Source organism: Capricornis sumatraensis, chromosome 4 (assembly GCF_032405125.1).
Source record: "Capricornis sumatraensis isolate serow.1 chromosome 4, serow.2, whole genome shotgun sequence".
Classification (NCBI taxonomy): domain Eukaryota; kingdom Metazoa; phylum Chordata; class Mammalia; order Artiodactyla; family Bovidae; genus Capricornis; species Capricornis sumatraensis.
The window spans coordinates 12,315,338-12,454,795 of NC_091072.1; the positions used below are offsets into that span (position 1 = coordinate 12,315,338).

The 139,458-nt window shown below is 52.2% G+C and overlaps 5 protein-coding genes across 9 annotated transcripts in view; 2 read left to right on the plus strand and 3 right to left on the minus strand.

Moving 5' to 3' along the window:
* Window positions 1-213: 213 nt before the first annotated feature.
* Window positions 214-32,120, plus strand: RAB11FIP1 (RAB11 family interacting protein 1). Its single transcript, XM_068971915.1, has 5 exons — window positions 214-593; window positions 17,932-18,371; window positions 19,471-20,260; window positions 23,842-23,950; window positions 31,902-32,120. The coding sequence occupies exons 1-5, from the start codon at window positions 214-216 to the stop codon at window positions 32,118-32,120; spliced, it is 1,938 nt and encodes a 645-aa protein (XP_068828016.1).
* Window positions 32,121-40,929: 8,809 nt separating this feature from the next.
* On the plus strand, window positions 40,930-45,045 carry BRF2 (BRF2 general transcription factor IIIB subunit). Its single transcript, XM_068971659.1, has 4 exons — window positions 40,930-41,083; window positions 41,774-41,833; window positions 42,723-43,044; window positions 43,852-45,045. The coding sequence occupies exons 1-4, from the start codon at window positions 40,930-40,932 to the stop codon at window positions 44,579-44,581; spliced, it is 1,266 nt and encodes a 421-aa protein (XP_068827760.1). The 3' UTR covers window positions 44,582-45,045.
* A 157-nt stretch (window positions 45,046-45,202) lies between these two features.
* Window positions 45,203-81,312, minus strand: ADGRA2 (adhesion G protein-coupled receptor A2). The gene is made up of 19 exons (XM_068970604.1): window positions 81,047-81,312; window positions 69,067-69,138; window positions 57,502-57,573; window positions 57,182-57,253; window positions 56,972-57,043; window positions 56,532-56,695; window positions 55,976-56,189; window positions 55,010-55,174; window positions 54,216-54,414; window positions 53,592-53,741; window positions 53,310-53,471; window positions 52,123-52,347; window positions 51,725-51,941; window positions 50,893-51,101; window positions 49,788-49,915; window positions 49,399-49,522; window positions 48,837-48,982; window positions 48,106-48,195; window positions 45,203-47,921 (listed from the first exon to the last, which is right to left on the minus strand). Exons 1-19 carry the CDS (start codon window positions 81,310-81,312, stop codon window positions 46,661-46,663), a joined length of 4,008 nt encoding a protein of 1,335 aa, XP_068826705.1. The 3' UTR covers window positions 45,203-46,660.
* An 18,529-nt stretch (window positions 81,313-99,841) lies between these two features.
* On the minus strand, window positions 99,842-107,907 carry PLPBP (pyridoxal phosphate binding protein). Of its 4 annotated transcripts, none has more exons than XM_068971120.1 (8): window positions 107,792-107,907; window positions 105,445-105,552; window positions 105,319-105,348; window positions 104,761-104,836; window positions 104,100-104,234; window positions 102,156-102,298; window positions 101,629-101,727; window positions 99,842-100,766 (listed from the first exon to the last, which is right to left on the minus strand). In XM_068971120.1, exons 1-8 carry the CDS (start codon window positions 107,888-107,890, stop codon window positions 100,635-100,637), a joined length of 822 nt encoding a protein of 273 aa, XP_068827221.1. In that variant the 5' UTR covers window positions 107,891-107,907; the 3' UTR covers window positions 99,842-100,634. The 4 variants fall into 4 exon arrangements, with proteins under 4 accessions (XP_068827221.1, XP_068827220.1, XP_068827218.1 ...); XM_068971119.1 differs by having other exon boundaries at window positions 105,319-105,354; XM_068971117.1 differs by having other exon boundaries at window positions 102,156-102,325; window positions 105,319-105,354.
* Window positions 107,908-127,401: 19,494 nt separating this feature from the next.
* Window positions 127,402-139,458, minus strand: part of ERLIN2 (ER lipid raft associated 2) — an 18,536-nt gene continuing 6,479 nt past the window's right edge. For both annotated transcript variants that reach the window (XM_068972114.1, XM_068972113.1), the window contains exons 6-12: window positions 139,195-139,320; window positions 135,574-135,647; window positions 135,355-135,413; window positions 134,622-134,713; window positions 133,687-133,776; window positions 131,540-131,619; window positions 127,402-130,738 (exon numbers count right to left, since the gene is read on the minus strand). In XM_068972114.1, the coding sequence (XP_068828215.1) occupies window positions 130,541-130,738; window positions 131,540-131,619; window positions 133,687-133,776; window positions 134,622-134,713; window positions 135,355-135,413; window positions 135,574-135,647; window positions 139,195-139,320 (719 nt within the window). In that variant the 3' untranslated portion in view covers window positions 127,402-130,540. The remainder of the gene's footprint in view (window positions 130,739-131,539; window positions 131,620-133,686; window positions 133,777-134,621; window positions 134,714-135,354; window positions 135,414-135,573; window positions 135,648-139,194; window positions 139,321-139,458) is intronic.

Sequence of the window (139,458 nt, forward strand, 5' to 3'; positions counted from 1 at the left end):
CCGCCCCCGCCCGCGCGGCCCAACCCGGGCCCTAAGGGGCGGAGTCCGCCAGGTCCTGCAGGTGGGGCGGTGGGCGGGGCCTGGCTGAGGCGGGGCACCGAGGGGGCGTGACCGGAAGCCTTAAAGAGGCCGCGGCGACTGGGGCGGGCGGTAGAGGCCGCCAGTCGCGGCGATCACCTCCTTACTTTTCGGTTGGGTCGCAGAACCGTCACCATGTCCCTGGCAGCCTCGGCGGGCCGGGGCCCCGGGGCCGTGTGGTCCCCGACGCACGTGCAGGTGACGGTACTGCAGGCGCGGGGGTTGAGGGCCAAGGGTGCCGGGGGCACGAGCGACGCGTACGCGGTGATCCAGGTGGGCAAGGAGAAGTACGCCACCTCGGTGTCGGAGCGCAGCCTGGGCGCGCCCGTGTGGCGCGAAGAGGCCACCTTCGAGCTGCCGCCGCTGCTGTCGGCTGAGGCCGCGCCCGCCGCCGCCGCCGCCACCCTGCAGCTCACCGTGCTGCACCGCGCGCTGCTCGGCCTCGACAAGTTCCTGGGCCGCGCCGAGGTGGACCTGCGGGGGCTGCACCAGGACCAGGGCCGCCGGAGGACCCAGTGAGTGTGCGGGCGGGTGGCGAGCGCGGGGAGACGGGCGGAGCGAGCACGAAGCCTGGCCGGAGCGCCGAGACCCTTGCAGAATGTGTCTCCCCAAGGGGACAGCCGGGGCCACGCCTTTGCAGAGGGGGACCCCCCAGCCGCCCCCCACCCCGAATCCCTCCCCCGAATCCTCCCACCCGCTCGGCCGGTTCTAGGTTTCTCGCCTAGCTTCTCCTTCTTGGGCTGTCCTGCCCCGGCTCTCCCAGTAGGTGGGTTCCGGTACTTGGGGATTTTTTTTTTTTTTTTTTTTTGAATCTGCTGGACGGAGCTCAGCGTCTGGCATTTAGTAATCACTTCATGAATTTTTGATGAATTGAAACTATGTGTGGGCTGACGAATTCCTCTTATTAGCTGAGTAGCTGTGTATATTTGATGTAGGCATCAGCTTACGTGTAAAGCCTCCTGGGTATTTCATTGTACTGGACATCGAGCTGTGAATGGCTGGGCCGGGGCGCTGGGAAAACCAACTGGAGCAGTTAGATCCACTGACACCGAAGCCCTAGAGCCTCGCTCAGGGGCCGAGCTGGGGGCGTTACTGTGCTGGGTGGGTGTGGGTGAGGGGTGGGGAAAGGGGAACCGGGGGCTGCCCAGCGAGGGCTATCCCCTACCCCCATCTCACCAACGCCTTAAGGGTCGATCCGGGAGAATTTGCCCCTCCCTCCTTCCTCTCCTCCTCTAGGAATGCTAGAACAGTTTGGTCTTAACTTCCAGACTGAAATACACTAACCATGTTTGCCTTCGGCCCCAAATTAGTAAGGATTTCCCAGTGATGGCTGGAACCAGGGCCTGCGGTTGGCCAGGTTGAACTGAAAAGTAGGCCTTATTTCGCTCTGGAGTTTGCAAAGTTCTCTCTGGTCCTACTGAGTGGGGGGGGAGGGAGTTAGGGGGGCAGGATGGCTGCCCACCTGTAGCTCCCCTCCCTCCTTACGATGTTTGTGTTAGGGTATCACACTCCTTCAGGGAAAGCAAAGCAAACCCCTGTGCATTCTGAACTGTTACCGGTTTGTGTTCTCTCAGTGTTTGGAATGGAACATTTGATTTTGCTCATCTGGTATACCCAGAGCTAGCCTCCCTTAGAGCTTCCTCTCTGGTTCAGCAGTAAAGAATTCACCTGCCAAGGCAGGAGATGCAGGTTCTATCCCTGGGTGGGGAAGATCCCCTAGAGAAGGAAATGGTAACCCACTCCAGTATTTTTGCCCAGAAATCCCATGGACAAAGGAGCCTGGTGGACTACAGTCTGTGGGGTCCCACAAAAGTTGGACATGACTGAGCACACACACACACACAGCCTCGCTTAGCTTAATTGGTTGCTTTGCTGGACCTTAAATATGCTAGTCATGTTATCACCTAACTTCTGTGGTTTATGAAGCACTCTGATTCACCCTGTATGTTTTAGATATACATGGTATTTTAACTTTCCCTTGAGGAGGAAGCAGGAAGAGCCAGAAGATTTGATGTTACCAGACTCTCTTTTCTGCAGGTTCTTGCAAATGTTATCACTGCTTCCTTTATCCAGCCAAAGATCAATAGGCATTTCTGAGCTCGAATCAGATAAAAAGGGAGAGCCTAGAGGTGAGGATGGATGGGGTATCTTTGTGGCATCAGCTTACAAGCTGTAAGGTGAGCAGCAGCATCTTTGCTGACCAGGGGCCGAAGCAGTCCTAACTTTCTGCTTGATTAAATGACATTTGGGGCCTTGGATTTACTGTCCTTTGCCTTGTCCCATCCCAAATGTGTAGATATCATGTCTGTCTCTACCATCTGTTTCTTCTTATTCCCTTGAAAAGTAGATTGGATCTCCCTGCTAGAGATAGGGATTCCAGATCTCTGGGTCTGGTGCCCACTCTGGCCCTGACTCATTGTTGAGCTTCAGGATGCTCCGTCTCTAAATACCCAAGTTTCCCCATGTACAGATGGAGCTTGTGGCCAGACTTAGCTGATATTTATAAGATGTTTCTGGATTCCTGGATTAATGGAACCCCATGTGTAGATTCAAAAGGTCCTGTTACTGCTTTGGGAGGAACGAAAACCTCCTCAAGTTCCCTATTTCAGGAAAGGTTCAGTCTCTGCGCCTTCATTTTTCTCATCCTCTCTGATGTAATTCTAAACCTTGGTGATTACTCCTGTCCCTATTATATGAGCTTGTGACCACTTAGTCACAATATCAGCTTGTAGGAAAACCGTGCTTAGCTGATTTTTTAATAACTACAAAGGAAGCCTTCTTCTCTCCTCCAGCAGTAGGCAAAATCGCAAGCTTTCCATCTGTCACTTCCTGGGACTTTCCAAAATGCTGGGGGAACTCAGTTGAACCAGGCCTGTCTGATATCCTGCTACGTCACTCGGGTGCTCAAGATAGCTGCGATTTGCAGCATGAGATATACACTGTTAGGTGGAAGTTTAACAGAAAGAAACTGGTTGGGCTAGGAGGATCATTTGAATGGTTATTAATGGCTTGACTTTACCTTAGAGATTAAAATCAAAATCAAAAGAAAAGCTCACATCTTGGCCTGTAGTTTTATGTGTGTGTGTGTGCGCGTGTCTGCATGTATGTTAATCTTTACAGAAAACAGTTGCCATTCAGAAGTTAAAACTCAAGGTGTTAAGAGCTAACTGTGCTGATATTTTCATTTGTTCTCTTATTAAGACCCCACATATCACATATTTGGAATCAAGAGAATATGCTTTTGTAATGACTCAGGTTTTGCCAACCTCAGATTAAGGTGATGATCAGTTCAGTTCAGTTCAGTCACTCAGCTTTGTCTGACTCTTTGCGACCCCATGGACTGCAGCACATCAGGCTTCCCTGACTGTCACCAACTCCCAGAGCTTACTCAAACTCTTGTCCACAGAGTTGGTGATGCCATCCAACCATCTCATCCTCTGTCATCCCCTTCTCCTACCGCCTTCAATCTTTCCCAGCCTCGGGGTCTTTTCCACTGAGTCATTTTTTTGCATCAGATGGCCAAAGTATTGGAGTTTCAGCTTCAGCATCAGTCCTTCCAATGTATATTCAGGACTGATTTCCTTTAGGATGGACTGGTTGGATCTCCTTGCCTTCCAAGAGACTCTCAAGAGTCTTCTCCAACACCAAAGTTTAAAAACATCAATTCTTTGGCGCTCAGCTTTCTTTATGGTCCAACTTTCACATCCATACATGACTACTGGAAAAACCATAGTTTTGACTAGATGGATCCTTGTTGGCAAAGTAATGTCTCTGCTTTTTAATATGCTGTCTAGGTTGGTTATAGCTTTTCTTCCAAGGAGTAAGTGTTTTTTAATTTCATGGCTGCAGTGTGATAATACATATCTTTAAAACACTAGACAGAGATGGACATATAGATACGATCCACTTAATAGGGAAGAGTGCATGGCCCCTTTAGGTAAGAAGAAATCAAAATAAACTGATTTTGCACTGCTATTAATGCATTGTCCCTCATATCCAAGGGTGATTGGTTCCAGCTCCCCCACCAATGCCACAATCTGTGGATGCTGAAGCCCCTTATATAAAATGGCTTCATATTTGTGTATAACCTTCATACATCCTCCTGTATACTTTAAATCATCTCTAGATTACTTATAATACCTAGTATGATATATATGCCATGTTGTTCAGTGGCTCAGTTGTGTCTAACTCTTTACAAACCCATGGACTGCAGCATGCCAGGCTTCTTGTAAGTAGTTGTAAATACCATGGAAATGCTATATAAATAGTTGCCAGTGCATGAATCCAAGTTTTGCTTTTTAGAGTTTTCTGGAGTTTTTTTTTTTTCTTGAATATTTTTGAGATATTTATATTTTGGTTGAATCTGAGGACCTGTGGATACAGAGGGCAGACTCATCGATACTTCTGTGTGGTCTCAGCTGAGCTTTGGTTAAATGGAAGTCAGTTAAGTCCTGTGATCATGAAACAGACATGACTCTGAGAGGCAGAGTAAGGGGATCAACATGTGGTCTCCTCTGCTGTCTGGTCTTGAGTAGCTAAGGGTCCTAGATTGGACCAAAAACACCAAACTCAAAACCAAGCATCTTTTAAGAATACCAACAGCAATAAAAATGGGGGCAGTAATCGCTTAAAGACAGATTAAAATAAATATTGAGGCTGATGACTGGAAGGCCATTGTGTAACCAGATAGGATGAAATTTGATACCACAATAGCCTTTCAGATATGGAGAGAGAGTGAAAGATGGAGGGTCATTTTCTCATCTTTCTCAAAGATTCAAAAGAGAATTTGGTTGCATATGAACAGATTTGGATACTGTAAAGATTAGACATTTTGAAGAACTGTAAGTGTAGTAAGATGGTGTAATATGTTTCCAAAGGAAATTCAGGTGATTAAGAAGAAGGGTGAGACCATTGTTTTTCTGGGAGAGTGGGAGGCAGAGAAGTCGCAGATGAGCACAGAGATCTCAGCTTCACAACTCTGAGCCGTCAGTGTTTGCACTTATAGAATACCTCTGGGTTTCCTAAGCACTTTTCGGCTTTTTGTAACGGACTGGAAAATTTGAGCAATGCTGTTACTGGTTAAGTATTTCTGTTTTTTTGAGATTCGTCTTAAAGATGACATTGGGTCTTTACTGGAAACCCTCCCACCTCCAAACTGGCAGAGGCCCCTCCCACCCAGTATAGGAAACTGATAGCTCAGTGTCCAGGACAGGTGATCTATGGGCTCTGGAAGAAGTAACTCCAGCCTGTTCACAGCGGGGGAATGGAGTGACTCAAAAGGGGAGGGTGCATCAAAGTCACGGTTCCTGTGATGTGAAAGGTGTGCTTTTTGTGATATGATTTGATGGTGATTTCATTTACAAGGCATTCAGTTAGCAATGCGGAAAGTTCTCACTGCCTTTCTCCCCCTTGTTTTTAAAGTTCATCCATACTTTTAGTAATTATTTTTTAATACCTACTATTTTTGAGGCACTGGGTAGATAGCATAAACAGCGATCCCTGCTTTCAGGAAGCCCAGAGCCTTCTGGGGAGATAGACAGTAAACACACCATGAATATTCATTGGAAGGACTGATGCTGAAGCTGAAGCTTTAATACTTTGGCCACCTGATGCGACAAGCTGACTCAGTGGAAAAGACCCTGATGCTGGGAAAGATTGAGGGCAAGAATATAAGGGAGTGACAGAGGATGAGATAGTTGGATGGCATCACCGACTCAATGGACATGAATTGGAGCAAACTCTGGGAGATAGTGAACGACAGAGAAGTCCAGTGTGCTGCAGTCCACAGGGTCTCAAAGAGTCAGACACAACTTAGCGACTGAACACAGATGAACACAAAGATGAGTAATCTTGTGCTGCGATGGGTGTGGTAGAGGAAGAGAACAGGGTATCGTAAGAGAAAAGAGCAAAGATTGCAGGTGGCCTCTCTGAGGCAGAGACCTGGAGGAATTTTTCCAGTGAAAAGTAGAGGAAGGGGAGCAGCCTGTGCAAGGCCCTGAGGCAGGAGGACCTGGGAAGCTGGAGAGGTTGCCTAGGTTGAGGCTGAAGAGGAAGGCCGGGCCTCCTTTAAGAGCAATGGAAACCGTTGAGCGTTGAAAGCGGAGGGGTGACGTGATCCAGTTTATGAAAGTCTGGCTGTCTGATGTAGAGCAGATTTGGAGCAGGTTTAGCCTGGAACCTGACAGGCGTGGGCATGGACAGAGGTGGGTGGCTTTCAGAAATATTTCTGAGGTTCAGTTGGCCTTACTGGTGGTGGATTGGATGTGGGTGGGGGAGAGTGAGAGGAAGTGATAAGAACGAACAAATAAAATAAGGAGAACTTGCTGTTGAACGTGAACCAGGAAACGGTGACGGCTTGCTTTCCCCAGCAGTCACTGTGATACAAGAGTGAGGTCAACATGTCTTGGCAAAGACAACATAGGCCATGATGCCTGTGTGTCGAGTCTTCCGTTGGAGCAAATGAGTAGGAAACCCCATCGAAACCAGGGCGTGTACACGTGTGTCCTGAAGTGTTTGCAGTTTTAGCACAGGCCAAGTCTTTGTTCTGTAATAGCGTAACTGATGTGACCTCACCGGCTGCGCCAACATGGCCGGTGGAGTCACTGCCACAAGGAACAGAGGACCAGGAAAAGAAAAAATAAATGATACACAACACGAGGGGAAGTAAACCCGTCAATGAAAAACACAGCTTTGGAGGCATCAGGGGAAGGTGAATGTACAAAAGAGCCTTGTTTGGCTTAACTTCCCTTTGGTTACAAAGACCTCTGTTGTATATCTACAACCACCATCAGAGGAAGGTTTTTTGTAAATAGTATCTCTGTCATTTTAATTGTAGTTATTAACTTAAAAATGTTATGATGACATTAAAAACAATACACATGCTTATTAAACTGTCATCAGCTCCAACCTGTATTTGCTGACATCATCCTTCCGTCCCTCTGGACAATAATCTTTGGTCTCCATTTCGCTGCTCTGGTTTTTAATTGCTCTATGTCTGAGAAAGCTGCTTCTCACCCTGTACATTGGGAAGGATGCTGGCCGTGGTTTAGCTCTAGAGGGTTCAGATGAGGCATTTAAGGCCTTATTTCATCTCACAACCAGGCCCTGGGTGGCCTTTGGTTCAGAGCCTACTTGGATCTCTAAGCCTCAGGGCCTTTGAATTCCAACAGGGTTAACAACCAGAACCTTGATCAGCCTTTGAAGAAAACCAGCATCTGTGTGGAAAGACTTGGTGAGTGGGTTGTGCTTCCCTGAAGGTGTCCTAGGTCGGACCTCGTGCCGCCGCTGGCCCAGCAGGAGACCAGGCCAGCTGGCCCTCTTTCCCCTTGTCCAGGGCCCACTTCCATCTCTTCATTTGCTGTGTGACTCAGCCCAGGTGTTCTGACATCTCTGAATGGGCAAGTAAGTGGTTACAGTCCTTGGAGACATAGGGCAGTGGGATGTGGAGATTCTACCCCACAGACTGGGGCCCCACCGGGCTCCTCTGTCCATGGGATTCTCCAGGCGAGAATACTGGAGTAGGTTGCCATTCCCTTCTCCAAGGGATCTTCCCGACCCAGGGGTCGAACCTGGGTCTCCTGCATTGCAGGCAGAATCTTTACCGTCTGAGCCACCAGGGAAGACTCTGCTTCTTGGTGGGGAAGCAGAGCATCTGACTCTTCTGGTTAAGGTGAGTCCCAAGGAGGAAAAAAGAAAACGCATATACCGAGAGCATTTCAAAATGCTATTCTAACAACAAACTTCAGTAAGAATGAAGAGTTCCTTTCATGTAAGAGGAAACCCCACAGCCTGGTGCTGTGGGAGGCGGCACCCTTGAAGAAACGGCCTGTCCCTCACACAGGACACGGTACTCACAAGAGGATCACAAGAGGATCACAAGAGGCCTTTTCAGACCAGGCCTTCTGTTGGCCGTGGTGGTTCTCCCCAGGGTAGCCACGTCTCTTGTAAAAAACAAGAAGTTTAATATTAGTGTTCTAATTTCAAAAATTTGTTGTTGTCGTTCAGTTGCTCAGTCGTGCCCAACTCTTTGCAACCCCATGGACTGCAGCACCCCAGGCCTCCCCGTCCACCATCAACTCTTGGAGTTTGCTCAGTTGCATGTCCATTGAGTCGGTGATGCCATCCAACCATCTCATCCTGTCTCCCCCTTCTCCTCCCACCTTCAATCTTTCCCAGCATCAGGGTCTTTTCCAGTGAGTCAGCTCTTTACATCATGTGGCCAAACTATTGGAGCTTCACCTTCAGCATCAATCCTTTCAATGAATATTCAGGGTAGATTTCCTTTAGGATTGACAGGTTTGATCTCCTTGCAGTCCAAAGGGACTCTCAAGAGGCTTCTCCAACACCACAGTTTGAAAGCATCAATTCTTCGGCCCTTGTCCTTCTTTATGGTCCAACTCTCACATCCATCCATGCATAACTACTGGAAAATCCATAGCTTTAGCTATTTGGACCTTTGTCAGCAAAGTGATATCTATGCTTTGTAATATGCTGTCTGGGTTTTTCATAACTTTTCTTCCAAGGAGCAAGCGTCTTTTAATTTCATGGCTGCAGTCACCATCTGCAGTGATTCTGGAGCCCAAGAAAATAAAATCTGTCACTGTTTCCACTTTTTCCCCTTCTGTTTGCCATGAAGTGATGGAACCAGATGCCATGATCTTAGGTTTTCGAAAGTTGAGTTTTAAGCCATCTTACATTTAGCCAAGTGGATTAGAGATGAAGGGTGGCCTCGATGTGAACTTGGGGTCTGGCTTGCTCAGCACTAGAGAAGCAGGTCACCTGGGAGAAGCAGGTCACCTGCAGCTCGGGGGCTTGCTGGTGCCTTTGGCAAAGGAGCCGCTTTTAGGCACTAATGAGATGAGAAATTCCTTTCCTGCAGAGAGAGGCGTGTAGATAATCTGTTAGAGAGAAATCAAGGGCTTTCTCCAGGGTGTCCCTGAGGGACACATTTAGGAATGTGCCCATGGGGAGAAAAAAGGCAGCTGGAATTAAGTGTCTTTTCCTGAACGCTGCCCTCCCTATTGGAGCTGAGGGAACAGGTTTTATAAGAAATGCCAGAAAAACTTTCTAGAGGTGTGACGGCTGCACGCTTCATTTTTAAACTTCTTGTTTATTAAAAGAGATGTGGCTAGCCCAGGAAGAGCCACCACGGCCTCCAGAAGGCCTGGTCTGAAAAGGCCTCTTGTAATCTGGAGTACCGTGTCCTGTGTGAGGGACAGGTGGGCCCCAGGGCTGTTTCTTCAAGGGTGCCGCCTCCCACAGCACTGGGCATTCTTACTGAAGTTTGTTGTTAGAACTGGATTTTGAAATGCTCTCCGTATGTGTTTTCTTTTCCCCTCTTCCTTGGGACTCACCTTGATAACCAGATGAGTCAGATGCTCTGCTTCCCCACCAGGAAGCAGCGTCTCCCCTGGTGGCTCAGATGGTAAAGATTCTGCCTGCAATGAGGGAGACCCAGGTTCCATCCCTGGGTCGGGAAGATCCCCTGGGGAAGGGGATGGCAACCCATTCCGGTATTCTTGCCTGGAGAATCCCATGGATGGAGGAGCCTGGCGGGGCCCCAGTCCGTGGGGTCACAAAGAGTCGCTGGACACAACTGAGTGACTAACACACACCCTCCCCACCAGGGGTTCCCAAGGAAAGGGTGAGTCTGTCTGGGGGGCTGAGAGAGGACCGAAAGCTCTTTGATGTCTACTGTGCTGAAGTTTGTTTCTTTTGTCCTGGCCAGGGGGTGGTGAACCAGACCATCTCATTTCCTTTTTCCATCCTTAAGGGTCTCTGTGCCTGAGTGACAAAGGACCCCACGGAGACCCTTCTTTGGCAGATCACATAAAATACATTCAGTTCAGTTCAGTTCAGTCGCTCAGTTGTGCCCGACTCTTTGCGACCCCATGAATCATAGCACACCAGGCCTCCCTGTCCATCATCAACTCCCGGAGTTCACTCAGACTCACGTCCATCGAGTCAGTGATGCCATCCAGCCATCTCATCCTCTGTCGTCCCCTTCTCCTCCTGCCCCTAATCCCTCCCAGCATCAGAGTCTTTTCCAATGAGTCAGCTCTTCGCACGAGGTGGCCAAAGTACTGGAGTTTCAGCTTTAGCATCATTCCTTCCAAAGAAATCCTTGAGGCAAAAGGCGAGATACCCGGATCTGGTGTTAGAATATTAACATTTGTGGCTTTTTACGATATGGTCAAGTAGAACATTGGTAACTAGATGATAGGAGGAGTGGCAGACTGCCCTGTTTATAAATGTGTCAATTTTTCTAATTCTTAGCGAATCTTAAAATACTGACGTTTGGTTATTTCCTGTAGTCTTTACTTACAAGGAGTGGAGTATTGCTTTCAACTTAGAAAATATGCCTTGATCCTTACACTTCAGCCAGTTAGGTCATCTTGGCATGTGCCTGAAATCATTTGGGGACCCTCTGTTTCTTCTCTCTCTCACCTCCGTAGAAGTTCTGAAGAGTTCTGAGGGTCATTAAATCTCATGATAAATTACAGGATTACATACTGATCACTTCACTTCACTTCACTTCATGAAGGACAGGGAAGCCTGGCATGCTGCAGTCCATGGGGTTGCAAAGAGTCGGACCCGACTGATCGACTGAACAACAACATGATATTTTGAAATATCATATCTGCTTTTTAATTTTGGAAATTGTATCGTACAAACTAATTTTATAATTGAGTTTTTTCTCCACTCCCTTCAAATGCAAATCATTGCTATTTGTGTTTGATGGTGTCAGTTTGGATCCCTAGGACTACCGTCAGTCTGAACTGTTGGTATCTTAAATTCCCTTCTGAGAACCACGTGCATGGCTGAACAATGGTATACATGCACTCCCCCGAATATCATGCAGCCATTAAAAATGGTGGATGTGGGGACTGTATGAGAGCTATATTTAACACACTACAAATAGAATTGCATGTGTTCTCTGGTTATTACCAAGTCATGATCATAGCTAACACCACGTGTTTATTAAGTGCCAGGCACTGTGCTAAGCTCTTTACATATATTAAGCCATTTAAACTCAGGTGGTAAAGAATCCCCTTGCAATGTGGGAGACCTGAGTTCGATCCCGAGGTTGGGAAGATCCCCTGGAGGAGGGCATGGCAACCCACTCCAGTATTATTCCCTGGAGAATCCCCATGGCCAGAGGAGCCTGGTGGGCTACACTCCATGGGGTTGCAAAGAGTCGGGCAGGACTGAGGGACTAAGCACACACGATCTTTGTAACATCCTTTGTAAGCACCTTATCGTAGGTGCTTTTAACTTTGTTTCAGAGGAGCCAGAGAAGTCAAGCAACTTGTCTGACGTCTCTCAGTTAAAACATGCAGGAAAAAGACTTCAAGAAAATACATCAAAAGGGAATGGTTGAATTAGCATTAGAGAGAGTCAGTTAAATTTTTTTCCCTATAACCTGCTTTAATTACTTTCTAAGGGACTTTCTGTAGAGCAAATAGTATGGGAAGATCAAAAGCATTTTCAACCTGCTTTTTATATGATCTCTCCTTTCCCGTATCATTTTCTAACTTTTTAGGATTGAATTTGGTGGCTACAGATAGCCTTTCAGTGCTGCAGAATGGCTGTTTCAGGGATTAGGGTCAAAAACGAACCATTTGCAATCTTCATAATTTACCACGAAGTAGCTGGTGATGGGCAGATGGGAAAATCCACCTGAGGAGGGGAGTGGGGTGGCAAGAATGGCTGATCAGTGATTCTGTATTCAGAGTTAGGTAATGAGGACCAGCTATCTTGGTTAGTAACAAAACCTGTTAAACTGCTTAGCTTCTGCCGGGTACAGCCCACAAGCGTTCTATAGGTCTTAAACGTCTTTGTCCCTGTTTGCTATGCATTGCTTCTGTACTACCAAGAGAAGAGTCTGGACACTTCACCCACGTGGAGTCACTCCTTCTTACAACCCCTTGTAGATATCCTCCTCTGCTGACCCTGCGAGATTCTCAGCCTTATTTTTCTTCCTCAGGGAAGACAGTGAAGGAACTGATTTTTAAAATTTTTCCATCAAGTGCATCCTCCATCTCAAACACATGAAACTCAGGTGCTGTTCTGTTCTTCCTGCTTCTCCCCTCACCCGAGGCCGTAATCCCCTGTGTCTTGAAGTTCAGTTACCATGGGGATGACTCATGCTACAAGTCAGGGTGGAGATATTGCACCGGAAGGGAACTAGGCGGTCCACCCTTGACCCTGGAGCCCATATAGACAGGATCCCTTGAAACGAACACTAACACATTAAAACAAGGAGCTGGTGGTCGTCTTTGCCTTTGTATTTCCTGGAGCTTCCTATGTCTGATGGCAGGGTAGAGCCTTAATTCATTTTGCCGGGTCCCCAAGTAGGTGGTTCTTATAGCCCCTTGGGATTTCACTTAGCTGCGAAACTTCTTTGTGTATAAGTGTAAGTTTTAGTCGCCCAGTCATGCCCAACTCTTTGCGACCCCATGGACTGCAGCCCACCAGGCTCTTCTGTCCATGAGATTTTCCAGGCAAGGATACTGGAGTGGGTTGCCATTTCCTTCTCTTTGTGTATGACAGTCCTTATTTGTGGGATTCCCTGGTAGTTCAAAGGGTCAAGAGTCTGCCGGCGATGCGGGAGACCCGGGTTCGAACCCTGGGTCGGGAAGATTCCCTGGAGAAGGAAATGGCAACCCACTCCAGTATTCTTGCCTGGAAAATCCCATGGATGGAGAAGTCTGGCAGGCTACATACAATCCATGGGGTCACAAAGAGTCGGACACAACTGAGTGACTTCACACATGTCCCTATCTGTGATGAAATTGTATACGCTCGCAGGAATTTCTTTTCATGTTAAATTATTTTCTCACGCTTCATAATCAGAAAGAAAAAACAGCCTTTGATTCAGTGTAACAGACACTTCGTGACCGTCAGGTGAGCCGGTCCCCTCTCCCACTGTCTGGCCTCTTGGCTCTGTGTTTCCAGTGGCCGATGTGCCAGAGCACATGGACCATGTCTTTGTAGCCATTATTTCCCTGTCTCCGCCTTGGATCTCTGAAGCTGTCATTTTTTTTTTTCTTTGTCTACCCTGTGGAATGTTTTAAAGGAAAAAACACGTCTGCTTCAGCTGCAGACAGATTATTTTGGAGGCGTACCGGCCCGTCCTTTACACAACCGTAAGCCCGCACGTCTGCTGGGATGCACTGCGAGACCTTTCATTTCCCCAGAGCAGAAACCACACTGCCCACATTCCGATGGAGGGCCCCTGGGATCAGCTTTCCTTGTCCTGAGAAACCTACATGCTGAGGCAAACCAGCCCTGAGAATTGCTTATGGTTGGGTTGTTTTAGCCGTTTCAAAACTTGAGTGTTTAAAAACCCAGCAGATTTGACAATGCGTATCTGGACTCCAGTCCCCCAGCCAGGCCCCTTGGGAGGCAGGCCCTGTGTCCTGCATTCTGTATGCTTTCCTTCCTGTACCCTGTTCATTTTCTTTTTTTACATTACCTTGCTGCTTTCTTCATAAGACATCTTTTTGAAAGGGTAAAAGCCTGAAATGAACTTTTCTGTATTTTTAGCTGTTTAGCCTTGTCTTATGTTTGGCCAAGAAGACCCCAAACCAAAAAACCCCCAAACAGTTGGGCAGCCTGTTTGGATAACAGGCATTTTTTGCTTGAATGTTTATTCCCAAGACCTCGCTGTCAGTAATGCCTAACGCGGCTCCTGCGTTAGGCATTACTGACACCTCGCCTGACTGAGGGACATGGAGATTAAAGTTTCATTTTGGACCATTTTGTATGATTGGATTTTTACCCTATGCCTGTTATTACTTTTTCATGTGTTTGTTTACAGAGGTATACTTTATCAATTTGTTGTAGGTCATAGCATAGGAGAAAAGGTTTTTCTGTGAAACAAAGATTAAAGTTATAGTTTCCACAAAGTCATAAAGTTGTAAACCATACTCGTCAGTTCATTCAGTTCCATGTAATTGATTCCTGTTGATCTGGATGAAGTAAACAGGTTTTTTAGTCGAGTTTTGTCATTTATTGGGCTTTCTAGGTGGTGCAGTGATAAAGAATCAGCCTGCCAATGCAGGAGACGAGAGTTTGATCCCTGGGTCAGGAAGATCCCCTGGAGTAGGAAATGGCAACCCATTCCAGTATTCTTGCCTGGAAAATTCCAGGACAGAGGAGCCTGGAGGGCTACAGTCCATGGTGTCGCAAAAAGTCAGACATGATTGAGCACAGCACAGCAAAATTTTTGTCATTTGTTACTTGGTGTAGTGGTCTTATCTAAAGGCTATCAGAAACTTACATTTGTTAAGAAAAGTTCTTTTTACGAGTCTTCTTGAAAATCTTCATTCTGTAAAAGCATCATTGTAAAATCACAGTTGCTGTTATTACTTTAAAATATAGTTTATATGTGTGTCCTATCACTTGCTGTATATTCAAAGATCCTCTTAACTTTGGAAGAACTAAATTTTAATTATAAGTAAAGATGACTGCTTATAGGGGGGATCCTTTTACTTTTCACTTTTTTGCAGGATTTTTTTAAGAATAGAGGCTTAAAAATAAACCTTCTGCATTAGAATTATGGCTTTCTGTCTGTACTCTGCCCTTTGTACTGGGAAAACCCAGCCCTAATTTCTGAGATAACTCAAACTTTCTGGGCTGACGTGAAGGGTGGTGCTGGGTCCTACCCAGGCTGACATCACATGCTATGTGGCCACGCTGGGACCTGATTATTTATGAATTACTTCCCTGACATGCTGGAATTAAGTGCACTGAAAATCAAACTCACAGAAACACTGAAAAACTGAACCGATGCTTCAGTGTTGAAACCCACAAATATGTCCTGGTTTGAAATTTTTTAGGGTGAGACATTTCTGGATCATGGTTTTCATGAACTATCAAGTTATGCTTGTTTCAAAACTCCCTTGCTTCAGCTGTGTGGATTTAATGGTCAGGATAATGTTGCTGAAACGGTTCCTGTCTTCCTTTCTAGCTTTGATAAATCCAGCACAGATTGAGAGGGGGCTGCCTCCTTGCCTGTGATTCAGCCTGCCTTTCACATCCTTAAATAGCCCAGTGGTTGTTCTTAGCTATCTGGCTTTTGGTTTGGGGTTTGCTGGTGAAAATAAGCGACAGAAACAGTCAAAAGTGCATGTTCACACCTCCTGGTGGTGTTGGAAATTTCCAAAACAAATCCCATTCTTGTGCCCAGGGACTGAACCCATGGATCAGGTGGTAATAGGCCCTCGGGGAGGATCCTGGGGTTGGCTGCAGTTTCACTCAGAATAAATAGGCTTTGGTGTTGATACTTTGGGGAAGGCAGCCCCATCCAGGGGAATGGGCAAGTGGTATTCTTTGAAGGTCGGGAGTCTCTGCATCCCCTGGGAGGGTGAGCAGAGAGACTGTGTGAAAGAGCTGGGAGGAGGCCCTGGTGGAGAAGTGAGGTCTTCCCTTGTAGCCTGTGTAGTCATTTGAGCCTCCGAGTTCAGCTCTCAGCAACTTCCCCTTTTCAGGTGCCTACCCTTGGTATTTACTAACGCTAGCCACTCCTCATCACCAAGGCTACCATGTCAGCACATGACTGTCAGGAGAGAAAGATACAAATAATCCTCTCAACATCTAAATGACAGATATGCAAACTGTTCTCCTAGAGGCCCTGGAGGTGTAATGGAAAGACACCAGGCTGGCGGGTGAGGCTGTCTGTAAAGCCTGTGCATCTCCCTTCCCCTCCAGCTGTGAACTGTAGTTTTGAAAATCCTAAAATCCTAAATCTTTCTTCTAAAGATCCAAAACTGCAGCTCCCACCATGTTCTCAGGTCTTGGTTGTATTTTGCCAACCCAGTATAAGTCTGGCCTTTAGATACAGCCTTGTGACTTAGGGCTGAGGTCGGCGATAGGGGCTTTCCCCCTTCTTGTCTTTTGACTTAGAACATTTAAATTGGAAGCTTAAGCCTCCCTCAAAAAGAATGTTAATTCCAGCCCTTTTTTTCCCTGTGTATCGTAAAAGATGGCCCAGCCAGGATGAGTTCAGAGAGAGTGCTAAGTTGGAATCTTGGTGTAGAGAAAGGAGCTTTGGGGAGATTGCAGAGCTGGTTCAAAGTCCTGGCTGTGTCTTTTAACAGTTGCAAGACCTTGTACAAGTTACCTAACTTGTGAGCCTCAACTTTCCTCATCTGTAAACTGGGTATATCTGTAAAGTGGGTATACTGTCCACTTCATGCCATTCTCATGAGACTTAAAGGAGGACATTTCTCAGTGTGTTTCTGCTTCCCTCTGTGCCTTTAAGTGCAGAATGAGCTAAGACAGTGGGGGCAGCAATCCACCGGGGTGAGTAAGACAAGCTGAAGGTGAAAGAGGAAATTGTGTTTATTTGGGCAAAACCATCATTTCCTTAAAGTCCATAGCCCTCAGCTCTTAAATAGGTCACCGAAAAGAGCCTCAGAGTGTGATTCTCAGCGTGTGAGCGTGACCCCGGGGTGGCTGTAGGGAGGCCCTGTATTTGAGTTGTTTGTTCAGTGGAAATCATGCCGTTTACTGGGCTCATATTTTTGCAATTCACCCGATGGAACACGCCAAGGAGAGGTTTCCTTCCTCTGCAGTTTGTCTTTCATGGGCTGATAGAATATCATTTGCTGTATTGTGAGGTTGCTTGCAAAGGACCAAGTGAAATGCTTGAATCATGCTTGAAACTGCTTTTTCTGATCATTAAGCTGGAGATGAGAGTCTCCTCTCAGGTTCTTGTTTTAATACATGTAACAGAAGTGACCATTTTAACCATGTTTTGTGCTCTGTGGCATTACTTACTTTCACATTGTTGTGCAACTTTCCCCACCACCCAGGTCCAAAACTTTTTATCCCCCAGCTGACACTCTGTACCCGTGAAACACTAACTCCTCATTCAGCCCCACCCCCAGCGCCTGGCACCCACCGTTCTCTTTCCTGTCTCTGATTTTGACTCGTCGAGGGGCCTTAAGCTACCCTTGTGGCTCAGACGGCAAAGAATCTGCCTGCAGTGCAGCAGACCCGGCTTCTATCCCTGGGTTGGGAAGATCCCCTGGAGAAGGGAATGGCCACCCACTCCAGTATTCTTGCCTGGAGAATCCCATGGACACAGGAGCCTGACAGGATGTAGTCCATGGGATCGCAAAGAGTCGGGCACAACTGAGCGAGGAACACTTTCACCCAGGGAAAGCCTCACATCCCTGGAATCATGCAGTATTTGTCACTTTGTTTCTGGCTTATTTCATCCTCTTTTAAAAAAATAGTTATTTTTCACTCTGTTTTGCAGTTTCCATTACTCCCTGGCAGGGACTGTTCTACAAACTCTTGCTTTTCTCTGAGATACTCTTGTAAATTTGCACTTTATCTTTGTAACTGTTTTACCCCTTTGAAGGAAGAAACCAGTCAGAGCCAGTCATAGGAAATGATTTGTTGGAATGTGTATATTATTCTTGACAATAACTCTCTACTCAATCAGGAGTTTAGGTGACTATACACTAAGTACCGCTGGAGAAGGAAATGGCAATCCTTTTCAGTATTCTTGCCTGGAGAATTCCATGGACAAAGGAGCCTGGCGGGCTACAGTCTGTGGGGTTGCAAAGAGTCGGACATGACTGAGTGACTGTCACTCATACACTAAATACAGAATCAGATCCTGTACTGCCTAGTGGATGTCTTCCTGGAAATAAAACTACAAGTTCTGCCCTCCCCTCCCCTCCCCTCCCCTCTACCCCCATTCCCCAAAGAAGGGAGCATAGCATGTGTTTCTATATGAGGCTGGCAGTAGCAGAGAGGAGACACCACATAAAGGACTGTGAGCGTTGTTTTAGGCTCTTGAATTCAAAGGTAACCTCTCAGCCTTTCTCCTCCTAGGTGGTACACCTTGAAATCCAAACCGGGAAAGAAGGATAAAGAGCGAGGAGAAATTGAGGTTGACATCCAGTTTATGAGAAACAACATGACTGCGAGCATGTTTGACCTTTCCATGAAAGACAAGTCTCGGAACCCGTTTGGGAAACTGAAGGACAAGATCAAGGGCAAGAATAAGGAGAGCGCGTCTGATACGGTGTCAGCCATCGTCCCCCACGTGACGCCCTCGGCTGACAGTGATGACGAGTCTCCTTCCAAAGACAAGAAGAAGAAGTCAAAGATCAAGACCTTGTTTTCCAAGTCCAACCTGCAGAGAACGCCGCTTTCCCAGTCCATGTCCGTCCTGCCGACCTCAAAGTCAGACAAAGTAATGCTTCGTCCTGGAGACTTCAAGTCCCGGTGGGAGGACGATGACGAGGACAAGTCCTCCTCTGCCTCGGATGGTGAGTCTCCTCCTCCTCCTTCTCACTTGGCTTCTCCCCCTCCTTTGCTTTGGGAGAAAAGAAACGAACAAATCTTGGTGGTGGCGGGGCAATGGTGTAGATGGTGGTGGTTACAGTAGTGGTGATGATAATGGTGGGGACTGTGCTTTTACTGATGGTGATGGAGATGCTGGTGCTGGTACCAATGGTCATAGTGATGATGATGGTGGGTACTTAAGAGTACTAACTAAGGTTAGGAAGCCTTCTTTAAGTCCTCTAGTTTCTGGTGCTGCTGCTGCTAAGTTGCTTCAGTCGTGTCCGACTCTGTGCGACCCCATAGACGGCAGCCCACCAGGCTCCGCCGTCCCTGGGACTCTCCAGGCAAGAACACTGGTGTGGGTCGCCATTTCCTTCTCTAATGCATGAAAGTGAAAAGTCAAAGTGAAGTCACTCAGTTGTGTCCGACTCTTAGCGACCCCATGGACTGCAGCCCACGACGCTCCTCCATCCATGGGATTCTCCAGGCAAGAGTACTGGAATGGGGTGCCATTGCCTTCTCCCCTCTAGTTTCTAGGAATGTGTAAATTCTTTTCTCATAATGTCTGGCTCTATAACTGTTGAGCATTCGTACAAGCTTTTGGGGCTGGCATGCAATATTTTTGTTTTGCTTTTTTGTTTTTAGATAAAGGATAAAACCATAGAACCTTACAATAATTCTGATAGTTCATCAGTTCACCAGGTATTATATTGAGCTTCCATGAAATACATTCCTAATGAAAGCTGAGGAATCCAATTCCGTTAACTCTGAATTAACTAGGTATTTTAAAATTCAGTGACCAGTTCCCTACTACTGGCCAGATTCTGCAACCCAGCCAAGAGCGCTGCCCTTCTCCCTGGTTCTTGCAGAGTTTCTTGACCTCAGCACCACTGACAGTTGGGGTGGATAGCTCTCTGTTACTGGAGCCTTCCTGTATTTTGCGGCATCTCTAGCAGCATCCTGGCCTCTGCCTGCTGGATGCCAGTAGCACACCCCGCTCAGCTGTGACAACCAAAAAAAGGACTCAGGTGCTGCTTTCCCTTAATTTCTAACCCCCTTGGTTCTTGGGTCTTCTCCCCGCAGTCTTGTCTCACAAGAGGACAGCAAGCGCGGATCCTAAGCAGCTGAACCAGGTCAGCTTCAGTCTTCCCAAGAAGGAAGGCCTCTCCTTCCTGGGTGGCCTCCGGTCTAAGAATGATGTCCTCTCCCGCTCGAACGTCTGTATCAATGGGAACCACGTCTACGTGGAGCCGCCCGAGGCCAAGACTGAGACCAAGGACAGCTCCCCGTCCCCCTCCCCATCCCCCCAAGACCTCAGGAAGAAGCGGTGGTTCTCATCTATGGAAAACCTGGCCTCTCGGCCTTGGAGGGAGCCTGGGGAAGTAGGCGCGGTGCCTTCCGAGTCTTCCACAAAGGACGCCCTCAAGTCTATGTCCCTGCCGTCCTACCAGCCACAGGTCAGCAGGGACCTTGGGGAGAATGCGGCCCCAGCAACCTTGGAGGCTGCAAAGGAAACCAAAGAGAGCAAGAAACAGGAGAACAAGAAGCCGGCTCTGCTCTTCCTGGTGCCGGGAAGGAAGGACACGGCCAAGGGTAGCGAGGGCGAAAGCCCTCCTACTGCCGCCTCTGGGAAGGAGAGGGAGGGAGTGCCCGCTGCGCTCAGGGCCGGGGAGCACCAGCCGGGGCCTGCCGATGACCTTGTGAAGAGATCGGACAAAGAGGCTGCGCCTGTTGCCTCCGGACTAGGCCAAGCGCCAAACCCCTTTGAAGACGAGCAGCTCCCAGAACCAGAAGCTGACCCAGAGCCCAAGGCTGCGCCTGTCCCACCTGTTTTCTCACCCAGGGCTCCCCAGACCAGAGCTGTGAAACCCCGGTGAGTCTCGGCCCTCCCTGTGGGGGCCCTGGCAGCCAGGCCTACTGTAGAGCGGGCCTTGCTTGTTGGTCTATGGTGGTCCCTGTAGCAGCTGGGGGTTTACTAGTCTAAGTTGCTCTTAGCCAGCCCCTGTGTGTCCCAGCCCGGGGCCTCTGCCAGCAGGCGTGGTCTGTCCCTTGTCTGGCCTATCCCCCGTAAGTATCTTTGCCCCAGATATCTTGGCCACAAGTGTTTCCCCTGCAAATATTTTTTGCTTCTGGCAAAAGTACGCAGGACTGGTCTGTCCATCTCAGTGAGATAAGCAGAGCTCAGTGGAGCACCCAGGTTTTTGTAGCAGATCCTGAGTGTCAGGGTCTGGGAAAAACAACAGGTTTGCATGGTGGTGGTGTGTGCAGAACTGGGGATCAGTCCACTCTTCCTGCGTATTTCATTGGAGGCAGATGTATTCTCTCCTCCTTGCACTTTGGTGTGGGTTTGCTGACACAAGAGCCCCTTGGTCCCCTGTCGAGTGTGCCTGGGTGGTCCTCTGTGTGTTCACTCTGCACCTTGTTGCAAGAGCCTCGGGGGTTCTGCTTTTCGGCATGACTCATATTCACTGTCATGATATTCCTACTGGCTGGGGTGGGAGAGACTTTTTTTTGAGATTCTGCCTATTTTGATTTCACAGACACAGACACACACAGACAGAGACACAGACACAGACACACACAGAGTTCCCCTTCAAAATCTGCCTCTTGCCCTGTGGTGCGCCTCGAATGGCTTTGAGTTTTTTCAGATGGTTTTTTTTATCACCAGAAGAGACTGCAGGCTGTTGCTTTCCCAGGACCTTTCTGTTTCTATTGCAACAGACCTTTCTGTAGCAGATGTGCTTGGTGATAAAAGCTTGCCTTTTATGGGTTAAGTATTGGCATTCCTTCTTTAACTTCTGAAGGTACTGCCCCAATATATATTAAAAAAAAAAATATTGGTGTTCCTTCTTTAACTTCTGAAGGTACTGCCCCCAATATATATTTAAAAATATATATATTGGTGTTCCTTCTTTAACTTCTAAAGGTACTGCCCCCAGTATATATTAAAAAAAAAAAAAAAAGAGTTCTTGTCTTTGGAAAGACTATAGTTTTACACATCTCTTGCCTCTCATGTGGCATCTGCAACTGACCTGCAGGTTTTATTTTGTCCTTTTTGCAGGCCGGAAGTGTCTCCAGAGGCTCGGCCCGCACCCAGGCCCCCTCTTTCCACTAACTCTCCCCTCTTTCTTTCCGCTCTCGCTTCCGGCTCTGGGCAGATACCTGTCTCTTCTAAACCGGGGCGTGACGCAGAGACACCGTCCTCTGAGTCCCCTTCGGGCTCCTCCTCTGTCTCCTCTCCCATAGCGGCCCCCATCTCCACATCCACCCCAATTAAGAACTGGCCCTCTGCAGACCCGGGCCAAGCTGGCTCCGAAGAACCGCCTTCGCTCCTGGAACTAGAGCTGGAAAAGGAGACTCGGACCCGAGTTCCAAATATTGATCCCCACGCTGCGGGCTCACTTTCCAAGCAGACACCCGTTCCAGTGACTGGAGAGAGGGAAGACTATTCACCAGGGAAGACCAGTACTAACGACCTGGCACAGTCTCTCCATACACAGCCTGAAGAGGGACAAGAAGGAGGGCTTCTGGGGTCTCCCTGGCAAGAACAACAAGATGATATCGCTTCATCGGACGAGGCCCGAGAAGTAGTATCTGCTCTTGCGCCCAGGAGAGGCAGGAGGGGCAGCCCTGCTGGAAAGCCCCCAAGCAGGGAGGACCCAGACTCTGCGAAGGACGCAGGTGGTGGTGGCAGGCTGAGTCCTGCAGTTAAAGAAACGGCGCCCCCCCTCCACACGGGGGAGTTGGCCCCCACACCTGACTCCGCGACGACGCAGGGACATGAAGAGATGGGTCCGGTTGCCCGTGACAGCAGAAAGGATACCAAGAAGCAGGCGTTGTTTTCCAAGCAGCTCTCTGCGGAAGAGGCTGGGGAGGAGGCCCCCAGGCTGGTCCATGGGGACAGAGGGGCCCCACAGGAGCCAACAGCACCAGGGGCAGCTCCCAGAAATGCGATGGACACGGGAGACTCCCAGGAGGGGGCGGCCGCGACTGGACCCACGGCCCTGGCGACTGGCGCTCCCCGCCCCTCCTCCAAGGGGAGCTTCTCAGGGGGTCCCCAGTGGGCGACCGGCTCAGGGAGGGCTGGTCCCCTCTTCAGGAGTCAGGGAGATGACACCCGGATGGCACGGAACCAGAGCAAAGCCAGTGACCACGAAGGTCTGCTGTCCGACCCCCTGCGGGGCCTCCAGGCCCCCTGCGAGGCCAAGCCCCCAGGCGTGGCCCATCTGGACCCGACCCTGCCCTCCATCCCCGAGGTCGAGTCGGAGGACGAGAGAGGCGATCAGCCTGAAGACGGCAGAGGGGCGGCCCTGGTGGCAGGCCAGGGAGGAGGGGCTCCATCCTCCAGCAGGGGGCCCGTCCAGCCTGAGGGGGAGAGGGCGCCCAGTGAGGAGGCTGGCGGGTCAGCAGCAGGAAGCCTGCGTGACCCCACACCAGGAGCACCCAGAGCGCCCGCCCCGGCTTCTGCAGAACAGACCCCAGGCCCCGGCGGCGATGGTGGGAAGGCAGGACCAGCCGGAGATGGGAGCCCACCTCGGCCTCCAGCCGCTGCCCTGGGGTCCCCTGTGTCCAGCTCCCCCACCCTCGCCCCGCTTCCTGCCACACGCTCCTTTCCCCCCTCTGCACACTCTGACACCCCCCACACCAATACAGCAGAATCTCAAAAAAAAGCAACAGCCGAGGGCTCCGCGGGTAACGTGGAAAATCCCGGCAAGAGGAAGCCGCTTCTTCAGGCCCGGGTCTCCCCCTCAGAGACACAGCCGAGCGCTGGAAGCAGGCCGGCCAAGCACAGGTGAGAGCCGGTGTGGAGCGGGGGGACCGTCCTCGGGAGTGTACGCCAGCCCCCCAGCCCCGACTCCCCACCCCTGCTTCTGTCTCCGCCGTGAGGGCTTGCTCACGCATAGCTGTCCTGGCGGTGTATGTCCCCCACCCCGCCCCGGTGTTGACAGCAGGGCGTCTTTGGGAAGGCCGTCCTCTGGGCTGGAGAGGCTGCTGACCCGCCAGCCTCCTTACTGGGCGCCCTCTCCCCCTCAGGCTGGTCGGCCCCCCGCTGGAGGATGGAGCCCCTCCTCCCTCCCCCTCTTGCTTGGAGCAAGAAAGTCGCAGCAGCGGCCATCCTCAGAGGCAGAGTGGGGATTGTCCTGCCCTGTCTGATATGGAGCTCTCCTTGCAGAGAAGCATCAGGAGCCGAGTTTTCTTTCCTGGTCTCAGAGACCAGCTGAGACTTGAGTGGGAAAAGCCAGTCCGGCGGACAGCTTAGTCTATAAGAACCCCGCCCGGTGGGAAGCTGGCTTGTCTGTTGGAGCTCTGCAGGGCTCCAGGGCGGAGGTGTGAGCACGCATGTCTCCAGGCTCCCCTGCTGCCTGCCTCGCTGGTTGCCACCCCCTGAGAGAGGTGGTCCCTCCGTGTTGTGGTTCCCGCAGGTCTAAGGGTCCTCTCCCCCTTCTCTTCCAGACTTCATCCCGTGAAGCCGATGAACACCACAGCCCCCAGGGTCTCTAACTCCACCTTGGGAACTGCCGCGATCGTGAGTGAGAACTTGATCAACGAAGCCAGGATGAAGGTATGTCTTCTTGGGGAGCAGCCAGGTTAGTCTGAGTCTCCATGGCAGACAGCTCCCGGGGGCAGTGGGGAACCCTGGGATGACTCAACCACACATCTCTACTTTAGACGATCTTTGGAAGCCCCTACACCTCCCATGGCATACTCAACTTTTCCCCTCGTAGTTATTTGGCTGTTGTTGGATGTGTGTGTGTGTGTGTGTGTGTGTGTGTGTCTCAAGCAACATGATTGGCAACCAGTACTTCTTTTTAATGAGAAGAAAATGTCACCCACCCCCAACCCCCCACCCCCACCCTGGGTCATGCCAAATAGACATTCTCCTTTTCCCTATGCATCCTTTGGTATCTTTTGGCAAGAAGGTAAAATTCTTGTAGTTGTAACTGTGGCACAGATAGCCTTTTTTTGTAACTTTATTCTGAAGTGATTTCAAACTTGAAAAAAGTTGCAAGCGTAGCACAAAGAACTCCTGTACGCCTTTCACCCCAGTCCACCAGCTTGTTGGCATTTCACCAGATTTGCTTTATCATGCTCACCCTCTCCTTCTCCATTCTCTTTGTATACATACATTTTTCCCCCCTGAATTATTTGAGAGTAAGTTGCCCACGCCATGCTCCTTTTACCCCTAAATACTTAAGTGTGTAATTCTTAAGAATAAGGACATTTATCAAAATGAAGAAACTTAACAGGCATATCACACTGTTTTCTCATCTGTCGTCTGTATTTCAACGTCACCAGTTTGTCCCAGTGGTGGCCTTTCTTCTTTGTTTCCCAGTCCAGGGTCACCAAGAGACCCTGATGTCTTGTCTCAAGGATCTCCTTTACTTTGGAACGGTTCCTCGGCTTTTTTTGTCTTTGGAGACGTTGACCTTTTTCAAGAGTTTAGAACAGTTGTTTGGTAGAATTTTCCCATTTGGGTTTGCCTGACGTCTACTCGTGGTTTGATGGAGGCTGGGTCTTTTCGGCTAGTATTAACTATAGGAAAAACACGCCCTTCCCAGTGCATCATGTAAAGGGCCCACGGCACCCTGTCCTCTTAGTGGGGTGTTAACTTGGTGATTTAGGTTAGGTGGTGTCCACTGGGTTATTCAGTGCAGAGCAGCTATTTTTCCCCCTTCACAGTTAGTAGGAAATGTGTGAGGAATTCATTTCAGGCCGTGCAACCTCCTGCTCTTTATCAGCCTCCCATTCACAGGCCTCAGTGTCGACTGATGAATGTAAGGTAGTAGCAGAAGGATGGGTCTCCAGCCCCATCACCTGCGTGGAAACCCTCTGAAATCCTCTTGTTCGCTTAGTTTTTAATCATACACACTTCTGCACGTTGCTACTTAATTATTCTTTGAAATGGTTATGCTAGTCTATACTTACCCACTCCCCAGTTGGGTAATTGGCTATTTAGCTTATTCTCTGTTTTTTGGTATGAATAACACTGTAGTCCGTAGTTTCTTGCATAGGACTTTTCCCTTCTTGTAGTTGACTTCCTTAAGCTGAATTTCCAGGAAGACTATTGCTTGATGAAAGGATCTCTGCTCTGTAAAAAAGCTTGAGTGGCTACCACTGAAAAAAGCAGCTCCTCCCCTCAAAACCAAAGCCACCCCCCACCTCCCACCCCCATGAGTTCTGCTGGGGAGTGTCTCCATCCTGCCCTTTCCGGTTCTAGAACCAGAGGGATTGAGTCCTGCCTTGCTACCAACCTCTTCGTCTTTGACTCATTGTCACACGGACAGAGAAGAATGATCTGTTGAGTGACAGGGGACTGTTAATGAGAGGAGATGTGTTGTGTTTCTGACCCTGCAGACTATAGTTGGGAGACATAAACTTCATTTCTGTTTTACTGCAGGTGTCTAGAAGTTTCACTCAATCATAGATTGTACAGTCCCACGGATTCCAGGATGTCAAATAGTTTTTGTGGGGTTTTTTTGTGTGTTTTTTTCTGTTTTTGGGGGCAATTCGGGAGCACACCACTTAGCATACAGGATCTAAGTTCCCTGAGCAGGGATCGAACCTGTGCCCCTTGCAGTGGAAGCGTGGACTCTAAAACACTGGCACCAGGGAAGTCCCAGTTTGTGTGTGTTTTAAAAACGAAACTTCTGCTCACATGTCCTTCACTCCTGCAGGTATTTTTAAGTGCGGGGTGATGGGCTGATGCCTCTGGCTCTGTTGCACCTTCCACTCTAGGAACCAGGCTGAAGATCGTCCACTGAAAGCCAGAGATCTGAGTTCCGGGTCAAGAGACAGAGTGGTAATAAGGAACTGTTACTGAAAACCACTTAGCATCTTCTAGCCATCTTGCCTTCTCCTCCCTGTAGTCCGTGCTAACAGGGCGCCAGCCTGAAAATGATCAGCTGTAGCCAGAATTGTGTACCTATGGTCTTTCAGCCCCAGCCTAAAGATGGACTGGCTGTAACTTCACCAGCCCAGCTCGGCTGGCTTCTTTGGTTGTGTTAGAAGCAGCAGCACTTGTCTTCCTGGCATGGATGATATTTACCAGGAAACTGGGCAAAAGAACAGCACGAAAGGGACAATAACAAAAACCAGGGTCATTTCGCAGCTCCCCACCCCTCTTCCTTTAACAGTGGAATGCATCTTGGCTCCAAAGAGAAACAAACACCTAGCTTTCAGGAAGTCAGCTAGACCCTTGGTCCCCCGCTCTGTTTACTCATCCAAGCTCACTTAATCAGGGGCTTATCTCTGGGCCCCGACTGACAGTAACTTGCCTCAAAACCAAGGCAACCATTACTTATGTTGCTCATGATCTGTAAGCCGCACTGCTGCCCCTCTGCCTGGCTGTAACAGAGCTGTTGGTCCCGGACCAGACCTGGTAACTCCTCTGAATAAATATGGAAGTGTTCCTGGAGACTGCCATTGGCCGGCCATAGAATAGGCGCTTTGTACTAAGGCATAAACAGTACTTATGAAAATAACTACTCTTTGGAATGTTGCAAAGTGAGAGAGAGGTTAGGGAAAGAAACTGCATGGCTGAAGTTATGGAAACCTAGCTGAATCATTACTTTAATGGCTTTTTTCTTTTCTTTTTTGGTTGTTGTGTTAGGGCCACCATCTTTTATAGATGATTAATAACTAGGAATGTATTATTTATTCAGGTGGCTTCCACACTTCCATTTAAAAATAACACAGCCAACTAAAGCCAAAAAGTCTTCTGTCAAATTATATGGGAAAAGTGGGAGACCAATGTGAATATACATCATTATTGGTAAAACGATGGGGGGAAAAGTCCAATGTGAAAGTCCTGGAAGGAAACATGTGACGATGGGCACTATCGTTTCCTGAGTTAATGGGTATTTTCTTTGCACCTCTTCCTCTCCGTGGCCCTTCCTCACTTTCTGTGACTGCTGGATTGCTTTTTAATTTTTTTAGTCATCACATAAATAGGAATTTCTGATGATTTCAAAGTCCTGCATCATTTCTTCTTCAGATTACAGAATCCAAATGGAAGAGCTGTTTGACAGTTTGTAGGAGGTCCCGCTAGTCTTCCCTGGTGGCTTAGATGGAAAAGAGTCTGCCTGCAGTACAGGAGACCTGGGTTTGATCCTTGGGTCAGGAGGATCCCTTGGAGAAGGGAATGGCAACCCACTCCAATATTCTTGCCTGGAAAATCCCATGGACAGAAGAGCCTGGTGGGCTATAGTCCATGGGGTCACAAAGAGCTGGACAATAAGCGACTAACACTCAGGAGGTACCTTAAGTGTGCATGACATTTCAATTCTGTGTCTTGGTCTTAAGGAAATGTTTATGGATATGACCAAAGATTTATGTTCATGCCTTTAAATATGTTCTTATATAATTGTGAAAACTGAAACCAACTTAAATGACCAGCAACAGAGAGATGGTTAAAATACAACTAAGTTTAAAACATCCATTTAAAAAGCAATTTTTCTAAAATTTAATGATGGGAAAATGCTCACAAAATACCCAATTTTCAAAAGCCAAAAAAATTGATTCTGTGTGAGGCTAAAGTTATCACAAAGAACACCTGTTACCAATAATAGACCCAAGTATTAGGTGTTGGAGTTATGGGTAATAATTTTTTCCCTTCTTCTAGATTTGAGATTTTCTATGATAAATAAATTTTTTTTTCACAGTTTGAAACACAATTCTGTTATTGCAGGCAAAATTAATTTTTTAAAAAATTTATTTAATTTTTAATTGAAAGATAATTGCCTTACAGAACTTTGTTTTTTTCTGTCAAACATGATCAGAAAATTAATGTTAATTCATCTCCAGAGTCTGGGCCAGCGGTTACTACTCCATCTTTGAAGCTTGCCCCCATCACCCAGAAGCCAGGGTCTCTGGTTTGTCCAGCTCCTGGAGCACGTCCTGTCCCCCTGGACCCTGACGCCCTGCACCTCAGGTGAAGCCCCAGGTGTGTCAGACCCTGTTGGGGCCTGGTGCCTCCCCTCGACGAGCACTCTCCCTCCAGATGTCAGCTTCTGCTTCTATCCCCCAGACGCTCCTGCGAACGTCTTCTGTAATCAGTATTTTTTTTTTTTTTTAAGAGGAAGTAACTTATTTATTTTCGGCTGCCCTGTGGTCTTCGTCGCTGCCCAAGGGCTCTCTCTAGTTGCGGCGAGCAGGGGCTGCTCTTCCTCGTGGCTTCTCACTGCAGCGGTTCTCTAGTGGGAGCACAGGCTCTGGGGCGTGTGCGCTCCGGTAGTCGTGCCTGGCGGGGCCTAGGCCACAGGCTCAGCAGCTGTGGTGTGCAGGTTCAGTTGCTCCATGGCATGTGGGATCTTCCCCGACCAGGGGTGGGACCTGTGTCTCTGCATTGCCTTCCTATCCACTGCGCCACCAGGGAAGTCCTGTAATCAATATTGTTCAACAGATAAAATCCTTCTGTGACAGAGGTATAATCTAAAACTCCTTGAGGATATATTCTTGGCTGTTGTTTTTACAAAGACTACTTGTTTTCTTGGTAGGATATGTAAACAGACATGCCACTTTGGGGACAAAAAAAAATTTGTGATAAAATAAGCATAAAATTTACCGCCTCGACTGTTTTTAAGTGTCCATTTTCAGCAGTGTTAAGGACATTCCTATTGTTGCGCAACCAATCTCCAGAGTTCTTTCTCAGACATGCAGCTTTTTTGAAAGGGTTGTTGTGGAAGTCACAAGTAGGATGTGGAGGTCCAGAGGGGAGGGACCCTGTGAGTGTCTGCCTTCAACAAGCTAAAAAAAAAAAAAAGATTAAAAGAGAGAAACAGTTTTTGACAAGTAGTCCAGTATCTCAAGGGCTTCCCTAGTGATAAAGAACCCACCTGCAATGCAGAAGACATGGCTTCGATCCCTGGGTCAGAAAGATCCCCTGGAGGAGGAAATGGCAACCCACTCCAGTATTCTTGCTTGGGAAGTTCCATGGACAGAAGAGCCTGGCGGGCTACAGTCCATGGGGTCGCAAAAGAGTAGGACACGACTTAGCAACCAAACCACCACCACCATCTCACCGATTTCCAGGCCTCCTGTGTGAAGTTAGGCCTGCTGCATGTGTGGAAGTGTGAGGAGTTTCTAAGTTAGTAGCCATCATTGTGCTGTTCCTTGTAGCCAGGACAACAGGGACACAATTTCTCTGGAACTCTGGCTGGTGCGCAGGCAGTTTGCATCCCTGGACCGAACAGGGGCTTCTCTCATGTTGTGTCAAGGTTCACCTGCTCCTGACGTGACTGCTTCTTGGAGCAGGTAGTTCTAGGCTTTCCTCAGTGAAACTATTTGACCCTCACGGTGGCGAAACCATGATTACCTCAGAGCTCTGCAGGCAAAACTGTCTTGAGGTTGCCCTACAACCTCATCTCTTTCAACTTTCGAACCTGAGTCATAGACTTCAGGAAAAGTTATTTTGGTGTTTTTTTTTTTTTAATTTCCCCCATCTCTCTGGAGACTTGGTACAACATGTTAGTTTACATAACGCTTATCTTGTGTCTCCTCGTGGTTGGGGCCTGAGCAGTTTGCAGTCAGACTCCAGGCCTCCCAGGTGATGATCGCAATCCCTGGGGCTCCTGCTCTCGTCAGGAGAGGGGCGGCCGCTCCAGCTGCGGCCACTGGACCCCGAGAGGGCACCACCAATGGCTGTGTGCTGGCCCTTGGCTTTGACTCTGCATAGGTTTTGAGAGTGAGATGACTTAGACTGGGGTCTCCCAGGCTGTCCTCCCAATCGCCAGGTCTCCTGAGCATAGTGGAGGCAGTAGCAGACCGTCTGGGATAAACGTCCACGTATTGTACTGGGAGGAGAGTGTTGCCTACTGCGTCATCTGCCGCTAGCATTTCTTCATGGGTCCCCCCAGCCTGGGGCTCAGATCTGCTTGGATACCTGGTTGTGCCAGTTCTGATGTTCACAGACCTCTAGTCGTGACGTCTCTAAATCCCAGGCCTAGAGGCTAGTCCAAGGGTCTGCAGGCTGTGAGTCAAGTATGATTTTCACACTTTCAATCTGTTGTTCCCCACTGGTCCAGTGATCAGGACTCTGCATTTTCACTGCTGAGGGCCCCGGGTTCAATCCCTGGGTGGGGAAATAAGATCCCACCAACCTCAGTTCAGTTCAGTTCAGTCGCTCAGTTGTGTCCAACTCTTTGCGACCTCGTGGACTACAGCATGCCAGGCCTCCCTGTCCATCACCAACTCCTGGAATTTACCCAAACTCATGTCCATTGAGTCAGTGATGCCATCCAACCATCTCATCCTCTATCGTCCCCTTCTGCCTTCAATCTTTCCCAGCATCATGGTCTTTTCTAATGAGTCAGTTCTTCCCAGCAGGTGGCCAAAGTATTGGAGTTTCAGCTTCAGCATCAGTCCTTCCAATGAATATTCAGGACTGATTTCCTTTAGGATGGACTGGTTGGATCTCCTTGCAGTCCAAGGGACTCTCAAGAGTCTTCTCCAACACCACAGTTCAAAGGCATCAATTCTTTGGTGCTTAGCTTTCTTTATAGTCCAACTTTCACATCCATACATGACTACTGGAAAAACCATAGCTTTGACTAGACAGACTTTGTTGGCAAAGTAATATCTCTGCTTTTTAATATGCTATCTAGGTTGGTCATAACTTTTCTTCCAAGGAGCAAGCGTCTTTTAATTTCATGGCTGCAGTCACCATCTGCAGTGATTTTGGAGCCCAAGAAAATAAAATCTGGCACTGTTTCCATTGTTTCCCCATCTATTTGCCATGAAGTGATGGGACTGGATGCCATGATCTTAGTTTTCTGAATGTTAAGTTTTAAGCCAACTTTTTCACTCTCCTCTTTCACTTTCATCAGGAGGCTCTTTAGTTCTTCTTCACTTTCTGCCCTAAGAGTGGTGTCATCTGCGTATCTGAGGTTATTGATATTTCTCCCGGCAATCTTGATTCCAGCTTGTGCTTCATCCAGTCCAGCATTTCTCATGATGTACTCTGCATATAAGTGAAATATAAGTTAAATATACCAACCTCGTGGTAGGGCCAAAAGGAAAAAAAAAAGAAAGAAAAGGTAATGAAACAAAAAAACCAAACCAAAAGACGAACATGCAGCAAAGGCCATCTGTGGCATGGGCAGCCTGAGATACTAACTCTCTGGCCCTTTACAGAAAGCTTCGTTGGCACAGGTTTTCACTGAAATTGCAAATGAATTCCCAGGAGACTCAGATCACAGACTCAATCACTAAAAGCTACCTCTTCTGTATTTCTTTTATTTACTTATAACTAGTTATTTGTTCATAAATATTTACTTGGCTATGCCAGGTTTTAGCTGAGCCACACAGGGTCTTAGTTGTGCCATGTGGACTCTTAGTTGTAGCATGTGGGATCTAGTTCCCTGGCTGGGGACCGAACCTGGGTCCCCTGCATTGGGAACGTGGAGTCTTAGCTACTGGACCACCAAGGGAGTCCCGGTATTTCTCTGAGATGTTTGATCTCTTGGCTGACTTTGTCAATTTTCTTGTTGTCTCCCCTTCCCGCCCCCCCACCAAAGAAATACAAGCCCTCGGACCCTGCATTTGCCTACGTGCAGCTGACCCACGACGAGCTCATTCAGCTGGTCCTCAAACAGAAGGAAACGATCAGCAAGAAGGAATGTCAGGTGCGCCAACTGGAAGACTACATCGACAACCTGCTGGTCAGGGTCATGGAGGAGACCCCGAACATCCTCCGGGTTCCCTCTCAGGTCGGCAAAAAAGCAGGAAAGATGTGATCCGCTGGCCTCCAGCATTGAGACTCTGCCGTGAGTCTGTCTCCACCAGCTCCCGAGGCCGAGGACTCGCTGTGCCCGACAGCCGGGCACAGATTGCCATCTTCCTCCTAGGTTATCTGGCAGGAGTCCCTCCCACCCACGGAAGCCAGGTCAATGACTACAACGGATCTTTTCACTGTCCATTCCCAGGGTTTCATTTTTAAATGCCACTGTGCCTTTAACCACGTTGTAAATATTTTATGGTCAGACCGGAGACATGGTCATAAGATCTGATCCTGGCCCAGAGGTTCAGATGGCGCTGGGGGGTATTAATTAATGTATTTTAAACATTGGGATTTTCTTTCTTTGAATTTGAGATTTTTAAAGTACATCTCCCCCCAGTCTTTAAAGCTTCAGGTGAGATGACAAGGACCAGGCGACTGGGGCTGTGTTGCACATACCTTCTTGGCATTTGAGTAGCTCAGGCATGGCATTTTGGCTGCAGATGCTAAATTTTTGATACCGTGTAAACCTACTTGACTCCTTGGACTTGGTCTTTTGTTTTGACTGGAGCAGAGGAGTGCAGAGTGTGCCTTTGAGATTTATAACAAGCTGCTTTTTCCAGACATCAGCCTCTACACCACAGTAGCCTTTAAAATTTACTCTTTATCAATGGAGAGGGGCTGTCTATGGAGGGAAGCAGACCAGGGGACTTAGAGTCACTTTGCACTCAAGGGAATTGGTCAAAACCCCTCCTCTGGTGATCACAGAGCCCCTGTGACTGGGGTGGCCGAGGCAGTGCCTTGATTAGCCATCGAGTGCCCCAGGCGCTTGCTAAAATGGTTCTACCAGGTGTGGAGCGATGGCAGGGGGTCCGTTGGCCCTCTCCCCCCATGTCTTAGCTTGGCTCCCTGGTTTCCTTGGCAGCTCTTCGTGGCATCTTCCCTCCTTAGTATAACATTGTGAAGAGCAAGATGATATCTATTTTTAGATGGCTGTGTTTTTAAAACTAGATTGACACACTTTTTTTTTTTTTAAACTAGGACCCCTTAACTAATAGCACCAGTTCAGATTCTTCAGGGCTTCCCTGGTGATTCAGCGGTAGAGAATCCTCCTGCCAATGCAGGACATGGGGGTTCTATCCCTGGGTTGGGAAGATCCCCTGGAGACTCTTCAGGTAATTTCATTGTTAGTAACCCGATATTAGAATGTGTTCTATATTACTCATTTTTTGTTGTTGTTCCAGTTGAGACAGAATCTCATCAAATCCTGACATCTCTCCTCAGGAGAGAATGTCATAGGCCAAGGGCGTGGGTAGGGCTTGAGGAGAGAGCAGTTATTAAACAGAACTCTCTCTGTGTTCATTCTTGTATTGAAGTTAAGAGGCAAGATGATTGGCAGTGGGATTCCTTCTCAGGATCACATCTGCTGCCACATTAGTTAATATCAGCACTTTAATCTGAAGGATGATACTGTAACTTGATTGAATTAATTCACTTTTAATTATCGATAGCTGTTTTATTTAATACCTTCCTACATACTGGGGATCACTGTAAACCTCTCAGATGACTTGTATTTTTGTAGCGCTACGAGATTTATTTACATCCCTATAAAGAGAACTGGATGTTTGCTTGAACTCTGGAGATATACGTGTATATATTTGTTATGCAGTGTTTTGTACTTGATGTCAGTGTACTTGGACTGTGATAACCCTTGTGCACTGGGTGGCAGGGGCCCTGAGTGGTTTCTCCCAAGAAGAGCTCACATGGAGACCCGAGTTCTTCCCGAAAGCTTTTTGTTGTGGGAGATCTGCTGCTAGGACCTCAGGGATGGGACCCGGTCCGTGTTTAAGAGCAAATTCCTCCACTCTGAGATGCCACTCGAGAACTCTGGAGAATGAAGGACAATCAACTTCAAGAGTGCCTGGTTTCTACCAACTGCTGGAAAAAAATTCCACAGGTAGCATTCCTGCACCTCTCAAGGATGCCGGTTAACACCTGTCCTTGAGGACTCTGCTGTGAGGGAGAACTTGGTTGGGAAAGCTGGAGCAACAGCTCTGAGCTGTTCACAGGGGCAGGTGGACTGGAGGGCTGGAGCTGCTGCAGCCAGTGTGGGTCTGAGGGCTTACACCCACGTGTCTGCACCAGGAGAGTCTGGTTTAGCCTCTGGCTGCTGAGAATGCTCACTGAACTGATGAGTCCTGGGAGGCCCTGGTTGGCTGCCCACCTCCCACCCCCAGAAGACCAGTCAGTACTTCAGGGAAGCATCCAGTGAAATACCAAACACCTTGTGATGAACTTCCACTGGAGGTCAGCATCTAGAAGAAAAAAGTCAATCCTTTGCCCAGTTGTTTCATATCATCTCTGTTGCTGGACTTTGACAGATGTCCTGCCCACCCCTTTTATTTCCTGTGGGTTAGCCTTCCCAGGTAGTGGGATGGAAGAGCAAGAAAGTCTGCCCTTCGCCACATGAACAGCCATTGACCCGGAGTGGAGGGTGTGTGGGCAGTGAGTGGCACACGTGTGTGGTTTCCAGCTCTGCTGACAGCGGGGGCTCAGAAGGGCACAGAGTGGGGAGGGTCCACGACCCTTAGCCACCTGCCAGACTGAAGGCCAGAGGCAACTTGTTGTAAAATTAGGCGCGATCTTCACTACCCATGCCCCTTCTCTTTTAGACCCATTCACCGATGAATGGTCCCTCAAGGCTGAAGGATCTGTTGCCCTCAGCGGGGCGGAGCGCTTACCCCTCCAGTTTCTACAGCAATCTCAAACCTGTGGTTTTCTCAGTATCTATCGTGTGAGCTACTGACGTGACCTCTTCCTCCCTCTGATTGAAAGCTCACCCAGCATTTCTGGATTATAGAATTCTTATGTCCTGCCTTGTTACTTTGGGAATTTTGAATTTCTTTGCTTTTGTTTTTGAGAAGTAACCTAAAAACTTCCTACAACACTAAATAAAATGGTACTGGTACTACCTTTCAAAGTTTTGTGTTTGTGGTTTTGTATGGGTGTGATAAAAATTTCTGGCTTCCTGCAGAATCTCTCTTAGGGGGTGACCAGTGTTTCTCAGCCCATGAGGGTCTCTTGCCTGGGTTCCTGCTGCTGCCACTCTATCTGGTGCCCAGGGGCCCCAGTGCCCTTTCTCCTGCGGGGGTTGGGATATCTCTGATGACCTCCCTATGACACAACCCATATTTTGGGCTGGAAGGGACTCTAGCATTTATCAGCTGAACATTGTTTGAATTTCCTGTCCCTAGTGATACAGGCTAACACCTTTTCCTTAAGCTGAGCAGAGGAACAAGCCACGTTCTTGATTCACCTCCACCCTGCACCACCCTGCACCACCCCCCCCCACCACACACACACACCTCTTCACCCCCTCTTCACTGATTTCCCAAAGAGTGAAATCCTGACCTTTGGAGCTTCGTTTGAACTCACCCTGCGTTCAGGACTGCCCAGATCTAGGAGCCAGGTCTCTGGTTCCACAAGTGTAGCTCATTCATTTCTGAGTAGAGGGGATTATGGCTGTAAAAGACTCCTCCTGAGCTCATTCTACTAATCTCCAACCCTTCCCCGAAGAAGTGAGAGGTCTGCCTGCCTCAACCCAGGGTCCCAAGCTCTCCGAGTGGAGGGGATCCTCTTAGGGATGAAAGTCACACTGTAGAGGGAGAGACGCAGGTGGACCCGGGTCGCTTCCAGGTCGGGTGGGGGAAGCTTCCTGAGGGCCTCCCCGGTTTGGGTGGAGGGGTCTGTTACCCAACCGGATGTAGATGGTGGAACCACCGTGTAAAATGATACAAAGCTGGTTTCTCTTAAAACATACAACCTTCCAGGTTTGTCCAAACAATCAAAAAGCTCTCTGGAAAGGGTCTCCAAGGAAGGAATGTTTGTACAAATGACCCCCAACTCTCCCCTGAGATTCATCTCCCTTGCTTTTTTCGGGGGGCACCCTACCTACCTCCCCATGGAAAACATCACAGGGTACCGTTCCTACTCTGACCACAGCCAAAGCATCAGCACCATGCACATTCCCAGCCCTCAGACCCTGCCTCTAAGCTGATCGGAGGTGCCATCTTTTGGACTCTGCAGTCTCCCCATCCTGAGAAGGTGGAAACAATCTCTTTGCCTTCAAGTTCAAAGCTCTAAGCTGAGCTCTGTGGGGCCAGCGGTTCACAAAGCCACGAAACCTTCCAAGGGAAGATGTCCTCATGTGGCCTTGTGATGTTTGACTATCTTACACACACCCGTATCCTGAGCCCTAGAAACAGTCACCCTGGTGACACCAGCAGGTCCTCAGAACTGAGAGGAAGCTGCTCCGTCCTTGTACATCAAGTGCTCATTTCAGGCTAAAACTTGACCACAAAAGGAAGGCCTGTTTGTTGAGTTCCTGCATTTCACTCAGCACTGCTGAGCATTGTTTCCAGTTCTCATCAAGGTAGATAATATCTCCATTGTGCAAAAGAGGAAACGGAGACTTTCAGAGGCATCAGAACTGGAGTTTGCCTGGGGTCCCAGAGCAGGTAGTTAAAAAGGATTTGAACTCACCTATCCAACCTGGGGTTCTAGAACAGGTGTCAAACTATGACCTCACTCTTGTTCATGTGGCCCTCAAACCAAGGGTGATTTTTCCTGGCAGTGCTCTAGTAGTCCAGGGGAACGACACTGATTGCACTTTCACTCCTATGGTCCTGGATTTAATCCTTCATCAAGGAACTAAGATCCCATACGCAAAGAAAAAAAAAACCCAACCCCAACAACAACAAAAAAACAAGGATGATTTCTCTTCTTTTTTTTTTTAATGTGGGATGAACCAGTCTAGAGATCAAATGGCCAGAATGACTGTAGTCAACAGCATTGCACTGAATACTGGAGATTTTTACATTTTTTTTAAACAATCAAAATAACAATAATTCGTGACGTTCAAATTTCAGTGTCTACACAATTTTATTGGGATACAGCTGAGTTCATTGTCTATGTCTGAGTAATTGTCTATGGCTGTGTCCATCCTGCAAAAGCAGACTTGAGTGGATAAAACAAAAACTTTCGAATCCACCAAACCTAAATATTTGCTTTCGGGCCCTTTTAAGAAAATGTCTGTGGACACCCAGTCTAGGATTACTTTGGGGGGCCAAAGAGACAATATTCTGAGTGACCTGAAATACTGGAGGATGGGAACAGGCAGGGAAAGTGGAGCCCGTGACCCAACCCCACTCAAGCAAGGCCCTATAAGCCATGGCTCCTGAGGAGGGAATTTCCGGTGTGATTGAGCTCTAGGCCTGTGGCCACCTCCTCAGAGTTGCCAGGTGCCTTTGTTCCTTGGAGATGAAGAAACCCAACACAGTGATCCTCAGCCAGGGGGAGGGAGAGAGTAAACCACAGGAAAAGGGAAAGTGAATATGAGCGAGGGCCCTGGTCGTGCCCTGGACTGAGGCTGTCACCACTGTTGTCAGAGGAGAATCAGCATCTGCTAAAAAGCTGAGATGACCAGGACCTAGTCAGAAAAGCTCCAAGGCCCAGGTTGGCGAGGAGAGTGGGTCCTCCAGGCTCAGAGTGAAACTGGGTTAGAGAGTCATCTGAGCTGGAAGAAGCCCGGGGTGAGGCCTTGAGAGAAGCCCAACCCCACCTCCCCCCAGTTACTCACTCCAGACTAAAAATGATCCTGCCACTGAGGAATTCCATCTATGTGTGGCCTCTGACAGGCCTACCTAGGACGGGTGTCCACAGGAGCTGAACAGCCTTTTGGTGTAACAGGCGTTCCTGGGACACAGGGATGAGACAGCCAGGTCATTCCTAGGGAGACTTGTAACAAAGTCAGACAGGCAGACCACTGACGAACACACACATGTAACCAGAGATGACAGGCCAGAGGCCTTCCATCAGCCTTCCTCTATGGCCTCCTCTCCAGAAAGAACTCTGGCCTCGAGGTCAGAATTTCACATCTGGACCACGTCTGAGGCATCTGTTCCAATGGCCTTCACTCCTCAGTAGCTTTCTGCTCTAATCCAGCCCATCTGGGCAATCAGCATTCCAAAAGCTGATGTACCAAGTACCCTGTGGGCTCTGGCTTTAGGGACAAGAAACATGACTCCAGCCTCACAGGCTTGGGGAGGAGCTGGGGAGAGGGCTTTGAGAAGCATCTGTTAAACAGATCATCACTGTCACTGAAGGACACTTAATTCTTAACCCGGGCCACCTGCATTGCAGGCAGAGTCTTTACTGTCTGAGGCACCAGGGCAGCCCTAAATCTTAGTAGAGTTTGTATCTGAAGGAAAGGCACCAAGGATGATATGTACGTCCTGATTTCCCAGAGGAAGACAAATTAATTTCCTAAATAAATGGTTTTCTTCGTGAGAACGTGAACCTTAGACTTGCATGTCTTAGGAGAGCACGCCATCTTCTGGCCTGGGTCCTGACTACCTCCCTGCCTGTTTGCGCCTGAGGGTGAGGCTCTCTGAGACCATCACACACTTGCAGCTGGAAGAGAATTACCTCTCGGACCCCTGGAGTTGCTAGCTGTGTGTGTACTCAATCATGACTGACTCTTTGGGACCCCATGGACTATAAACCTGCCAGGCGCCTCTGTCCATGGGATTTTCCAGGCAAGAATACTGGAGTGGGTTGCCATTTCCTCCTCCAGGGGATCTTCCTGACCCAGGGATTGAACTCGAGTCTCCTGTGTCTCCTGTATTGCAGGCAGATTCTTTACCACTGTGCCACCTGGGAAGGCCCAGAGTTGCCGGATCATAAAACTGCTCTTCCACTTTACTATGAGAAATGTCAGGGAAAGCAGAATTTCAGGGCTTCTGTCATGGGTAGATGACTCTGTAGTGAAATCCCACTTAAAAAAAAATGCAGTTAAGTTCACGATCTGCACAAAACTGGGATGAGCGGCGTCGGATACTGTTCTCTATGGGAATGTAAAGACATACTCCCAGGGCCAGTTATATTCCTTTTAGGGACATGTTTACCCTCCCAGTTGGAGGAGGAAATGGCAACCCATTCCAGTATTCTTGCCTGGAGAATCCCATGGACAGAGGAGCTTGGTGGGCTACAGTCCATGGGTCGCAAATAGTCGGACACGACTGAACGACTTCACTTTCACTTTACCCTCCCAGTAAGGATGTCGATTGCACTGTCTGAAACTAACATCTTCTAAAATCTGCTAATGCCAGAGACTGCCTGAAATTCTCCAAGATCAAACAGAGAAGCAGAAATTCCCCACATACTTTCAGCATGGGCTGTGATAACGCCCGTCTGTTTTCTTGGAGTCAGAGGGACTGGCCACAGTTCTTTGTAACTTTAACTCAATTGTCTTATTTTTCAAACATAATTGATTCTAAAACTTTCAAGTGTTAAAAAACATTTATTTATTTATGTATTTATGCCACACCACATGGCTTGTGGAATCTTAGTTCCCTGACCAGGGATTGAACCTGGGCCCTCAGCAGTGAAGGCACAAAGTCCTAACTACTAGGCTACCAGGGAATTCCTGAAAACCTTTATTCTTGATGAGTGCAATTGGGATTTACTTATGAGGAAACACATCCTCTTTGCTGACACTTATGTTATATTCAAACATGACATACAAAATCTCTCATTTGTGAGCTTGGTTTCTGGAACATTACTAGAGGCACATTTTTGCTTGATTCTTTGATCTATACTATATCACGTCAGGAACTTTGGAGCTAGAATCTTGGAGCATCTTAAAGCTTAAGGTTTTAAAAACATCTCAATTTGCTTAAATTCTTCAGACTGCCAAGGGCCTCACTAACCTCCATAGTTTTTCTCTCCAACTCCCTTAGACATTTCTTGCCTAGTCTCTGGAAGTCTCCCAGGTTGTCACTCTGCAAAGAGAGGAAACAACGTGCTTGTAGGGAAGCTGCTTTGGAAAGAACACAATTTCCTGCTCTCTCAATACACTACTCTCCCTTTTAGGCCACAAATTTTGTACTATGGCCAGAATCAACATTTATTAAGGGTCCGTCTAGTCAAGGCTATGGTTTTTCCTGTGGTCATGTATGGATGTGAGAGTTGGACTGTGAAGAAAGCTGCGCGCCGAAGAATTGATGCTTTTGAACTGTGGTGTTGGAGAAGACTCTTGAGAGTCCCTTGGACTGCAAGAAGATCCAACCAGTCCATTCTAAAGGAGATCAGCCTGGGATTTCTTTGGAAGGAATGATGCTAAAGCTGAAACTCCAGTACTTTGGCCACCTCATGAGAAGAGTTGACTCACTGGAAAAGACTGATGCTGGGAGGGACTGGGGGCAGGAGAAGGGGACGACAGAGGATGAGATGGCTGGATGGCATCACTGACTCGATAGACATGAGTCCGAGTGAACTCCGGGAGTTGGTGAGGGACAGGGAGGCCTGGCGTGCTGCAATTCATGGGGTCGCAAAGAGTCGGACACGACTGAGCGACTGAACTGAACTGAATTGAAGAGAAAAAGGAGAGTCGGCGATACCCTTGGCACTTTAGAAAGAATTGTTTGTGGCTGGCAACAGTTTTTTGTTTGTTACGCGCGTCCACAGCGGTAGAAAGCTCACTCAAGAGTAACCCCGAGCCTAGACAGCAAACCTCAAACTAAGTACAGATCGCGGCGAATCCGAAGATACAGTCCAGAGCAGGAACCTCCTTTCCTCGATCACGTTTCTACCCGAGTCCGCGGAGGAACGGACCGGAAGCCGCGAAGGTATCTACAGTACGGCTGTTACGCTGGCCGGAAGAGGAAGGTGCAACCCTACAAGACTCCGCTCCTACTTCCTGTTTCGGCACAGTTGCTGCTGTGGGCGGTAGGGGCGGTTAGCTGCCTGGGCTCTGGACCGCTTGTGCGATGCCGGGTGGAGGCCGCTGTCCCGATTGCGGCTCCGCTGAGCTAGTGGAAGACTCGCACTATTCCCAGAACCAGCTGGTGTGCTCCGACTGCGGCTGCGTGGTCACCGAGGGCGTTCTTACGACCACCTTCAGTGACGAGGGCAACCTCCGAGGTACCTGTGAGGGCTTTTCTTAGGCCATGGATACAGCCTGGGGCGATGGAGGGATTGACGTCAGATGCTTCTTATCTCTTGCCGTCTCCCTGTCATGAGCACACTTAGATATGGGAGAAAACAGTGAAAGTGAACGAGTGAACTGCAGATCAGGGGCTGCCATTATCTGTTTTCTTAGCACCATATCTGTTACATGTAGTAAATGAAACAGAGAGAAACAAAGTTCCACTGAATTTACCTAATTTGCCTATTTGGAAGCATTATATCAATAGGTCAGTGTTGTGCGAATGCGGGAAATACTACTACCCCGAAGCAGTTTTGAAAACTAATTGGCAAAAACTTATTTTTCTTTTTTTCATTTGTGTTCAAAGTCCCTGACCAGTGCAGCCCTCAAAATCTACAGGCAGGAAAATTGCCTGAATTGAACGTACAGGCGGGGTGGCTGGAAATTTGGAACACTTGGAACTGCTTTAATGCTAGTCCTAATCTTCTAAAGCTTTCTGTGTATTTGGTACTGCTTGTGGTTATAGAAAACCAGATGGACCTTTTACCTGCAAAGATGAGCACCTTCTGTGAGCTGGGGAGTGGATACCTGATGATTTGGATTCTGCTCCCTGGTTTTGTGTGGTGGGAGGGCAGGGGTCCATGAATAGAGACTAAACAAGCTATTTTTTGTCCATTATCTTACAGAAGTAACATATTCTCGAAGCACCGGGGAAAACGAACAAGTTAGTCGAAGCCAGCAACGAGGTGAGAATCAACCTTTTATGACACAGTGGCTTTAAAGAAAATTCTCCTTATGGTCCAGCTCGTCTGCTTGTCTTTTCTGTTTTCAGCATGATTATGTAAAGGTAGAGAAGAAGAGAATGGTAATTAGAAATAAAGGATTGAGGTGGTTCTAAGAGAGGTAGCAATTAGGTGGAAGGTTTAAGTCTGCTTGGGTATGTTTGAGGTAGATTCGAGGAACCCAGGTCAAAGCTTGGTCACAAATCAACTTCCAAAAGATGAGGCACTGAAGCGTTGACTTCTTTCCACAAATGTCTTTGTGCTTTTCAAATGGCCTTACCAAGTGTCACTCTTATCATTGTAGAAAGGTCCATTATTTGTGCATGTGGTATCTGAGGTGAGTTTAACAGAACTTGCTGGGAGCTCCTTTGACTCCTTCACATATAATATCATGTCATCTGCAAACATGATATGAAGTGACGTTTTTACTTCTTTCTAATTTAGATTCCTTTTAGTTTTCCTCTCTGTTTGCTATGGCTAGACCTTCCAAAGCTCTGTTGAATAAAAGTGACGAGTGTGGGCATCTTTGTCTTGTTCTTAATCTTATAGGAAATGCTTTCAGCTTTTCACCATTGAGTATGATGTTAGTGTGAGTTTGTCGTATATGACCTTTATTATATATCCAGACCCACATTCTGGAGATATTATTATTATTATTGTAAATGGATGTTGCATTTTATCAAAAACTTGTTCTGCATCTATTGAAATGATCATATGGCTTATTCTCAGTTTGTTCATGTGGTGTATCACACTGATCTTTGCATCCCTGGGATAAACCCCACTCAATCCAGTTGTCTGATCCTGTTAACATATTGTTGGAAATGCCTCTAACTCCTGCCGTGGGTTTTCCTAGGTCTTCGCCGAGTGAGAGACCTCTGTCGAGTGCTGCAGCTGCCACCAACATTTGAGGACACGGCAGTTGCCTACTACCAACAGGCACACCAGCTCGCTGGCATCCGCACAGCCAGGCTGCAGAAGAAGGAGGTGCTGGCTGGTTGCTGCGTCCTAATCACCTGCCGGCAGCGTAACTGGCCCCTGACCATGGGGACCATCTGCACTCTGCTGTATGCAGATCTGGATGTGTTTTCTGGAACCTACATGCAGATAGTGAAGCTCCTGGGGCTGGATGTGCCATCTCTGTGCTTGGTGGATCTGGTAAAGACCTACTGTAGCAGGTACCTGCCTGGGGGAGACACGGGGGTGGCATGGGTTCAGACCCGAATCCTTTTACTTCCGGCTGTCTCTTTTTGACCAAGTCCATTCTACGAGGATGGACTTCTCCTCCTATGCCTGGCGCTGGTCGGGTGAATCCCATTTTATGTTTCTAGAATGTTGTATCATTTTCAAACCCCTTCGCTGTCACGGCAGCCTGATGCTGTAGGAAGGTTAAGTATCAGCTTTGGCACGGGGCTTCTGGGTTCTACCACTCAGGCCTGCTTGACTAAATGCCACAGCCCTGCCTCAGCAGGATCACGTTGTGTGTGATTAGAGCTGAAAGAGTATGAGCAAACTGACAGAGCTGAGTTAGAAGTTAATTTTTTTATTTAATAAGTAGCTGTGTTCTTTTCTTCTTGTTCTGACAAATATGGTAGAAAACAAAGGCTGTCAGTGTCGAATGACCTTGAGTTTGAAGCTTGGTCACTTCTAAGCTGGATGACTGTGGGCAAGTTTTTCGACTCTTAAATGCACATAACAGGCTGTTGAGTAGATTAAAGAACATTTTGTAAAGCACTCACTCAGAATGATGGCTGATGGTGGGGGCGGGCGGGATTGTCAATAGACGTTAGTGCCCTTCTGCACTCTCTTGCCCTTCACCTCTCCTGCAGGAGACTCTCCCTGATTTCTCTTGGTACCTGAATAAAGTTGCTACCCAGCAGGCTTGTGTGTTCCCGAAAGAATAGCATAGCTTGCCTATCTTCTGTGCTTTGGAAGAGCTGTCTCCCTGAGGTACTGAGACCAGACCCTCATTTTGGTTATTTCAGCTTCAAGCTGTTTGAAGCCTCCCCATCTGTGCCAGCCAAGTACGTGGAAGACAAAGAGAAGATGCTGTCGCGAACACTGCAGTTGGTGGAGCTGGCCGATGAGACGTGGCTGGTGACTGGGCGGCACCCCTTGCCCGTCATCACCGCCGCCACTTTCCTGGCTTGGCAGTCCCTGCGGCCTTCAGATCGGCTGACCTGTTCCCTTGCCCGATTTTGTAAATTGGCGAATGTAGACCTGCCCTACCCCGCTTCCTCCCGCCTGCAGGAGCTGCTGGCTGTGCTGCTGCGGATGGCCGAGCAGCTGGCCTGGTTGCAGGTTCTGAAGCTTGACAAACGGTCTGTGGTCAAGCACATCGGCGACCTCCTCCAGCACCGCCACATGCTGGTCCGCAAGGCCTTTCGGGACGGAACAGCTGAGATGGACGCCGGGGAGAAGGAACCGCAGGGCCAGGGGCAGGGGCAAGGACTGGGAGACGGGGATGTGGGGAGTAGCTCTTTAGAGCTGCCTGTGGGCAAGCGGCCTGCCAGCCCCGCCCTCCTCCTCCCACCCTGCATGTTGAAGCCCCCAAAGCGAGTCTGCCCCATCCCCCCTGTCTCCACGGTCACTGGAGATGAGGACATTTCTGATAGTGAAATCGAGCAGTATTTGCGTACCCCTCAGGAAATTAGGGACTTCCAGAAGGCCCAGGCAGCTAGACAAGCCGCCCAGAGTGTTCCGAACCCCACCTGATGCACATTGGGCATTGAGGGCGCTTCCCCTCATCTGATGACTTGCTAACTGGCCTGACACAGCCAGAGGAATCACTGTCCACAAGCCTTCGGGTGTTTCCATTCTCATTTAAGGGACCCAAGAGGGGTTGTGCATCCCAGAGGTGAAGTCAGAAGGAGCGTGGGGACGCCCGGGTTGGAGAGAGTCCCATCCCTTGGTCCAGGAGAGCGGCTTGCCTCCCTCCGGGTTCTGTGGGCTGGCTTTCTCTCGGGCTGTTGGGGCAGCGTCAGGGGCTCTTCTGCTCCCGGATTGGATTGGATACACGGCTGCCGCGGGGCTGGTGGAACCTATGCTGGTGTGGATCGTGGGTATTCCCAGCGTTACCAGCCCTCAGAGGATGGGAACTGAGCAACCCTCGGCCGTGTGTGTTCACAGACCCTGTGGGCTTATGTGTACAGTGTTAAAGATCCTCTCTCATCACAAAAGGACCGTGGGTGGAGGAGTAAGGTCATAGCTCAAAGGGCTTTGCAAAATTTTAATATATTAAAACAAGAGGCATCTGCTAGAAAACATTCTATTGTATAAAACCCGAGCTTTTAAAAACATGTTTTCTTTGGCACTTTTCATCCCCTCCCTCCCCTTTCCCCAGCGTATTGCAAAAAGCTCTCCAGTGCTAAGGCATTGGCGGGGTATGTAAACAGCAGCCAGCATACGTGGAAGAATAATATGAAGCTTTTTTTTTGCCTTTTTTTTTTCTTCTAATATTGTCTGTGCAGCAAGCATAAATAACAGGATCCATCTCAGGGCGTGTGGGTTTTCTCGCTTTCCCCTGTCTGTCTGCTCTCGCCTTGGTGATCAGGCTGGAATGATATGGAGACTGGGCTGAGTTTCCCTCCACTTTGATCGTGTGCTATAATCAAAGGCTGGTGGTTGCTCTTTAGGTTGGGGAAAATATGAGTGTTGGAGTTTAAAAGTAGTGAAGGCACAGGTCCCAGGTGATTCGCAGGGACCCTACCCTTTGCCTTGGGGATTTGGTTTGGGCTTCAGTGGGGCGGGAAGCTGGTTTTATTTTTTTGGAGGTTTCTGATATGGACCTAGACATGATGATTCTCCTGTCTGGCCTCATGGAGGTGGGGAGGCCTCTTAGTCCCTGGGAGGTGGAAGGCTGTGCCATTAACAGTAATGCTTTTCCAGCACCACCTGAAGCCTGGCAGCGGCGCCCCTCTTCAGAGCGTTTTTTTCAGTAGGACTAGGTTGGAGGCAGGACTACCTTCAGCCCCAAATCGAAGTACTAGCTCTGCTGTCCTCCCCTGGGAGTCAGCGTCTTACGTGTAAGACCTTAGCTTTGTCCTGAAATGCCTCCTGAGCCCTCCCATGTGGGTCTTGTCCCGGTCCTGTGGGAATGGCCTCCAGCCCTAATCCTGTACCCCTCCTTCCACTTGCCCCCTCCCTTCGAGAGAGCTGGTTGGTCCCAGCTGCCTTTCACGTGGCCCGCCTTCTCCTTTTGCATAGTTAATTCCAAAAAGCAGCACCTTGTTCCCTCTGGCTTGTCCTGGTCACCTGGCTCATCTGCTAGGCTCCCTAGTTAGCCAGAGTCGGGGTGGGAGAGAAGCTCTGGGGTGTGGGCACAGAGGGGAGACTTCAGAGGGCGGTTAGGCGAGAACGCCTCACTCAGGCTCCATCACAGTGTTCCCAGTAAGGCGGATGCCGCCAGTGAGGCGGGTGTACCTTAGAAGGGGCCCGCCCAGCTGTCCCCGCCACTCTCGGTCGCACCGCAGACCGGCAGGACTTTAGCCCGCAAGCCTGGATGGCAGGTGCTGCCGAAAACCGGCCTGGGCCGGGACGGAAACCTACCCCGCCCGCGGTCCAGGGATTGTCTGTCGCTACGCCGGGGAGGCCCGCCCCGTAGTGGTGGGCGGGCGCCTTTCCCTCCCCCGGCCTCCAGGACTACAGCTGGAGAGCCCAGGTGCAGCGAGGCACCTCCACTCCAACCTGGGGGCGTACCGATCGACGTCTCTGGGGCGCCCCCCGCCCCTCCGCGAGAAGCGGGGTCAGGAGCCTGCACGGCCCACTCGTGCCGAAGCGGCGCCCGCGCCCACCCTAGACGGTGGTCTCGCTTTTCCAGAGGCCAGTCTTCATGCAGCCGCCGCCGGCCGCCTCCGCGCCGCTCGAGGGGACGTCATCGTACTTGCCGCCCTTGGGAGCGCCGTTGAGGCTGGCCGAATTGAGCGGGTACGAGCGGCGCTTGCTCTCCTTCTCCAGCGCGCCGCCCCGGAGGTTGTCGCGGCTGGCGCTGCGGCGCTGGCCCAGCCGGCCGGCCTCGGGGGGCGGCGCTGCGCTCGTGTCGCTGCCTTCGGACAGCGTGAGCGCGGCCTCGCCCTCGAGCCGGGGCCCGGCGCCCGGGCTGTGGCGGCTGCTGCCCAGGTAGCTCTCGGACGGGCTGTGGTGCGGGCTGCCACTCTCGCTTGACTGTAGCTCGGCCGCCCCGGCCGCGCCCCCGCGCAGCGCCCGGAGCCGGTTCTTGCCGCCGGCCTCCCCCGCGCGGTGCCCCTTGGCGCGGCTCTTGTGGCCCCGGCGGCCGTGGTGCAGGTTGTTGGGATGGCGCTGGCCGAGGCCGGCCCGGGGACCCGGGGGCTCGGGCTCCCCCTCCCCGCGGGCCGCCGCCTCCGCCTCGCATGCCTGGCTCTGCGCCAGCTGCAGGTTGGTGAGCTTGCAGGGCCCCGGGGGCGGCGCGTGGCCGCTGCTGCCGCTCGGGGACGACTTGAGAGACGGGGGTCCTTCTCCGAACACGGGGGACCCGTCTTCGGGGCCCGCAGGCACGGCCCGCGGGGAGGCGCGGGATCCCGAGGCCGGGGGCCGGCAGGCGCGCCAGGAGGCCCTGACGTCCCTGCGCCTGGCACAGTGGTGGGTGAAGACGAAGAGACCCAGGGCGGAGGCCGCCACGCCGTACAGACAGCTGCACACAACCCGGGGCAGCCAGCGCTGCGACACCGTCAGCGCCCCGCAGGCCCACGTGGCCAGGTAGAGGAAATGCGTGGTCACCAGCGCCCCCAGCTGGACTCCCGGAGAATAGAGGCCGTCGCCGTCCTCCGGGGGCCCGGGCGTCACCATCCCTGTGCTTCCAGCCGCCAGGAGGGAACCTGAGTCACTCAGGAGGGGGCCGCTGCTCCTGAGCCTGGTGGAACCCCTCAGCTCCTCCCTCGGCTCTAGAGAGACCCGGCCGGTGCCCCCCTTTGGGCTCTGTGCCAGGGGACCGCGTAAGCGCAGCCCTGCGCACAGGAAATAGATCCAGGTGATGAGCAGAATCAAAGCCACCGGGATGTAGAAGGCGCCTAGGCTTGGGCGCCACACCAGCCAGCAGCTGCGGGGAGACACGGCGTGTATGAGGTGGGGCCCCGAGGCCGGGTGGGTGGGGAGGCGGCTCGGGCCACATGCAGGGGTTGGGGCTGGGTGACTGGCTGGGCGGGTGGGTGGTACCCCCCGTGGTGAGGAGTAGGAGGCACCCCGCCAAGCAGGGAGGTCAGTGGCGGGGGCAAGACGCTCACTAGGGGCTGTGGTCCCGGTAGTTGTGGATGTTGACAGCGGCCGTGATGCCACAGATAATGAGTGGGATCCCTCCCGCGATCAGATAGAACCTGGAGAGAGGGGGTTTGGGGGTCAGAGAGATGGGGAACAAGGAGGGGACCTGGTACTCGGAACCCTCACCGAGGGGTCTCCGCCCCATTCTCCTTCCCCGGAGAGTCGTGTTCGAGTTTTTTTTCCAGGGATGCAAGGCCCCTCTAGGGCAGGTCATAGGTCCCTAGGGGATTTGGCCAAGACTACTCTAAGAGACAGAGGCCAGAACTGCTTTCTGTCCCTCTAAAACAGCATGGAACCCAGTGCCGCTCTGGTTCCCAGGATCCCTGCCCAGTGCCCTGCAAAGTTGCTTACTTCCTTGCCGTGGTATGCCTCAAAACCCCAAGGAGGCACCCCCTCCATGGCACTGGGCAAACCTGGTGCCACCTAGGCCCTTGCCTCTCCTGCCTTTTTTTTTTTTAATGGCCACAGGGTCTTAGTTCCCCAATTAGCAACCGGACTCAGGCCATGGTAGTGAAAGCACCAAGTCCTAACCACTGGACTGCCAGGGAAGCCCCCCACCTCCTCTTGTGTCTTGGGAGTGTGATCTCCCAGGACCTTGGACCCACCCTGCATCCACCCTGGGAGAACAGCCTTTGATGTCTTTCCCGCACCCCCGGAGCCCTTCCCCACCGCAAAGCTGACAGATGGAAGTGCCTACCGCAGCATGGGTCGGGGGGCAGGCGGGGCAGCGTCCCCTTCTGGTGGAGGGGGCGCCCTCCAGGTGAGCTCCTTGTGGAGGACGCGGGCCTTCACGCCCATCCAGAGGAGTGTAGACAGCGAAGAGTAGTGCAGGGTGATGCCCACCTGTGGGGTCCAGGGCTGAGGGCTGGGGGGCTGGCCACCCCGAAGCCTCAGCCCCCACAGTGTTCTCCCCTGCCTCCCACGTGCCCCGCCCCCAGCTCCACCCAGACCCTCCCCAGGGTTGCGTCCCTGCTGTTACCCTCTCTACTTCCAGCCCAGGGCTCTCCATGCGCCAGGGTGGCTGTCGTTGCTGCCGGCCTCGGCCCCGACTGTGCTTCCATCGCAGGCCCCCCACCCTGCACTTCACCCCTGCTCCTAGTGTCTCTGCTTCTCACCCCCCGCCCTCCAAAACAAGGCTGGACTCAGAACCGTGGAGCTGGAGCCCATGGCCTACCCCCACTTCCGGCCTGTGTGCCTCCCTCCTCTGTGCCCAGGCTAATGGCACCCATCCTGGAGACCCCAGCCCTTCCTCTGCTTACCGCCTGGCAGACCATCTGGTAGTTGGTGAGCGTGATGCCTCCCGCAAATACGGCAGAGGTCATGGCCATGTGGAAGCACAGGTTCAGCAGCATGTGCCAGCCCTTCCGGGACACATGGATGGAGCTGCCGCAGAAACAGTCTCTAGTTAGTGGACCGCGCAACCCAAGGTCGGGCCCTTGGGCCCTCAAGACCACCAGTAGAGTCGAAGAGAAGAAGGCAGACTTTGGTGTGCGTGCGTGAAACGGGACACCTTAAGCCCCAGACGTGTTTTTCAACCTCAGAACGCTCGCAGGAAATGCTGGGCAGGAGCCTGGGGAAGGGACACTCGCCAGGGCTGAGCGACCCGCTTGGCCTTCCCCGCACACCCGCTCCGCCTGCAGGAGCTCACCTGTGGTTGAGGATGTAGGTGATGATGGTGGAGAAGAGGCAGAGCAGCAGCAGGGCCGTGCAGGGGTACACGACGGGGTGCAGCCCCGCCCCGGAGCCCCCCGCCTCCCTGGGGAAGGCGCTCAGCTCCTGGAAAGACAGGACAGGGAGTGAGCAACAGGAAGCCAGGGGCCGCGAGGGCCCCCTGTGGGGTCCAGCCCGGTCCCCCAGGCCGGTTCTCCCCTCCCAAGCCCAGTCAGCCTTGGGCCCCAACTTTGGCCCTTTGCTATCCGGGTAGCAAAGATGGAAGGGCCACCACATTTGGTCTAGGTGGCATTTCTGACCTGCCTTTCTGGGAGCTTTGCAGGTTCTCAGCCTGAAAATCAGAGATGAGGAAAGAGAAAGAAGGTACTATGCATGGTACAGCCACACACCTGCTCAGGATCCGGGAGTTTGGGCTACGAAGTGTAGTGCAGGAGGTGAGGGGCTGGACAGGGCTGGGCGGGGAGGGGGACAGAGGGCAGACATGCCCAGGTTCATTTTTCACTTTAACAACCCGGGTGTCAGAGCGAAGGATGTGGAGACCCCGCCTGGTGGTTCCTGAGCCATCTCTCTAGACATGGGAATAGAGGGCCTCCCTGTCTATCTTCTTTTTTTCCTTTTCCCCCCCAAAAGGCTGTGGGGCTTTTTTCCTTTTTTCCCCCCACAAAAGGGTCTGGGGCTTCCCTGGTGGCTCAGATGGTAAAGAATCCACCCACAATGCAGGAGCCCCTGGTTTTGATCCCTGGGTCAGGAAGATCCCCTGGAGAAGGGAATGATGACCCACTCCAGTATTCTTGCCTGGAGAATCCCCATGGACAGGGGAGCCTGGCAGGCTACAGTCCATGGGGTCGCAAAGAATCAAACACGAGTTAGCAACTAACATGTTCACTTTCCTGATAGAGGGCCTGAGGACCTCCCTGTCTCCTGCAAGATGAAGAGGTGTGGGGCAGACCAGAGGGACAGGTCCCTGTGAGTCCTCCCCATCACGAGGCCCGAGCAGGCCACCATTCTTTCCGTATTTCCCTGTGGCCCCAGGTGGTCAGGGTGCCCCGCCGCCCTCCACCCCCAGTGCCCACTCGGCTCACCATGAGCACGGCCACGTTGCCCAGGTGCTGGCAGTGCAGGGAGCTGACGTTGGGCTGGCTGGAGCGCAGCTGGCAGCCTTCAGAGCGCCAGCCCCCGGGTCCCCCTGGCCCCTCCTGGCTCCACCAGGCCGCCACGGGCTCGGCCCCCTCAGCCCAGTGCCGCAGTGAGACAGCCACCGGCTCGGTCAGGTTCCCCACGCCGCAGCCACCTAGGGTGGGAAGGGGAGGGGGGTCCACTCAGGCCTGGGTGGGTGTGTGGGGGCTTGGGGGGACCTGGGGGATAGACTTAGATGCCACATGCAGGCCCGCCCCCTACCCCGGAGCCTCAGCCTAACTGGGGAGCTGCAAGGATGAATCAAAACAAAGGCACGGCGAGCTAGTGGCCCTCCTTAGTGCCAAAGGGGTCGTGGTGACTTGGCTAGGAAGGGAGTGGTGACTTGGCTAGGAAGGGAGGACTCCGGGGTCGGGGACAAGAAGGGGGAAGGTGACACCGAGGGAGCAAAAGCCAGAGTGAAGGGAGGATACCGGAGGGCAGGCACCCTGCGGGGGCAGCTGGCACCAGGTGATGACGGGGAGGAGAGGGAGGCCCATGCGGGTGGAAGGTCTGTGCTTGGAGCCCTTCGGAAATGTGACGAGTCTGGGATGTGAAACCCTGGGTCCCCGGAGCCTTTTCTCCACCCGTCCCTTCCTTCACGGGACGCCCCTGTCCAGCATCGTCTTCAGAAATGGTGCGGGAGCCACCGTCCCCTGCCTCCAGGGGTGAGGGCAAGGCCAGGCAGGGCGGGGGCCCGGCCGCCCCCACAGTGGCGTAGGGCGGGGCGCAGGCCCTTACTGGTCCCCGCAAAGATGACAGGGGTGGCCACGCCGCGCCTCCTCCCAGGCCCCGCAGCTCCGGGGCGGGAGGTGTTGCCCAGAGTGCGGAAGAGGCGCCCGTTGCGGAAGATGAGCAGCTGGAGGGTGCAGTCTGGGGGCACCGGAGGGGCCAGGGCCGCCGGGGGTGTCGAGAACAGACTGGGCGGCAGCTGGATGGAGGCCAGGGCCACGCTGTTCTGGGGGGGACACGGGAGTTCCTCAGAGACGCCTGGGGTCCCCGGGACTCTGCTGGCCCCCAGGGCCACCTCCACGTGTCCCCTCCCCTGCCTGCATGCCCTCACACCCCCTGCCCCCTCTAGGCACCTCGCCTCCCACCCGCCCCCCACCTGCTCAGCACCCTGCCTCCCCAGCGCCCACCTTGATGTGGAAGGCTGACAGAGACACGTTGGGCCTGCCGGTGGTGCAGCGGAAGCGGAGCTGCTGGTCGGCCAGGGGCTCCGGCTCGGGCGACGGGCTCTGGCCGGGGCCCGCGGGCCGCGTGCCGGGCATGCCTGCCTCCCGCCTCTGGAAGGCCGTGCAGGTCAGGCCCACATAGCTGTGTGGCTTGATGAGGTAGGCCTCCAAGGCCACGTTCCTCGAGTTCTAGGGACAGGGACCCCGTCACCCTCTCCTGGCCTGCTCCTGCTCGAGACCACAGACCTGCTCCGACCGACCCCTGGTCCCTTGCCCGTCGCCCAGGGCCTGGGAGCCCCGAGTCGGCCGTGGAGTCCCCCCAGTGCTGCTCCGCCCTCCCTCCCGCTCACTCACCCCCCACCTTGCAGCCCGCTCAGCTCCCCACACGCCCTGGTCCTCCTGCCCCAGCTAAGCCGGAGAGCAGGGGCCATGTGCCACCTCCTCGTATCCCCCCCGCCCCGGTGCCCAGAGAAGATGTGGTGGCCTCCTTTTTGACTGTTAATAGTTCCCCACCCTTCACTGGACACGTCCCCTCTTCTTGGGGATCTGAAGTCTCCATTAGGTCCCACTCGATCCCAGTGCTGCCCTCTGCTTCCAAACCCTCCTCCTGGTTCTTCTCCTCCTTGCCCCTTCTTGTGTATTTCCATCCGTCTAGCCCTTCAACTCAGGGTTTTCCCAGGTAGCTCAGTGGTAAAGAATCCTCCTGCCAAGGCAGGAGAGGTGGGTTCAACCCCTGGGCAGGGAAGAGCCCCTGGAGAAGGAAATGGCAACCCCCTCCAGTATTCTTGCCCTGAGAATCCCATGGACAGTGGAGCCCGGCGGGCTACGGTCCATGTGGTTGCAAAGAGTCGGACACACCTTAGTGACTAAACAACGACAGAGCCTTTCAACTCGGTTCCCTGCACGAAGCCTTGGGTGACTGCTGTGGCGTCACTGGCCTCCCTCTCCTCTGCACTGCCCCTGACAAGCTGGAATTTGATGCCACATGACCGGGATGGGACCCTAGTCATGTTTGGGTTCTTGATAAATCGGGCACACAGCCCACTTGGACTTGCTCCTGGATGATGAGGGCTGGGGCTGACCCCTGTCACCTCTAAGGCCCCTCCCTGTGCCTCCCCGATTGGGGCGGCCTCCCAGCTGGCCCACGGTACCACGGAGATGTGCTGGGCGTGGGCGCTCAGCGCAGCTCCCCCGATGCGCTCCAGGGCGCCCACGATGCCACTGCAGGCCTTGTCTTCGCGCTGGGCCAGCCACAGAAGGTGCTCGTCCACAAGCATCAGGTTGCTGGCCATGTCCACCATCACCTCAACCAGCTGGGGGCAGGAGGGGCGGGAGTCACGGCGGGCAGGAGCGGGGCTGGGGCGACAGAGGCTTGAGCAGTTGAAGGCAGGTGGGTGATTTCCAAGGGACCCAGAGGCCCGACTGAATCTCACCTCTTTGATCTGGTCAACATAACCCAGAAACTTCTGGATCATCTGAGCCACATAGACGACGTCCATCATGTCGGAGAAGCTGGCGGCCTCGGCCGTGTACACTCGAAGCTGGTGGGCCAGGGTCAGCGCGTTGGAGGCGTTGATGGGCATCTGAGTTGGAGAGGGGAGGAAAGGACACCATCCAATCCGGCTCCTTCTCCCCCAAAATGCCCCCCAGGAGCCCCCTTCTCTGAACTGTCGCTCGGTGATGGGGCCTGGGGAGCAGGGTCCTGCCCACACCTGAGTCTGATCCCGATGGGCGGAGGCAGATGTAAAGAGAGGTCTGCACGACTCAGGGCCGCCCTCCAGCTGCGCCACCCCTAAGGACAACGGGATGACCTCACGCTTTCCTCTTAAGGCGGACCTTGCTGTACTGGGGGACAAAGATGACCGGGGTGGCCCTCCTGTCCCGAGTGTGGCCCTGGGGAGTCTGAATCCCCGGGAAGAGGAGACGAGTGTGAGACACAGCGCTGGCCCTGTGGCTCCTCGCCGTGCCTCCCAAGGACGCAGGGCCCCAGCCCCGTGGGACCAGCCAGCTTCTCCCCTTCCCCTTCCCCGTGGCCTCCACCCCCGCCCCGGCCTCACCAGCACGAAGGTGTAGAGCACCCGGGTGATGTCATTGGTGTACAGACAGTGGGAGTAGTCCCCCGGCTCCCAGCGGCCAGCGCGGTCGCACCGGCGGGAGGCTCGGGTGCCAGGGGCTCCCCCGCTCAGGGGCACCGAGGTGAAGGGGTACTGCAGGCAGGACTGGTAGGCTGTGATGCCAGCTAGAGTTCGCGGCCACCTGGGGGCAGAGGTGGAGAGTTGCCGATGACCCAGGTTCCTCAGGGCCAGGGTCTGTCCCTTCCCTGCCCTGAGAACTGTGAGGCCAGACCCCTTGGGAGCTGGAGGCAGGGTCCAGAAGAGGCCGTGTGGACTGGACTTCAAGGGCTTCCCAAGCTCCCCCTGAGTTCTTAAGCTGTGTTTGTTGGGACAGTGCTGTCACTGCTGTGAGGCTGGCCTTGGAGTCCTGACTTCAGGTCACTTATACTTTCTGGGCCTCAGTCTTCTCAACTGTAGGATGGGAGAATAACACCTGTCCTGACTAAGGGAGAGGCCCCTGGGACATCTGTCATGGGAGAGTTTTGTCAACTATCCACGTAGGGAAGCAACTGCCCCCTCCAAAAAAAAACCCCCAAACCCCTGTTTGTTCTGCACAGCACATCTTGAAGGGTGATTTTATACAAAAGGATATATGGTCTCTCTAAACACACCAACGGGACTCGGAGCTGAATGACAAGAGGAAGTGTTTTCTCCATCTTAGAGCAGGTGGGGGGACTGTTCACTCGCATCGCAGAGGCTTGGGTGGGGGGCGGGGGATGGCCAGGGTGGTCCCAAACCTGAAGTCCCCGCGGTTGTTGGCGACACGCTCAGCGGGGCAGTAGGAAGCCGAGGTCTCCAGCACCACGATCTCCACCTTCTTGCTGGCATTTCCCTGGACCGTGGACACGGAGCACTCCCATTCGCCTGAGGCCCACACGCCGATGTGAGACAGGGTCAGCTCGCTGCGGGCGGGCGGGCAGGCGGGCGAGGGCTGGCTGGAGGCGCTCCTGGCGGCCACGCCACCCTCCCTGAGCGCTTGGGTGCCAGCTTCAGGCTCTTTTCTTTGTTTTTTTTCAGTTGAGTCATGCAAGATCTTAGTTCCCCCACCGGAGATGGAACCTGGGCCCCTCGGCAGTGGATCACCAAAGAAGTCCCCCAGGCTCTGAGCCAAGGGTACAGGCTCATACTCCCTTAATGCTGGCCTTACCACAGTGTTTTTCTGGGCTTCAATCTCCCCACCCTCATCATGGAGGTAATAAAACCTCTCTTGCAAGACGTTTGCAGAGAGCAAGTCCAACAATATAGGTGAGACCCTCTATCCTTGTAAAGGTACTGAAGAAATGTCAGATTTAATCAGCTTTTTTCCTATCAGGCAATCTGCAGGGCTTCCCAGGTGGTTCAGTGGTTAAGAATCCACCTGCCACTGCAGGAGACTGATTGGATCCCTGGGTCGGGAAGATCCCCTGGAGAAGGAAACAGTAACCCACTCCAGTATTCTTGTTTGGGAAATCCCATGGACAGAGGAGCCTGGCAGCTACAGTCCATGGGGTTGCAGAAGAGTCGGACATGACTTAGTGACTAAAACAACAATTCAATGTGTATCCCTCACGCAGACCATTTCTGACTTAGTTCTGGATCTGCATAAACGCGCCCACAGATATTCCCAGGAGCAGACCAGCTCCTCTCGGGGGTGGGTGGGTGGGTGAGGGTTCTGGCTCCCCCCGCCCGTGCTCTGGGCTGAGAAGGGGCTGCAGGGCCTGTACCTGGTGATGAAGGTGCAGTCGTGGACCAGGCTGTCGGCCAGCAGGACGCCTGCCTGCTCGTCACCCTCCACGGGGGCCCGGTTGTGGTACCAGCGGATGCGCGTGTCGTTGCCCAGGTAGCTGGCCGAGCACTGGAAGGGCAGCCGGTCGCCCTGGAAGACCACTTGGCGGAGGGATGGGATGAGGTGGAGTGTGTGGAGCTCCAGGGCCCCCTCTGTGGGCGAGGACACCGGGAGTGAGCCTGAGTGTCAGGTGAGGACCAGGCCCCTCTGTCTGGAGCCCACCCTAGTTCAGAAGAAGGGGGCTGGAGTGTCTCCAGAGATTAAAGCAGAAGAGAGGAGCAGGCAGGTTTTGAACGAGTAAAAGTGTGTCTTTCCATAGCACGCTTTGTCACCCCAAGAGGTGGGACCAGATGAAAAACATAAACCAAGCAGCGCTCCCCCAGGAAGTTTAGAAAATCGGATGGAGGACGGGTCCCCAGTGGGTTCTAAGGGAGAGGACGCCCTGGAGACCAAGCCCACCGCCTCGGGAGCCTTGAGGGCTTGGGTCAGCTCACCACAGCGCAGCTGGGCCTCTTGGAGGCCGGCCAGGGCCTGGGCATGCAGGGCGCTGGGGTAGGCACAGAGCGTGCGCTCCGACAGCTGCAGGGAGCGGTTGCGGGCCCAGGGAAGCAGCCACCGCAGGCGGCAATCGCAGGTCAGGAACTCGGTGCCAAAGTCCCTGCAGAGGGTGGAGGGACCCAGGGTAGAGCAGAGGGGTTCCCTGGGCTCCCGGGGTGGGGATGGAGCCCCAGGGAGAGACTGAGGCTGGAGAGGGCAAACTCTGCGTGCGAGCCTACGCCCTGCGGTGCCCTGGGGCCATCACCACAGACGGTGGGGCTTCGCCCAGCCCATCGTCCGCCCTGCCTCCTCAGAAGGCTGGCCACGTGGTTGCAGTGTTTATGTGTCCCCCTCCTGGCCGAGGAAGGAAGCAGGGGCCTGGGGAAAGGATACTCACACCACCTTAAGGGCTGGCAGCTCATCAAAGACCCCAGGTTGCAGACTGGAGAAGATGTTTCCAGATATGTTTCTGCAGTGGAACAGGGAGACGGGATCTTAGGTTCTCCCTGGGCTGGGGGTGAGCCCTTAGAATGCAGGGCCCATGAGGGTCTGGGGAGCCTTCCCTCACACCCCACCCTCTGCCCCCGCCTTCCCTGCCCGCACTCACAGCCTGAGAAGCCTGGGGAGGCCCTGGAAGGTCCCGGAGGTGAGACAGCCGATCCGGTTGTTGGAGAGGTCCCTGGAGAGACACGCAGACCCTCAGCACGTCGGCCACGTAGCAGCACGTGGGTCCACCCGTGAGGGACACACGTGTGAGGCTGGGGCTTGTGTGGGGAGCGGAGGAAAAGGGGATGGGGTTGGGGCATGAAGCGTCTGCCCCCCCACCCCGTATGTATGGTGAAGAGGGACGGTGGGTGACTGGGATCCACGGGACCTCCTTCAGGGATGCGGGGCCTGGGGGCACGGTGGTCAGGACACACCACTCACAAGCGCTTCAGCTCCCCCAGACCCAGGAAGGCGCCAGGCTGCACCGTGCTGATGACGTTGTTTCTCAGGTCCCTGCGGAAGACAAGCGGGGGGCCCTGACACCTCGCCCACTCGGGGGGCACACGGCCCACCTGGGTGGGCAGCTCTTGCCCTAGTCAGGGCTGGGGTCTCCGTTGCCCTCGAAATCCCTGGTGTCCTCAGTGGCGGCCAGGAGGCCGCTTGAAGGACCTGGCCCCTCAGATGGGTGCCCGCGGCCTCCCCGGCTCCCTGGTCAGACCGGCACAGGGAGGGTGCAGAAGGGCCTTGGATGGACAAACGAGGCGGCAAACCCCATGGAAATGGGAGGGGAGGGCCCCGAGCCTGGTATCAGGAGGCCCCAGCTGCCACGAGCTGCCCCGAGTTTCTCCATCTCTCAGGGCTGCTGTTGCATCATTTGAAAATGGGCATCATGGTCCTCTGTGGACTGCCGTGCCGCGCTCAGTCCCCCAGTTGTGTCCGACTCTCTGTGACCCCACAGACCGTAGCCTGCCGGGCTCCACCTCCGACCACGGGGATCTGCCACACAAAGGTAGTCTCCTCGAGCCTGGCTGCAGGGAGGTATTCTGGAGTTAATCCTGTGGCCCTCTCCTCCTGGCAGGTGAGGAAGAGTCCCCAGCTGGCTGGCTGCTGCGGGATGCTGCCTGCTATCCATCACCCGGCTGCACCCCTCAGCCCTCAGCTGGAGAAGCTGAGGCCACAGGGGCCATGGGCCAGCTTCCGCCTGGTCTCCTCGGAGCCCCCAGTGCAGACAGAAGGCGCCAGGGGAAGTGTCACCTCAGGCTGGCCTCCAGCAGGTCACAGACTGGACGGAAGGAAAGATGGTGACCGCCCCCGGGGCTCCCCAGGGCCAAGGGGCACCCCCCAGGAGGAGTGACCTGCAGGGTGGCCGAGTCTGTGACTCAGACTCAACCGCAGGGCCAGAGTGTCACTCTCCCTCCCCTCTGTCACATCCCAGAGGGGTGGCAGAAACTGAAGAGGCCATCTCTGGGGACCAGCCAGTGCCCACCTGGCCCCACCACCCCCACCAGGCCCGGCACCCCCCTGGGACCACCAAGGTGAGGGCTGGCCCCCGGCTTGCGGCTTGCGTCAGCGCCGCATCCTCTGTGCAGTCACAGCAGCGGGAGAGGGGCTGGCCGCACCAGCCTCTTGCCTACGCTCCCTGAGGCCCACCTGGGGCTTTCCTGAACCAAACCAGCACAAGCTCAGGGCTCACAGAGACCCCACCAGGAGGCCTCACTGCCCACTGGGAGGGGGCTGCAGGCTCTCCACTCTGCTTCCTGCTCTCCAGCATCCTCTCAGGCCTCCCGGAACGCCCAGGAGAGAGGCGAGCATGGCTTGGGGTCGGGGGTGCGGTGGTGTTCCTGGAGTAACCGAACTAGCTCGGCCGGTGGGGCCAATCTGCTTTCCAAGGCCTGGCCACCCCCAGCTCCAGCTCCAGGAAGGGGCTCTTGGCTTTGCAGGCCAAAGTCTCGGGGGCACCTCTGGATTCTGGGCAGGAGGGGGTTAACTGAGGCAGCTCCCTGCTGGGGGAGAGGAAATGGGTGTCCAGGATGGGGAGGTGCCTTCCCACTAAGGGGCCTGTTTTCACAGGGCCAGCCCAGCTGGGGACAAAAACACCCAGAGAGAGACAGAGAGACAGGGAGAGAGACAGAGAGACAGACAATAACAGAGAGACAGAGAGACAGAGACAGAGAGACAGAGAGATGGAGTCAGACAGACACAGACAGAAAGAGACAGGGAGATGGAGACAGGCAATAACAGAGAGAGAGAGACAGAGAGACAAAGACATAGAGAGAGACACAGACAAACACAGAGAAATGGAACACGTCCCCTGCCCAGCCCTGCCCCTGGCCCGGGGGCCTCACACCTCCGCGCCCTCTCCCACCGAGGACCTGGCCTCCTAACCCTGCGCCCCTTGAGAAAGACGAGGCAGCCACCAGGGTGCGTCCCATGGGGTGACTTCCACCCCCAGGGCGCAGGCAGGGAATGTGCGAGAACGCAGGGCCCAGAAGGCTGCTCCTCCAGGGTGGAGTCTGGAGATGGGGATGGCCCCCACCCCGAGCTGCCCTTCCTGCCCGCTCCCTGCCCCCCTTGCTGCCCAGAGCCCCACCCGCACAGCCCGCGCCTCCGATGCCGCTCCGGCCTGTGCCCCCTGGCCCCTCTGGGGGTCTGGCCGTTCTCAGGGCTCTGCCTCCCACCCCGCGCGGGGGAAACACATTCCTCATTGTGTCACTTCCCTTCATGGGCTGCCAAGGGGCCCGGCCGCAGCCCCCCGCCCCTTCCCCCTCTGCTCACTGTGTTTATTCTCATTTCCTCCCTGCCCCCCCCAAGAACCCCCACCCAGCTGCCCCACTGATGCTCCACAGATGGGAGCAAGGCAGGCGGCTTGGGCCCAGCCCCTTCCTGCCCCGGGTTTCCTGCAGCCCCCGCCAGCCACCGGGGCCTTCAGAAAGGGGAGCTTCCAGCGAGTATCTGCAGTCCTGACCCCCTAGTCTCACGCCCGCAGAGCAGCTTCCGGGGTGGGCAAGGCAGCCCTTGGACGGAGTGCTCTCAGAGTTGGCCTGGATCTACCAGTCCCGGTCCTCTCCAGGGGGAGGGGAGCAAGGGTCAAGGGCAGCTCCCTGTGCTGAACTGATAGCCCAATGGGGGCTGCCCCCCTCCACCCCCAGCAGCTCAGGCCTCCTGGTCCCCAAGGTAGGGGCACAGCTCTGGGGCTGTACCCTACCAAGTGGTAGGAGGAGATGCTCACGTAGAACTTGGGTATTTCTGTGGGCCTCTGAGGCCCCTACCGGTTGGTTGGTGGTTCAGCACCTTCCTGGCTGAGCGGAATCCTTTTTTGAGTATCTGCTGCAGGCTATGGAGTCCCGCCCCAGAAGAATGCACTACCCCCCAGTACTATGCACCTGATTTCAGAGGCTCGTGGAACCCAGGTTACAAACCCCTGCTCTGGTCTTTCTCATCCGACCCCTTCATCTCTTAGGTGAGGTCACAAGGACACACGGACGCGTCCATGATGTGCATCCTTCTGTAATCTCCCACCCCTGTCTGCTTCCACAGGGCCCTCCCTGGTACTGGAACCTGGAGAAAAGGCAGCTTATGTGCGGAACCTCCCTCCCCACCCTCTCACCATGCTTAACGCAGATCAGGCTCCCCGCCTCCAGACATATCCCTCTCCCCCTATCTGTGCCCACACGGAGGAGCAGGATCCCCCTATGGCAGAAGTTGGGGGCAGGGGACTCCTGGGAACAAATCTCACCCTATACCCTTCTTGGGAAAAAGGAGCTCAAGGAGCTGTGTGTGTAAGACTGAGTGTGTGAGTGCAAGGAGCTGAGTGTGTAAGACTGTGTGAGCACAAATAAAACAGCAGATCGATTGATAGGTTGGACTTGAAAATTTTAAAGCTTTGCTCTTGAAAGTATATCACCCAAGAAAGGGCACCCCATGGGATGAGAGAAAATATTTGCAAATCAAATGACCAATGAATGCATGAAGAGGTGCTCAACACCATTAGGGAAATACTTGTCCACTAAGATGGTTATAATTTTAAAAAACAGAGATTGGAATCCTTATATGTTATTGATGGGAGTGTAAAATGGCACAGCCACTTTGGAAAACAGCTTGGCAGTTAAAGCTACCATTGTTTGTTGTTGTTTTGTTGTTTAGATGCTAAGTTGTGTCTGACTCTTGTGCAACCCCATGGACTGGAACCTGCCAGACTCCTCTGTCCATGGGATTTCCCAGGCAAGAATACTGGAGTGGGTTGCATTTCCTTCCCTAGGGGATCTTCCCAACCCAGGGATTGAACTTGTGTCTCCTGCATTAACAGGCGAATTCTTGACCACTGAGCCACCAGGGAAGCCCTACATGACCCAGCAATTCCACTCCTCGGCACACATCCGAGAGAAGTGAACACACATGCACACAAGAACATACACAGGAATATTCATAGCAGCACTATTCATAAGCCCCGAGTGGAAACACCCCAAATGTCTATCACCTTATGAAGAAATAAAACATGGTATCTTTATACCATGGAATAGCATTTGGCCATAAAAATAAGAATGATGTAGAGACTTCCCCAGTGGTCCAGTGGTTAAGAACCTGCCTGCCAATGCATGGGACACAGGTTCAATCCTTGGTCAGGGAACTAAAATCCCACATGCCGTGGGTTAACTAAGCCCACGCACCACAACAAAGATCCCGTGTGCCACAACTAAGACACAATGCAGCCAAAGATAATAAAGAAATAAACCTGAAAGAATGACGTGCTAATACATGCTATATGGATGAACTTGGCTAATACATGCTATATGGATGAACTTGGAAAACACTATGCTTCATGAAAGAATGCGATTACCAAAGATCACATACGGTGTGGTCCAGGCAAATCTACGGAGACAGAAAGTAGCTTAGTAGTTACTTGTTGTTTGAGTCACTAAGTTGTGTCCGACTCTTATGGGACCCCATGGACTGTAGCCCTCCAGGCGCCTCTGTCCATGGGATTTCCCAGGCAAGAATACTAGAGTGGGTTGCCATTTCCTTCTCCAGGGGATCTTCCTGACCCAGAGAGTCTCCTGCATTAGCAGGCAGATTCTTTACCACTGAGCCACCTGGGAAGCCCAGAGTTTGCTCAGGGCTGGGAAATACAGAAGGTGGAGGATGGGGGAAGTGATTGCTAACGATTCAAGGTTGCTTTAGGGGATGATGAAAATGTTCTAAAATTAGATTATGATGATGAATGCATAGCTGTAAGTGTACTCAAAAACCACTGGATCCTACCCTTTAAACGGGTGAACGTTATGGTACGTAAATAAGGTCTCACTAAACTATTGAGTGTGTGAGCTTGTATGACAGTATGTATTTGAGTGTGTGTGTGTGTATGTGTGTGAGTGTGTACCCACACTCGGACAGGGTGGGGCAGCACGAAGCTGGCTCCCTCTGGCCCCCACAGACCTCCCTGCTTGTGGGTTTGAAAACCAAATTATAGGTTTGGAGGCCGCAGAGCAGCTCCCTTGGGCCCTCCAGGACTTTCAGGGTTCCTTAGAAAGTGGGGGGGGGGGGAGGGCTGGCTGCGGAGTGGGTACGACACCCCCGCAGGTACAGAGGTTGTCTAGGGGAGGCGGGCGGGGAAAGAGAGGTCTTGGGGGCCAGGAGGGAAACCCAGACGGTCCGAGGCTCCCTCCCACCCGCGCGCCCCGGGCCCCTCTTGTCTCTGACCTCATCCAATAGGTATTTATGGAGCACATACCCCGTGCCAGGCCTTGGGCCTACAGCAGCGAGCAGGAGGGCTGTCCCCGGACCCATTAGCCTCCCTGCTCGGGCCCTCGGGCAGCCTCTGCGCCGCGTTCCTCTCCGGCGGCGGCGCGGCCGGGAGGGCAGTGGGGGCGGGGGGTACGCCAGAGCCCGGCCCCCGGCCCCGCCCATAGATTAATGGAAGCCACCTGGCTGGGGAGCCTCAGCCCCCCACCCGGCCCCCACCGTTCCCGTGAACATCCGTGTCTAATGAGAGCCCCAGCGCCGCCGCATACCAGCCCCCGGGGCTCATTAATCTCATTAGGCAACGACAAATCATCCCGGGCCTCTGCTCCAGGCTCCCACCCCGGGCCCTCGGCTCCAGGCGTGCTCAGGCCACTGGGGCCGTGCGCGCATCCACGCGGACCCACACGCAGGCCCGCACGCCCAGTCCGGGGCTCCCTCGGCCTTCACCCCACCCCCCGGGGGGACTGTCTGCCCCGTGGCCCGCTTGGGTCTGCTGGGAAAGTCCGGTGGCCGGGTCCCTGCTGAACGCACGGAGATGCGCGGGACCGGAGAAACGATCCGATCGCCCGCGAGACCTTTTCGCGCAGACACTTCGTCTCCACCACCGCATGCCCGGGGCTGGGGGCTGCGGATGAATCAAGCGATCAGGGGCGGCTGGTGTGACATCTGGCCACTTATAACTCTTCTGAGGAGCAGGGGACCACCTGTACTGAGAGCCCGAAGTGTCCCCCTGCTGTCTTCCTGGGTGAGAGCCTCTTACCTCCGTGATCGCCCATCAGCGAGCTGCGCCTGGCCCCTTGATCCAGGCGAGAAGCCCACGGCTTGCACTGGCACCCGGAAGGTGAAGGATGGAGGGGCAATTCCATCCCAGTCTCTTTTCACTCCAGGGCAAAGTCCTGTGCCCTTTCATCATCCGTCCCTTCACCCGAAGGTCTTTCCCCTGGACAACAGTCTAGTCCACGCTGAGGGGCGGTGGGCCATGGGGCTCAGAGGCAGGGCGTCAGAAGTCTGGGCTCTTCAGCCACAGGCCTGGACTATCCTTGAACTCTGCCAAGCTATTTCAGGTTCTCCTGTCCAGCCTGCCTAGCTGATAAAGGTGTGTCTCCCCACCCCACCCCACCCTACCCCTCCCTGGGCCACAGGTCCACCCATGGGATCGTCTCAGGCACGTTCCCTCGGGGTGCCCTTTCTGTGTCCACTCCCCTACCGCGGGGCTCTGCACTGCAAAACAGGGGCCCCTTACACCCCACCCATCCGCAGAGGCCAGAGGGGCACTCGGCATGGGCAGGCAATTCTGGCACTTTCTGGAGCAGCACAGACTGAGTTACCAGGCAGAGTTACAGGACTTGAGTTACGGGAGTTATGTAACTGAGTTATCGGACTTGCTGCCCAGCCCGTAGGATGTGAAGCTGCCACTGGATTCACCGAGGCAGCCTGGACGGCCCAGTCCGAGAGGACAGAGAGATCAGTGTTTCCTGGCACCAACTGCACACCAGGCCACGGCGTCTCATTCGCAATGAATAGGCCCACAGTGTAGGGGTCATCTGGTCCGCTGGTTCCCAACCCCGACGAGCATGAGAATCGCCTGCCTACCTTGTCAGCGATTCCCAGGCCCTTGCTGACCTGATCAGTAGCATCTCCAGGACCAGGGCCCAGGGCCTCTCTCCACCTCTGGGGAGTGACTGTGATGATCACTTTATGTGTCAGACTGTAGCCGCGGTCCCTAACCCGGGGCCACAGACTGGTACCGATCCGTGGCCCATAGGAACCAGGCTGCACATGAGGAGGTGAGCAGCAGGTGAGCAACTGAAGCTCTATCTGTGTTTATGGCTGCTCTCCATCACCTGCATTGCTGCCTGAGCTCCGCCTCCTCTCGGATCAGCGGTGGCAGCGTTAGATTCTCATAGGAGCATAAACCCTCACCCTAAAATCAAGGTGGAATATCCTGAGATTGCCACTACATAGAAATAAAGTGCACAATAAATGTAATGCATCCAGAAACCACCCCCCACCCTGTCCGTGGAAAATTTGTCTTCCACAAAACTGGTACCCAAAAAAGTTGGGGACTGCTGGACTATAGCACCCAGTGACTTAATCACTAATTAATCACTAATCACTCGTCACTAATCTAGGTGCTGCTGTGGAGGTATTTTGAAGATGTGGTTTTAACATCTACCGATGAATCTATCAGTTGACTTTAAATAAAGGAGATGACTTTGCTAACATGGGTGGGCCTCGTCCAACCATTTGAAGGCCCTGAGAGTAAAACCCAGGTTTTCCAGAGAAGTTCTGCCTTCAGACTGCAGCATCCATTCCTACCTGACTCTCCAACCTACTGACCGGTCCCTACAGATTTTGGATTTGCTAGCCCCCACAATTAACACTACAGTCCATGGGATCACAGAGTCAGACACAGCTGAGCGCATGCACACGCACACACACAATTACACGAGCCATTGTCTTAAAGTAAATTTCTTTATGTTGTTGTTCAGTCACTAAGTTGCATCCAGCTCTGAGACCCCATGGACTGTAGCCCATCAGGATTCTCTGTCCTTGGGATTTTCCAGGCAAGAATACTGGAGTGAGTTGCCATTTCCTTCTCCAGGGGCTCTTCCTGACCCAGGGATCAAATCCACTTTGACAGAAGTCTCCTGCATTTGCAGGTGGATAAAGAAATAATTTCTTAGAATTCCTGGCAGTCCAGTGGTTAGGACTTGGCACTTTTACTACCATGGGGCTGAGTTCAATCCCTGGTCAGGGAGCTAAGATCTAGAAAGTTTTGCTGTGCAGCTAAAAAATGTAACTACTAACTAAATGTATGTGTGCAGGCTCAGACATGTCTGACTCCTTGCAACCTCATGGACTGCAGCCCGCCAGGCTCCTCTGTCCATGGAATTTTTCAGGCAAGAATACTGGAGGAGGTTGCCATTCCTTTCTCCAGGGAGTCTTCGCAGTCCAGGAATTGACCCTGTGGCTCTTGCATCTCCTACACTGGCAGGTGAATTCTTTACCACTAGTGCCACCTGGGAAGTCCAACTAACTGACTAATTTCTTTGCCTATTTATAGAAGGACACACACATCCACCTCCTTTCAGTGCCGTCTCTCTGCAGAAGGCTGACTGATACAGTGGTGCTCAGCCAGGCTCGAGGCCCTGGGCTCCTCCAGGCCCACACTGCCTCTCCATCCCGGGGAAGTGCGGGCGCCTGCTGAACGCAGCACCCCCTCTCCTTCCCCTCCTCTGAAAGCCCAGGTGGCCGTGTCACTGGGCTCTTTTATATTTTTTCCTTCTGCAACACCGTGGGTATCGCCCACACCCAAGGATCATAGAGTTTAAAATCCAGAAGGCACTTTAGAAACCACCCTGTCTCTCCAGTTTTAACAATCAAGCAAATCTAAGGCTCCATCTAACCCCACCTCGCACCACTCCCCAGTCATGCTGCCCTCTTTCGGCGCCTCAAACTTACCAGCCAGACTGGACCCCAGGGCCTTCCCACCTGCTGCTGCCTCTGCCTCCAGAGGGCTATCTGCAGGTCAGCTTCCTCCCTCCTACGCGCTCAGGCTCCATCACCTCCAGCGCGGCCTTAACCTCACTACATCAAATAGCATCTCCACTCCAGTGCTTTCTGTCCCCCTTCCCCTGCTGGTTGTTTTTCTCTGCAGCATTCCTGGTCTCCCGATCTATTGTTCAGTTCTTGGCTATTTTCTGGGTCCTGTCCGTGGCAGGTGAGTTCCATGGGGCAGGCACCTGGCCTGCTGTGTTCATTCTTGATGCCCAGCGTGCAGCCTGGCACACAGAGGGGGCTCAAGAAACATCTCGGGAGCGGACGACTAGGTGGTTCCTAACAGGGCAGGAGCATTTAGTCATTACTCCCAACTCCCGTCCCACTGTTCTCTGCCTGCCTCCATGATTTGACAGGCGCCCCTGGTGACTCAAACGGTAAAGATTCTGCCCGCAGTGCAGGAGACCAGGGTTTGATCCCTGTGTCGGGAAGATCCCCTGGAGAAGGAAATGGCAACCCACTCCAGTACTCTTGCCTGGAGAATCCCATGGACGGAGGAGCCTGGCGGGCTACAGTCTATGGGGTCGCAAAGAGTCGGACACGACTGAGCGACTTCACTTTCACTTTCACCGTGGTTTGAATACACCTGCAGTGCAGTGATTCAGGTCCCTGCGGGTACTATAGGTTTGCATGGGGTAGGGGGGAGAGGGCCATCTTCTCATCTTCATCAGAAAATCTACCCTCCTGGGACTGAAGGATGACCCGGCAGACCCAGCAAGTGGGCAGACCTAGCATGTCTGGGGCTGATAAGGCAAGATGGTAAAGCTGGAAGGATGTCCTAGAGGCTTCCAGAGGCTTCTGCGATTAGTCTTTCTCCAAAAGATCCCTGGAGGGAGCATCTGGTTTCTGGCAATTCAGCCTTCTAAGACCTGGGCTGAGTGCAGGAATTATAGCTCCCGAGTGCTTAGCTGCTCCTGGGAGAGAAAATCTTTCCCTTTTTGTTTGTACCTACCGAGTGGTTTTTGGTGGGTTGTTTTTTTTTTTTTTTGCTTTTATACAAAGTTTTTTTTTTAATTAATAAAACGTTTTGTTTTTTAAAAAAAATACTCTGTGTGAAAAAATAACTATAAAATGCAAACTTGTTGTTATCTTTTAGTTGCTAAGTCATATCCAACTCTTTGAAACCCCCATGGACTCTACCCTGCCAGGCTCTTCTGTCCATGAGATTTCCCAGGCAAGAACAGGGGAGTGGGTTTCCATTTCTATCTCCATGAATGTTTTTTTTTTTTTAAGCTATTTTTAATTTTTGGCTGCGTCACTTGGCATGCGGGATCTTACTTCCCTGATCAGGGGTCATATCCATGCCCCCCTGCAGTGGACGCTCAGAGTCTCAACCACTTGGACTGCCAGGGAAGTCCGTAATGAGTCTTTTAAAAAGGAGTTTGGTGGCAGCCCTTCCTCCCTGTTGGAGCAGATGGTCAGCAGGACTGGTCGTGGCTGTGTGTGTTCACGGCCAGCAACCCCGGGACCCCTCCCAACTCCAAGATGCCCGGATCACACGGAACACGCTCTGCCTTGCCACCCCAACGAACCCAGCCAGGCGGCCACCAAGCTCTCCCCGAGCCCCAGGGTGACTGGGAGAGGGGCTTGCCCTTCTCCTGGGAAGTGGGCATCATAGAGACAACCTCATGAGATTGTTGTCCCAGTTAAAGGTGTCACATAGATACTGCTTCCCTACTACCCTTGAACTTTCTAGCCTTCCCTGAGCCCTCCTTTGGACTTCACAGAAACCCTGACTGACCTGCTTCATTTTTCTATATATGGCATGGTCTGTGGTCTCACGAGACGGTAATCTCTTTGGCTCTTTGAGAGCAGGCGTCAGCCTTATCCTTGAGTAGCCTCCATCGCTCTGATCTAAGCTTTTTAGGCAAAAGGGTACTGGAGGGGACAGGGCCCTGCTGGAGGCCTTGGGAATGCCCAGGGGGTGGAAGCAGAGATGGGAGATGGCGGCGGAGGGCTTGGAGGTGGGGGAGCTAGAGAGGGTCCGGCTCCAGTGGGGACAGGAGGCCCAGGTGTCCCGTGGAGAAGACAGGACCCAAAGCTGTTGTACAGGCCGTGGACCAGACGCTGCCAACTGAACGGGGAACTGAGAGAGGGCTCGATTCAATCCTCACCTTTACCCGTGATGGAGGCAGGTCCCCAACTCGGGGAAGGAGCTTCTCTCAGGCTAGCAGGACCCTTGTCAACCTAATGCCCCACCACCAACCTCCAGCCCCACAGGGCAGCTGATGCAACAGTAATCAGGGTGGTGGGGGAACAGGGGGCAGAAGAATCGGATGTGACCCGCTGTCCCCACCCTTGGCCGGGACTCTGGCCCCTGGGAGCTTGGTTATTGCTTGTGTTTAGGGAAGCAGGAAAGAGGCCCCAGTTACACTAAACCCTCCCTCTGCCGGGTCTGCTGGGCCCCCAGCTGGGAGGGGGTGGTGGCTTCTGGCCAGTTAAGGGGCTCGGCCCTTGGAGCTAATTGCTCATTAAAGAGCGTTAATGAGCTTCCCACAGCCCCACCCCTGCCTGGACCAGCGAGGTGTCCTCAGGCCTCTCTGCTGTCCCCGGGGAGGGAGCGGGTCTCTCTTTCCCAGAGCAGCCCCTCCGCTTGGTGGTCAAGTCTGACTGTGGGCCCTGCTCCGCCAGCAGGTTCTGGGTCGAGGTGCCCCTCGGCAGTTAGCAACCCTCATCCTCCCCGGCCCACCCTGCCCAAGCACTTACAATTTCTCCAGCAGGGACAGTCCCAGGAAGGCTCTGCTCCGGAGGCCGGTGATCTTGTTGTTGCTCAAGAGCCTGGAGGACCGGGGAGAACACAGATGGGAGAAGAACACTTGCCTTCCGTGTAAGTGGCGCCCCCTGAGGTTGTGCAAGGAGCAGCCCCACCCTGGGCTCCAGGAGACCATGGGGAGGAGCCAGCCAATAGCTCAGGCAGAATATAGTCAGCCCACTGAGCCCCAGCTCGGCCGTGTCAACCTGCCCAGGATCCCACGCCTGGATCTGACTTGGGCTCCATATAAGCAGGCACGCCACCCCGTTTCCACCTGGGAATCACAGGGCCACGCCCACAGCCCGCCCTTTCTCCCCCCCTACCCAGCCCCAATAGCTCTGTCTTGCGCAAGCTATCAGCCTTGACCTGAGGACAGTGATGGGGAGAAGGGTCTGGCAAGTAGAACAAGAAACCCAGTAGGTGTGGGGGCAAGTGGAAGGGATTGCCCTTCCTTGGGGTCTTCATCACTCTGGGAGCTCAGGGCCTCACCAGAAGGTGACCCCTCCTTCCCTGCCCTCAAAGGCCCCCAACTCAGAGGAACAGAGTGCCCATGTGTCCCTGTCTACAGCCAGAAACTGATGGAGTCCTGGGCCCCCCCAGGGAGCCCAAGCCTCAGGCTCTGCCTCTGAGTCTTTGTTTATTTATTCGTTTGTACTGGCGGGAGGCGGAAAGGGGGCCCCAAGCTCCTGACGGAACCCACTCTGCCCACCCACTCAGTCTTTCTCTGCCAGGCTCCCTGCTGGGAGGAGAGAGATCCAGACCAGTCAAAGGGCTCATCCCTTGAGTTAATTGCTTATTAAAAAGCTTTAATGAGGGACTTTCCTGGTGGTCCAGAGTTTAAGACTCACGCTTCCACTATAGGGGGCGTGGGTTCGATCCCTGGTCGGGGGAACCAAGATCCTACATGCCATGTGAGACCAAAAAAAAAAAAAAAAGGCTTTAATGAGCCTCTCAGCTCAAGCTCTTGCAAAGGGTTTCCCATCTTTGCTCAGCGTGGTGGAGAGCAGACCTGGGAAGGCCAGAGGGGCAGGCCTCTGGCCTCCTCTCCAGTGGGCAGCCTCAGGGCTGGACAGTAAGAGAGAGGGCAGGGGGCAGGGACTGGGTATGAGAGGGGCTATCGGAGCTCTGCGCAAAGCCTCCTGGAAGTGGGTGGGTGCACTCACCAGCCCAACAGTGAGAGGACCCCAGACACCTGCGCTACTCCAAGTTCAAGGGGCACGTGGAGGACAGACCGTGGCCAGATGGAGGCATGGACAGGAAGGGCTTTGTGGGTCAAGGGAAAGAGGTGGACAGGTCATCTCCTTCTCCGCTTTCTCCGCTCTGCAGAGAGGCCCCTCCTCCCCTCCTGGACCCCGCCTCACTGTCTCTCCACCTCATCATCCACAGTGACTGTGTGCACAGGTTCCGGGGAAGTGCTGTTTCCAAAGTGCTTCACACACACACACACACACACACAGAGACACACACACCTTGATATTTCAAAAAGCACATCACAGTAGTCATCATATGAATACTGAGAACTTTCTTGAACCCCTTTATTCTCATTTTATGCGTTTTGTTCTTGTTCCATTTAGTCACCAAGGCGTGTCCAACTCTTTGCGATTCCACAGACTGTAGCCCACCAGGCTTCTCTGTCCATGGGATTTTCCAGGCAAGAATACTGGAGTGGGCTGCCATTTCCTCCTCCAGGCGATCTTCCCGAGGACAGTTTTGTTTCCCATTACCTATGGCGGCTGATTGTAAATAATATTGTCAGTTCTTACACCTCTAAGGGTCTGGTGGGGCTGAGGTTGCCCCCTTGGTGGTGACAGGCTCCTGATGGTGTGAGTTTTAAATCCAAACCTGCCCCTCGTCAATTGCACCTCATTTCTTCATACAGTCTCAGGGCCTGAGGCTCAGAGGTTGCATTAATTGTCAAAAAAAAGGTGAGAGGACCCCTCAGTATCCTTATGTGGGGGAAAGATCCTGAAATACCAGGAGGAAGGGTGAGAAAGGGCATCTGTTTCAGCCTCCCCCCCCCCCCCCCAAGGTCTCTCCAGGGATGACTCGTGCCTGGGTCTCGGGAGGAAGACAGATTAGGATGCTGATGGGGGTGGGGGGCACAGAGAGGGGTCAGGGGTATGGAAGGACAGAGGAATGGGGGAGCCAGGTTATCACAGCCCGGAGCACCAATGGGGAAGCCTAAGAACACTGCCAAACTTGAGTGGTGTATGGACCTGTTAAAGGGAGGGGAAAGCTGGTTTATCTCCTGCAAATATATCTGTGGATCCCAGTTTGAGAAACACTGACCTCAGGAATGAAAATAAATACCTTCTAAGAAAAAATTATCTCAAAATTATCATTAAAAGATTTTTGTTTACAGATCACTGAATTGAAAACAGAAAATTAAAAAAGTCTCCAATTCCCAAATCCCTGATATTAAAACTCAGGATCGTAACTGGAGAACCCCATCCAGACACCCTAGAGGTAGTGCTGGGGAGTAGGTACCCCACATTCCCCAGACTCTTTAGCCTTTAACCCTTGAACACCTTTCACATACCCCAAATTTAACCCAGAGTCACTCAACAGAAATACAAAGCCAGCTGCATATGTAATGGGATGTTCTAGCAGCCACACTTTTTAGAAGTTAAAAATTAAGTTAATAATAGACCTTATCCCAGTATATCCAAAATGTTATCATTTTAACATGTAATACATATGTTATTATGTATTATAAATATATATTATAAATAGAAACATTACATATATATTATATATGCTTATATATTATAAATACACAATATAAATTATATACATAACAAAAATTATGAATGAGCTATGTTCCTTCTTTTTGTGCTGTCTTGGAATCTGGTGTGCACTGTTCTCTTCCAGCACAACTTAATTTAGACCAGCCACATTGCAAGTACTCGGATGTCACATGGGGCTGGTGACCTTAACCCTCATCCCTGATCTAGTCTGCTTGTAGCCAGCACTGCCCCCCATGAGGAAGTCTGGGCTGCCGGGGAGATCCCGAGGCAGCCGGGGTGCTGTGTGTGTATGTCTGTGTGTCTGTGTGTGTCTGTGTGCGTGGGGCCTGGGAGCAGCGCAAAGGATGGGGCCCAGCACCCGAGGCAGGTGAGGCTGAGCCTTTGGTTCAGGAGAGCTCCTTCCTGGCTCCTGCCCCGCTCTGAAGCGGGCTCTGTGGGCTGGGGAGGAGAGGGCACAGCAGCGTGGGAGAGGGGTCGGCTGCAGCCCACGTAGCTGCCGGCCCCAGTGCAAACTCCCAGCCCAGAGTCTTGAAATGAGATTTTTTTTTTTCCTCTTGTGTTTGAGAACATGCTCTCCTGATCTCCTACCCTCTAAGCCATTCACAGAAGTGGGGACCCCAGGCCAACATCACTGCATCTTCCCCCTCCAATGGACCCCTTCTTGCCACATCTCCAGTTCTTGGAAAGATGTCACCGATACCATTATGGTTTAGCCCCCAAGTACCCAAAATTGGATCTTTTGGTCTTAACAACCTAGACTGGGCTGAGGAGATTTTATTTCTGTCCTAGAGTGTGGGGACTGAAATAATGGTGCCTGCGGGTTCAGTTCTTTGGAGGTGCCCCTTGTGTGTCTGGCCAGGAATTTGGGACAGCGTTTGGGGGAGGTAGGAAGCTGGCAATCACAAGGCTGCTCATGGGGGTAAATGAAACACACACACACACACAGCCTCATCCATTAGGAAGCAAAATGTTCCCACCACACTCAGCTCCCATAGGAGGCAAACAGGCAGGGCGGCCCCAAGCTTCTGTCCAGAGTAGCAGACACGGTGCAGTCTTGACCCCTTCTTCCTAATACCCTCAGCCACCCTGCTCTCCCAAGAGCCTCAGCAGCAGCAGCCTTCCCAGCCCCAGCACAGTGTGCCCACCAGGTGGGTTTTCTTCCCAACCATGCCACTTGCCTCTCCAGCTGGCCCAGCCCAGCATCCTCAACATCTTCCTCCCTCCCCCCGCCCCCGACTACCACCCAGGGTCACATTTTCACAGGAAGCAGGTGGGGGAGTGGGGGGGTAGGGGGGGTGGGGGGTGAGGGGGGTCCCAGTCTCTGGAGGCCGCTGTTCTCTACTCCAGAATTTGAAACCTGGCCAAGGAAAGGGGACGCACAGCGTCCATTCCAGAACTCTGTCCACGCCCGGGTCCTATTTTAGGGAAGAGGAGCAAGCAGCGTTACTGCTAACGAGGCTGGAGGCCACAGGAGCGAGTAGCTGGCGTCGGCTGGGGCCCTGTGGCCTCTGGGCAGCCGCAAGAACTTGCCAGATCCCGGCCTGATGTCCAAGATGACCCTTGTAGGGGTCCCGCAGGACCTGCTCAGTGGGGTGTGGGGCCAGCGCATGCCTGCACTGAAGGGGCCTCACACGTGCTGGAAGAGTCACACGTGTCACCCTCCCAGCCCCCACCCGACCCAGCAGACACACACATGCCAGGGCCCCACGCTCTCCAGGAATCCTGAGCCTGGAATGCAGGCTGCTGCCAGGGTCCTCTGGGCTGGGAGGGCCCCGTTGCCAACACCTGCTGCTGGCACCTTGGCTGTGTCTTTGGGAGACTGTCAGTGCGGGGAGCAGGGTGGTCTGCTTGCTGACGCAAGAAGAGCCCCAGGCTCATAACCATCAATGTGAGACTGTTCTCCCCTAAGCCCCCTCCCGTGGGCACAGTACCCAGGGCCTTGGAGCATTTCCAGGCCCACAAGGGCATCTGAAACCAAAAAAAAAGAAAAAAAATCACTACTGAATATAGATGCTGCAAGTGTAAATTAATGAAAGTTTAACTACAGAACTACTAAATGTCATATTATTGCCAATTAGCAATCATCGTTCAGTTTCATGAAGGATGTGGGTGCAGTTTAGCATGACTGATAGGACAATGGGGCCTCCAAACGTGAGACTGCCTCTGGTCCACGGGCCTGGCTCTAACACACACCTTTGCCTAAAGGCTGTGCCCATGTCCACTGAGCCTGACTGCGGGGCACAGAAATGCTGGAGAGGACACAGCACTCCCAGACCTCCTGCCATCCTTCCCTTGGCTGGAAGACTGTCCGGTCAGCCCTGAACACCTACTGGTTAGGAGGTCACCCAGGTTGGGCCTCTTCTCCCCAGGCTTTAGAGGGCCATGTCCTGAGATAGCTTCTGACCTCAGCCTTGAAGCTGAGCTGTCCAGGCAGGGCCTGAGGTCAAGGTAAAGAGGGAAAATTGTCTTGCAATGGCTCCTACACATGGGGCCTTCCCGCGGTCCTCTTCTCTAACCTGCCCTCTCTGCAGGGGCACTGCATCTGGGCGATCAGCAGGCAGAAACCAAGAAACTGGAGAAGGCAAACCTGCAGCTGTTCATGGTGGGTAGTTGATATGCCTTGACTGGGATGTGGGAGCCCCCAGCACTGGAATTCAGTCTGTTGTGAGCATTGACCCCTGGGCATCCACTCACTCATTATTCAATCCTACATGGACACTTACTGTGTGCTGGGCCCTGGGGAACACACCAGCACTGCAAGCACAAATGAGACCTGGTGTCTACCATTTCCCACTCAGGCAAGGTGGAAGAACGTGTGTCAGACAGGGTGGACTATTTGTGTAGCTGTGTCCACCCGGTTTCAGGAAGCTGGGAACTTACTCCCAGTCACACTTCCTGCAGACACGTCCTAAAATCTCACCACTGAGGACTCAGACTTTTAGGCAAAGAAAGTGGTTTTTTTCTTTTTTAAATACAAATAAACCTGAAAGGATCTGTTATCAATCTTTTACACCTAAGCATAAATTAGTCCTTTAATCCTTCCACTCAAGATTTTTCTTGGGAACTTGGAGGCTCCCCTTCCTTCCTTCTTTGTGAGCCTGTATCCAGCCTCCACCGAGAGACTGCAAGGCCCCCTGAGGGCAGAGACCATCTCTCTATGGCCTCCTGGCAGTGGAGGCAAGACACACAACACAGGCAACTGCCGGACTGGGTGGGTGCGCGGGAGTCTGGTGGGGTACAGCTACAGGGGAAGTGGGGGTGGTCCATGAATCCCCAGTTTTCCCAAGTCAGGAGGTAGTTTCCTCTTTGCCTCCACTTCCCCACCAAGTCTTCTGTGCAGTGATGTTGCACAGTGGTCCCCTAAGCACACGTGTATCAGTGTGGGTGGGGGCCTCTCTTCCTGGCTCACTATCCACGTGGAGGAAGCGGATTGATTATCTCCCTGCCCTGTCCCCAGGGATGACGGCTCTGATTGGTCAGTGTGGGAACAGGGGGTTGACCAGGAGCTGGAGTCAAGGGATCTGGCTGGGACTTGGGTGACCTTGGGCAGGTCAGCCGCAATGGGGTGCCTTCTTAGGAAAAGAAGGGTTTGGACTGGAAAAGCCCACTCCTTAGTGTGATGGCTTTTCCCACCCTGAGTCTCCTGAAATCTAGAATTTCTGCTCCAACACACAACTCCCAGCAGGCGAAGCGCCCTGGGGGCCGGTGGGGCGGAGCGGGAGGGAGAGAAGCGGGAGGTGGGGGCTCTCGACCTCCTCTTTGCTTTCCAGCTGGGAGACGTCTGGGCCTTCGAGCTCAGGCTGGAACTGCCTCCCGGGCTGCTCCCTCCAGCCGGTTCCCTGCTCCACCGTGACAGACTGTCCCCTGCCCCTCACCTGGCCCCATCCATCTTGCACACCCGTCTCCCCCAGCCGGCCTCTCCCCACTCCCAGGGCTGGGAAAGCAGGGTCCTGGGAGGCCGCCGGGCGTTAGCTACACTCCGCAGCGTCTCTGCTCCCCCACCCCCATCACCCAGTCCTAAAAGCAAAGGAATGTTCTGGAGTTTGGGAAGGATGGGCCCCCACCCCCACCCCGAGGAGGAGGAGGGAGGAAGGGGAGGAGGCAGCTTTGTCCTGTCAGTGTCTGAGCTCTAAATAGAACAGAGCGGCTGGGCTGGGGGAATGAAAATAAACAGCCCCTCTGAACAGCCCCGTCTTAGCCGTCAACCGGATTTTCCTTCTGGTTCCCCAGCCCAGGGCCATTTCCCTCCCTTCCCCTCCCCTGCTCTCCGTCTGGGCCCCTGGAGGCCAAGGCTCTACCTCGGGGTGGGGGGCAGGGGGTGGAATGGGGGAGTGAAGGGGGGTCTTAGTCCATGCTGTGTGGCCTTGGGAAACTCGCCTCCCCTCTCTGGGCTTTGGGGATGACATGCTTGCCAGAATGGAAGGATGGAGATCAACTCAGAGGTGGCTGGAACTTTTTCTCCTTCAGGAAAGAGTTCTTACCCCAATGACTCCCATGTGGCATAAACTTAGGAACACTCGCTCCCTTTAAACACATGACCCCAAATTTAAGGGTCAATTTATGGTGAGGTTCAAATTACACTGGTTTGCCTGTGCCTTTGGGGGAAATTCTCAGACTTAGCAGGACTGAAGATTGCATCCCAGCCCACTCCCCACTCCCCCAAAGCCCAGCCCAGAGGGGTGAGCTGTAGTAGCAAAAACAGACTTCCTTGGGGGGTCAGGAGTGGCTGGGTTCTTGCATGGGTTCTGAATAATTCTGCAAATAACCCATTCTGGGTCCTGGCCCGACTCAGGATGAATGGGGGTTGAATTTTAGGTCCACTGTCTCGGGTGCAAGAAGGACTCAACCCAGGGAAGCATGGAGGGCTCTGCTGTCTGCCTAGTGCTTCAGAGATGAAACCCTGGGTCCTGCACCTACGGGCAGGGTTCCTAACACCTCCAGGAAGGGCTGATGAGTCCAAGAACCTGGGCTCTGGTGGCCTCCAGCAACGCCAGGAGGTGGTCGGGGGAGTCAGGGAGGCACGTGGATTTCTTCAGGGCTCCTCACTTCAGACAAGCGGGGGGTCCCAGAGCCCCGCTGAGGGGAAGAGTGTGCTGGAGTCCCGGGCCTCTTCCCTCCTTTCCTTCCTTCCCTCCTTTCTCCTCTCTCCCTCCCCCTCCCCCTCCTCTCCCGCACAAAAGCTCTCTGTACACAGCCACTTCCTCTGGCTGCTGTCTCTGAGCCCAGACCTTATGAGAACCATATGGGGGAAAGAGGGTGGAAGGGAAGGGGGTGGGGAAGCCGCGTGGGCCCGCCCCTTCAGTCGGCATCTCTCCCCTCCCCTCCTTGCAGGCCGTTGGCACACTTTGCCCCCAGCTCCCCCAACTGGACCCCACAGCTGGGGCGAGGAACGCTGAAGGGAGGGCACAAGGGGAGTGGGGGGAGGGCTGGGAAGGGGCCTCCCTCCCCCATGGTGCTCTGAAGACCACCAAACTCACAGCAAAGGGCCCAAGCTCCTTCTCTCCTGTGGGGGCAGCCTATGTGGTGGAAAGCCCCCCACACTGAGTGGATGAGGGTTCATCCATGCCTGCCTCCCATCCCCACCCAGCCTTGGAATGTTCCCAGGTCAAAGGGGCCCGGGTCCTGCTGGGAAGGGACCGGGTTTTCTAAATCAGCCTTTGTGTCCATTGGCTCCCAAGTCCAGCCAGGTGAACACTGACTCTCTTACCTGAAAGGAACACGAGGGGAACCCCACCAGCTAATCCTGACGCTGGCATCAGCCAGCTAAGCTGTGCGGCTCTGGAGCAAGATGTGGCCTTCGCCCCATCTGGCCTCAGTTTGCTCAGCTGTCAGATATTCATGTAGAGGCTGGACCCGATGGTCTCTAAGGCCCTTTTTGGCCCAGGGGCCCCAGAAACTTATGACACAGCCCGGTATCTTCTGAGGGCTTGCTCAGAGGTCCTGGGAGGTCCTCAGGGGAGATTTCCTTCTAGAGTTACCCACTTGTCAGTCTCTTCGTGGAATCCCTGAATATCCCCTCTTCACTGTCCCCATCTCTGTAACTCCCAGAGCCCAGGATCAGAGGACAGGCCCATCAGCTGCTGCCCAGGGGTGAGCGGGGCGCTCACAGTGGTCTGTGTCTCCATCCCCTGCCTGTGATAAGCCACTCTCCCCCATGAGAACTTGCCCCTCAAGGGAGGCCCATAAAGGCTCCTGCTCTGGGCTGGGGAGGGGGTGGGGTGGCAGGGACATGCCCACAGCTGCCCCCTGGACCAGCTGGGAGACTAGGGGGGTGGGGTGGGCAGACAGATCAGGAAGAAAGCCAAGAGTTCTACTTTCCTGGAAAAACTTCGAATGAAAATCCATTAGAGGAAAGAAAAAAAAAAAAAAGCCAAGGGTGGAGAGAGGGGCCTGCAAAACAGAAGGCGGGACTGCAGATAACAGGGTGGGAGCGGAAGGGTTTTCCCTGAGGTGAGCGGCTCTGTTGACAGGGTTGCCCCTGATCAGCCTGGAGGCTGGCTGCAGACGGGCACCTTATCTAGCACTTTCTCTGCCTGGAGAGCCTGCCAGACTTCCCAAGGTGGAGGCCTGACTTTCCCCCTGCCCACCCAGGACCCACATGGGCAGGGCGGTGCATGGAGGGGACTGACAGCTGGCGGCCCATTCTGGAGGAAAACAGGAGGAGAGAGGGGAAAGCTATAATGCAAAGGCTACTGGCCCGAGTCCATTGTTTGCCCTAGGTCATGGGCAGAATGGGGAAAGGAGAAATTTGGGGGAAAAAAAATAATAATAAAGAAGGGAAGTGTTTGGAAGGGTGTGAAGGTTTCCGCACTCTCAGTCTCCATTTGCAGCCAGACTGGAGTGGCCTAAGCCCCTTCCCAGCCCTTCTTCCCTCAAGATGCATGCTGGCTAGGGATGGGTTTACTAGGGGGTCTGAGCCCCCAGAAGAGAATCCGTGCACAGCTTCTGCTGAAGGAGAATGTGGGCTCTTTTCCTTTAGAAGCCAGCTTGGGGGACAGGTTGCAGTCTGGATCTGGATTAGGTGGAGTCCGTGGGGTGGTCTCTGAAGCAAATGTCCATGGCGGGTCCCAGTCTCACCCCGGGGCGGGCTGACGGGCCAGCGGGCTCTCAGGGGGCTGCTCCAGCTTGGCCTGCCCTGTCCGTTGTCCCTGCTGAAATGTCTGGCCAGGCTGAGGGGTGGGAGGCTGTTCTTTGGAAGGACTCTTGGGCCAGGTAGGTCAGTGGCCTGGAACAAAAGGGGGGCGGCCCTTCCTCTGGGGATGGTTAAGGACGGGAAGATGAGCGAGGGGTCCTGTTGGGTGCCACCCTGTCCTCATATCTTTTCACCCAGCGTCTCTCTTGCTGAGAATGTATCTTCTCACCCCACTCTGTCTCCTTGGAGTGGCATCCATGGGAATTAGCTGTGGCTGGAAAGCATTAGTTGCCAAATCATTCTAAGATGTACTGCAAAACCACCTTTAATGTTTTTCCCCTTCTTTCTGCCATCGTCAGTACGTTAGGATGTCCTAATCTCAGCATATGTGTGTGAGCAGGGCTGAAAGATCCAGGGCACACACACACACACACACACACACACACACACACACACACACACACACACACACCCCTCTTGGAGCTCAATTCTCATTGCCCAGCAGGGACTCACACAGACACACTGACCCAATCATTCCACACAGCAAGCATTTTTCTCCTCCAGAACTGAGTGGGCTGGGGAATGCCCAGGCCTGTCTGGACACTTCCACACCAGTGGACTCTCAGGGGGATGGGAATCAGATGCCACAGCTGTCTTCCCAGGCCATGGCCCTGTCCCCTAGGCGGCGGGAACCCGGGAGAGAGCAGAGGGACACGGCTTCTACCCCGCTAATACACACAGGCACACACCCACCCCAGGCTGGGGAGAATGCAGGCCAGGCGGCCAACGTCAGAGGCTGACCAGTCGTGTCCTGTCAGGAAGCGCACAGCCTCTGAACTCACCCAACCAGAGTCGTTACTGTATTGTTCTGGACACAATCGGATAGACCCTGAGCCAGCTCCAACTCCGGGGCAAGGGGTGGTGGGGAAACGGTCGCCACCGGGGTCAGGAGGACAGGGAAGGGGAAGCGGCTTGGAGGCTGGGTCTAGGACAGGACAGGAAGGGGCCGCCGCCAGGGCCGGACCCCTCACTCCACGGCATGCGTGGAGCTCCGAGCACGTGGTCCGCGCAGGAAATCGTTGCGGTGGGGAGCGGTCCGTAATTCTCCTGCGGGCTGGCGGGATCTCGGACCCTCATTGGGGAGGCTGGGGGTCGGGTTGTGGCTCAGCGGGCAGAGCCGGTTGTCAATGAGGGCTTAATAAGGCCCGGGCTGAGAAGGGAACGACGGGATGACTGAGGGAGGTTGGGAGGGAGCCTCCTTCCCCTCCGCCAGGTTTCCTTCTCTGCAATCTGCGCGAAGAAGTCAATCGAGAAACGGCCAAAGTTCGTCTTCATATCCGAGGAGGAAGGGAGGAGGAAGGGATGCAGGACTAGGAGCACAGGTCAATTCACAGATGCGCGCGGCGGGACAGGGGCCCAAGAGGAATTGGGACGCCGGGGGTCTCGTTCACATCAGAAGCGCCTGCACCCCAAGGATAGACATTTTTCCGAACCCACCCTGCTGTCTGAGCTAGAGAGACGGGCTGCAGGCGGGGCTGGCAGGCCCCGGGGTCGGATGGGGCGCCCCCATCTGGAGGATCCAGGCCGGCGGGCTGAACCCGGGAAACTCCCCCAGTGCGGCCAGGGACGAGTCCGCGGTGGTGACGACCACAGGCACCTACTGGGCCGCAGGCGTCGATCTCCGCTGAGTCTTCCTCCCATCCCACCCACCTCAGGTCCCCAAAGTCCGCAACACCAGCCCCGGCTAGAAAGCCGAGGGGTCTGGGCGTCCCGCCAGCGCGCGTTCCCCTTCACCTGTACAGGTGAGTGGGCGCCCCTTGGTGCCTCTCTTTGGGGCGCATCCGTCCCCAGTGCCCCTTCCTCCCTCCTTCCACGCCTGGAGCCCTGATCTTTCCCCTGCTTCTCCCAAGCCTCCCTTCTCGGCTTCTGGACTCAGGCCCGAAGTCTCTGAAGTGGTGGCATCGTCTCTGTCCCCCATTCCCCAGCCCTCCCGTCTGGTCTCCTGTCGTGCCCTCGTCGGGACTGGGGCCCGGCCGGGCCGAATAGGGTACTCACAGGGTAACGGTGCTGTTCGGCAGAAGGCTGGGATCGGGAGGCTCCGGGAGGTCCCCGCCGCCGCACACCACCCTCCTGCGCGCCGGGTTGGGGGCGCCGCCGCTGAGCCCCTTGGGCCGCTCCCCCGAGCACTTGCAGCTGCGGATGGGCACCGGGCAGCCGGGCGCGCCCCGAGTCTCGGGCGTCAAAAGCAGCAGCCACGGCAGCAGCAGCGGCAGCAGCAGGCGCGCGGGCGCCCCCCGCATCCTGCGTCCCGCGGCGCCCATCAGCCCATCTCCCCGCGGGGACCCACAGCGCCAGGGCCCGTCTGCGCGCCGGCCGGAGGGATCCGGGCGGGCGGGAGGCGTGCTCAGCGGGGGCCCGGGGCGCCCGAGGGCGGGGCGGGGGGCCCTGGGCGGAGGCGAGCCCCGGGGTCCCCGCCGCCGCGCCCCGGGGGCATGTCCGGCGAGCGCCCCGGCGGGGAGGACGCGGGCGCGGCTGTCAGCGCGGCGCTGGCGGCTCCCGGCGGCGCGGCCCGACTTTCGGCGCCGTGCGCCCGGGCTGGATGAGGCCGGGCCCCTCCGCGTCGCCTGCTCGCTCTGCGCGGGGCTGGGACCTAGCGGATCGCGCCGGGCTCCTGCCGCCGCCGCCGCTGCCGCCGCCTCTCCGTGCCATGGATGGAGGCAGCTCGGCGCGGCGCCTCTGCCACCGCCTCCAGTCCCCGCCCGCCCTCCGGAGAGGGCGCCCTCCCCTCGCCAGCTCGTCCATCCGCGAGGCCCTAGCGCCTCCCGATGCGCGGTCAGGCCGCTTCCCTCCTCCAAGTCGCAGCCGGCCCGCCGGCGGGAGGCACCGCGCGTTCTCCGCGCCCGCCCTGACCCCTGGACGTTTCCCGGCCGCCCCTCTCCCCGGAGCCGAGGTTCTTCCTCTCCACAACCCCAGCCAACCGCTAGCACTTCCCACGGAATCCTGCCTCACTCTTGCCCGTCCAGCCTGCACGCCGACGCTTCTGGGGCTTTCATCGACCCGCGGGCTTGACCAGAGATGTCCCTGGGTGGGAATAAACTTTGTACCCCTCTTTGGGGTTGCTGAGGCTCGGCTTCTCCTGACCCCTGACCTGGTGGGCCAGGCTAGAAGCCCGGCGCTCACTCTCGCAGCCCTGCTCCAGTCAGTGCAGGATATAAACGAGCTGGAGACGAAGGAGGCTCTCGGACCCTCCGGGTGACCTCGCCCAGCGGGGGTTGCATGTCATTGGGCCAGGAGGGGTCAAAGGCCGAGACAGATCTGATCTAGGGGCCTATATTTTCCACATCCACACGCGCAGGCGCGCGTGTGTAGGGGGGCCGTGGGTGGGTGGGAATGAGCAGAACTGAGAAGGCAAAAGCAGGGATTCCCACTGGCTGTGAGGAGAGCGCTACAGTGAGTCAGGAGGCCCCGGTCTGGGCCCTAACATCCTGGGGTGTCAAATCTCCGCAGTCCAAAGGGGCCCTTCCACCCTCTAGTTTGTGACTGCAAGTTTTGGCCTGAGAATGAGTGAGTGGGCGGGGGCCACTCCGGTGGCTATGAAAACTCTCAGTAGGTCTTAGATGGGCTGGAATGCAGGCTAGGAACCCGGCTGGGGACAGAGGGTAGAGTGAGGTGTGGCCCAGTGTACCTAGTTCCTCAGTTTCCCTATGAAGGCGGCCTTTTCTGCCACTTAATAGCACTTTTGCTATTGGAGATGCAGGCTGCTGGGGTTTGGGGGACCCCTGAGGCGAGCCCCCTTTCCTCCTCCATTGGGCCACCAAAGTGGTCTCTCTGATGACTTCCGCCTTCTTGGGTGCCGCGGGTGTGTGTGGCACCTTTTCCAGCACAGTGGCCTTTCAGCCGGGTTCCCCCCACCCACCCCCTTTCCTGGGAAGGGTTTCTTTCCCTTGTGTGGGCGGCAGACGCTGAGCCCAGACACGGACTTCTTCTGGCTCCACAAGCCTCTCCCAGTTGCAGGCTCTGGTTCCTTCAACTTCCAAAGATAAATAAATAGTGATTGCAAATGGAGCAAGGGAGAAGGGGACGGCCCCCTCCCCCCAGCAGGAGCCCTCCTCAGGGCGGGCGCAGGGGCCAGGCCTGCATTCCTAGGAAGGGTCGTCACAGAGCCACGGCCCACAGGCAGGTCTGCCACCCGGCCCTCCTGTTCCCAGGCCAGTGAACTTCTCAGAGAGGAGAGCAGGGGACGCCTCAGTCCTGGGTCACACAGCTCTCCTGTCATTTCTTTCTTTCTTTTTTTTTTTTGCTCAGCGGAGACACTCTAAGTCCGGAAAGGAATTCCACTGCAACAGCCACTTTCTGAGGCTGAATCGAGGCCAAATGACATTTAATGAGGCAGTGATTCCTCACAGGTGGGAATGAGGCGTGGGGAGGAAACATTTGCAAAATGCTGTCCTATCCTGCTGGTTATCCCTTTTGATCTCACTTCGCATCCAGAAAGGTGATGGATGAGCGGTAGAGACAGGGTTGGGGACTTATCCTCCGCTTCCTTTTTCTGCATGCTGTTTTCTCTGAGCCGCTCAAAGCTTTCCTCATGAAAAACCTTCCTGGTTATCTGTTCTCAGAGATACAGGCTGGAATGAATGAGTTGCCTACATGTGTTGAAGTTTGTTTGGGATAGAAAGATGACTAAAGCTGAGTTCCCACCCTCAAGACATCTGGTTAGGAAGCTGGGCCCTGATCGTGTGGGATAACCTCTTCAGTGAACTCGGGATAAGGTAGCGTGATACAGGGAGGAGGCTGAATTAATCCTGCCTGAAATAAAATGGGTGGGGGTGGGGATGGGGGAGACCTGATCAAAAATGTTAGTCCAATCTAGGGCAGAAATGTAACTCACCTGAACTTACTAGACCATTGCTGTCCCTCCCCTTAAGGGCCCTGGGGCTCGCACCCTCTAAGCCCTCTCTAAAGAAGCTTTCCTCGGGACTTCCTGGCTTGATCCCTGGTAGGGGAACTAGAATCCAACGTGCTTCGGAGCAACTAAATCTGAGTGTTGCAAAGACAGAGTCCGTGAGGCGCCACAAAGATTCTGCGTGCTGCCACGAAGACCCGACTCAACCAAATAAACAAATAGAGGAAAAAAATGTCCAAAAAGAAAAGAAAAAGTGTGCCTTTGCTGGGTGCTAGCTGCTTGGCTAGCCTCTCTCTTGCCTCCACCCGCAATGCTGATCCATTCCCCTTCGTCAGGCAGTGGCTGGGGGGGCTCTTCTCCCACGATTGACCAGACCCTCCACTGGGGGCAGCTGAGAATGGGAGATGGGGGGGTCACGATCCGTGTCCCCTTCCTCCAAGCTCAGAGCAGACCAGAGCTAGCACAGGGCAGCCAGCGTTTACTGAGGGCTTGTTATGTGTCGGGCACTTGCGACTACATTTTATGAGAATTAGCTCATTTTGTCCTCATACCAGGGTGAGGATGGGTGTTTTAATGGACAAAAGGGGAAGAGGCACCCTGAATAGTAAACTTACCCGAGGATACACAGCCCGGAAGTGATGGAAATCAGGATTTTTAAATATGAATGTATTTATCTACTTGTTTTGGCTGTGCTGGGTCTTCACTGCCACGTGGGCTTTTCTCTAGTCGCAGCAGGTGGGGACCACTCTCTAGCGGCGGTGTCTTCTCTTGTTGTGGAGGACGAGCTTTTGGCGCTTCAGTAGTTACATTTCCAAGGCTCGCGAGCACGGGCTCTTTAGTTGTGGCACAGGAATTTAGTTGCCCCATGGCATGTGGAATCTTCCCAGACCAGGGATCAAATCCATGCCCCCCTGCATTGGCAGGTGGATTCTTTTTTTTTTCTTTTAAACTATTTTTAATTATAATTTTTTAAATTTTATTTATTTGGCTGCACCATGTCTTAGTGGTAGCATGTGAGATCTTGTTCCCTGACCAGGGATTGCACTTGGGTCCCCTGCATTGGGAGCTCAGAGTCTTAGCCACTGGAGCACGAGAGAAGTCCCGGCAGGTGGATTCTTAACAACTGGACCACCAGGGAAGTCCTAGAGTCCAGTTTTAACCACTGAGCTTTATAATTTCTGGGGTAGGAAGGCACCCTCGGTAATCACCCCAAGAAATCCCCTCACTTCTGCTTAAGGTTGTCTCATTTTTATTTTCTGGCTCTCTCTGAGCTGAACCTTTACAGACATCTACCCCCCAAACCATAGCTAGTGGTGGAACAGGGATCCCCAGTCCTTATTCTTCTAGCAGAGTCAAGGGAGACAGAGACTTTCCTGAGGAGCTCCACACCGCGGCTAGAAGAGAATAGTCTCTAAAGACTATGAGAGAGACTTCCCTGGCAGTCCAGTGGTTAAGACTCTGATTTGCCCATGCAGGGGGACTTGGGTTTGATCTCTGATCAGGGAACCAAGATCCCACATGCCTCGCAGCCTGTCCAAAAGATAAAAATATATAAATTAAAAAAAAAAAAAAAGGCTATGAGAGATTATAAACACATACAGAATCAGAGCTCATAATATCCAGCACCTCCCAGTTCCAGGCCCTGGTTTCTTCTCCTGGCCGTCAGAGGCCCCACTCGGGATGTCTGAATTTGTTAGTTTTTCCAGTTCCCTCTGTGCCTTCTCATGCCAGAGGCAGGATCCTAACACAGACCCAGGATAACAGTGGATGAGGTCATGGCCCATAATTGGATCGATAATGCCAGCATGACTTTTTTCCAGGGCGCCATTAATTTAGAGACATGGAGGCTCAGAGCCCGTGAACACCACCCCTTTATCCCACCTTCCCACCAGGAAGGCTCTCTGGGGTGGTCCTCTGAGCTCTGTCCTCTCTTTCCTGTCCTGAACTTCCCCGTGGGGACTCTGCTAAGCCGCCCATCCTGTTGCAACTGTGACACTGAGGGTTCATAGCAGAGTGCTCATGCCTCAACCAGGAGGAATGAATAGGAACTGTGGGAAGCTACCCAGATAAGTATCTGGACCTCTAAGGACTTCCCTTCAGAGATCGGACATCGCCCCCTACGAGGTGCCTGTGTATACTTTAGACCCTCCCACAGGAGGGACTCATAATCTCTGCCTCCATAAAAACCTGACACACCCTTTAAGTGAAATGATGGATGAGTTTCTGCACCATGATGATCACGCTTAAGAGCATGAAAGTGAAGCTAGATGCAAATCCCAGGCTCTCCATTTTATTGATCTTGAGACTTTGGGCAACTGACTTAATCTGCCTTGGCCTCAGTTTTCTCATCTGTGCAATGGGGTGAAAAAATATTTACTTCAGAGGGCTGTGTTGATGATGTCAGTTACTTGTCAAAGGTGCCTGTGTGATATACTATAAAAATAGATTTGGTCTTTAAAAAAAATTAATGAATGAATTTTATTTTCTTGTCTGAGCTGGGCGTTTGTTGCTGAGTGAGGGCTTCATCTAGATGCGGGGGTCTATTCTCTGGTTGTGGTGCGTGGACTGCTTGCTGCGGTGACTTCTCTTGATGCAGAGCACAGGCTCCAGAGTGTGGACTCAGTTGTTGCGGCTCCCACTCCACGGCCTGTGGGATCTTCCCGACCAGTGATGGGACCCATGTCCCCTGCATTGGCAGGTGGATTCTTAACCACTGGACACCAGTGAAGTACTGCATTTGGTCTTCATGCCCACCCATTCCTGACCCCCAGCTCCTAAAACCCTTGGCATTTCCTGAGGGACAGGAGTATCTTCTGATATTCCTCTGGCACAGCTGAGTTTATGCTAATAAGGGTTATACTCTTAGCCTCAGGATGGGGGCTGGTCAAGAAGGCTTGAACAATAAGATTCAGAGAGCTTCTGGGTTGGTGAACAGTCACGGTGGGGGGAGGGAGCCCACCCAGGATGGGCATGGAAGCTCCATGCCCCACACCCTTGCCCACACCCTGCCCTACGAATTGCTTCCACTTGGCTGGAAGCGGAAGTGATGAGTTGTATCCTTTTTTATATATATAATTAAATTTATTTATTTTTAATTGAAGGGTAATTGCTCTACAATACTGTGTTGGTTTCTGCCATATATCAACATGAATCAGCCATAGGTAGACTTATGACTGGTATCCTTTATAATAGACTAGCAAATGTGAATAAAGTGTTTTCTTGAGTTCCGTGAGCTGTTCTAGCAAACTATAGAACTTGAAGAGGGGGTCACGAGAATCTCTGATTTATAGGCAGTTGGTCAGAAGTATGGGCACCCCAGGACATCTGAAGCAGAGGCAGTCTTGGGGAACTGAGCCCTTAGCTTGTGTGGTCTGTGTAAAGTAGTCAGTGTCAAAGTTGAATGAAATTATAGGACTCCCAGTAGGGGTTGGAGAATTGGAGAGTTGACTGGAGTCAGAAAACACCCCAGGGACTTCCCTGGTGGTCCAGTGGCTAAGACTCCATACTCCCAGTGCAGGGGACCTGGGTTCAATCCCTGGCCAGGGAACCAGATCCATAGGCCACAACTAAGAGTTTGCATGCTGTAACTAAAGATTCCACATGCCACAAGGAAGGTTGAGGATCTCATGTGCTGCAGCTAAGACCCAATGCAGCCAAGTAAATAAAAGTAAATTCAAAACAAAACGAAACAAAACACCCCAGCCTGACACATTCACATGCTCAGTCAATGTCAATAGGGCCGGCTGGTGTGTTTCTTATTGAAACCTGCTTGGTTTTGTCCTGTTATAGTTCACTGCTTATCTATTTCACTCTTCCACTAGAACAGAAGGTCCAAGAAGAGGCTATTATTTTCTTTATTTCTATGATTTCCAGCCTGTTTTAGTGACCAATGAATAGAAGAGACATTTAATTAACTTGCTCAGCAAAGTGTTCCTGAGTTTTTAATTATTTAAACAACAGTTACTGGGTGTTTACTATGTGCCAGACACTGTTTTGAGCACTGAATATACAGCAGTCAGTGCATAGACGATGAAGTCCATGGTTTCATGGAGGTAATGTTATAGCAGAGGGAGCCAGATAATATGTAAATAAACCAGTGAATATGTTAATCTAGTGGGTGAGGATAAGATCAATGAAGCAAAATTAAACAGGGTAAGGAAATAATAATGGGGGAATGGAAGCAATATCAGTGTCCATCAAACGATGAGTATATAAAGAAGGGGTATATATACTGGAACACTACTCAGTCATAAAAAAGAAGGAAGTTTTGCCACTTGTAACCGCATAGTGATCTTGGAGAGAAGTATACTAAGCGAAATAAATCAAACTGAGAAAGACAAATACCACACAACAGCACACTTATATGTGGAATCTAAAAAATGTAACAAAATAGTGAATATAACAGAAAAGGTGCAGACTCACAGACAGAGAGAACAGATCAGTGGTTATCAGTAGTAGGGAGAGGGAAGGCAGGAGGGTCAATATAGGGGTAGAAGAGTAAGAGGTACAAACAGTTACATATAAAAGAAACTCTGAGGATATATTATGCAATGTAGGGGAGATAGCTAATATTTGGTAACAACTATAAATGGAATATGGGCTTCCCTGGTGGCTCAGCAGTAAAGAATGTACCTGCAATGCAGAAGATGCAGAAGACGCAGGTTCGATCCCTGGATCAGGAAGATCCCCGCAAAAGAGGGCATGGCAACCCACTCCAGTATTCTCGCCTGGAGAATCCCATGGACAGAGGAGGTGGGCCACTGTCCATAGGGTGGCAAAGAGTCAGGCATGACTGAAGTGACTGAGCATGCGTGCAAGAAAGGAATATAACCTTTAAAATTGTGAATCACTATATGGTACACCTGTAACTTATATACTATTGTACATTAATTGTACTTTAATTTAAAAAAAGAGTGGTGAGGAAGACCTCTCTGACAAGGTGATCTTAGAGCAGAATTCTGAAGGAATGAAGGAAGAGGCCCAGGGATTTGGGGGGACAGGGAAGCATGGTGGGAGGTCCCCAGCTGTGACCCATCAAAGAAGAGCCAGCGACCAGCGTGGCCGCCCCTCCGGCAGTGAGAGGGAGGGCAAGAAGGCGGTGGACATAGTATCCTAGACCTCAGTTATAGATCACATAGGGCGTTGAAGGTCGTGGGAAGAATGTTGGATTTTATTCTGAACAAGAAGAGAAGTGTAGAAGGTTTGAAAAGAGGAATGATCTGATCCGAGATGGACTTTCACATCTCCTCTCTGCCTCTTGTGTGGAGGATGACTCTGGTGGGAGGACCACGGGGCCTGGAGACCCGCTCAGAGGTCAGGGTGACAGTTCAGTGGGTGAAGTCCTTGGTAGTGAGGGAGGTGGAGTGTGGGTGGAAAGTGCATCCACTGGGATCCCTGACACAGTGAGCAGAGTGAGAAAAACCTGTCCAGGAGGGTCCCTAGGTGTCTGGCTTAGGCTGTGAGAATGGAATCCTGTTTATGAAACTGGAGAAGACTCAGGAAGGGTCAGATTTGGGGAGAAAATCAAGCGTTGGGTCTATCACTCTTTGGAGCTGGGGGAGTCCAGCTTGGTGCCCTCATGGAGTCGATGGGCCCGTTAGGAGAGGCCAGGATGGGCGTGACGAGTGCTGGGGAGAGGAGGGGGCCTTCGGGAGCTCCACGGGCGGAGAACCCTGAGGGGGTCAGGACAGGCCTCTGAGGAGGTGACAGCTCAGCGGCCTGGAGGATGATCAGGCCTGGGGCAGGGAGGAGCGTGGCACCATGGGCTCAGGACATGTGGGGAGCAGCGCTCAGGGAGGGTGGATGAGGGCCCCCTCCTGCTCCTGCCTCTCTCCGGCCAGCCCTCGAGCCCCCCATGAGCTCCTGCGCGCCCCAGAGCTCGGGGACGCTGCGCCTCTCTTGCTCGGGATTTCCCAGGGGGCCTCTCGGCAGGTCAAGGTTCGGGGGGCTTTCCTGGTGCCCATCACTTCTCACTTCCCACCTGGTGCTGGGGCTCCTTGTGGCCGGTAAGGGTTGTTTAGATCCTCCTCCCCAACCCTCAGGCAGGGACTGCTCCAGCCACAGCCTTTCTCCTCAGAGGCGCCGAGAGGATGGGGCCCAGTCCCAGGCCGGCAACCCCTCCTGGAGCCCTACCAGGGTCAGAGTATTCAGGGCCTAGAGCGGGGAGAAGCAACTCTGGCCAGAAGAGTGTGTGTGAGTGTGTGTGTGTGTGTGAGTGAGTGTATGTCTGAGTGTGTATATGTGTGTATGTGTGTGCAAGTGTGTGTATATGTGTGTCTATTATGTGTGTGAATGTGTGTGTGTGTGAATGTATGTGTGTATGTATGTGAGTGTATGTATGTGAGTGTATGTGTGAATGTATGTGTGTGTGTATGTGTGCGTGAATACGTGTGAGTGTATGTGTGTGGGCACAAGTGTGTGAGTGTGTGTGTGACAGGGTGTGTGTGTGTGAGTGCGTGTGTGTGTATGTGTGTGAATGTGTGTGTATGTGTGTATGTGAATGAGTGTGTGTGTATGTGTGTGTGAATGAGTGTGAGTGTGTATGTGTATGTGTGAATGTGTGTGTGTGAGTGTATGTGTGAGTGTATGTGTGTGTCTGAGTGTGTGTGACTATGAGTGTGTGTATGTGTGTGTGTTTATGTGTGTGTATGTGTGTGAGTGTGTGTATGTGTGTACATGTGTGTGTGACTACATGTGAGTGTGTGTGTGAATGTATGCCTGTGTGAGTGTGTGTGTGTGAGATTATATGTATGAGTGTGTAAGTATATATGTGTGTGCGTCTGTGACAGGGTGTGTGTGTGTGTGACTGTGAATATATGTGTATGTGTATGTGTGTGTATGAGTGTAAGTGTGTATGTATGTGTGACTGTGTATGTGTGTGAGTGAATGTGTGTGTATGTGTGTGTGTATGTGTTGAGTGTGTGTGTGAGTGTGTTTGTGTGTGTGAGTGTGTATGTGTGTGTATGTGAGTGTATGTGTGTGAATGTATATGTGTATGTGTGTGTTTATGTGTGAGTGAATGTGTGTGTGTGTGTGTATGTGTGTTGAGTGTGTGTATATGTGTTTGTGAGTGCATGTGAGTGTATATGTGTGTGAGTGTATGTATGTCTGTGTGTGTGTATGTGTGTGTGTGATTGTGTGTATGACTGTGTGTGAGTATATGTGTGTGTGCATGTGTGACTGGGTGTGTATGAGTGTGTGTGTGGTGGGGAGGGCTCACTGGCCACCTGCCTCTCCATGCTGTGCTGGGGCGCTTTGCAGAGCCGCTGGGTGGGCCCTGCTCTCAGGACACCCCTCCCACAGCGGCCGCCCAGCGCCCTGCGGTGGGCGGGTGTCAGTCCCTGGTCAGTCTCCGCACCCCAGGGCCGAGGCTCGCACATCCGCCCCCCGTCTTACCCCAGGGAGGCTGAGGCAAACAGAAGAGGAGCAGACGGCTGGTGGTGGAGGGTGCGGCGTTATTCTGGCAGGCGGGAGGGGAGGACGACCCAGGCTGGCCTGGCGCGTCTGGGGTCACCCCCTGGGGCTCTGGGCAGGGTGGGGGGTGATTCTTCCTCTTCAAAGCCTGTGGCAGGGAGGCCCAAGTTGAGGCAAACCTCAAACATTTGTCTAGAGCCAAGCCTGCTTCCAGCCCTCACCACTATTTACAAGAATTATTTTTATCAAAGGAATACACGCATATGGTGAAGAAGTGGAGCAGTGCGCAAGAGCTTGTAAAGAGAAGCAAGACAGGGCCTCTTTCCAGTCCTGCTCCTAGCGGCGGCTGTGACCTGGTCCTCCTTTGACTTCTCTGCTCTTTGTAGACGCAGCCTGGGAAGGAGGCCTCCGGGGCGGGTTGGAAACCCGCGGGCTTTCTGGAGCGGCCCCTCCTAGAGGCGGTCCTTAGATTCCCAAGCCCGATCCTCTGGGTCACTGTCACCCTCTCCCAGCGCCACCGCCCCTGCCGTAGGTCACTTACCGCTGCCTGCAGCGCGTGGGAAGCCCCTCCAGTCACAAGGGATCTCAGAGAAACGTCCTTACTCACACAGCAGAGTGGACTTCTTTTTCTTTTTTTAACTTCCCTGACCAGGGATTGAACCCCGGGGCCCTTGGCTGTGCTAACCACTGGACCTCCAGGGAATTCCGTAGATTTCTATTTGGCTGGAAAAGTTGGGTTTTGCGTGGAACCTCGATTCCCGGCAGCAGCTGTCCTCTTGGCGCCTGGTGGGCCCGTGGGGCTGGGGTTGAGGGGGCTCTGGAACTGGTCCTTTGGTGTTTGTCTTGTCACTTCTCTCTGCTTCTTTGTTCCTCTCTGTACTCTTCTTTCTTTCTTTTTATTTTTTTTAGTATTTATTTGGCTGCCTTGGGTCTTCACTGCAGCGCGTGAGATCTGAGATCTTCGTTGCAGTCTGTGGGACCTTTGGCATGTGGGCCCTTCATTCCCTGACCAAGGATTGAACCCGGGGCCCCCTGCCTTGGGAGCCAGGGGTCCTAGCCACTGAACCACCAGGGAGGTCCCCTTCTGTGTGCTTCTCTCTCTCCTTTCCTCTCCTGTGAGATGGTGTGGAGTTTTGGTTTCATTCTGGGCAGCTTTTGCTGTTTTTGCGCCCCAGTCTCCAGCCGGCTCTTTCATTTCAAGCTAGGGGAACTGGAAGGGGAGGCTTGGGTGTCTGTCCTGGGCTGGCTTGTGAAGGGGAATGTGGCCTTACCACGGCCCCCGTGACCCTCTCAGTGTCAGACGCCCAGGGGGAGACGGTCGGGCTCTCAGGGCATTAATTGCCTCTTGGAGGGTCTCCTTCCTCAGCCTCAGAGGCTCCTGTTTCATTTCTGAAGGAAGGTGGCAGTTCCCCCCGCCTCGATTCCCCCCCACTTCCGCAGTTACCTGCTCCATCCATCAGCGCTCCGCTCGCCCCATTGCTCTGCAAAGATTCTAGCAGACTGCAAAGCCGAGCTGGGCTGGGTCCACCGCTGGCCCCTGATACTCAATGAGCACTTACTATGTGCAGAGCACGTGACGGGCTTTATCACATTTAAACGTCACAAGGACACCATGAGGCCCGATTTACAGGTTGGGGGGACGGAGGCACCACGGGTGCTTAGTCTCTGGCTCGAAGGAATGTGGCCTTGCAGGGAACAGATTGGGGATTCGGACCCAGACAGACGGGTGTCAGAGTCTTGGAGCAAGCATCGTGGCCACACGTGCGCCTGTGTGTGTATGAGTACGTGTGCACGCACACAGCTCCCCTCCCCCAGTGCAGTCCCTCTACTGCTGCGCCTGCAGCTCCTCTCCCTGGGAGCTGGTTCCCAAGCTCACTCCATAAAACCCTTTTGAGGCCCTGGGTTCCTCGCAGTGGACACAGTGAGAGGCCTGTTCCCTGCTCTCCACCTCCTGCCCTAGGAGGCTCCGGGCCTCAGCTCAGAGCGCCAAACGCCACGGAGGCTGCCAAAGAGGGCCTGGGTGTCCCAGGTGAGCAGAGCACTCTGGGAGCGGGCTAGGGGGGTTGGGGGGCGGGCAGGAACCCATCACACAGACACAGAGACACTGTGAGCCCCTGGGGGGGTGGGGGGAAAGGTGGCTCTCTGTGGACCTCCTGGCTCCCAACCTGGACTGGGAAGAGGGCCATACCAGGGCAGAGGCTCTTTCCTGGCAGAGGGCTGCCCTCCACCATCAGCGCACACCCCAGAATCCTGGCACCCCTAGAAGCAAGCTCCCACCTGTGGAGGGATCAAGCTGCAAAGACACTTTGAGCCCTCTGTTTCGGGGCCCCTCCTGTCACCTGTGGTTTGCAGGGGGGTGATGAGGGGGAATCCCAGGGAAAGCCAGCTGTCAGATGCAGAGAGGGTAAAAGGTGAGCTGGCTGGGCTCACCCAGAGGCCCCCAAATGGAGGGGTACCCCCCTCTTTCTCCAGGGGAGGAGATGCCCCTTTGGGAAGCCAGAGAAAGGCAGGAAGCCTGTGCCCAAGGGTAGATCAGGCGGGCTGGGCCTCCAGCCCCCAAACAGCTGCTGTCTGGGCAGGAAAGTGTCCATGGGGAGTCCAGGGAGGGGGCGGGGGTCGGCAGCAGCCCCTGGAGCCTATGGCCCAGCTGGGCAAACCCCCTCCCCGGAGCTCGCCAGCCCAGCTGAGGAGGGCTGTGGGCAGGGCCTGCCTCTGCAGATCTGGCTTTATCTTCCACACACATTGAAACCATCAGGCCTGGCCCTACGAGCAGCCCGCCTAGCCCCATCAGCTAGAGACACTGAGCTTTCATCCAAACCAGACCTTCCCTCCTCCAGGTCCCTGCTCGGGGGAAGGGGGGCAGAGAGCGCAGCCCTGGAGCCAATTCCTGAACTTTTTAATTATTTGTCCCCTCTTCTACTCTCCTCTCTGAAATATCCATGAGGCCACCTCCCACTCTGGGCCCGCTCGCTCCCCGCCTCATCCTCCAAGGGGCATTTAGAGGATGCTAAGGAAAACAGGGAGTCTGGGGGCCCCCAAAGGACAGAGCTGTACCATCAAAGCAGTGAGGGTGCTTCTGTCCTTCCAGGTTTGGGGAAACCAATTCAAAGGCAAACCCCGAATGCCTCTTGCTTGGGGCCAATAAAAATCTTGCTTCAGTGCCGGCTTCCTCCGCTGAAATCAGATATCCTAGCAATAAACAAGTTTGAAAGGCAGGGAAAAGCTCTTACTTTCTTCTGATTAGTCTTTCTTCCAATACCCTCTCCTCTCACAGGATCCCTGGCCCAGAAACTTGAGTGCGGAACTGCTCCCTGACTCCAAAGTCCTAACCTACCCCCCTAGGCTCCTGCAGGCGCGGGTGGGGCCTGGAACACTCGATGGCTTTGCTCAAAGGCAAGTCGCTTTGCTCAAAGGCAAGTCGAAGGGGGTTGGGGGAACGAACAGGCCTTGCAGCCTGGGGAGCTGGCTGCCAGCTTATAGTTCTCAGCCTTTGGCTGCTGGCAGCAGTCAGAAACAAGAAGTGGAGTTAGGACAAACTGGGCCCACTTTTTTCTCAGGTAATCCTTCTGAAGTCCCCTCCATGCACTGCAGGCTGTGAAAAGCCCAGCACCGTGGGGTTCTGTGTTGAGTTCACAGCTGGGAAAGCCAGCCAAGGTGGGTTTTGAGGTGTCAGAGAGGCTGGGAGGGCAGAGAACTTGGGGTTTCGCTTCCTCGCCTGGCCCACCAGCCGTCTCTCTTGTGTCTCTGTCCCAGGGGAGTGGTCCTCCATGGGCGGCCTGCTGTGAGGAGCACCCTCCCCTAGGAGCTGACTTCTCTTCCCTACCGCCCTTCACTCCCCAATAGCTTTTTAAGTGACTTTGCTGTCAGAGATGCTATTCTGTTTGTTTTTCCTTCTGACACTATCTCTCCGGAGAGTTTCTGGTCAAGAGAATTATGTCGAGGCTGCAGATTGCAAGAGAATCGAGCCTAATGGGGAACAGACAGACAAGACACCTTTCATGTCCAGCCAAGTTTTGCTCTCCCCCCAACCCCCGTTCTTTCTCTCTCTCTCCCCTAACTTCTCATCTTCCCTTTTTGGCTTCAAAGTTGGCCCTGGTTTGCGCTAGTTTCTTTGGTACAGCTGGTGAATAAGGTCACACATTTATTTTATTTTGGAGATTGGCAGCTGGGTCAAGCCTAGCTCTGAAGCTGGGGAGCTCCAGGCAGGAGCGCAGCCAGCCAGCTCTCGGAGAGAACCTTCCAGAAGGCCATCAGCACTAGGAGGATGGCTTCTGCTCCTTTGGGGTCTCAAAGCTCAGGAGCTGGACAGTGTATTGATTTTTAAATATAAGAAAAGTTGCCTACAGTACCCCCCCACCGTCGCCCTGCACCCCATCTCCGTACCCACCGTGTGCCGTGTCAGCCCCCTCTGTTGGAGCTGACAGAAGACAATGTCAGCTCTGAGGTCCCTTTTGGGACCCTGAAATGATTTTTTTTTCCAGAGAGGAACTCGACCTTGCGAATCAAGACTCAGCCACAGGCGGCCTGAGATATCTACAAACTGGGTATAAACCCGGGTACAACTGGGTGTGGTTGAGGCAAAGTGGGTAGAAAAAAAAAAAAAGAGAGAGACCGTCTCCCTACCTACGTGCTGCTTGAGGGGAGGGCAGATTAGCAAAAACTGTCTCGTGGACGGTTGGATGCTTTCGCCCTTAGTCACGAGGCTGATGTAATAGCATTCAACTGATTTCATGGTAAAGACAGCCACGGCTCCCAGCACAGATCAGCTCAACTGCACCGCTGCACTTCTAGTCTCATCGAAGCCCTCTAGGAACAGGGGGGCGAGGCATCCACCCTCGGTGCTTTGGGGACACTTCTCATCTCAAGGACAAGGATGTCCTGGATTTTCCGAATGCCCCACTTGACCTCCTTCCTCCTGGCCCAGCCTTGGGGAACAGAATTCAGCGCCTGTCTGGCCATGGGGGCTAAAGGGCACTATCCACACACTCTGAGCCCTGCAGCCTGTGACACAGTTTGCATCTCCGTGAGGGAAACAGGGTAAAAGAAAGCAAAGGGTGAGTCCAATCAGGCTGGGTTTAATTCACTCCCTCCCTCCCTCCCATCCCATCCCCTTTACTTGGGGTTCCAAAATTTGTTCTGCATTAAGACTTGTCAGTTCTTAACAATGGCTGCAGGCTGGAAAACATCCATTTCTTTCATGGTAAGAATTTTGTTTTATATGACATTTTTAGGGAGGCCCTTGTGGCTAGCACTTGGAGCTTTCACTGCTGTGGGCATTGGTTCGATCCCTGGTTGGGGAACTAAGATCCCACAAGCTGAGCGGTGCAGCCAAAGAAATCAAAACAATAATAAACTAAATGAAGCTTATAAATCTAAGGATATGCCGCTCACTAATTATTAAAGGCTGAGACAGCAGAGGAGGCCAGGCTGGTGTGGTGATCAAGCTCTGGACCAGGAATCAAAGGTCTTGAGTTTCTTTCTTGTCCTGCCACCAACCCACTCTGACCTCAGGGAAGGAGCACACAGAAGCTTCCTGGGTCTTGGTGCCCCATGCACAAAGGGACACTGCCCAGCAGCCTAAATCACCCTACTGGCTGCCGTGAGGGCAGAATCCGAGGATGTAGGGATGGTAATTTGTGTGACATGAATGATTATAAAAGGGGATGGAGGAGAACCATTTGAATATTAAGAGGTTGCTCTGTTAAGAGATGCGGTGAATTTGTGAGGAACTTCCCCAAGACAAAACCTTGAAGGATTCACTGGGGGATCTCTGCGTGTCCAGACTTTCTGGGGCTGGGTACCAGGCCCACCAGGGTCCAGGGGCTGGGCAGCATCGTCAGAGACAGGCTGCACGGGTGGGTGTGATCCAGGATGGCGTGCGGTTGTCACTCAGGAAACTTCCCGTGGACGCTGTCAGGGTTTTGACGGAAATCTGAATACTCATGCCTGGCCCACGTAACACAAGACAGTCACAACTTGGCTGTCTCTGCAAGAGGTCCCGGCCTGCGGTGGGCATATTGGACTTCAGTTTCCTTTAGTGATCTGGGTTTGAATCAGCCACCCAGGGTTCCCCCCGGATCCCCTCCTTAGTTTTTCTTGATCTGCAGACACGCACAAGCCTGAGGGGTCTCTTGTTCCAACTATGTCTCTCCGAAAGTTTCCGTGGAACCCTCAGAACCCTCAGCTGAGTTTGCAAAAAAATGAGGTATCTGGAAGAAACTTGTGACTCTGCAGAAGTCAGCCACATCGCTTGGGAAAACCGTGTCTTTCCTGGCTTCTGTTTTGACTTAAAAAGAATGGGTGAGGGGTGACTGGAGAACCCCGGAGGGCAGCCAGGGGGAGGTGGCAGATACTGTGAGTGTGGTGGGCGGGGTGCCCTCCCTGACCCCGGCCCCTCTCTCAGATATATACCCTCTCAGATGAAGTTGAAAAAGAGAAGGGGTGGGACTTTCTCTGGTGGTCCAGTGGCTGAGACTCTACTCTTCTTTCAGGGGGACCAGGTTCAATCCCTGGTCAAAGAACTAAATCCCCCATGCCACGTAGCCAAATAAATAATCTCCATTAGAAACCATTCTCCCGATAAATAAATACATTTATTAAAAACAGGGTGATGCTAGATGAGTCTCTCCCAGGGTAATTTGCCAACAGTGGCACCCCAATGCTTGCCCCTCAGGTTAGCCAATGTCGCCACCTACAGGTAGCTCTGAGTCTCTTATCAGCAAGAGGCCACCTCTTTGTCTTCATAATTCCTGAAATGTGAACATTTAACTTTCTGGCCTTTAGAACTTACAGTAATCAGTTCAGTTCAGCTGCTCAGTCATGTCCAACTCTTTGCAAACTCATGAACCACGGCACACCAGGCCTCCCTGTCCATCACCAACTCCCTGAGTCCACCCAAACCCATGTCCATTGAGTTCGTGATGCCATCCCGCCAGCTCATCCTCTGTCGTCCCCTTCTCCTCCTGCTCCCAATCCCTCCCAACATCAGGGTCTTTTCAAATGAGTCAGCTCTCTGCATCAGGTGGCCAAAATATTGGAGTTTCAGCCTCAGCATCAGTCCTTCCAATGAACACCCAGGACTGATCTCCTTGATGGACTGGTTAGATCTCTTTGCAGTCCAAGGGACTCTGAAGAGTCTACTCCAACACCACAGTTCAAAATCATCAATTCTTTGGCACTCAGCTCTCTTTATAGCCCAATTCTCACATCTATACATGACCACTGGAAAAACCATAGCCTTGACCAGATGGACCTTTGTTGGCAAAGTAATATCTCTGCTTTTTAATATGCTGTCTAGGTTGGTCATAACTTTCCTTCCAAGGAGTAAGCGTCTTTTAATTTCATGGCTGCAATCACCATCTGCAGTGATTTTGGAGCCCAGAAAAATAAAGTCAGCCACTGTTTCCCCATCTATTTCCCATGAAGTGATGAGACTGAATGCCATGATCTTAGTTTTCTGAATGTTGAGTTTTAAGCCAACTTTTTCACTCTCCTTTTTCACTTTCAAGAGGCTCTTTAGTTCTTCTTCACTTTCTGCCATAAGGGTGGTATCATCTGCATATCTGAGGTTATTGATATTTCTCCTGGCAATCTTGATTCCAGCTTGTGCTTCTTCCAGCCCAGCGTTTCTCATGATATACTCTGCATAGAAGTTAAATAAGCAGGGTGACAATACACAGCCTTGATGTATTCCTTTCCCTGTTTGGAACCTGTCAGTTTTTCCATGTCCAGTTCTAACTGTTGCTTCCTGACCTGCATAGAGGTTTCTCAAGAGGCAGGTCAGGTGGTCTGGTATTCCCATCTGTTTCAGAATTTTCCAGTTTATTGTGATCTACACAGTCAAAGGCTTTGGCCTTGAACTTCAGAATCCCTCCTTTCTTCTGCAGTGTGGCTTTGGCTGCATCTGTAACTCTTGAGAGTCCCTTGAACTTCAAAGAGATCCAACCAGTCAATCCTAAAGGAAATTAGTTCTGAATATTTATTGGAAAGACTGACACTGAAGCTGAAGCTCCAGTACTTTGGCCACCTGATGAGAAGAACCGACTCACTGGAAAACACCCTGATGCTGGGAAAGATTGAGGGTAGGAGGAGAAGAGGATGACAAAGGATGAGATGGTTGGATGGTATCACCAACTCAATGGACATGAGTTTGAGCAAGCTCCGGGAGTTGGTGGACAGGGAAGCCTGGCGTGCCACAGTCCATGGGGTCACAGAGTCGGACACGACTGAGTGACTGAACTTAGGTCTAAGGTGCACCCTCCTCACAAGCTGTGCAATGCCAGGATGGGTGTCGTGGCTTCCAGTTGGGTCCAATGCCCCCTCCTGTTAAGACTCACTCACTACACCAGATCGTAGAAAATAAAACTTTTAATTGCTTTGTAATAGCACAGGTGTAATTTAAACTCATACTTTTATTTCATAGATGCTGAATTATCACACAAGAGCTTTGACTGAAACAGTATAGGAATTGTAATGGTTTCAGTTTTACAAAATTGCATTCGGCAGCAGCATCATGGGAGTTTTCATACAATAAAAGACTGGGGTTTGAATAAATAAGAAAAACCCACCTAGAAAACAAACAACGACCCAGACTACAGCTGTTTGTCGAGACTGCCCGAGAATTGTGCTTTCTGGGTTTTGAAGAGCTAGCTACTCTATTGACAATCTAGAGTTGCAAAATCCTGGCTTATAAATACCGTCGGGAGGGGAAGCTATAAATGCGCCTAAAAAGTACTCCCAGGAGTAGGACCCTCAAAGCCAAGTCTTGTGAAACTGTGAGCCTGAACTGGCTTTGGGGGAAATCTTTAATCTCTGGGGAGCTACTGGAGATCCACTGGTGTTTGATATGAAATCACCACAGCAAGGACCGCGGTGGGGGAAAAATCGTATCATTGGACTCATCACCACAGGGCCCTGGGTAAAAGCTCAATGTCCTGTCTCTGGAGGGGATGGTAGGAAGGCCCAAGGCCCGCTCATGGTAGTTGCCCTGTAATTTTCAGGGTCACAGGGTGGTTGATGGCCACATTGGCCACAATGTGGGTGTGCAGGGTTAGGTCGAGCTGGGTCCTGAAGTTGGGCAAAGTTCAAGTTTGAACTCAACTCCTGGCCGTGGCCTAGGCATCTGATCTGCAGGAACATCTGGAATTCTCAAATCTAGTCCAAAGCCACTGCTTGCAGCGAGCTTCCTGTGTCAGACACTAAGTAAGACGCTTTCCATCCACACACATCACACTGGGCGTGCTCTCGCCAGGTCCCCAGGAGGGCGTGGAGATGCAGTGACTTGGGGCCCGTGGGACGACCCGGATTCCTGGATCCGGCTTCAGGTCAGTGTGCCTGGGCCGCCACCTCCGGAGCCTTCAGCTCTGCGGTGGGCTTGTCCGGGGCTGTTTTCTTGGAGTAATCTCGCTCTCCAAAAATGGTGCTTCCTATGCGGACGTTGGTAGATCCCACTTCAATCTGTGGGGGATGAAGGAGGGGCTATGTTAAAAAAAATGAGGTGCAGCAGATGCTGAAGCTGTGTCTCATACGACAATGCAGCTGAAGGACTGTGGGGCAGTGGTCCACCCAAAGGGGTGTTTACGACGTAGGTAAGGATTCCCTCTGCATCTGCAGAGACTGAGGAAGGCGACTGGCACTTAGTGGGCTGGGTGACAGGGGTGGCAGCCGTGCGGGACACAGCAGCGTGACAGAGAGCCGTCTTGTGGCCCACACGCCCTTCTCACATGCTGGGGTTTCAGAGATGAGCAAGCCTCCCTGTGAGTGAGCGAGCAAACGATCGAATTCCATTTTATGTAGAAACACCAACCATTTTTGCATCATGTTAATATACTCTATCTTCCAATTGTGCGACTACTATAGATCCAGAGGAAGGTTTTAGTGTGGTTCTTGGAACTTGATCAAATTAGCCTCCGCTCTGGAAGATCGTGTATGTGAGTTGCTAACACAGCACATCTATCAGTATGTGCTCAGAGCTGCTGCATCCTGGGGGATCTATGCGTACGATCAGACACTTCAGCAGGACTTGGTGTCATATGACCATGCCCAAGCATGAACACAGGGAAACGCCTTTTTAAAAAGCTGCAGTTTCTTTCGATTTTCCTTTAGATCCCACTTAGGGAATTAAACTGAGTTGTGGTATTTTTATTGTTTTTAATGAGGGGTCAAGCTATAATTTCTATACAGTTCATTTGAAAAAAAAGAAGAGGCTGGGGACTTCAGCATAGGTGAGAGACACTGCTGTGTGTGCCTTGATGCGACAGCGAGGCGTTGCCTTTGGACCTGTCCTGCAGGCACCCGAGGGCGCCCGGGAGCCACTCACCGCGTGCTGGAAGTCCACGGACATGCCCATGCTCAGCTCCACCTGCTCAGGGGCGGAGCCCAGCTTCCTGCACAGCTCCTCCCGCAGGGACAGCAACACCTGATGGGGAGACAAGTGTGATGCCGTTTTACCCCTGCCTTCTCCGAGGATGGTGGAGAGGAGCTGAATCTCAACACCTCTGACAGAGACTACTTCTTTATTCCTCGTGGCTTCGAGGCCTGTCAAAATCACAAGTCACTGAAAGGGTTTGTAGTGAACTCTCCTTCTTTCAAGAAACTGTCACTTGTTGGAGAGGAAGCCGGAGCTCCTTTTCTCTGGAGACCGTGTGTCAGGCAGGTTCAGACTACGAGTGAAGGGTCTGTGGGGGCTCGGGGGACCTGTTCCCGTTTTCCGTATGAGGAGTTTAAGAAGCGGGTTATGAAGTAGCATGATAAGAGGCATCCAGAAAGCCTGTGGGGCTGATGGCAGCAGCCAGCCCCCGATACCCTCAGCGGACGTGAGCAGCGCCCACCACCCAGGCCGAGTACCTGGAAGTCTGGGTTCGGTCCTTGACTAAGATCGTGCCCGAAGCTCCCGATGGTCATCAGCCCCACGAACTCCAGTCTGGGGCACTTGGTGTTGATGTGCTCCACCAGGGCCGCCGTCTCTGCAGGGGGCAGGCCATGTTTGCCTTCACAAAAGACAGAAGACCGAGAGGCTCTAGGAAGGCAGAGGAACATCCTTCCCCAGGACAGGGGAGGCGACTCTCAGGCAAGAGGACTTCTTGGAGAACTTGTCCTCAGGACTGAAATGGTGACTTTACACTGAGGTGTCTTTGACTGTGTTGCTCCCCTTCTGACCCGGTCCTGAGTGTCTCAAGGGAAGAGCTATAAACTGGATTCTCTTTATTCTGTCTCAGCATCTGAGTACAGATAGAGTGGAGGGAAAAGGGAAAAAACAAACCCAAAACACTGCTTTTTTAAAATAGAAAGAAAAAAAAATATCTGGAACTTTCCTGGCGGTTCAGTGGTTAAGATTATGTGCTTTCAGTGTGAGGGTGGGGCGGGAAGCCATCGGGTTTGATATCCCTGGTCAGGGAACTAAGATCCTGCATGTTGGGTATGCAGTGGAGCCAAAACATTTAAAAAGAAGAACAAAAAAAAAAACACCAAGAAGACTCACATTGCCCAAACGCCAGATTAACCAGAGAATTATTTTTCAAAATCTGGCACTTCTACAGTTTCATTATTAGTGGACTTGTAAAAATAAAAATGAAGCATATATCATACAGTTTTGATTAGAACTTCGCAAAATTTACCTGATCTTGTTCATTAAAAAACCAGAGAAGGAGCCTGTGGCAAAACATTACTTGTTATGCAGGTATGAGGACAGATTCTGTCCTTCCCTCATTTAACAAAGAGAGATGCTAGTAACACTCCAATCTTTAATTAGGGCAAATGATAGCCATTGATCAAGAAATGCTGTAATGGACTCCATCAGGAATCCGTTTCAGGTTTACCTATCAGGATAAAGTAACGTATAATCTAGGTGCATGTACAGATAATGCTGATTGTTAAGATTTAATGAATGTTTACGTACCAGGCACACACGCCAAGTCCCTACAGTTTTTTTATTTAATGCAGCAGCTCTGTGAAATAAGTGCTCTCACTCTCTCCATTCTAAAAAAAGAGGAGACTGAGGCTCCGGGAGGCTAAGGGCCTTTCTCGAGGCCACAGGGCCAGGAAGTGCAGAACTGGGATGTGGATCCCAGCAGCCTGACTCCAGGCCCCAGGCCTGTTCCTTCAGCCTAAGCTCTATCAGCAAACGACTGGTCTGTAAACACGGATTCTTAGCAAACAGCTAACAAGTAAGATGCACAGGGTCCTGTACCAACAGCTTTACCTCCATCTCCACATTCAAGCCTCGCAACACCCTCGGAACTACCGCCCTGCTATCACTGGCAGGTAAGCAAAAGGAAGGGTAGGAAGGTCAGGCACGTCACTCAGGGTTCCAGCGCTGAAGCGTGGTGGAGCTCAAACCCCAGGTCTGCCTGGTTCCAGGCCCAGGCTCTGATTTCTGTGCTACACTGCTAACCCAAGCACCCTGACTGGTGCCCACAGTGAGTTCTGTTTGATTTTCTCCCAATAATGGAAACACAATTTTTTAAGGTTTGAGAAGTATTACACATGTAAATTCACAGTCTCTTTTGGGAGGGAGGGTGACCTGCAGGAATTTTCAGGATCAAAGTCACACAAGCCCCTTCTTGAGTCTCCTTGCCGGCCTCTTCAGAAACTAAGAACGCATTAAAGAATTAGATGTGGACTGGTTTGGAGGTCCTTGTGCCACCAAGACCCTACATACAACAGCTTACTTAACGGCCCTGTGAGCTCCTTCTGTGACCTACTGCATCGGGTGTTTAGGCCTGCCATCCGTCCTGCATTCCACCATGTCCTAAGGGGAAAAAGTCTGCCACCCCCCGTCTGCTCACTTACTCTCCTCTCCGCTGGTGTTTATCTGGACCATAACCTTTAACCTTTCGGGGGAACCTTTTTTCTGCCACGCACTGTTCACTCTGTCTGCCAGCTTCACAGAATCGACCGTCTCCAGCATGGAGAGGTTGGGGACAGCTGTAACGAGAGGGAGGTGAGGTTATAGTAGCCGTAACTGCTGAGCCTGTACGCCACACCAGAAGCCACTGCAGTGAGAAGCCGGTACAACAGAACGAAGAGTACCCCTCCTGCAGCGACGAAGGCCCAGCACAGCCAAAAATAAACAGATAAAAAGGAAATTATGTTCATTACACAATGAAATGAACCTCAAACAAAAAAAAAGGAAAAGGACAAAAGTATTTCCCGTGCTAGCCAAAAAAATTTATGGGCTTCAATTCCTTCTCGTTTATTTCAAAAACCGCCCAAAAGATACATAATATGTGCTAGGGTAGGTTTCCAAGTATATAATACCCAGCCAACTGTGAGTTCATTTTGTTCTTATCATGATGTTTTCCCTTTAATCAAGAACTAAGATTTCTTTCCCAAAAGAATCCCCAAAGCATAAATGAGGAATAATCTAAAATATTTTCTCTTCCACAGAAGGGACTGTATGTGATACAATGATGAAAAAAACTGTGTCTTCATACTTAGAGTTTTATCTTACCCATCAGTTTGTTGACATTCTGTTTCTGTAGATGGCCAATGAAGTGCCATTTGATTTCAGGACACGAAGACAGAATCTGAAGAGAAAGAGGTGGTCATGTTTAATTCAGAGGGAGGGCTGTGGAGGGCTTCCCAGCTCACACACTTCTCACATTCCTGTCTCACCTTTCTGGTCTAAGGGATAAACCACTATTGCATCTTCAGTCAGGCCCTTAAAGACACTTAGAGAAAAACTGAAGAATTCTGTTTCTCTTCCTTGTTTCTGTCAACTCTCCCCTTCTTTCAGATACCTCCCCTTGAGAAGAAACTGACTAAAGCTTTCAAATCTCAAAAGGATCCAAGGTTACAGCAAGCTTCTAAAATCATCATCTTCAAAAAGCCACAAAGAAAACGGTCTTAAGAGAGAAAATCTAGATGATAAATATTTGGGGCTCACAGCGAATGCAGGCATTTCTACCATCAGCCTGACCTCCTGCTCTGAAACTCAACTACCAAGGTGGGTCTAATGTTCCAACTAAACAGTCAAGATTTAGATACAAAGAATTCAGATTCTACTTACTTGAGGATTTGATGCTTTTTCAAGCAGTTCCTGAACCTACAGAGTGAAAAATAGAGTAAGTCAGAAGCCTGGCACATCTGACTCTTCTGAGGGCAGCTTACAGGCAGGAAAAGGGCCCTCACATACATAGTTCTCCCCGAAAGTGCGTTGCCCGTGACTGTAGGCCTCTATCACCATGTCTGCAGGTTTGGTTTTGCTGACCGCAACTAGCCGGGGCTGGATGGCTGGGAGATCCTGCCAAGAGGAAAAGAGCCAGATGAGTCAATGTTTGGACTTATTATCCCGATAAGTCCTGTAGGGCATCCCGTAGGATGGATCGGCAGAGATCTTTACTTGGCATTTGATAAAATCCACTTTTCCAATACAGTAGGGCTATCAGTATCAAATAACGTTGATGAAATGTCTTTTGTATGCATGGCATCTAAATCTAATATGTTAGCCACCTTAATATCTAGCAGAGCAGAAGGGACTACCCTGGTGGTCCAGGGGTTAAGAGTCTGTGCTTTCAGGGGGCGTGGGTTTGATCCCTGGTCGGGGAACTTAGATCTCACATGTTGTACTACATGGCCAAAAAATAAATACACGTAAAAAAACTAAATTAAAAAAAACATCTAGCAGAACACCTTTCCCTCTCAGGAGAGCTGGGCAGGTAAGTAAAAGCTTTATCTCCTAGGAGTGTGGTCTTTAACCAATATTACCAGTATCATCTGGGTCCCCTCCTGACCCACGGAGTCCTAATCTCAGGATGGAGTCTGAGAGTTTCCTTTAAAACAAATTCTTCAGCTGAGTCTCTTGCATGGCAAGGTTGGAGGTTTAAGAATCACTTAGTTAAGAAAAGGCATCACTCTCTGACTAGAAGGGAGGCCACTTAAAGCTCCTAAAACCCCAAGGTCAACAGTTTTGGAAACTCATTGGGATCCTGGGGTAGTTATCAATACTGTCTACAATATCGCCTCTCAGAAGCAGCCTTAGGGTAACTCTGCAATTTATGTGGCAGAACCAGTGGCAGAGGGGCGTCCCTGGTTAAGAATCTGCCTTCCAATGGAAGTTCCATCTCTGATAGGGGAACTAAGATCCCACATGTCTTGGGGCAATTAAACCGACGTCACAACTAGAGACAAGAGGGCGTGCCACAACGAAGATCCTGGGTGGTGCAACTAAGACCTGATGCAGCCAAATAAATAAAATATTGGAAAAAAAAAGAGAAATGAACCAGTGGCAAAACTGAAGCTTCCCTCCCTCAGTCGGTAAAGCATCCGCCTATAATGAAGGAGACCGGGGTTTGATTCCTGGGTTGGGAAGATCCCTTGGAGAAGTAAATGGCAATCCATTCCAGTATTCTTGCCCGGAAAATTCCATGGACAGAGGAGCCTGGCGGACTATAGTCCGTGGGGTCCCAGAGAGTCAGACTGGTCTGAGCAACTTCACTTTCTTTCAAGGTTAACATCTACTTAAGAAGTGAAGTGAAGTCACTTAGTCGTGTCCACCTCTTTGTGACCCCATGGACTGTAGCCCACCAGGCTCCTCCGTCCATGGGATTCTCCAGGCAAGAATACTGGAGTGGGTTGCCATTTCCTTCTCCAGGGGATCTTCCTGACCCAGGGATCGAACCCAGGTCTCCTGCATTACAGGCAGACGCTTTAACGTCTGAGCCACCAGGGAAGCAAACATCTACTTAAGAGCCAAGCAAAGGCTACGCTAATGCAGGTCTTCTGTCTCCGGGCCAGCACTCTGAGCTCTGACACCATAAATGCTTGAACAAAGAACTTTGATCTCTCTCCATTCAAGCCTGGCTCACTCCACACCATTCAATGTAAAACTTGCACTTGAGGGAGGCAGGTACTGACCTCTAAATAAATAAATAAATAAATAAATAAACAAACAAACTCCAAGAGAAGACTAAATATAAACAAGGGAGGAAAAATCTCCCCCTAAACTGCTTGGGATTGGATGTCAGTTCGCTGCTGCCTCAAACGTGCAAGAGCAGCTCTGGGTGCTCCTCAAGTCGGGTCAATTCACCCTCTCCTTCGCTGGCGCGGCGCTGACATTTACTTTATGAACAATCTACCGGCTGAGACGCTGCCACACACGTGATCCCCGGCAGACCTGGCCTCCTTTGGGCGCTCCTGTAGTGGGCGTCTTCTGCAGTCTCTGGATACAGGCCTGGCCCCTCTCCCCTCTGCCAAGGCTGCTGACCCCTACCACGAAGCGGGATGGACAATGGTCGCGCTGCCTAGACTGATCATTTTCCTTGGATCGCTAACCTTCAGAAAACCTGACAGGAACTGGGGGACCTCCTTAGCCTTCGCTAGCCTTCTGGGGAGGCTCTGCAGCTTGCGCCAATGCTAAGGCAGCGGGCAGGTCCCGCCCCTCCAGGAGACCCCTCTGCGTCACCTTGACGACCCGTTCCCACGCAGGTGTCCCCCTTTCTCGGCGCGGCCGCCCACAGTCCCCGCGCGGTCCCCTTCCTCACCCTCGGCCGCCGCGCCACCGCCTGCTGCACGCGCTCGTTCACTGCTCGCAGAGCGAAGCCGATCCCCAGCTCCGCCGACATGCTGCCAGCTTTCCACATCCCCCAGGGACCAACGTGGAGCCCCGGGCCCCCGCAACCAGGGCAGAGACCCCTTCCGGTCCCGCCCAGCGCGGGTTTCCGTGAGGCCCAATCACCACTAAGCACCGGGTCGTTTTAGCCAATCGCCAGCGCGGGGTGGGACGAAGGTGGTGTGGCGGACAGCCCCGCCCCCAGCGACGCCATCTTGGGGAGGTCGCCGCCGGGGCCGTGTGAGGCTCTTGGGTGCAGCTGGCGTCCTTCCGGGTGCCGCCGCCCGCCGCCCCGCCGCCCCCGCGGAACCCGAGGGATGCAGAGAACCTAGCGTGCTACCAAGGTCTTACTCCTCTAGCGGGGAGACGTGACTTTTATCTCAGATGATTCTTGGGAGGAACCGTTAAGAGAGAGAAAGCTGTTACTAAAGAACTCGGCAGGATTTACATGCATGGCTGTTTTCCTCTGGTTATCCTTCAACTCTGTGCTGCCCGCTGTAAGCCACATGTGTAATTTAAATGTTTGGAATGAGTGAGTGAAGTCGCTCAGTCGTGTCCGCTCTTTGCGACCCCGTGGACTGTAGCCTACCAGGCCCCTCCGTTCATGACATTTTCTAGGCAAGAATACTGGAGTGGGTTGCCATTTCCTTCTCCAGGAGATCTTCCCGACCCCGGGATTGAACCCAGGTCTCCCACATTATAGGATGTTTTACCATCTGAGCCACCAGGGAAGTCTGGTAGTAACTAGCTAAATGCAAATTAAAGCCATAGGCACACACACAAATATATTTGTCCTCTAAAGATGTACAAGTTGAGAGTTGCAAATTTATTGGGGGCAAGATGAGGTGCCCAGGAGGCGGCAGCTCAAGATACTGAGCTGCTGCTGCTGTCGCTTCACTCATGTCCGACTCTGTGCGACCCCATAGAGGGTCTACCCCGGGCTACCCCGTCCCTGGGATTCTCCAGGCAAGAACACAGGAGTGGGTTGCCATTGCCTTCTCCCAGATAGTTGAGGGACTGCTCCAAAGAGGTAGTGGAGGAAGGCCAATATATAAGATTTTGGTGCAGGGGAAATTCAGTGCAATCGCTTTGTAAGAGTTTTTCCCCCTAGTGAGGAGGATCTGATGCCACCATGAAGGGATTTTATGCTTTTCTAGATAAGAGGAGATGAAAGGATCAGGATCATAAAACCTGTTCCTGAAAATATCCACCTATCTAAAGACCTGTGCCATCAGATTCCCTGGAGCACAGAGTACCTCACTACCCTGAACTCCCTCAGGGGGTGCTGAAGGTCAACAGCTGCTTGCATCTCATCATATCTAGAAAAGCACTAAATCTCTTCATGAGGACAACAGATACTGGCTGAATATCTTATGTAAAGTGAGTTCCCTGGTGGCTCAGATGGTAAAGCGTCTGCCTACAATGTGGGAGACCTGGGTTCGATCCCTGGGTCGAGAAGATCCCCTAGAGAAGGAAATGGCAACCTACTCCAGTACTCCTGCCTGGAGAATCCCATGGATGGAGGAGCCTGGTGGGCTAAAGTCCATGGGGTCGCAGAGTTGGACACAACTGAGCGACTTACACGACTGAGCGACTTCACTTTCACTTTCTTTCACTTTTCGACAAAATCTTATATATTGAGCTTCCCCCACTGCCTCTTGGGAGCAGTCTCTCAGAGCTATCGGAGGAGGTGCTGCCTCCCAGGCTGCAATCCTCAGTTTGCCCCAAATAAAACTCAACTTGTAGCACTAAAGTTGTGCATCATTTTTAGTTGACAGTCACAACCCTTAGACAGTCAGTTCAGTTCAGTTCAGTTGCTCAGTTGTGTCCAACTCTTTGCGACCCCATGAATTGCAGCACGCCAGGCCTCCCTGTCCATCACCAACTCCCGGAGTTCACTCAGACTCACGTCCATTGAGCCCGTGATGCCATCCAGCCATCTCATCCTCTGTCGTCCCCTTCTCCTCCTGCCCCCAATCCCTCCCAGCATCAGAGTCTTTTCCAGTGAGTCAACTCTTCTCATGAGGTGGCCAAAGTACTGGAGTTTCAGCTTTAGCATCAGTCCTTCCAAAGAAATCCCAGGGCTGATCTCCTTCAGAATGGACTGGTTGGATCTCCTCGCAGTCCAAGGGACTCTCAAGAGTCTTCTCCAACACCACAGTTCAAAAGCATCAATTCTTCGGCGCTCAGCCTTACTTCACAGTCCAACTCTCACATCCATACATGACCACAGGAAAAACCATAGCCTTGACTAAACGGACCTTAGTCGGCAAAGTAATGTCTCTGCTTTTGAATATACTATCTAGGTTGGTCATAACTTTTCTGCCAAGGAGTAAGTGTCTTTTAATTTCATGGCTGCAATCACCATCTGCAGTGATCTGACACTGTTTCCACTGTTTCCCCATCTATTTCCCATAAAGTGATGAGACCAGATGCCATGATCTTCGTTTTCTGAATGTTGAGCTTTAAGCCACCTTTTTCACTCTCCTCTTTCACTTTCATCAAGAGCCTTTTTAGTTCCTCTTCACTTTCTGCCATAAGGGTGGTGTCATCTGCATATCTGAGGTTATTGATATTTCTCCCGGCAATCTTGATTCCAGCTTGTGTTTCTTCCAGTCCAGTGTTTCTCATGATGTATTCTGCATAGAAGTTAAATAAGCAGGGTGACAATATACAGCCTTGATGTACTCCTTTTCCTATTTGGAACCAGTCTGTTGTTCCATGTCCAGTTCTAACTGTTGCTTCCTGACCTGCGTACAGATTTCTCAAGAGGCAGGTCAGGTGGTCTGCCTCTTTCAGAATTTTCCACAGTTTATTGTGATCCACACAGTCAAAGGCTTTGGCATAGTCAATAAAAGTTACCCTAATCTGGAGCGACTGTATTAGACAGACTTTCCTAAAGCATAATTATTCTTAATAGAGTTTATCTAACAGCTCATTGTTGCTGTTCAGTCGTTAAGTATCCGACTCTTTGCTACCCGATGGACTGCAGCACACTAGGCTTCCCTGTCCATCACCAGCTCCTGGAGCTTGGTCAAACTCATGTCCATCAAGTCGGTGATGCCATCCAACCATCTCATCTGTCATCCCCTTCTCCTCCTGCCTTCAATCTTTCTCAGCATCAGGGCCTTTTCCAATAAGTCAGTTCTTCGCATCAGGTGGCCAAAGTATTGGAGTTTCAGCTTCAGCATCAGTCCTTCCAATGAATATTCAGGACTGATTTCCCTTAGGATTGACTGGTTGGATTTCCTTGCAGTCCAAGGGATTCTCGAAAGTCCTCTAACACCACAGTTCAAAAGCATCAATTCTTTGCCCCTCAGCTTTCTTTATGGCCCAGCTCTCACATCCACATGACTACTGGAAAAACCATAACTTTGACCAGACGGACCTTTGTTGGCAAAGAGACGTACAAATAGATTCAAAAGATATTTCACAGCTTTGTTTTCCAAACTTAGTTATGAAGCAGATATCACAATATTAAACTCACTAGTTGTAAATAACAGTTGGAACAAAAAATTTTTTAAAATGCTTCCTTCCCTTTTTTTCTCTTTTGGTTTCAGGAATTAGATGGTCTAAATAAGTGATCCAGAGAGCTCTGGTCTCAAGGCATAGAGGAAGTTATTACCTCAGAGCAAGAGATAAGTTCTTCAAGCTTTCTCTGGAGTCTAAAGAATATTGTGACCACACTGTCAAAAATCATCTTTTTTTTGGCCACCTGATGCGAAGAGTCACCTGATGACTCATTGGAAAAGACCCTGATGCTGGGAAAGATTGAAGGCAGGAGGACAAGGGGATGACAGAGGATGAGCTGGTTGGATGGCATCACTGACTCAATGGACATGAGTTTGAGCAAGCTCCCCACTCTGTGGTCATAGTTTTATAGCCAACATTTAGACCAAAGAGTGCTCAAATTGGCTCTGATAACAAGGGCAGATTGGTTCCAGTAGGGATTGTCCTTCTCAGGAAGTGGGGGTGGGGTGGGGGTGGGGGTCTTAGTTTGATCAGCCCCAGGCTGTTGATTGTAGGAGAAAACCCTAGAGATAAGGGAACTTGGGTCCATTTTCCTATCCTGTGTCAATAGAGAGCTAATATTTTTAGGCCAGTTTTCTTGTCACTGAATCATAGCTACGGTGACCACTCATTAAAAATTTTTTTCCCAAGGGGTTCCCAGGTGGAGTGTGGAACCTTAGAGGAAGTGCTTCCCACATTAGCTCGAGAAGTTTGCACCAGATGTTTGCATGCTCATACCAAACCAAACCAGAACCTCACCTGCCAGGAGTCACACTCTAAATAAAACAAAAGGCAAAAAGATGCCCAGAAATCAAAACCCAAGTGGCAAGAGTGTTCCCAAAAGATGGTAAAGTGATGCGACATAAATGCCAAACGTGGGTTTCCAGTCTCACTAGACCTGCAACCTGGCAGAGTCAGTGCTAGCAGCCCTTTTAGTTCTGATATAGTTTTAAGCAATTTCTCTTGGTTCGTGCGCGCTCAGTCATGTCTGACTCTTTGTGATCCTATGGACTGTAGCCCACTGGGCTCCTCTTGTCCATGGAATTCTCCAGGCAAGAATACTGGAGTGAGTTGCCATGCCCCTGTCAACTACAAATCGGCACTTACCAAGAGCAGAAGATATTAAGAAGAGGTGGCAAGAATACACGGAAGAACTGTACAAAAAAGATCTTCACGACCCAGATAATCATGATAATGTGATCACTAATCTAGAGCCAGACATTTTGGAATGTGAAGTCAAGTGGGCCTTGGAAATCATCACTACGAACAAAGCTAGTGGAGGTGATGGAATTCCAGTTGAGCTATTTCAAATCCTGAAAAATGATGCTGTGAAAGTGCTGCACACAATATGCCAGCAAATTTGGAAAACTCAGCAGTGGCCACAGGACTGGAAAAGTTGTTTTCATTCCAATCCCAAAGAAAGGCAATGCCAAAGAATGCTCAAACTACCACACAGTTGCACTCATCTCACATGCTAGTAAAGTAATGCTCAAAATTCTCCAAGCCAGGCTTCAGCAATACGTGAACCATGAACTCCCTGATGTTCAAGCTGGTTTTAGAAAAGGCAGAGGAACCAGAGATCAAATTGCCAACATCCACTGGATCATGGAAAAAGCAAGAGAGTTCCAGAAAAACATCTATTTCTGCTCTATTGACTATACCAAAGCCTTTGACTCCATGGATCACAACAAACTGTGGAAAATTCTGAAAGAGATGGGAATACCAGACCACCTGACATGCCTCTTGAGAAATCTGTATGCAGGTCAGGAAGCAACAGTTAGAACTGGACATGGAACAACAGACTGGTTCCAAATAGGAAAAGGAGTACATCAAGGCTGTATATTGTCACCCTGCTTATTTAATTTATATGCAGAGTACATCATGAGAAATGCTGGACTGGAAGAAACAAGCTGGAATCAAGATTGCTGGGAGAAATATCAATAACCTCAGATATGCAGATGACACCACCCTTATGGCAGAAAGTGAAGAGGAACTAAAAAGGCTCTTGATGAAAGTGAAAGAGGAGAGTGAAAAAGGTGGCTTAAAGCTCAACATTCAGAAAACGAAGATCATGGCATCTGGTCTCATCACTTCATGGGAAATAGATGGGGAAACAGTGTCAGACTTTATTTTTTGGGGCTCCAAAATCACTGCAGATGGTGATTGCAGCCATGAAATTAAAAGACACTTACTCCTTGGCAGAAAAGTTATGACCAACCTAGATAGTATATTCAAAAGCAGAGACATTACTTTGCCGACTAAGGTCCGTTTAGTCAAGGCTATGGTTTTTCCTGTGGTCATGTATGGATGTGAGAGTTGGACTGTGAAGTAAGGCTGAGCGCCGAAGAATTGATGCTTTTGAACTGTGGTGTTGGAGAAGACTCTTGAGAGTCCCTTGGACTGCGAGGAGATCCAACCAGTCCATTCTGAAGGAGATCAGCCCTGGGATTTCTTTGGAAGGACTGATGCTAAAGCTGAAACTCCAGTACTTTGGCCATGAGAAGAGTTGACTCATTGGAAAAGACTCTGATGATGGGAGGGATTGAGGGCAGGAGGAGAAGGGGACGACAGAGGATGAGATGGCTGGATGGCATCACGGACTCGATGGACGTGAGTCTGAGTGAACTCCGGGAGTTGGTGATGGACAGGGAGGCCTGGCGTGCTGCGATTCATGGGGTCGCAAAGAGTTGGACACGACTGAGTGACTGAACTGAACTGAACTGAACTGGAGAGCATTGCCAAGGAGTGAACAACAAAGGCATTTGCCATCTGCCTCTATGGAGACTGAACCTCATGCTGCTACAGCTGTTGATCTTCAACAACCCCGGAGGCAGTTCAGGGTGGAGTGAGGCACTCTGTGCTCCAGGGAATCTGGTGGGACAGGTCTTTAAATAGTTGGCTGTTTTTTGTAACAGATTTTATGATCTCAATCCTTTCGTCTTCTCATATCTAGAGAAGCACTGAATTCCTTCATGGTGACATTATATCCTCATGACTAAAAAAAAAAAAGAAAAAAAAAACCCTTTCGTAAAATGAGTGCTTCATGGTATTAAACTCCCCCTTCACCAAAACCTTGTATGTTGACTTTCCCCCATTGCTGCTTTGGAGCAGTCTCTCAGAGCTATCTGAGCTGCTGCCTCTCGGGCTACAGTCCTCATTTTGCCCCGGATAAAACTTAACTTGCAACTCTCAAGTTTTACATTTTTTTTTGTCATTAACCTCCTCCAGGGGATCTTCTTGATGAGGGGATGGAAACCATGACTTCTGGATCTCCTGCATTGCAGGCCAATCCTTTACTGGTGAACTATAGGGGAAGTTGGTTCCCTTCAAAAATGTTACTCTATCATTTCCTGTTTTGGCAACTTCTAGGTATCAAAGTAAGCAGGGCCAGCCTTTTCTAATTGTGTGTGCAAAAGTATCAATTTTGAAATATCAAAAGAGCCCCAATTTATCCATTTTAGGTTGAGATCTCTTTTAGGTATAATTTCCCCAGTTAACTAGGTACTTGCAAGTATATGCACCATATGTATTGTATATGAATCTGGTTGGAGTGTTAGTCAGTGGTTGGTTTTCTGATGCCCCTCGTTTCTATTTTTGAGAGATTTTGTTTCCCACTTTAAGTTGATCAGGGATAAAAGTCACTAGTGAAACTGCATGGTGGGCCCGTGGGCTTCTTGTGAGCTTAACTCCCCCAGGGGTCACCCCAGAGTTGTTTCTGCCTGTCTTACGTGACTCGGATTCTGCCTCCAGCAGTCCAAGACCACTGTGGCTGCTCTGATGGCTGAATGGTCAGTTCTTATTGTTATGCTCCGAGCCCTTATCTCCGATCCAACCGCGAAAGTGAACAAGTCCACCACAGTAATGCAAAAGCAAGAAGGGAAGTTTATTTCTAGCACGCTAGGGCTCAAGCCTCATCCGACGCAGCGGAATCAGTCGAGAGCCCCGAACAAAGGAGTATGGCGGCTTATATATAGGCAGTTCCTTGTCTCAGTTACAGGAGTAGCTGGCGTTACATGATTGGCCAGGCAGGATGAGCGCATATCCTGTCTCTTTCTGGTAAACATGACTCAGGTCCTAGAGCCCGTCGTTTGGTCCCTAACACTTATTTGTCACCCCTGGAACAGCAAGTAGTTTAATTAGTGAGTGGTTTTCCTTATGGGACCACTGCATGAGGACTAGGCCTCCAACATCCCCATAAATTTCTCAGTCCCCTGAGAAAAGCGCAACCAGTCAAGAGGAGTCTTATCTTTTTTTTCACAGCAAAGCTCTCATACATTCTCATTTTTATCCCGACAGATTCTATAAAGGCAGTCGAATTGAGGTAGTCAGATCAGCCTCTTATCTCACTACTCAGCCAAGACCACTTAGTCCCCTACAAAGGAGTGACCTCGGCATCTTTCAGCTGAGCCCTGGCTCTTCCTCGATTTTTTTTTTTCAGTCGAGCAACACCCCCCTCCCCATACACACACCCAGTACTTTTTCACTGGGTGGGTAATTCCCCTGGCATCTTTCAGCCAACCTCCCATGCAGTACCTTTCCACCGGGTGGGAATTTCTTGGCATCTTTCAGCCGAGCACCGCTCAGCGTCTAGACCATAGGTAAGCCCTGGACGTTTCACTGGCTCCCCGCTCCCCCGTATCTTTCCAGCTGAGAGGGGGCAGGTAACTTGCTCCACTGCCAAATGAAACTCAGCATCTCAACCAATATGTGAGATCTGAGAACCAGGAGACTTCCCTAAATTTGTTTGGATTCCCTGAGGAGGCGGATGGGCGCAAGGGGCCACTGCTGGAACCAAAGCTCCAGTTCCTCCTGGAGTCCAGGCCAAGGAAGTAAGTCCACTCTGGATCGCTGTGGGGGGCGCTCCGAAGAAAGAGAGAGGCAGTAGAACTTCCCTCAGCAAAGCCGAGGGGTCCCGAGGAGAGGTGAGCCTGCGGTCTGCCAACCCAGCCCCTCGAGGAACGAGAGATAATCAGACGCAACAGGGGTTCTGTCTAAGCAGTTCCGCTTTATTGCCACAAACTCTTGGTTTATAAACGCAAGCAAGGTGTGGGGGGGGTTTGCGAGGGTTGGACCAATCAAGTTAAAGGTCAAATTGTAATATGCCATAGTTGCACCAATCACGTTAAAGGTCAAGTCATCATGCGCTTCATTGTAACAAGAGTCTATGGTGATCACGCCCTGTCCACGTGCACGGAAATCAAGAGAGCCAATCAAAAGTTTTAACAAACAACTTAGGCCACGCCCTCATCTAGTCTGCCCGGCGCCATCTTAGCTCTAAACCGCAAAGCTAGCCCTTCTTTTTCAAGGTTTCCCATTTAGGGCCCCACAGGTCGCTTTTTCAGTTGCTCTAACTTTTGACTTAAAAAAAGGTGCACAACGTGAGAGTTGCGAGTTAAGTTTTATTTGGTGCAAAATGCGGACTGTAGTTGGGGAGGCAGCACTTCAGATACCTCTCTAGAGCAGTCTCACAGAGCTTTCTGAGATGATGCCTCCCCTACCGCAGTCCTCATTTTGCCTTAAATAAAACTTAACTTGCAACTCTCAGCCTGTGCGTCTTTTTTTTTTTTTTTGCTTTTGTGTAATAAAGTTTTATTAAAGTATAAAGGAGATAGAGAAAACTTCTGACATAGGCATCAGAAGGGGGCAGAAAGAGTACCCCTCCTGTGCGTCTTTTTAAGTCGATACATTTTACATAGTCCAGCAAATCCAAAGTACGGTTTCAATATATAACCAGTAGAAAATGAGATATTTGGATTCTTTCTTATTGTACTTGATTTACAAATCCCAGTGTGTAGTTAGTACTTAAGGCTCAGATCTGACTGTCCACACCACAGTCTCCCCAGTGGCAGGAGCCAACTTCTGGAAGGAGGGCCCAGACAGCTTCATACAGTCCAGCCTGGGCCCCAAACACATTTAGCCTATTTCTTAGGTCTATGTGTCCACATCTGGGCTATATGAACGTCACAGACAGGATGAGGCGCCAAGTAACACAGAAGTTGACTCCATAAAATACTGAGTTTAGTAGTCAGATGATGAAATGCTAGGTGCTTTGGGCAAGTAGAAAGAGCTGGATTTTGTTAAGGAAAATACTCTTGGCTGTATGGGTAGACTGTTAAAAGATTCTCAAACATTAATTCAGCTTAATGAATGAGATGCTATTTGTTGGAGAAGGGTCTAAAATTTGCTCTCCAGATTGTCTTATGACTGGGCTTACTTTGAGCCTTCTGGAAAGAAAGGGCAACATTCATTCTCTTCTCACTGTCTTCCTGGACCTTGGGAAACTAAGATAGTTTCACGTCTGCTCTGGGAAAATTACTTTGAACAAAACCTAGGGTCCTTGTCATCGACTTCTTTTGGGGAAGTTTCCATTTACCAGGCACACAAAACTGGGTTTCCTATAAACTGGGGTTGCAGTAATTGCGTTCAAGTAACATGTCTCTGGACTTGATAATTTCTCCTCCTGCCAGAGTGATAAAAATTAAAACATGACTAGCCCTTCACGGTGTGAATATACTCATAGATGCTTCTTGTAGAGATGCAAAGTTGGAAGGTGCTAGCCAGCAGTCAGTGGTGGGAGGAGCAAGGTTAAACGGTGATAAGGGTTATGGTGAAGGGTTGTATAGAGGAAGGATTGAGTGAGCATAACATACTTAAATGGATATGCTTTTTATTTTTATTACAAAATTTTGGGGGGGATGTTCTGTGAAAGGTCAGGACGAGGTCAGGATGAAGGTCAGGGCAAGGTCAGGCATGCCTGGGCATGCCTGGGCATGTCAGGACATGCCCCAGCAGAGGGCGCTGCAGACACCCCGGAGACGGGCCGGCAACCAAGCCGACCAATCAGGAACCGACACGGAGCCCTTGAACACCAATCACCGCTGAGCCCACGTTTTCTTCCTTATATGGGAGCCCTGGCCCGGGCTATAAAACCCCTTCCCCACCCCTCACACCTCGCAGACTCCACAGACGCCCTTTACCCCGCAGACTCCCTTTGCTTTGCAGAACCCCCTTGCTCCCCTGCTTACCCGCCCCCGGGAGTTCTGCCCGAGAGCGACCGCCCAATAAAAGGCCCTGTTCAACGGTCCATAGGGGGTGGTTCCTTCTTCCCGCGGCGTTTCTTACATCTGGCGCCCAACGTGGGGCTTGAGGTGAGGGCTTCCGGCACTCGCCGTAGAGGCCCCCTCGAGCTCCACCGCCGCGGTAGCCCCCCAGACCCAGGCGGCTGACCAACCCCCCGGACGGCAGGCGACCGGGCAAGTCCCTTCGGCTTTGGAACCCGCCCTCCCTGGCGACCACTTCCTAGGACCCAGTAACGGGTGCACACGTACTGGGTCCTCCCGGTCACCAGCTCGTGAGGGAGACGTCCCGAACGGCTGTGTAGACCTCTGGCTTCGGCCTTCCTCGGTCCCCAGCTCTGGAGGGAGACGTCCCGAACGGCTGTGCGGATCCCCGGCTTCCCTTGGCACCCGAAGACGTTTGGGCAGCGGGGGTTAGTCTCCGTTTGGTGATCGCCATGGGATCGATGGCCTCCAAACCCGATCCCCAATATTCCACCCCCTTAGGGTGCCTGCTGGCTAACCTGCGGACCCTAAGATTAAAGACATACGTCCGCCATATTGGTTCACAGTGGCCAGCCACAGGGACATTTGACTTTGACGTCCTCCATGATTTAGATAACTACTGCCAGAGAATGGGAAAATGGTCTGAGGCCCCCTATGTTCAGGCCTTTTGGGCGTTGTGCTCTCGCCCCACCCCGTGCACCACGTGCACTCCCCGCCAAGTCCCGCTTATCCTGGCTCCCCCTATTCCACCCTCCCGGGCCAAACCAGCTCCTCCCGTCTCTTGAGTCCTCTGCTTTCTCTGTTCCCCCGGAAGATCTGGTGGCCCCTCCTCCTTATACCTCTCCCACGGCCCTTACTCCTTCTACTCTGGTTTCTGCTACCTCCCCTTCCACTCCGGACTCTCCTACCTCCACTCCCGCCCCCGAGACTCCACCACTGGCCCGGATCCTCTGGCCCTTAACCGTATCTTGTATCCTCCTCTTCCCCCCGTCACTCCCTCCCCTTCTCCGGTTAGCTCCCACAATCGCTCCCACAGCAACCCTCCGGGAGCCTCCCTTTCCCCTCCCCCAGCCCTGCTATTCCCTCTCCGACAAGTAGCCGGAGTTGAGGGTCTAGCCCAAGTCCATTTCCCCTTCTCTCTCCAAGACTTAGCACAGATTGAGGCCAAACTGGGTTCCTTCTCCTCCAACCCCACTCAGTACATTAAGCAGTTTACTGGTCTGACCTGCCCCTACGCCTTGACATGGCAGGACATATAAGTCATCCTGGGGTCTACCACCACCCCCGAGGAGAGGCAGGCTATCCGGACGGCAGCCAAGGCTCAGGCCGACCAGCGGCACTATGCCAACCCCTCCCCCGAGCGCCCCCCAGGGGCTCAGGCGGTTCCTGACATTGACCCTGATTGGAACTACCAGGAGAGGGGTGGCGGCCAGCTGTGAGTACGCTATATGGTCGAGTGTATCCTCGACGGGGTGGAAACGTCCTCTCATAAGGTTGTAAACCTCCTCAAACTCGATGAGGTGACCCAGAAGCCCGACGAAAACCCAGCCATGTTCCTTAATCGGCTGACCGAGGCCCTCGTCCAATACACCAGGCTGTCACCTGAGTCCCCCATTGGGGCGGCCACCTTGGCCAATTGTTTTATCTCCCAGTCTGCCCCCGATATCCAGAAAAAGTTGGCCAAGGCCGAGGATGGCCCTCAGACCCCTATCTGAGACCTGGTGAAAATGGCTTTTAAGGTCTACCATGCCCGCGAGGAAACTGCTGAGGCCAGCCAAAAGGCAAGGCTCAAGCAAAAGGCCGAATTTCAGGCAAGCCTCCTAAACGAGCAAACCCAGGCCTTGGTAGCTGCCCTGCCCCAAAACCCCCCTCCAGGGGCCTGCTTCAAGTGTGGCCAAGAAGGGCACTGGGCCAGGATGTGCCCCAATCCATGACCTCCTTCCAAGCCGTGCCCGTTGTGCAAACGACGAGGACACTGGGCTAGTGACTGTCCCCAGGCCTCTCGGGCCTCGGCCTCTGGGGCCGGGGACCAGAGCGCCCCAGGGAGACCTCCTGCCCTCCTTCGGCTTTGGAGCTGCTGAACTTCAATGGTGACTGACGCCGCCCAGACTCGGGGACCCCAATAACCCAAGCCGAGCCCAGGGTAACGCTCCAGGTAGTGGGTAAGTCCATCAATTTCCTACCTATTCGGTCCTTTCCTCTTTCGGAGGCACTTTACGTCCTTCCCAGGTTTCGGTTATGGGCATTGACGGCCAACCCTCGTGTCCGCTCCAAACCCAACCACTACCTTGTCAGTTAGATTCCTGTCTATTTACCCACTCCTTTCTGGTCATTCCCTCCTGCCCTACTCCTCTCTCGGGAAGAGACATACTTGCTAAGCTGAAGGCCACTCTTCAGCCAGCTCCAGGGTCGGCTCCCACGTCAGGGGCCTTCCTAATGCTATTGGTTGACCCTCCAACCCCTTCTGTTAATCCTGAGGTCCGGGACACCCGAGTCCCGGTGGTGGCTCGGCACCACCCTCTGGTCCTCATCCGGCTAAGGGACCCCACCTGTTTCCCAGCCCGGTCCCAGTTTCCTTTATCTACTCGCAACCTCAGAGGGCTAAAGCCCATCATCGACCGTCTCATGGGACAGGGTCTCCTGATCCCCACGACCTCCCCCTGTAACACGCCTATTCTCCCTGTTCAGAAGGCTTCAGGAGACTACCGGCTAGTGCAGGATCTCCGCCTGATCAACGCGGCGGTGATCCCTGCCCATCCACTTGTCCCTAACCCCTACACCCTCCTTTCTCCCATACCTCCTCAGACCTCCCATTTCACAGGGATGCCTTTTTACCATCCCACTTCGCCCACATGCCCAGACATCGAGCCTACCCCTATCTGCTGGTCTTAGTGGACACCTTTTCGGGATGGGTCGAGGCCTTCCCCACAGCCCGGGAGATGGCAGCGGCAGTGGCGGAGGTCTTGGCGGCCCATCTCATTCCCAGATTTGGGTTGCCATACTCTCTCCAGTCTGACAATGGGCCTGCATTTACCTTGCAGATCTCTCAGCAGGAGGCTGCGGCCCTAGGTATCGGCTGGCATCTTCACATCCCCTATCGGCCCCAATCGTCAGGCAAGGTAGAGCGGGTGAACGGCATCATCAAGACACATCTGACCAGGATGGCCGCAGTTCCGAGGCAAGCCTGTCTTGGGTCGACCTCCTTCCACTGGCACTCACTCGCATTCGCACCACACCACACTCCAAAACAGGTTTGACCCCTTTTGAACTGCTCTACGGCAGGCCCTATCTCCTGACTCACCTCCCCGAGGGAGAGGCTCCCCGACTCGCGGGATACCTCCCCCTCTTCTCCCTCCTATGATCCTTGCTGAGAGAACACGCAGACCGGGTCCTGCTACAACCGACAGACGACGCAGGACCCACCCGGCCTCTGGCACCAGGAGATCAGGTACTGCTGAAAACCCTGAGTCCCCGCCCACCACAGCCTCGCTGGACGGGACCCCATACTGTAATCCTCACCACTCCTACAGCTGCCAAACTCCTGGGACACGAGCCCTGGTATCACCGGACCCGACTTAGACGAGCTCCCCCGGGTCTCCCGGAGACAGGGGTGGCCCCGGGAAGACATTAGGGAGAGGAACCGAGAGAGAGGACAGAAGGAGTAGGACAGAGAGGAAGGGAGACGAGGGAAGGAAAGAGTAAGGGGGAAGAGAGTAAGAGAAGAAAGGAAGTGAAAGAAAGCAAAAGAAAGTCAGAGAAGGAAAGAGAAGAGTTGAAGAGCGAAAAGGAGAGAAGGCAAGAGAAAGTAGGACAGAGAGATAGAGTGGCGGAGAAAGGGAAGGAAGGAAGAAGGATAAAGACTGAAACTGAAAGAGTGAGAGACGAGAGACAGAAAGGAATTAGAGAGTGTGACAGAAGGGGAAAGGAAAGAGCAAGGCAGAGAAGGAGAAAAGAGAGACAGAATCGAAGGAAAGAGAGAGACGGAGAGAAACCGAAGGATTGGTCCCCCACTCTTTGACTGTCCCTAGCCCTCACATATCTGACCACCTGCTTCCTACTCCTGGGGTGCTATTCCCTTGGGACGCCCTGACCTGGTTACCAGCTCCATCCTCACGGGACCCCCGAGGCTGGTTATCCACTGCACCCCTTTTCACCCCAACCCCGGAACAATGCGGGGCTCTCTACTCTGGGTTGTTCTGGGGGTACTGGGGGCCCTGGAGGAAGGGGGACACACCAACCAAAACCCCCACCAGTCCTTTCAGATCACTTGGACGCTCCGGAACGGACTGACTCACGAGGTACTCAATTTGACCACTGGAATTCACCCCCCTAATACGTGGTGGCCAGATTTGTATTTCAACCTCAAAGACCTTATAAAGACTTCTTGGTCAGCGACCCAGACCAGAAACTTTGGGTTCTGGGCATGTCCCGGACACCTAAAGACACATAATTGGGAGATTTGTGGAGGGCTGCAACACTATTTCTGCTGGTCCTGGAGCTGTGTCACCTCCAATGATGGGAGATGGAGATGGGAGGTCGGGAACCGGGACCTAGTCAATTTCTCGTTTGTCTGACCCTATCGCGGGATTGCTCAGGTGAAAGTAATGTTCAACCAGGAAGCGGCTAAACTGGAGAGATCTTGGGTATCTGGGCTATCATGGGGCTTCCAACTCTATGCTGAGTGGTTTGAAGCAAAGCCAGGGGGAATCCTGGTTGTTAGTCAGACAATAGAACCTGTTCAGGCCCATGCTGTGGGTCCCAACCAGGTTATTGCACCTCCCCACCCCTCACCACGGGGGACAAACGCCACAAATGTTGTGACCTCGCCTACCCTCACACCCTCCCTTCAGCTGACCCGGACTGACCCACCAGAGAGACCCAGGAACCCCTGTGGGCCTTGGTCAAAGAAACTTACAAGGCCCTCAATCACTCCAATCCTAATGCGACCCAATCCTGCGGGCTCTGCTACACCCTACATCCACCTTACTACGAGGCCGTGTGCTTAAATGCTACCTACAACTTATCCATTCTGTCCAACCCACTGCAGTGCTCTTGGGGAGACCGCAAGGTGGGCCTTAACATGAAAGAAGTATGGGGTTTGGGGACCTGCTTAGGCACGGTCCCTATGGACAAACAAACCTTGTGCGCCCAGACTGGCGATGATACCAACTTCGCCAATAAGACCTACGTCATACCTGACACTGGGGGATGGTGGGTGTGCTCACAGACTGGGCTAACGCCCTGTCTCCACTTGGCTGTCTTCAACCAGAGCAGGGAATTCTGTGTCATGGTAGCGGTAGTGCCCAAGATTACACACCATCCAGAAGAGGTCCTCTACAACTTTTGGGACCAAAACACCCCAGTTCCTAGACATAAGAGGGAGCCTGTTACAGCCATTACTCTGGCAACACTGTTCGCCCTGGGAGCAGCTGGGACAGGCACGGGCATCGCTTCCCTGACCACACAACATCAGGGCTTCATCACCCTGAGGGCCGCAATTGACGAAGACATCGCCCGCATAGAAAAGTCCATGACGGCCCTAGAGAAGTCCCTGACTTCCCTTTCCGAAGTGGTATTACAAAACCGTAGAGGACTAGACCTGGTCTTTTTGCAGCAGGGGGGCCTCTGTGCAGCCCTCGGAGAAGAGTGCTGTTTCTATGCTGATCATACTGGGGTGGTTCGTGAGTCCATGGCTAAAGTAAGAGAGGGATTAGAACACAGGAGGAGAGAGAGGGAAGCTCAGCAGGGCTGGTTCGAGTCCTGGTTCCAGAGCTCCCTTGGCTGACAACTTTGCTATCCTCCCTAGTGGGACCGATCATCATTCTCCTACTGCTCTTGACTTTCGGGCCCTGTATCCTGAACAAGCTTTGGGCCTTTATCAAACAGAGGCTCGACACGGTCCAGCTGATGGTGATGCGACAACAGTACCAAGGGCTTCCAACAAGCACTCCGTGGCAAGATTAACGGCAGACACCCCCTGTCATCCCGACCATACTCTACCCCATCCCGGCCGTACCCTACCCCACTTCACCCCCGTTCAGCAGGAAGTAGCCAGAGAGAGTCGGCGCCCCTTGTCCTATATCAAAAAGGCCGGGATGAAAGGTCAGGGCGAGGTCAGGCATGCCCGGGCATGTTGGGACATGCCCCAGCAGAGGGCGCTGCAGACACACCCCGGAGATGGCCAGCAACCAAGCCAACCAATTAGGAACCAACACGGAGCCCTTGAACACCAATCACCGCTGAGCCCGCGTTTTCTTCCTTATATGGGAACCCCGGCCCAGGCTATAAAACCCCTTCCCCACCCCTCACACCTCGCAGACTCCACAGACTCCCTTTACCCCGCAGACTCCCTTTGCTTTGCAGAACCCCCTTGCTCCCCTGCTTACCCACCCCCGGGAGTTCTGCCCGAGAGCGACCGCCCAATAAAAGGCCCTGTTCAACGGTCCATAGGGGGTGGTTCCTTCTTCCCGCGGCGTTTCTTACATTCTGGGTCTTTGCTGTGGCGTGTGAGCTTAGTTGGCCTGCAGCATGTGGGATCTTTGTTCCCTAACCAAGGATTGAAGCACCCTGCATAGCAAAGTGGATTCTTAACCACTGCACCATCATGGAAGTTGAAGATATGCTTTTTAGAAAACATTTTATAAACCATAAATACTCAACAGACCGGGTGATAGGTCATTATGACAATAAGTAGAAGAATCTTCATTTAATAGGTGAGGTCTTTGAACTGCAAGGACAGCCTCCCCACCTCAATGGTGTATGTGAGTGTGGCTCCCCCCAAAAGTATCAGAAGAGCGATTTAATCTTTCGAGTTAATGAGGAGAGTGGTGGTGAGACTGGGTGGCAGCGGCACAAGGCTGACCCAAGTTGAGTCTTAGTTTCATCACTAAACTGTGATCTTGGGTAAGCAACTGAACTTCTCAGTTTTTTTGTGGATAAAACGGAGTCTGTCTCTTCTTCAGAGTTGCCGTCAGGACCAGTCACGGTGACCCATGACATAAGCTTAGCAGAGTGACCCCACCAAGCAAGTGCTCAATGAACACGTGTCTTGCCCCTACACCTTATTCATTACACAACCTTTATTGAGACATGTTCTCTGGAGAGGAGCCGGAGGAGATCAAGGTGAAGTAGGACAGGATTTCTTGCAGATTCATTTCTAGGGGACTTTTCATCTCTAATATTTTGTGACCTTATAAAAACAGAAGTAAAGACAAAAAAGGATTGTAAAGACAATGAGGATTCCAGTCTCATTATCATTTGTTTGCTTTTTTTTTTAAACACAGCTGTACTTTTGAGTGAATTTTATTCCACCTTTTCCTCCTCCTTTTTTTTTTTCGTTTCTTCTCTTCCTCTTTCTGGGACACCAACCATCTAATTTAACCTTTCATTTTTCCCTACTCTCTGATCCCTGAAAGTCACCTCATCACCAGTAACTGTCTTTAAATCACTCCAATGGTTTGCAAGGACAAAGAGGAAGAGATTAGAAAATCAAATACCCAGAGAAATAGATTTTATAAACAACTTTCTAAAAATCTAGTATATGTTCTCACCGTAAATGCCATCAAGCTTTTAAAACATTCACCTATGTAGTCTAAGGCCCTGAATTGTGGGGGAAAAAACACTTATGGATTTTAAAATTGTTTCCCTTTGAGTTTACTGTGATTCTTTTGGGAGGATTTAAAAAAAAAGATAACATAATAAAAAAAAGTTGTTGACTGGTTACTTGACGCTGAAGAGAAATGGACAAATAACGCCCACGTTCCAGTTTAAATGAATTCAGGGAGAGAAGCCGTGACAGCAACCCCTCAGCAAACACGCTGTCATACTTGGCTTTTGAAATGGCAATACAGACTCTGGAACCCGAGGCCTGGGGAGGACCTTTAGAGACCATGTGGTATTTCCTATGGAGAGGTGGACATTTAAACCATCCCAAACAGCATACTGCTACTGCTAAGTCACTTCAGTCGTGTGCGACTCTGTGTGACCCCATAGATGGCAGCCCACCAGGCTCCCCCATCCCTGGGATTCTCCAGGCAAGAACACTGGAGTGGGTTGCCATTTCCTTCTCCAATGCATGAAAGTGAAGTCGCTCAGTCGTGTCTGACCCTCAGCGACCCCATGGACCGCGGCTTTCCAGGCTCCTCTGTCCATGGGATTTTCCAGGCAAGAGTACTGGAGTAGGGTGCCATTGCCTTCTCCACCAAACAGCATAGAATGGCCCCAGTTTCTCAGACCATCAGAGAAGACAATGTTATCTGTGTTAGTCTCTGGATTTGATTTCTATGTGCAGGTGACTGCTTCTCCCTGTTTCAAATTTTGTTGTTGTTCAGTCGCTAAGTTGTATGTCTGACGCTTTCTGATTTTAGCCAGTCTTCAGAAAATCTTTTAAAATGCTGTATTCTGTGAGCCAGTTTCCTCTTCTTTGGTCTCTGAGGAGCTACAGGACACCTAGCCGACCATGATGCAGCATTTTTTTCTTTTGTGGACTCTCAGCATGTCATGTGGAATCTTAGTTCCCTGATCAGGAATTCAATCCAGGCCTCCTGCAGTGGAAACTTGGAGTTTTAACCACTGGACCATCACGGAAGTTGCCGCTGCAACTTTTAGTTGTTGGACAATATTATTTGTTACAGGTGTATAGGATAAGTGATTCACAATTTTAAAAGGCTATGCTCTATTCATATTCATTTAAAAATATTGGTTATTCCCCTGTGTTGTACAATGGTGCCATTTTCATAAATTAGCTGTGTTTATTATTTCTACATTGATAATGGGAATAGATATTCATCAGAATATATTTTGGGGTCGTGACTTAACTCACTAGGCAGAGATGCTTTATCTCTTTGTATCCTAGCCTAATACCTGCTACTGCTAAATTTCACTGTAATAAAAGAAAAATAAATACAAAGACTCATTTTATTTAGCAAGACTGAAAATAAAACTTTCACATAAAATCACACCTTTAGGATTGTCCAAAACAGTTCCTCCATCTATCAACCCCGGGCAAATGAATCCAGCATATTGTTTGTAGAATGATTAATATAACAGGAATCATTTCTCAGTTACAAAGGGGGTCATTCAGTCCTCAGGGCTCTCTGCCAGTAGAATTGGTTTTGACTGTTCAATTATCAGCTTGCACAAAAGCAGCAATACGGATGAAAATACAAAGTGATTGGCTATCACTTCTTTTAAAAGGGAACAACAGAAACAGTGACTAGAACCTACTGAACAGAACTAAAGCAGCAGTGGTCGGTGGACAGAGCAGCCACTAGCCAGGATCCACTTATCCTCAGTCCAACCTGGGTAAGTCAGTAAATACATCCATCTCACTTCCACCAGTTACTCTCTAAATGGTGAAGCTATGTGTTGAAAGATACAGAGATCCACAGACTGCAACATATTAAAAAAAAAATCCACTTTTTTTTTTTGAGATCAATACAGTCAGCCCTTTGTAGCTGTGGATTCATGGGTACAGAGGGTGGTTGTACGACACCGTTTTATATAAGGGATTTGAGCGCCCACAGATTTTATCCTTGGGGCTCCCAGTCCGCTATGGATACCGAGGGATGACGATATTGCTAAAGTTCTTCTGGTAATTTCTGCCCTCCCCTCAATTTATTATGATCACAGATCCCTCCAGATTTAGTCAGATAAAGATTAACAAACTGCGGCTTCCTTTCATTCTGTCCTGATATTTAAAAAGTGATTAAAAACAGGTACTGAATATGGATCACTTCTGCAAAGTTTAATGAGAAACATTCAACCAAGGTGACTTTTCCTTGGAAAATCCTACAAAAGCTGAATTTTAGAAACAGTTCCTTATTTTGATAGAGGTTCCATTTATCAATAGCAGCCATGAGTTTACTGCCTACCAAATGGCAGGCTGTCATATTTCACGTTTAGAATACAAATGTTTTCACGTCAGGTTCTCTAGTAAGCGTTACCAAAACGAAGTCAGACAGACAGACTGGTTAGTTGTCCCAAGCCAAGGAAACAGACCATTCCCATTATTTTTCTATTCTGGCAGGTACAACCATTGGAATTAAACGAATGGGAACCACAGTACTTGTATTTTTTGCTTACAGAAGGGACGTTGACATGGGGGGCAGGTGTAGCAGGACTTCACTGAGGCTCTCCTGTGATCTAGTGTAAGGGACAGGCCATCATGGGACGCTAGTGTTAGAGCAGTGTTCCTGTTAACCACCCAAGGAACTGTGCGATTCGGACAGGCTGAGACGTCCATGCTGCGTATCCCATCGGAAACAAGTGTTCTCTGAGCTTAGGCAGCCAGTCTCAGAGCAGAAGAGCAGACAAATACGTAAGTCAAGGATGCTGGACGTGACAGGGTGCTCCTGACAAGTGATTCATGGCATTGAAGTGAGGAGGGTGAGTGTATCTTAATGATGGATGTTTTGTGTTGGTCTTAGGAGACTAACTGCCTTCTGCAAAGACGCCTGAGCACATTAACATCCATCACTCCTCGGACATTTTGGATCCCTGCACAAGTGTGACCAGGACTGGTGGTTTGAGAATTCAAAGTTCCAGAAATTAGAACAGAGAAGCGCAACATTTAAATTAAGACAAGTTAACCCTTTGTGTCTTAGGCCGGCTGAATGCTCCCCCAATTCCTGGCTTTTGGGACCATCCGATAAATCAGAAGTCTGGGTGTGGGGTGAACAGTGACATGGAAATCTGTCCCAGATATCATCACCATGTTCCACCAAGAAGAGGGGGGGGCACAGGCGGAGTTTCTCTTGGTGTGCGGGTTGCGGGGGGGCGGCGGGCGGGGGCAGCTAGTAACAAATCCTAAGCCAGGGCTTGTCCTGGATGAAATCAACAGGCTTGCAAGCTCACTCCAGCAGCTGCCCTCCACTTGGTGAACTGGTGCATGACCCCGCCCGACTCCAACTCCAGAACGCAAGGAAACCTCTGTTTCTGGTTTGGGCTCCCTCAACCAAATCCCCAAATTAGTAATGAAGAAACATTTGAGTGGATTCTGATGTGGCCCTTCTGACGCAGGGACTCGGGCAGAAACTGACTTGAACCCAAACAGCTGTCTCTCTGTGACCCCTGAACCCTGGATCAAAAGACATGAGTCGCTCAGAGAACAGGCTCCCTCTTATCACTGTATCAGATGAACTCTCAGCACAAGTCAGAGGTGCTGGGACTGGGACAGCTTTTGGACAACCCATCCTTCTCACCCAGAGGAGCTCTTCAATGCAGAATCTCCACAACAATAAAAAAAGACACTTGATCTCAGGGAACAGATACAGTTTGCCAAGCAGGGACCACAGAGGCGAACAGGTATTGTGGTCCCACTTCAGCAGCTTTTAAGACACTGGAGAGTTCTTTGTTCCTGTCTTCTTGATGCTGAATGGAACCAATGAACAGGTAGAGAAAACAAAACAAAACAAAACCTAACCACGGAATAGGTGAAACGTTTTAAAGAGAGCTGGGGGTTGTGGCCAAATCCTGACTCAGAAATGAGGTCAGAAGCCGCCATGCTCTGAGCCCTGGGGCAGGGAGGGTGGTGTGTAGAAAAGCTGGCAAAGCTAGCACCAGATCACCCTCACCCGAGCCTAAGGCGGCGCCCCGGGTGGTGACTCAGGGACACTTGGCCAGGAGAGCCAACATCCTCCAAGTCTGCTTCTCTGCTCTGCTGGCAAACTCACAAGCACGTGTTTGCTCAGGAGCTGGGCCTCACCCACAGGCATCTCTCACTGTGGAGGCGGCTCACGAAGGCTCTGCTGCCTTTTCCCACTCCAGGGCAGAGCTGGAGGGGACCTCTTGCACTTCTCCCACTTCTTGTTGATAGCATCCCTAATTCAGCCAGCCTCGGAAGGGCAAAAATCAGTGCCTGGAGGTCAGAGCTCTAATTCACCTTTTTCAAAGCTTAACCTTGGTCACGTAACCTACTTACCTGAATAAATCAGTCCCTGCCCTACCCTTCCCAGGAAGGAAAATAGATTTAGGTCCGTTTCTTCTTTTTTCACCACAGTATGTGGAAGAGAGTCAAAGAAGGTAGTGTGGAAGGGAGGGGACATCCTGGTTCCTCATTAAAAAGTAAAGATCTCTCTCAGAGTGTCATCGGAGGTTGTGGACGGAAACATTCAGTTCTCGGAGTCTGCCTCCATGGGCTCATCTTCCAAGCCAAAGCTCAGCTTGTCAGCTAGTCCCTCAAACTGCTTGCCCACGCCGCCCGCAGAGTCCATGAACATGTTAGGGATGTCTTTGCCAAAGTAAATCTTGCTGTTGGAAGCAATGGCCTTGTACTTCATCAGCTGCAGATACTCAGGGGTCAGCTTCAGCTGGAAGCAAAAACAGGAAAGAAGATGGTGGTGAGGCCAAATCAGGGAAAAGCATGGGGGGCCATCCCTTGACTTTTTACAGGGAGAGGGTCTCCGTGAGAACCATACCCCATCTCCTCTCCCTGGTCTTGCTGTTATATTAGTAACCACATAACCACGTAAAGACCCTGATGCTGGGAAAGATGGAGGGCAGGAGGAGAAAGGGGCGACAGAGGATGAGATGGTTGGATGGAATCACTGATTCAATGGACATGAGTTTGAACAAACTCCAGGAGATAGTGGAGGGCAGGGAAGCCTGGCGTGCTGGAGTCCTTGGGGTTGCCAAGAGTTGGATATGACTGAGTGACTGAACAACTTATTGCATAACCACTACTCTGGGAAAGCATTAATCTCAGGTATTCAAGGTAAGAACTGTGAGAATTTTAGGAATTTCTGTGTTTAACAGCAAAATTAAGGAGTTCCCTGATGGTCCAGTGGCTAAGAATCTGCCTTCCAATGGGGATGAGGGGGCATGGGGTTTGATCCCTGGTCAGGGAACTAAGTTCCCACATGCTGCGGGGCAACAAAGCCCACTCACGGCAACTACCGAGCCTGAGCGCTGCAACTAAGGCCTGATGCGGTCAAATAAATAAATATTTTAAAAAATCAGCACAATTAAACTTCTATCAGGGTCCAAGGGAAAGGGAAGGCCCTGGCCCACACGGCACAGAGTCCTTGATCATGGCCAGGTGGGCAGGAGGCAGTGGTCTCCCGCAGACATGTAACACGCTTCCTCTTCGCCAGGCAGCACCAGCCCTTTACCTTATTTGCTTCAGCTATTTTCATGGCAGTGTAGCACTCGGCGTCAGCCTTGGCCTTCTCCCGGGCCAGGAACGCAGCATCTTAAGGAAAGAACGCAGAGAATCAAAGCACAGAGGCCATCAGAAAGCGGGTCCCTGCAGCTGTGCCCAGCTGGCCCTGTGATCCTGGGCACACTGCTCTGGTTTCTCTGGGCTCTGATCCTCTTATTTACGAAACTGGGGAAAAGGCATTTCCTCCTGTTTCGCGAGTTGTGAAAATTGACCAGGATGCAAAAGTGCTGTGCCAGCGTCTCCTAGTGGCGGGGACTAGCTGACCATGTGCAAGTCTGTCGCTGTGCCTGACAGCGGTTTCTCTGATGGCGTCATGGAAACATACATCCTCTTTCCACCCGCTTACCCCTTCTGGGGCCGGGGAGGAGAGAGCTGGGGCACGGCCTTGGCCTCCCGTCTCTGAGCTCTCTGCCCTGGCCCTCTCCCCACCGTGCCACACAGCAAGAGCCAGAGAAGCCCAAAGAAGGTTCCGGATGCGGCCCGAGGTGGAGCTGCCCTGAAACCGACTGGCGTAAACAAAACAGTACAGCTCGTTTCCAACTTCATCTCTCTATTTCCATCGGTCATTTCAGAAAGGCTCTCGTTAGCAGTGGTTAAGCTGGCCCGATTCAAAGAGCATTACAGGCCACGGTCCACACTAACACCTGTTTGGACTAAGACTGATTTAAACTTCTACTAGGTATACAATCCCCTTCCTTAATCTGCTGAGACCAGCTTTCCATCAAAAACTGATACAAGGTTGTTATTTCCTCCCTGTCCTTGGGGATGAGGCCAACCTCATGTTAGCAACACCTGGACCAAAACCCGGGAAGCAAGCTGGGTTCTCACTGTGTAGCCTCAGCAAGGCCCTGGGTGGCGGGGGCCTGCAGGGCAGCCAGGGAGCAAGCGGCCAACTCAACCGGCCTCAGCACCTGGTGACTTGTGTTTACGAGAAACAAAAATGTGCTGCTCGGCTAAGAGCTCCCCGTGAGGAACCACTGATCCATGAAATCCTCACTGGCTCCTCCATGTGCCCACTAAGCCCGACAGGTCAGGAGTGTAACTGGCGCTGTGGAGCCTGGGGCTGGGCCCTGAGGTCGTTTTCGGCCTACAGTTTGCTAGAGGAGGAGGTGGGTGGTGGGATGAGGGGAGGGCTGAGGGCAGGGGCCTGAAGGTGAGTGATACCAGAAAAGCCAGCAAGGAAACACCTTTTTCCTGCTCTTGATACCGGTGCTGACAGGCGTCTTCTTCACACCTGCCTTAACACCCACAAGGACCCCCAGAGGCCAAAGGAACAGGGTTCACAGGCCTCTGAACCTGTGGGGGGAGGGGGGGCGGGGCAGGCGGAGGGGAGCGGGCTGCTGCTCCGCCCTGGCTTCCTGGTTTACTTCCGGGCCAGACTGCAGGCCCAGGACAGCCGGGACCACGTGCTTCCCCTTTTTCCGAAGCCCAGCCAAGCGGAAAACTCCTGAAGGTACCCGACTCAAATCTGATGACTGACTGAAGTAGAAAATTAATCCCACACTGGCCTGCATCTCCCCAAAACTTGAGTCAGAGCACAGAGAACGAGGGATGTTCCAAAGAACCCGTGACATCTGAGGAGAGAGAAGGCAGGGCAAAGGAAAGGCCTCCCGGGGCCGCCACACCGCGGGGCCCGAGGCGGCGGGGCCCCGAGGCGGCGGGGCCCCGAGGCGGCGGGGCCCCGAGGCGGCGGGGCCCCGAGGCGGCGGGGCCCCGAGGCGGCGGGGCCCCGAGGCGGCGGGGCCCCGAGGCGGCGGGGCCCCGAGGCGGCGGGGCCCCGAGGCGGCGGGGCCCCGAGGCGGCGGGGCCCCGAGGCGGCGGGGCCCCGAGGCGGCGGGGCCCCGAGGCGGCGGGGCCCCGAGGCGGCGGGGCCCCGAGGCGGCGGGGCCCCGAGGCGGCGGGGCCCCGAGGCGGCGGGGCCCCGAGGCGGCGGGGCCCCGAGGCGGCGGGGCCCCGAGGCGGCGGGGCCCCGAGGCGGCGGGGCCCCGAGGCGGCGGGGCCCCGAGGCGGCGGGGCCCGAGGAGGCGGGGCCCGAGGAGGCGGGGCCCGAGGAGGCGGGGCCCGAGGAGGCGGGGGCAGGGATCTCGGCTCGCTCACCTTCGATCTCCGAGATCCTCTTCTCCGTCTCCTTCTCCATCACCTTCTGCCCAAAGGTGATTTCGGCCACCTGCGCCACCTTCTCTGCCTCTGTTAGTGGAGAAAAGCCTCAGAGCTCTGATATTTCAAAGGGTGCACCTTTCACCCGATCTGCGGCCCTGAGGCAGGGCAGTGGGTGGGCCCAGGTGAAGGGCCACTGGCCCAGCGGGCAGTCACACAGGTCCCCCGGGCCGGGGTGGGACACCCTAAGGAGCACAGGCCCGCGTCTCAGTGCAAGACTGTGAGTGGGGGCGCCCGGCCCCAGGGGGAGTCACTCCTCTGACCAAAGTGAGGAGCCGGCCCCGACCTCTCCTGTAAGTCACAGGGTGTTTCTTCCAAAGGAATATTTTACGGGTTAAGGTGTGAGTTCCCTCCTGCCCCTGCACTTTCGGAAGTGGCCAGGGCCGTGGCTGGCAGTCTGGAGCAGTGGCGGGGAACCCGGGGCCGGGAGGTGAGCCCCTGGATTTGAACCCCGTTTCCCTCGCTCCCCTGCCACGTGACCCTGGGCAGTTCAGCCTCTGAGCCTCGGCTCAGTGAGAGTAGGTTACCGCCGGTGGCTTCCTCACCCGGGGAGGGGGAGGGGGAGGGGGTGTGAGGAGCAGGATGAATTGCACACTAGTGTTTAGAAAAGCCCGAGGCTCACTGTAAGGGCTCATCAGTGCTACTATCTCTGTGCATGAAGGGTTAGCAGGAAGGGCTCCTTTCATTTATGAGGCTTGTGGAAACACAAAGCTCGACCCTCAGCCACGATCTGACAATTTCAGCTCTGCTCCCGGGAGACGAAGGCTGCTCCTGCGTGGGGCAAGGCTTCGGGGGGCCGTGTCCCGGGATTCCTGAATTGCCCTCCCTACCCCGCCAGCCCCTCTGTCGCCTGGACCCCAGAAGCAAAGTCAGACCAATGAGGGCCTTCTTCCGCTCTGTCTCGGCTTCCTTCTCCACCACCTTCTGCTTCTGGGCTGCGATCAGGAGCTTCGTCTTCTCGCTTTCCCTGAAGGGGAGAAAAGCGTGCAGCTGTGAGGCCGCTGGGGATGAGCTTCCTCGGAACTTCCCTGGCCCCCGGGGAAGCCAAGCCCACTGCCCTGTCGTGAGAGGTAAGCTGTCATTCCTTCCACCCTTGGGAGGTCTGGTCTTGTTTGTAAATCTGCCTGTGCCGAACGGCATATGGAATCTTAGTCCCCTGAGCAGGGATTGAACCCACGGCCCTTGCACTGGAAGTGCAGTCTTAACCACTGACTGCCAGAGAAGGCCCCGGAAGGCTCCTTAAGGTCCCAGGTGAAGGCGAATATGCTGCAGACAGTAAAACGGCTAGCCTTCTCCTTCAAAACCCACTTGTGAGCAATAAAGCGCAAGTGACTTGAATGAAAGGCACCTGCCTGCCCACTCAGTCACCTTCCTGTCCTATCCGGCATGAACCGTGAGGGGACACAAGACTCCCCGACCCTCTGAAGAGCGTCCATGCCCTCTGCTCACGGAGCCCAGTGAGCGGCCTGGCCCGCCTGCCCTGTCTTTCAGGGTGACGGCTATCCAGACACTCCAGAGGGGACCACACGCGCACCAGGCTTGGTTGGCCCTGGGAGGGGATGAGCGGGAGGCAGGCAGGGCGGTGCCTCCGCCCAGGCGGGCACTCACATCAGCTCGTAGTTCCTGCGGATGGCTTCTGGGATGTTGGGCTTTGTTACCCGCACAGCCTGGAGAGAGAGACAGCACCTGATTGGGGTGTGGGGTGTGGAGCGACCAGCTCCCACGGGCCCTTGGTCTTCCTGCACAGACAGGACATCCTCTGAAGAGGGGCTGTGCCTTCGTGGGGGTGGGGGCGGGGCGGGGGTGTCCCACCAGGGTGGTGCTCACTTGGATGACGAGCCCGGGGGCCATGGAGGTCAGGTCTTGCTGCAGAGCCAGTTTGAGATTTTCATCAATCTGATCTGGAATCAAGACAGACAAACACAGAGCTGAGATGCTTTCTAGGAGGGGTGGAGGGAAGCATGGGGTAGAGAGCAAGGCAAGACACCAGCTCAGGAATGCACCCAACGGGCCAAAGCTCTTCCCGAGGCAGAGTGCTCCTCAGAGCTTGAACGTCTAAAGACTCCCTGGAAGACTCTCACGGCGGACACCCACTGGGCCCGCTACGTGGCCAGAAGGGAGTGTCCCTTCCCTGGGGCCTCAAGAAAACATCAACCTCGCCCAGAAGGGAACCGAGCTTTAAAAGAACAAACAACAACTCTAGCACATTTCTTGAGTCAGGAAGCAGCCCTTTCCTACAGACAGCAGCCAGAGAAGGTGGCCACCCATCCTACACAAAGAAGGAAGGTGGAACGGCCACGTCAGGTATTTTGAAAGGACTCAAACACACTAAATCTATTAATAAATTTCTAAAACAAAAACAGACTCTGACATCAAGTGAGGCCCCAAGAAAGACTAATTCCATCAGGTACTCCATCAATCAAGGGGAAAAGGACAATGTACAGTTCTGGAAAGGAGTCTGTTTTTTTTTAAACATTAAAACTTTTTTTTTTTTTTGGCTGAGCCACTCAGCTTGTGGGATCTTAGTTCCCTGACCAGGGATTGAACCCACGCCCCCTGCCCTGAAAACGCAGTCTTAACCACTGGACTGCCAGGGAAGTCCTGAGCCTGAGTCTTTTGATGTGTTGTTTGCCTTGGTTCTGATTCTTCTGTCTGTGAGTCATTTTATGGGTAAGTGTCAGAAGATCTGTAACTGATTGCCGCTCTATCTGTGACCCCAGAACAGGCTGTCAGCGCTGGCCTGGGCCTTCCCTTCCCTGCCCCCACCCACAAGATCAATAAGCTTCTTGAAGGGCCCTGAGAAGAGGACGCCCTGAAACCAGCCTGGGACACCTACATGGAACCACCTCCTTTATTGTCAGCGGCCAGCTGCTTTACTTAGCCATTCTTGGTCCAGGAGCCTTTGAGGAACAGCAAGTCTAACTCCCTGCCTGTTATAAATGCTCAAACTGAGGCCCACAGAGGTTTGGGGATATGCTTAAGCTAATCAAGAGTCAAGATAAAGAACTTGTTTTAATTATTACGCTTTGATCGTTAGGGTTTAGAACAGTACTTTCTTCAATAGTCATATCACTAAGCAAGGGGTATTAATGTTTCTACATATGCATATGCTCCCACCAGCCTCTCAGCACTGAGGCAGACCGTAAGGGCAGCACCTCACACCTGACATGGGTGTAACAATTTGATGGCTAGAGATGAACATGACATTCCATATTTTCTATTTTAAATAAAAGACTGGCCAAACTTTAAGGGAAACAGCTCATATCCTCCATAAGCTAATAACATGGTTGTTTCTCAGATTAAATTCTATCTGAGTCAAGGAAGATACCCATGGCCCTGGGCTAGTAACTTTCCAGGAAAATCTAGAGGAAATATTTTACAAGATACCTTACTAACAAATTTACACCAGGACCAACTTGTTTATGGGTGACAACACTGATTAAGTTAAGAACTGATTAAGTGAAGTGAAGAACTGACTCCTTGGAAAAGACCCTGATGCTGGGAAAGATTGAAGGTGGGAGAAGGGGATGACAGAGGATGAGATGGTTGGATGGTATTACCGACTCGATGGTCATGACTGTGAGTAAACTCCGGGAGTTGGTGATAGACGGGGAAGCCCTGGCATGCTGCAGTCCATGGGGTCACAAAGAGCTGGACACAACTGAGTGACTGAACTGAACTAAGTAAACACAAAGTACTGGATAACACTTTCATCAAACGGGAAACATGGATGCCTCAGTGTAAGCGGTGATAAAAACTGCATCAAGCTGAAAGTTAGGCCTACGAGTACTGGGAGGAGGGAGCCAGAGAAAACCCTTCCATTATCAGGACCCAGGATTAGAGACGCGAGTTTCTCCTTTGCAGATGCAAACGGATGCTAAGCAAAACAGTGCTAGCTGGCAAGAACGAACTTTAAAAAGGAAAATATTCCAACGCAAACATAAATCCCCAGCTCCTCCGTACACAAAGCTTTACTTTACTGCACTGCCAAGTTCATCTGCAAGACAGGACAGTGAGTTTTCCAATGCAGAACAATTTCACATCTTAATTCTCTCTTCATAGAAATTAGAGATCTTTTGCTGTTGCAAACGCTTTGTAATGTTCATTTACTGGCACTAGTTCTAAAACGATGGCTAGAGAGAAAACTAATGATATTTTATGAAATTCTATCCGGTTGAGGTCAAAAAAATAGCAAAGTTACTGAATTTTTCTCAATAGCACACCAAATCCAAACATGGGAAGAGACTTCAAAGTCCATAAAGTGAATTTAGACCCATTTTCTTCTGCAGAAAAGTTAAAATGGCTTCTGATGACTTTCCAAATTTGAAACAGAGGGCCAAAGGCTGTTTGCCTAGTTAAGATCACTGGTGTCGCCAACGACTCCACCTCTGTCTACGGGATATTCTCACTCCAGGCCCTTTAAATTAAGATTCCTGGGGAAAACCACTGTCTGGTCCTGGCATTAAGAACAGTGGTACCACTGGTTGCAAAGTTCATTTGCTTTTAGCCCTGGCTTTTAGAACACTCCTAGCAGTGAATTTAACAGAACACTTTATCCCAAATGAGCTACAACAATTACTGAAATGCCTCTTTTCATTGTTGCTGAAGTCAGGCTATGTTTTCCTTGATCAGGAAAAAAGGAAAGAAAGTGTCAACTTAAGACCAAAGTGGGTCCTTTCTGTTTTAAGTGTTTTCCTATTCTTCTCTATGGGTACAGGGTAAAAAACCATCACTAACAACAACCGAAACCCACACAGGTTCTAGGGACTCTTAAAGTAGTTACAGTCCTTGTCCCACTTCTAGAATTAAATGTGACCCCTTGGGACTTCCCTGGAGGCCCAGCGGTTGAGACTGCACGCTTCCAGTGCGGGGGGCGTGCATTCGATCCCTGGTTGGGGAACTAAGATCCCACATGCCTCGTGGTGCGGCCAAAATAAAAACACACTGAAGCAAACAACAAAATGTAACCCCGTGGTTCTCATTACCCTGTCCTGGCGCCCTTCATCCAGGGTGAGGTGGATGCAGCCAGAAGCCAGAGGAGGGAGGTCTGGACTTCACCTCTGCTCCCAGCCAGCCCTGGGACTTTCTCCCTCAGGACCTTGGTATCCTTATCTTGAAAGGAGGATGCTGGGCTGGGTAATCTCTAAGGTTCTTCTGGAACTGACCCCTCTTCATTACAGAAGGAAGTTTAGGGACATGGGAACATATTTCCATCCCAAGTCTGACGCAGGGCAGGAGCGAGTCCTCTCACTCACTATGACTCCCGTGTCCAACACTCAGCCACTCTCACCATCTTCTTCCATCGGCACCTGTGTTTCCTGGCAGTGTCCCGTGTGACTGCCTGCTTCCCAGGCACTGGATCTTCAACACTCCGGTCCCTTGATACCCACCCTGCCCTGTGGGCAGCTGCATCAGGCAGCAGGTGATCATCCGAAGAGATTTTCTTACCGAAGAGCTCGATGTAGACCTCCTGAAGCGTGTGGACACTGCAGAACTGGTTCAGCTCGTGGTGGATCTTGTTGAAGATGAGTGCCTTGTCGTAGTCGGCTGTGTAGTTCTTCACTATGTCATACACTGCGGGGAAGGAGACGTTCAGAGTGAGGAGGGCGGGACCTGCCACGCTCAGACACACGGGCTCACCCTTCCCGAGATGCTACGACAGATATGGGGGTTGGGTGGGGGGGAGACTCGGGGATGATGCCAGGGAGAGTG

Coding starts and splice junctions, on each gene's coding strand:
- RAB11FIP1 (XM_068971915.1), top strand. CDS start 214: ATGTCCCTGGCAGCCTCGGCGGGCCGGGGCCCCGGGGCCGTGTGGTCC. Junction 594..17,931: donor CAGGGCCGCCGGAGGACCCA/GTGAGTGTGCGG, acceptor TTCTCCTCCTAG/GTGGTACACCTTGAAATCCA. Junction 20,261..23,841: donor ACCAGAGCTGTGAAACCCCG/GTGAGTCTCGGC, acceptor CTTCTCTTCCAG/ACTTCATCCCGTGAAGCCGA.
- ADGRA2 (XM_068970604.1), bottom strand. CDS start 81,312: ATGGGCGCCGCGGGACGCAGGATGCGGGGGGCGCCCGCGCGCCTGCTG. Junction 69,139..81,046: donor CCGAACAGCACCGTTACCCT/GTGAGTACCCTA, acceptor CCGGTCCTCCAG/GCTCTTGAGCAACAACAAGA. Junction 51,102..51,724: donor TGTCATCTTTGCGGGGACCA/GTAAGGGCCTGC, acceptor TTCCCACCCTAG/GTGGCTGCGGCGTGGGGAAC.
- PLPBP (XM_068971117.1), bottom strand. CDS start 107,890: ATGTGGAAAGCTGGCAGCATGTCGGCGGAGCTGGGGATCGGCTTCGCT. Junction 101,728..102,155: donor GACCGAACCCAGACTTCCAG/GTACTCGGCCTG, acceptor TCTCCCCATCAG/GTGTTGCTGTCCCTGCGGGA. Junction 100,767..101,628: donor CCGTGGACTTCCAGCACGCG/GTGAGTGGCTCC, acceptor CATCCCCCACAG/ATTGAAGTGGGATCTACCAA.
- BRF2 (XM_068971659.1), top strand. CDS start 40,930: ATGCCGGGTGGAGGCCGCTGTCCCGATTGCGGCTCCGCTGAGCTAGTG. Junction 41,834..42,722: donor TAGTCGAAGCCAGCAACGAG/GTGAGAATCAAC, acceptor GGGTTTTCCTAG/GTCTTCGCCGAGTGAGAGAC. Junction 43,045..43,851: donor GTAAAGACCTACTGTAGCAG/GTACCTGCCTGG, acceptor TGGTTATTTCAG/CTTCAAGCTGTTTGAAGCCT.